This window comes from Schistocerca serialis, chromosome 11 (assembly GCF_023864345.2).
Source record: "Schistocerca serialis cubense isolate TAMUIC-IGC-003099 chromosome 11, iqSchSeri2.2, whole genome shotgun sequence".
Lineage (NCBI taxonomy): Eukaryota > Metazoa > Arthropoda > Insecta > Orthoptera > Acrididae > Schistocerca > Schistocerca serialis.
Genome location: NC_064648.1, coordinates 162,857,866 through 162,983,981, shown reverse-complemented (window position 1 = coordinate 162,983,981; position 126,116 = coordinate 162,857,866). Strand labels below are relative to the sequence as shown.

Here is a 126,116-nt window from a genome sequence, read left to right as displayed (position 1 = left end):
TTCAAAAAGAAACATTGCTAAGCAAAAATTATGCGCTAGTAAAAGTTATAGAAAATGGGTCGAATGACTCGGAGCGCTATGCGACTTAACCTCTGAGGTCATCAGTGTCCTAGAACGTAGAACTATTTAAACCTAACTAACATAAGGACATCACACACTTCCATGCCCGAGGCAGGATTCGAACCTGCGACCGTAGCGGTCGCACGGTTCCAGACTGTAGCGCCTAGAGCCTCTCGGCCACCACGGCCGGCCAAAAGTTACACAAAAAACATTTTTTGGTTAATAATGATAGTCTTATGCTCTAGTGTTAGCCATGGCACTGATTAATAATTAATGTTGACGAAAAATCCACTGCAAGGTTTAAGCTTTGCGTACGGTAGCTTCATTACTTTCGATAACAGAAATAATTTCAGAACATTTTTACGATGATTGTAGCAGAGGTGGATACGTTGTGCATTCTACTGAGGTACACTAACAAAACTGTTCATTTAATAAGAAGCCAGTTCGAGTATAATAATAATTAACCTCATTTGTTCACAACATACAATTAACCAAAAAAAAAACAGTGTACAGAAAAAATAATTGGAGCTCGAAAACTCATGCAATGAATTTTGTCAATAATATCCCACATACTAGCAAAAGTATGGCAACTAACAAATCTGAACCTGGGGTAGGGGAGACAAAGTAATACGGTGTGACCTCCAGAATTGGAACCTGGGGGAGGAAATCGACATAAAACTGCAGTATCCGTATGTCCATCTGTCAGTCACTCGACATGAATTTCCAGCTGTTCTATCTCACTTCGTCCTCGAGCCGCGAGTTAACGTCATTCCATTCCAGTCTGGGCATCATACGTGAAATGCAATCAACAGGCAGGGGCAAATAAAAATGGCGCGGACAAATGGATACGATTGGACGTGAATGCGACGCAGACACCACGTATATGCCGGCCACGTGATCCAGACCAGTGCAGAGCGCAGGGCCAGCTGTGTCAGTGCGAGTGGAGCAGTGCAAAGGAGGCGACGGTGCTCACAGAGGAGCAGCGGGTGTCCGTTGTGGAAAGTAACGTCACAAAAAGGCATTGGAATGGTGTGATCAGTTGTTTATCGAGATGTTTAATTGTCTCAAAGTGCCGCAAGAAACGCCACGCAACATTCAGTCCAAAAATGGCCTCAGACAGTATCTGTCTTGAACAAGTCAAAAAAGATTCTGAAACATGCCTGGACGACAGAAAATGTGAATGCAGCTCACCAGAAATCGCTATAATGTCCTATCAAATCAATCCGACGCCTGTTGCAAAAAACTGGAATGACACGTCGATCATGCTGACGAATATAGCTGGCCCTGCACATGCATCCCTACTGAGTGTCTGTTGTTTGCGCATTAAAACCAGCAGAGTTCCCTTAGTGCCTCCAGTTTTGTGATTGGCTTCTTTATGTCTGACGAAGTCTGGTTTCACCTGAGTGGTTATGTCAACTCACAGAATCACTGGTTCTGTGCAGCGGAGAATCCATATAATTTCCACAAAACACAGCTGCATTATCACAACGATGGGGTTAGGTGTGCAGTGTCTGCACACCACGTTATTGGCCCCATCTGCTTTCATCAGAGTCTGACTTCGGGGCGTTACATTGCCAACATTTTGAAATCATTTCTGGCAGCACTAACGGAGGAGGTACACCTATAGTTAGTTTCAACAGGATGGAGCAGCTGCCCATACAGCCAGCCAAATCTAGGAGTCATGTGTGACAGAGTTGTTAGCGGAGGTCAGTCTGGTCACGACCGTAGCTGGCCAGCCATTTCACATGATCTGTCACTGTGCAATCATTTTGTGTGGGGAGCTCTCAAGTCTAGGGTGTGTCGCAACAACCCTCATAGCCTTCAAGGACTGCAGCAGAGCATTTGGGTGAGACTGCATCAATCCCAGCGGTCCAGCTTCGATCCACGTTCAGCAGCTGGCTGACCAGGACCCACAAGTGCCAAGAGGTGGACGGTGGCCACTCGCGACATCTGCTACAGACAGTTCAGTACTGTATTTCCTTCACCCTGCTGTGTTCCTTCGTACCCTGGAACTCTGTCCTCTGGGCCACTTTTATTTGCCCCACCATATAAACTGGCGAGCTATATTGAAGGCTAAATTCATCATCAAGTATCATCATAAACACATTTTCCTTCGTACGTCATTAGTTTGTAACTCGACAGCATAACATAGCTAGCAATTAAGGAGATGCAACATTGATCATGTGCCACGAAAATTGCTCTGGGCCACAAATCCCGTTACAGCATGCAACTAAGTTTCGGATGATGACGTTCTTATGTCGTATGTTCTCGAAATTTCTTCCGTGTTAAATATGAACAAAAAGTTCAAGTTCACAAGAAATATCTCCATCGTCGTTATCAAAAACAACAGATTACCACTGGGCTACCAGACAAGGGGTCGGTGGCGGCCCCACCGTATACATTGCCGAATGCTGTTTTCTCAAGTTCTGATGTAAATAATTTGGCGAATTACTTTATAGTCTCCTAGGGGTAAGATAATGACCGTCATTCAGGTGAGAGCCAATGCCATACATTCTGATGTCTACAACCTCTTACACAGCAGAAAATGTAAGACATGAATAGCGTGTCGCATTTTTTGTTGAACAAAACATCCATGTCCGTCTTCCCAGAATTACATGCTCCTTTCTCTTCATTCGTATTAAATATATTTTAGTTTTCTAACATTCCGTACTTTTTTCGAGTGTTTTTCTGTGGTTTGGTAAACAGTTCCATCATACACAGTGCCGAAAACTCGTCACGGCGTAACCAGCGTCTGACAGGCATACGCAGACGTAAAAAGCACCTGCCGTAGAAAACTGCCGTGTCGCTGCACGCCCCACGCGGTTATACACGTCTGTGACGTCACGACATCAGCACTTGTGACACGCTTATTGGGAGTTAGTCTGACCCAGCACATCCAGTCTGGAGAGGTCGGCCGTACATTCCTTTCACTACATTAATGCTTTGTAAGTGTCCAGAATTATGAAGGGCAAATTCTACATTAGTTTTTTGCCTCCTCAGCGGTATTGTGTTGCGTGGTTCTCGTATTTGTCTGTCTGCTCTGTAGAAGCAGTGGAGATAACTCAGTGCAGTCGCAGAGTGGCGCTGAGGCGGCCTGCGGCAGGGCACACACTTTCCACTCGTTGCCGCTGATTCTGCATAAAGCCTCGATGCAGCTGACATCAGTACCCCATTACCACCCGCTTCCTTTCTTCCTCCTCCACCTCAATTTACATATAAAAATACATATTCCTCACACACTATCAGTCGAACAACGACGAATACAATTCTGAATTTTTTTTGTTTTTGTCTTCAGTAGCAGTTTATTTTGCTACTGGTTACGTTTATTTCCCATGTAGATGTAACGTGTCAAATACAAAAATCTGACACAATTACTTCGGAAGTGAGGGTCACGAACGCATGCCAGAGGATGGCCTGAGGATGGTAGTGTGTACCGCAACTGGTAGCTGGGAGGGAAAATAAACAAACTGTGGCTATAGGCTAAAACCAACATTTTCAAAACGAAAATCAGCGATCATTTTCACCTTCTTGTATCAGTCCAACTCAACATTATTTCACCTCGGTGTGAGGGCGGTTTGGTCGACCTGTTATAAGTAGTCACGTAATCGGTTTGATAGTTTATGCTTAACGGACCTGAAAGCATCGACGTACAGTGAGTTTTCCTTAGTCACCAATGTATTTGTTTACTGTAACAGACTTGTCCGAGTCGGCTACACCAGCCTCTCGCGCACTTTGGTCCACCCTCCTACGTACTGCACACTTGGCTGAGGTTTGGGCACCTTTTTTCTTTGTTTTTTTTTTTTTTTTTGCTTTATTGTGATTTCATTCCCCTGTCTCATATGGGCAGGGGAGGGCTGTCAGCGGCACAATCCGCCGTTCTTCTGCCGAGCGACATGACAACTAAAATAAGAAGAAAATGTTACATACATAAGGCGATAAAAAAGGGGAACATAAAACAGAGCAAAGGGAGAAAATGGAGATAAAATTAGACTGACATGGAGACATTCACAGGGGACAGTTAAAAAAGTCACCAGGAAGTTAAAAAACACAGTTGGCGATGCTTAAAACACAGAGAAGAATGGACATGCACAGGTTAAAAGTCAGCCACAGTATTAAAAAAACTCCAGAACAACACACTTAAAACCCACTTGTAGCACACAAGATGAAGAATAAAACTGCCAGTTGGGACCTGCCGGGGGAAAGGTCAGAGCGGTTGTAAAAGGAGGGAGAGCAAGGGGCAGCAGGGGAAGCGGCAGGATGAAGAAAATTGGGGTGTCAGCGGGTACATGAAGAGGCCAGGCGATACGTGTGGAGGGAGATAAAGGGGAAAGACAGGGCAGCAGGGAGTGCAGAGACACTGAAAGAGGGCACAAGAGAGGGAGGGAAGTAGGAGGGGGAAGCCGCTCAGGAGGAGGAAGGGGGAGGAGAGGGAGCCCTGAGGAGGAGGCAGGAAGATGGGGTTAGATTTGGTAGGAAGAGTAGATGTCAGGGTGAAGCTCATCATCTGGGAGGGGTAGACGGTGGAAGTTGAGATGGAGGGTGTGGAGATGGAGAGAGGGTGGGACACAATGGTAAAGGTGTGGCGACTGGTTGGGGGTGGAGAGGAAGGGAGACACCTGGGGGTGAGGGGGATCAAGGCGGCGAACAATACATAGTGTGCAGATGTGTTCAAGGAGAAGGAGAAGGTGGGGGAGGGGGATGAGGTCATAGAGGATGCTCGTGGGGGATGGAAGGCGGATGTAGAAGGCGAGTCGGAGCGCAAGGCATTTGAGGATTTGGAGGGCTTTATAGAACTGGGGAGGGGCGGAAATCCAAGCTACACTGGCATAACAGGGGATGGGGCAGATCAAGGATTTGTAGGTGCGAAGGATGGTGGAAGGATGCAGATCCCACGTCCGGCTGGACAGGAGTTTCAGGAGGCAGAGATGGTTGTGAGGTTTGTTTTGGATGGTAAGGAGATGGGGAGTCCAGGTGAGGTGGCGATCGATTGTGAGGCCAAGGTATTTGAGGGTAGGAGTGACGTGGATAGGACGGCCATAAATGGTGAGGTAGAAATCATGGAGGTGGAAGGAGTAGGTGGTGCGGCCTATGATCATCACCTGGGTCATGGAGGGATTGATACGGAGGAACCACTGGTTGCACCAAGTGGTGAATTGGTCAAGGTGGGTTTGGAGGGTCTGTTCGGACTATTGAAGGCTAGGATAAAGGGCTAGGAAAACGGTGTCATCAGCAAACTGGAGAAGATGAACAGGTGGGGAAGGTTTGGTGATATCAGCAATGTACAGGAGATAGAGAGGGGAAAGGACAGAAACTTGGGGCACACCGGCAGAGGGATAGAAAGTACTGGAGTTGGAACTGTGGACAGTCACATAGGAGGGACGATGGGAGAGGAAGGAAGCAATGAGATGGATGAAGTTGATGGGGAGAGCATACATCTGAAGAGGAGCCCGTTATGCCAGACACGGTCATAGGCGTTCTGGAGATCAAGGGAAACAAAGATAGCAGAGAAACGGGAGTTAATTTGGAGGGAAAGAAGATTGGTAATGTTAAGGGCCTGGTCGTTGGCGGAGAAGGAAGGCCGGAAGCTACATTTGGTAAGGGGAAGGAGGTGGTATTGGTTAAGATGGTTGTGAATACGGTGACAGAGGATGGTCTCAAAGACCTTACTGAACATGGAGGTGAGGCAGATGGGACGATAGGAAGAGGTATCAGAGAAGGGTTTGTTAGGTTTAGGGAACAGCAGGACATGGGAAGTTTTCCACAGGTCGCGGTAAAATCCAGTGGAAAGGAGGACATTGTAGAAGGTAGCAAGTACAGACAGGAAGGATGTGGGGGATTCCTTGAGGTGGCGGTAGATGACGCCATCATGACCAGGGGCGGTGTTGCGTTTGGAGCAGTCCCGGCGTTTTTTTGTTGTAAGGAGTTTCCAGATGTGTCGCTGTAATTGCCGGTGGCGGGTGAGAGTATCCCGGTCACGGGTGCAGAGGAAGGAGCGGTAGAGCTATGCGGGTGGCCAAATCATCCGCTCTAACTGTCCAGATTGTTCTTCAAATCCGTAGCGAACAATTGTGTCCTGGTGACATGACGCATTGTTGTTTGGGAAGATAAAGTCCATGAATGGCTGCAAATGTTCACCAAATACCCGAGCATAACCATCTCTAGCCAACGATTGATTCAGCTGGGCCAGAGGACCCAGTCTGTTCAATGGAAGACAGCCCACACCAAGATGGAGCCACCATTTCTATTGGTGGACGGCCGAAATGCCACTTAGCTGCTCTGTTTCCATGTTCTTCTGCATAAGCTATTACTTTCAGTTTATAGCCCACATCATATGAATACTTTTTATTTTTTCCATTAAGAAACTATGTGAACACCTGGCTGAAAATGATTCACAAGTTCGTGGCACCCTGCATCGGTAATGCTGGAATTCAATATGGTATTAGCCCTTCCTTAGCCTTGATGACACCTTTCGCAGGCATACGTTCAATCAGGTTCTGGAAGGTTTCTTGGGGAATGGCAGCCCATTCTTCACGGAGGAGAAGTATCGTTGTTGGTCGATGAGGCCTGGCACGAAGTCGGGCTCCAAAACATCCGAAAGGTGTTCTATAGGAGTTAGGTCAGGAATCTGTGCAGGCCTGTCCGTTACAGGGATGATTTTTTAGTCCAACCACTCCGCCAAAGACCGTGCATTATGAACAGGTGCTCGATCGTGTTGAAAGATGCGATCACCATCCCCGAATTGCTCTTCAACATTGGGAAGCAAGAAGGTGCTTAAAACATCAATGTAGGCCTGTGCTATGATAGTACCAGGCAAAAGAAGAAGACGTGCAAGCCCCATTCATGAAAAACACGACCGCACCATAAGACTACTGCCTCCGAATTTTACTGTTGGCACTACACACGCCGGCCTATGACCTTCACCGGGCATACGCGATACCCACACCCTGCCATCGGATCGCCACATTCTGTACCGTGATTCGTCACTCCACACAGCATGTTTCCACTGTTCAATCATCCAGTGTTTACTTGACAGGATTCGTGACAAAACACTCTTCTTTTGAGTGTAGTAAGTCAGCTGCGGGACGTAGTCGAGAGTTGTTTCCCTGTTTCTAAAATTTCAGATGCTACTCAACTGCGTTGAACTGAATGTTTCCAGATCGTAAACAATGTGATAGGAGAGAGCCATAACAAAGTAGAACGAAGTTCCAAGAAAACTGAGACACACTGAATTCAGTGTTCTCGCTGATGAGTCAACAGATGTAGAATATGTTAAAACCTCGTGTGTTCTGGTTTGATATTTTGATAAGGACACAAATAAAACTGACAGTAATTTTGGAACCTTTGTGAAATTTTAAAACATGGTAAATATGATAAGGTGCAACAAGTAAAAATCATTATAATAATATAATGCTTCCATTTTCTGAGTACAATGTTTCTCAAAACAATCTTATAGGATTTACTTGTGCTGACTGCAATTGTATGATGCGATCAAGAAACACTGTTGCTACTCGCTTAACTGAACAATGTCCTGGACTAATTATACTCAAGTGCATATTTCATATTTTCACATATGTGTCAGTGAAGCTGGTAAATGACTTTCCAAACCTGGCTGGGAATATTCATAACCATTTTAAAGCTAGTGTTAAGTGTCAGGATGTGCCACACACAGGTCTCCGTACAGTATAGACGCACTTGCCTTTTAAGGACATGTTTATCCTTTAGTGGCAAGCCACTTACGCAGGAACGCATATTTGCGTAAAGAGATCATTGCGGATGTGCGCCAGTAATACTACAGCTTCTTACGTGCGTGTGTGTGGGAAGAGCACGCAAGAGTGCTGGCGTCATATCCCGGCTGTGACCGCAGGCGGCTAGCGGTTTGCGGTCAGCTGAAATCCTGTTTGTGCTCCAAACTGAGTCCCGGTTGCGACAGCGCGGCTGTGGGCGTTATAATGCAGGGCGTGGGAGGCCAGCGACACGGACCGAGACCGTACAGTTTGGGGCCCACCGTACGGGCCAACCCAAAACCACTACAGCGGTGACACGTGACTGCAGCTAACACTTACCAGTACAGACAATGTAAAATTAACTTCAGAATTTCCATCGTTACGCAAGACCTGCGAATCCGAAGCCGCTGCACACTTTAGAATCAGCACCTCCCAAAACGTTGAATCCGTCGTCCTTGCCATGACGGTACTGCGTTCCCTGCCCTCTAGAGTTCTGGCCCTGACACCAACTCATTTCTTTTCCAGGGGTTATGTGAAATACCTATTACACAACACAAATCGCTCATTTCTGATGCGACAATTCATCCACAGACGCATCTAAATGTATGATACGAAATGCTCTCGCTTACATACTGTCTGTGTCCACAAGGGCTTCATACAAAATATCTATAAAGAATCTAAAATAAATTTGCTCCGTACGGAATATCTACAGCCACTGGTAATCGCTTCATTCTGTTTTGTCTGTATACCTAGAGATAGAAATACGTAATTTATAAATTTTACATAAGAATATGAAGAAAGACTCAGAAGACTAAAAGGATTCAGTAGACGTCTAGACAATCTTACCCGACGATTATCAGTGCAAGGGACAATATAGAGAGCCTGTGATACCCTCATGTCATTTACGAACCAAGGAAAATATTGGACAGCGTAGGCTACAATACTCCAGTCCCACCTCCACCTCCACTGTTTAGCAGCAAGGCTATGCAAGATTGGGGTGGCCTGAATGCCTCAGTGATGCAGGCAGCCGTACTACAGGTGCAACAACGTGGAAGGGGCGTCTATACAGCGGCCAGACCAACATGTGGTTCACGGAGAGGGGGGCAGCCTGTTCTTGAGTTGGAGGGGACCAGTCCAGATGAGTGTCAGAAGGTCTGGCCCTGCAACATTAGCCCACCGGCCCTCCATACGTTGGTGTTATGGGCGGATGATGGCAACCAGAAAATACAAGTGTCATGCTCCCATCGTAGCAGAATCTGAAATGCGATACAGAATAATTCTGAAGATAAAGTGGTGAAATAGAATATATAATGAAGAGGTACAGGATCGAACTGATAGGAAACAATAGAGCCACTGTCTGACTAATAGAAGGAATCGATTGACAGGATACATCCTCAGATATCAAGGAATCGTTAAGTAGGTAACCGAAGGACGTGTGAGGTAGTGCAAAAAAATCGGAAAAGCAAGCAATGAATGGTTGGAGGTATCAGAAATTCCTTACGTCACTAGGTACACCTGAAAGCATTACATACAGATATTGGAATCCATACGTTACACGCTGGTGCGCAAGTCAATTTGCGACACATTGTTCATAATTTCCAGTTCTGCTAATGACAAAGAATTATACAGACTTTCCCTCAGACCACAACTCAAACATGTCCTACGGACGTAAAGAAATTAAAGAGTGTGACTAAAATATTGGTCAACATTTTTGCTTCGCACGAGAGCTTTTCGTGGGCCAGTACTATACTGCTCCACCTGTGTTCTTCAGAAGTACACTGTAATGTCCTTTCGGACATGCATGCAAATACGGACGCGTGCATGTCCGAGGAAACATTCCATCGTATTTATGAACAACACAGGAACTGCAGTATTGCATTTGCCCGCCAATACCGGGCAATCGATTGTCAATTAACATGTCTCACCTGTTGGGGAATATATTTAGTCTAAGTACGAGTGCAAGGGGTTGCAGACATATGGTTGACGACATATGGAAATCATGGTCTGGTCTTGAAAAAAAAGCAAGTGAATTTACGCTAGTGGACAAGATTTTATGCGCCATATCTTTCATAACTATTTGAATGTCAATTAAACAGTTGGTAGGACACTGGCATTTATTCCTGTGTTTGTTTGTGACTGAAGCTTCACATTTTTTTCATTTCTTTCCCTGTGCGACTAGCTCGTACTTCCTGTTCCACTCACACACACACACACACATAGTCAGAAGGTTAAGAGCTGCAAAGACGACAAATTTGTTCTTATTGAGGTAGTGGATAAGTTGCAGAACATAGTCAATGAAGGAGAAGTTCCAAGTGAACCCTACTCTTATTGACAAGAAGATGTACTGTTTATGGAAACATTAGGAGCGGCCGGGTTCAGACATCCTGTCCATTTCCTCCAATGTGTTGACCATCACACCTCAACCATGCTAACCAGACACACCTTGAATGTAGCCATTCCAAAACCCAGCCAATTGTATAAGACAAACAACCACTTTTCATCCTCATAACTACTGCCTCATGGAAATATGCTATCCAAATTACTAACTCACTAAAATACACAGAACTACGCCTCGACTGTAAAGAAACGTGAAAACTGCAAGTAAAAATCATACAAGAAAAGTGTACAACAGAAAGATACTTCTGTAGCTACTTACTGACCAAACATGGGAATTGTATCCCTCTACTGTAATCCACACCTCCAAACCTGGGAATTGACTTGTCTCATTTTCGAGAGCCGGTATTTTCTGTGTACGCCGCCTGTGAACATCAAATGAATGACTACTGTCGAATAATGTTCAGAGAAATTTGTTGCCAACGCATTCGTCTGCCTCATTCTATAGACAAGTTGCGTAAATAGTCACTCAGAAATTCGTGAACAGTTCCAATGCAACACATTGACCAGAGAAATCTGATTTGCAAATACGACATCATTCTTCTATGTTATTTCTGCAGCCTGGTCCAAGGGTGCATCGAGCACCAGGTGGGGGGGTCGCCAGTTTACTGCCTCACCACAGAATGTGCATACCTGGACAGCTTTCTCTCAGCGTTTTCGTGTCCTCGTGTGTAACAACAGTTTACTTTGCTCTCTTAGAGTGATGTGAGGGGTATACGATGTGAACGCTAGTCCACTCAATATCCTTCACAGAGTTACAGTAGGATCCGTTCAGTGGAGATGGTAGTAAAGAAGAACACTCCTTCCCATCTACAGTTTTGTGAGTACCGCATTCATACAACATATAATGAGGAAGTAGCGACGTTCTTTATCATCACCTAAAGTGTGGCTGGTGTGTGTCCTAGCATCTTCCAGAAACATGCAGGCGTGGGGCAGTCGTTGGGACTTCTGGTGTTGCAATGATTAAACAACAGAAAAACTGAGACGCCTCTAAATTTGTTTGTTCCGTGTAAGTCACCCTTTCCTACGACCTCTTACCGACTTTCTCCTGTTACTGCCATTAAGCCGATTGGTGGCCAGGATGTCCTCCCTCTTTATCCAGATGTGATGCCTGACTCCTCTCATGTGTGCCGATCAGCATTGCAAGACAGAGCGTCTGGTTCAAATTGCTTTTCAGAAAATCTGGCTAATGTTCAAGAACAACCTACGTACCTGACAGCACTCGCTCTATTGCCTCATAGTCGCTATAAGCAACGCATCTACCCTGAGCGGGTGGAAACTCGTAAAAGGAAGATAATGGGTCCTGGCTCCAAACTAGCTATCAAGTGAATAAAAAAGTGAAATATCCCACATTGTCTGGTTTCTTGTTGCACTGATATTTTGTTTCAGCCAGTATGTTGCTAAAAACGTCCTTAATTTAAGTATTTTTGTCAGGGTCTTCCAGGAAGCCGAAGAATACCTCGCATCAAATGAATTAACTAGTGTCATAAACTTAGTATTATCAACCAAAGAAAATGAAAGGTAAGAGTTGTATCGAGCGGATGGACGTGTACGGGTATAGAGGCAACCTCATGAATCCGAGGACTCTGCATGTCAGCAGGGGCTGTTCATGCTGGTGGAGGCTCTGTAATGGTGTTGGGTGTGTGCCGTTTTTGGCTGATATGGGACCCCTGATGCGTCTAGATTCGACTCTGACAGGTGACACGTACATAAGCCTTGCAACGTGCTGTTCAGAAGAGATCTCCAGCTGCTCGTACTCTCACAGATTTATGGACAGCCCTGCAGGATTCATGGTGTTATTCCCCCCAGAACTCATTCAGACATGAGTCGTCTTGCGGCGCTTCTGTGAGCTCACGGGGGCCCCACATGATATTAGGCCGGTGTAGCAGTTTCTTTGGCTCTTCAGTGTATAACGTAACAATTCAGAAATGTAATGGGGATGATACAGAAATGCACGACGTTTCAGTGTACAGATATGCTGATTTTGAACGCCAGGAAGAACCTGAACCTGAATGTGGATGTTCAAGGAGTGTACGCCGACCTACATATGAAGAAACGATCACCATAATAAAATAAGGGAAATCAGAGATCGCAAGGAAATATATAAGCGTTGTATTTTCCATGCACTATACTTGATTGAAATAACAGAGAATTGTGAAGGTGGTTCTATGAACCCTCTGACAGGCACTTACATGGGACTTGCAGAGTATCCATGTAAATGTAGATGTAGATGTAGACTGCTGCTGCAGCAGCACCTGGAGACCTGGTCAAGTCGGCATGACAGCGGGTATGGAGCAAAATCAGAAGGAGTGCTGGGACTGAGCATAGGGAGAAGTAACAGAGGTGGTTGTGGCATTCAAACCGCAGTGTTTCACAGAAGGACGAAGTTGTTTTCGTGAAATTCTCAAAAAAAAAAAATGGTTCAAATGGCTCTCAGCACTGTGGGACAACATCTGAGGTCATCAGTCTCCTAGACTGAGAACTATTTAAACCTAACCAAGTTAAGGACATCACACACATCCATGCCCAAGACAGGATTAGAACCTGCGACCGTAGCAGCACCGCGGTTCGGGACTGAAGCGGCTAGAATAGCTCGGCCACAGCGGCTGGCGTGAAATTCAATTAGGTAAATTTACAGAAAAGGAATTCGAGGCAAAATGTGCTACATTTACATTGAAACTATTGCACGTCTCAAGTAGGAACCTCGAGAACGAAGTAAGAGGGATTAATGTGCGTACAATGGTATCTATTCTGTCACACACACTCGCTAAATATGGCAAAGAAACAGTGGATACATTCGTTAAGGATGTTACCAAGTACCATTGACCATGCTGTATTATTCATTGATCAATCATCAGTGGTTGTTTGCTTAATGATTCCTCTAAAACATGATACTCAAAAGTGAGGTTGCATATCACTGCCAGGGGAGTTGATGGACATCAGAACAACTTGTGCCACTTATCGCAGAAAGCGACGGAAAGGTCGGTGTTCTTGTGGAACATCGTCTCCTACTCACCCAGCAGAGGCAGGACAACACTCTAGACACCTGCAGAGTTCGGTAATTCCTCAGACACAGGAGGATCGTTTCATGTTAAAGTTCCCCAAGCCACGAGACTGAGAGTGTATCTGATTTGTTACTTCCGAGGGAACTGTGGTACGTATTGGAGAGTAGTGAAAGTGTATAAATGTCTTGTCCTGTTGAAAGATCACCCCCAAAAGTAGCACAGTAGTACAGCTTGGAAGAATCCACCATTGTTTAGTGTTCCCTCAGAGGACGAAATGGGTTATTTTAAGTTACAGTTGGCCACAAAGGATATTTAGAAACTGATCCTTTAACCAGTAACACAGGATGTGAGAAACACCTCCGTTAGAGCGGCTGTGTGATTCAAAAAGTTAGTCAGTAAGCGCTGTCCTGTTGAAACAACATATCCCAGTATAGTTGTCCAAAAGGCAGAAGACCAGGCTTGTTGTATCTAGCAAATTCTGCGATTCCCGACCAAGGACCACTAGTTATTTTGGCTTGTGACTCTGTCCAGCATGAAACGCCAATATATCAGTATGTCTGGGTCAGGTGAACTCCTTGGAGAGCAGATCTGTGTAACACAATAACTGAGCAGGTGGGTGTCGTCCTGTTCAAAGATTAAATCAGCTGGTTTTGTAGGAATGGAGTTGGAATAGGTCTGGTGTATCCTGCTCCCTTCTGGGTGCCCTGAACAAGCCTCATGGGTTTCCTGTGGCTACAACTGAACAAGACACGCTACCTGGATTAGCTCTTAGATGTCACAACCAGGTTTGCTGAGCTACTTCAGCACGACTGGGGCTATGAGTGAGGCGCATTGTCGTGCTGGTAGATACCAGTGTTGCAGGGTCAGTACAGGCTAACGCTTCTTATGTTCTCCACAGTTCAGCGTCTCCTTAACAAACACCAGGCTTCGTTTGACCTTACGCTTCCGCACAGCATGATATATTAAAGTGGTCTTGCATGTCTTCAGGGTGGGGCATAATGAGCATTACGTCGGCTGTATCACTGCGACAGAGTATGGGAGATGAGGTAAAGCTGATAATGTAACAACGGCAGCAGAGCAGGCTGGATGCTCCTACTGACTTCCGTTTTACCTCAACGACCACGATATGTGACTGTCGGTTACAGATACACTCAGTAAGTTTCGTGCCATCTCATCAACAATCGGTATGTATACATTTTATGTTAAGAGGTGCTGACTATTTGATTCCAAAGACTGATCTTTTATCTCTGTGCCATAAAATCTTAGAAAATTGTGGGAGGGAGAATCAGTTCCACGCAGTATGTTAGTAAAAGCGCGTCGTCTTGCTGAAAGTAAACGTGTTGCAGAATCTTCATCGGAATCGACAGGATGTATACAGCACACTACTGTATCATTTCAACATTAGTCTGGTGCAATTTTAGGTTGTGATTTCGCACAGCACGGTACTCAGACTTGGTCGGGTATGTAATGAACACTTCTGAGAGCAGAGCGTGGAAAGCAGTGAGTGCAGTCGCGTTGTCTTGTTGGAAGCACACGTTCTAGCGACGACGTAGTGGATGAGGAAACCTAATGGGTTTTGTTTCATCCTGCACCATAAGGATCCCTCAACAGACGATAAGGCTTGTTTTGGGTTACGTTTGCTTGTGGTGTCCCCTCTATGTTTTGTACATTGTCCAGGAAACTGAATAACCAGCGGAAGGTTGGAGCTGTGTGACATGTTCAGTGAGTGATCGAGCGTTGTGCTGCTGGAAGAACACGTGCCACTTGTAACGCAACACCACAGTATGTAACACAATAATACAGCATTACAAGTGAAATACTTAATCTTGTTCTCTCTTGCCAATATGAGTTTTTTTGTTATATATAATCAGTAGCATCTGAAGTTACATACACGTGCGTGTTCTATAAATGTTCGCATTTTTCGCCATTTGGGTACTGCACGGATATGGTGGGTCGACTATTTTTTGATATAATACAATGAATTTGTAATGCATATCACTTAATTTTTATGGTTACAGAGTATATATTACAATAACAAACATCGTAACAGCTTTTCTTGACGTTTTGGTTTGACGATTTGTGCCGAAATTGCCGAAAATGAATAATTTCGCGAGTTTTATTACAACCTGTAAACTTCACACTTGGCTCCAGCACCACAGTTCTGCACAGTGGGTGTCAGTAGAAATTAATATCCCAGGGGATTATAATTGACGTTCGTCCGCTCATGGAGACGAGTACTGGCTGTAATTATTCCATGGCAGCGAAATTTGGTAGATATGCGGAAACCACTCTTTTCATGCAAGATGGGACAACAGCTCAAGTCGCTGAACCCATGAAAGATCTGCTTAACGCTGCCTCCGGAATTCCGATTTTGCCCACCCGGTGCAAATCAGCTTTACATTGTTTGTATGAGGCTAATATATCAGCGTAAGAGTGGAAATGTCAAACCACTGTCATCTCTATTAACATTTTATTTTCAACATGTTGACATCATTTATTGTCTTATTAAAACTGTTGCAGTTAAAACAGTTCACTAACGACGCAATATGGACGTCACGTCAATCTAGACGTACTTGAAAATGCGACAGAGCCGAAACAGTCAATCGTAAATAAAGATTACTGATTTTTAGCAGCTATTCGGTGCATCTGCTCTAATAATCATGTCGTTACCAGACATTCATTATGCTGCTGGCCCTAAAGAAAATAAAAGAAACTTCTATACTTCTTTCTAGCATTCACAGCACCAGAGCTGCACCTGGTGGCCAAAACTGGAACTACTTTTTTTTCCAGCGTAAATCATTTCTGTGATAAGGCATTAGAATGTCCACCAACTTTCGTGTCCATACGGTAATTACATCACACACTGGACCTCTACAAGTAATTGCACTGTAATTATAACCACGCTTTACGTTCGTACTGACTATCAGACCAACTGTGTGTCTGGACTGAAGAGTTTCTAGCAAACAGAACACAACATGACACTCTAAACGCAGATAAATCATCAGGCGTCAAAGTAATTTCGAGTATGGTCCAAAAGAGTGCTAAATAACTTATTTTTTATCACACAAATGACCTAGTAGATAACGTCAGAATTTCCATGAGATTTCCAAGGGTGATGCTGTTGTATACAGAGATGTCGCTAATCAAACAATTACTGCGAAATGCTGGAAGACCTGGAGAGAATCGACGCCTGGTGCAGGGAGTGGCAGCTGACGCTCAACATAAACGAATGTAGTGTACCTGCAATACGTAAACAGAAAGACTCTTTATCGTATGACGACATGAGCGCGAAGCAATCACCGGAAGCAGTTATTTCCGTAATATATCTAGGAGTTATGTTTATGGAGTGATTTGAAGTGGAACAGCACACAAAACAGTTTTCGGGTGAGGGAGACGCCAGAGCGTGACTCGCTGGAAGCCAACGTACTGTTTCCTCCTACATACATCTCGCGAAAAGACCACGAAGATAAAAGTAGAGAGATCTTAGCACAGAAGGATGGTAACTAGTGGTCGCTCTTCCTGCGAATCATACGCGGCTGGAACAGAAAAGGGGGAGGTGACAGCGTTGCGCAAAGTACCCTCCGCCACACAGCGCAAGCCGGCTTCTGCAGTATAGATGTAGATGTAGTTGTAGATGTCACCACATGTCGCTAACCTTACTAATTTTTCCTGAATATGCAAATCAATTATATCTAAGGCTTAAGGTCTAATTAGTACTTTAAAATACACCATGCCCAGTTTCTTGATAGTTAAATAAATAAGGCGATAACTTGCGCTATTCCTTGTCTTTCCGATGATGATGATGATGATGTTTGGTTTGTGGGGCGCTCAACTGCGTGGTTATCAGCGCCCGTACAAGTATCCAATCTTTGCTACCGCGAGACCACGAGCGGCGGACCCTTGTCTTTCCCACAACAAATTTATATCGATTACATCCCCCAGGTTGCAGTTCTAAAGGTCGTACCTTACTACTGTCTCTAGCCCCCTCCACAGCCCTGGATATATTACTTGCCATTAGCATCACGCCGTATCTGTGCTCACTTTTAATGTGCCACAGAAGCCTGCACTTTTAATAATGACAATTATAATAAAATACGCTACCTGACAAAAAAAAACATTAAATGTCGAGAAGGGGAGGAGAAAACGAACTGAAACTTCAGCGGTAGAGGGAGATAATCGGTGTAACTTCCGTAATTGCAAGATCGAGTCAAATTCACAGGGATGTGGGCATATGAGCCCAGTTATCAGTGTGACGTTCCACCGCCTCTGCTGGGATGGGTGTCATGGAGCCGTTCTGTACCCACCTGGGGCCAGCAGGCGCACAGCTGTTGATGCTTACACTGGGACGAAGCCGGCGTCCGAGGCTGTCCCGCACATATTCCGTCAGGGTCAGGGAATACTTCAACACGAGACTGCCCGTTCGCAGAGACACGTGCAATATGTGGGCGAGCATTGTCCTGCTGGAAAACAGCACCACAATACTGTCACACTAGAGGTAACGCATGAGGACGCAAGTTATTTCCATTCATTAAGTAAACAGAGGTAAAATTTGTTTTATTTACGTTATCCAATATCAGTACTGCCCTTGATCTGATGGTAAATTTAAAAAAAAACTAATAATATTCACTCTCACCTTTAAAGTTATCTTTCTCATCAGACTCTTGCAACGAATTTTGTCAATAATGCCTCACATAATAGGAAAAGTACGGCATGTAACAAATCTGTGGCATGGGGTGGGGGCAGACACAGTAATACGGGGCGACCTCCAGAACTGGAACCTGGGGGAAGAAATCGACATAAAACTGCAGTCTCAGTACGTCCATCTCTCAGTCACTTCCAGCTGTTCCATCACACTTCATCCTCAAGCCGCGAGTTAACGTCATTCCATTCCAGTCTGGGCATCATACGTGATATGCGAGCAAACCCAGTAATAGACAGGCAGGGACAAATAAAAATGGCGCGGACGAATGGATACGATTGGACGTGAACGTGTGCACATAACAACACCCTGTGACGTATGTGCCGGCCACGTGATCCAGACCAGTTAAGAGCGCAGTGCGAGCTGTGTCAGTGCGAGTGGAGCAGCGCAAAGGAGGCGACGGTGCTCACAGAAGAGCAGCTGGTGTTGGTTGTGGAAAGTTACGTGACGAAATAGGCGGTGGAATGGTCTGGTCAGTTGTTTGTCGAAAACTTTAATAGTGTCAAAGTGCCAGCAAGAAACGCCACGCTAAGCGTAGTCCCAAAATGGCGTCAGACAGTATCAGAAACACTCTGAAACATGCCCGGACACCTGGAAATGTGATTTTAATGCACCAGAAAATACTTTAATGTTCTACCAAATTAATCCGGCGTCTGTTGCAAGAGACTGGAATGACACATCGATTATGCTGACGAATATTCTACCTGTCTCGGCACATGCATCCTTACTGAGCATCTGTTTCTCGCGCGTGATAACCAGCACTCGTTCCTTAGTGCCTCCAGTTTTGTGACTGGATGAGAGAACAATGAATGGCTTGGACATGGATCCGTTCTTTATGTCTGACGAAGTGGTTGTCAACTCACAGAATCACAGGTTCTGGGCAGCAGAGAATCCGCACAGTTTCCACAACGATGGGGTTAGGTGTGCAGTGTCTGCACGCCACGTTATGGCCCCATCTGCTTTCATCAGAGTCTGACTTCGGGGCGTTACATTGCCAACATTTTGAAATCATTTCAGGCAGCACTAACGTAGGAGGTAAACATCTACAATTAGTTTCAACAGGATGGTGCAGCTGCCCATACAGCCATCCAATCCTAGGAGTCACGTGTGATAGAGTTGTTAGCGCAGGTCAGCCATTTCACCTGATCTAGGGTGTGTTGCAACAACCCTCATAGTCTTCAAGAACTGCAGCACAGCGTTTGATGAGACTGCAGCAATCCCAGCGGTCCAGCTTCGGTCCACCTTCAGCAGCTGAATGACCAGGACCCACAAGTGCCAAGAGGTGGACGGTGGCCACTCGTGGTATCTGCCACAGTCTGGTTAATGCTGTATTTCCTTTCATCTGCTGCGTTTCTTTTTACCCTGGAACTCCGTTCTGTGGACCACTTTTATTTGCCCCACCATATAAGCTGCTGACTATCTTCGCTGCTAAATTCTTCATCGAGTCTCATCGTAACCACATTTATCCTCAGATCACTAGTTTGTAGGTCGACGGCATGACATACCTAACAATTAAAGTGATGGAAAGTTGATGATGTGCCACGAAAACTGCTCTGGGCCTCAAACTCCGTTACAACGTGCAACTAAGTTCCTGACGATGACGTTCTTGTGTCATACGTTCTCGACATTCCGTCCATGTTCATTTTTGAAAAAAAAAAAAAGTTCCAGTTCACAAGAAATATCTCCATCGTCGTTTTCAGAAACAACTGACTACCACTGTGCTACCAGACAAGGGGTCGGTGGCTGCCCCACTCTGTACATTGCCGACCTATCTCGAATGCTGTTTCCGCAAGTTGTGATGTTAATAATTTGGCTCAAAAATGGTTTAAATAACTCTGAGCATTAATGGACTTAACATCTGAAGTCATCAGTCCCCTACAACTTATAACTACTTAAACCTTACTAACCTAAAGACATCACACACATCCTTGCCCGAGGCAAAATTCGAACCTGCGACCGTAGCGGTCACGCGGTTCCAAACTTAAGCGCCTAGAACCGGACGGCCAAAGCGGCCGGCAATAATTTGGCGCATTCCTTTATCGTCTCCTAGGAATAAGATAATAACCGTCATTCTGGTTAAAGTTATTGCTCTACATTCTGATGTCTACAGCCTCTTACACAGCAGAGAATGTAAGACATGAATGGTGTGTCGCATTTATTTTTATGTAGAACATCTACGTCCGTTTTCTGAGAGTTACCTGTTTCTTTCTCTTCATCTGTATTAAATATATTTTAGTTTTGTAACGTTCTTTACTTTTTCCTAGTGTATTTCTGTGGTTTTGCAAACAGCTGCATCATACACATATTTTTATATTCAGAGGAGAAAGTTGGTGACTGAAATTTTGTGAGAAGTTCTCGTCATAAGTAAAATCATCTTTGTACAAATTACTGGCATCCCAACTCGTAGATCATATCCACGACACTCTCCACTATTTTTCGACAGTACAACACTAACTGCCCTTCATTGAACTTTTACGATGTCTTCCACCAACTCAGTCAGCAGATGGTCCCATACCGCAGAGCAAAATTGCAGGAGATATCAAGGAAGGATGTAAAACTCCCGTCATGATGGGACGTTAAGCGCCCCCAACCTGAGGCGAAAGCAAAGGGTGCGTGATGGAGGGGAAGCTGCGTTACGAGAGGCACACCTACTGTCTCTCCTGAGCAGAGCGCGGCAGTTGGGCGAGGCTATGAGGGTAAGTGTAACGACGATTCCGGAACCCTGCGGCCTGGCTGCTGCCGTTCCTCACGTCCTGGACGACGTTAAGAGTCTCCCAACCCAAGGCGGAAGCAAAGGATCCATGGCACAGGGGGAGCGGCGCAAAAGGGACACAACATCTGTCACTTCTGGGTTCTGGGCTGAGTGGCAGTGTAGGGCCGGTGCGGCACGTTGCTGGCCTTGGCTGCGGCGTGCTGCGCCTCCCAGGCGCTGCTGCTCCCCAGAACACAGGGACGCGCCACCGTCCGTGTCTCTGCTGCTGGTGGCCTGGTTTGCTGTCGTGAAATCTTACCCCAAGTCGGCAAGTGTGCCTCGCCACTCCTCTGTCTTCCGAGGCGTGTTCTGCCAAGCCCACGGGGTGGTAACACAGCCAGGGTTGGGCTAGATGGGTCCAGACCCCCGAACAACTGCGTGACCAGTCCACCATCTGAGTAGGAGTGGGTCGTTGGCCGCAAGGTGGAAACTCAGGCCAGTAGGGGTCGAAGGGCGAGAGGTGCATCCACCTCTACGGACTGCGGGCTGTACTTGCCGATGCAGGACGAGTGAAATCGGCGGTGACCAAGTACTGAAGGAAAAAGTGTGCTGGTAATGAGGCGTTGAACGCGGCAGCTGAGGGGTCCTCTGTCTAGGGCCGAGGCCGGCGGTGGAGCTGCAGTTTAGTCCCCCCCGCCCATGCCAGAGGATTCGGTCCAGGTTAATAGAAGTGGTTCCCAATCTTTTTCACTTGCCAAGAAATGATGGCTACTGAAGAGAGAAGCGCTTCTGGTGCTTCCTTAAAGGTTTCAATGCTAGCCCCTACCTCGCCACAAGATGGCCTGGGTCAGGTCATGGAGGATAGCATCACGGATAGGCATACAAGGAAAACTCAGTTCCTAGATCAAAATATTAAAAACGTAAAATTAGTCAGGATGCAGTCCATCAAAAATGAGTTAGCAGCATGGGCAATTGTCAATGCCAAGTTAGAAGGCAGATTTGAGGAGCTAGAAGAGGAAAATGGAAGACTAAGAAAACAACCTCTCAAAACATGGGCTGGCGTGGCTGCACAAGCAGGACCAAAGGCCCAGTCAATGGAGGACACCATGGTCGAGGTCTCCAAACCACCGGACACAGCGGTCTTTTTAAGACCGATGCCAAGCCAAGATGTCAAGAAAGTTCTGGAGATATTCGCCACTACAGTAAACCTGGTCAGAGAAAAAATTAAAATCAATAGAGTTAAGGCAGCTAAAATCGTAGTCATAGTTGATGTTGCTACAGAGAATGATAAAAACAAATTATTAGCTAATCAAAAATTGCGCACATCAGTTAAATGTGAGCCGCCCCAGAAACGAAACCCACTCGTTATTTTGTATGATGTCCCTACAACACTAACAAATGAAGATTTATGTGAAACCCTGCACCAACAAAATTTAGATGACATGGACATATATACCTTTATGAAAGATTACAAGCTGAGATTGAGGACAGGACCTAGGGACCGAGATGTAGTCCATTTTGTCACGAATGTCTCACGGGCTTTGTGGAAGAAACTGACAGCTCTGGGAAAGGATTACATAGGGTTCCATCCCATAAGCGTCAAAGATTACCTCGTGGTACCTCGTTGCCATAATTGCGGAGACGTAGATCGTATACACAAATACTGTAGTAGGAAGCCTGCATGCTCCAAGTTCAGAGCTGAGGACCGCTTGAGAAAAAACTGCAATAAACCAGGCTTCTGTATACCATGCACGCACAGGGGCAAAAAGTCATGTGGTGCAATTGGTAGAAATTTCCCAGCATATAAAATGTTGGAACAGCGCCTGATTTCCAGAATAAATTATGGCTGATGGTGTCAGTGAGGCCAGTCGCCGAGTAAGAGGAGGAGGGATGCTGACAGGGATTGCAAATTTAAAGACTTTTTTAGGTCTTTATCAGAGTCAAGAGAACGAAGAACAACTAAGGTTGATATATGTATTCAGACGGAGCCTGTGGCTCAGGCTCCTATTGGTTTCTCCTCCTCCCTCAACTGGGGGCCTACTCAATCTGAGGAAGCGGAAAGATATGTTGGGCGACCAGTGTGGCAGTGAGCTGACCAGACATAATCCAACGCAGCCCAGTATTAGACAACAGCCCGCGTGTTAGTACAATAAACAGTGCCATGCCCGTACAAGAAGTACTTTCATAACAAATACTACAGGAGGGCACTGCTACCAGCACGATGCAGCTGCAGGCAGCACAAAGAGCTATGGGAGCAGACCCAAGAAGAGTGTACCCAAACTTAGAGCTTGACATGCACGTCGTATGCATAGGGTACAAATATGGTAGAAAGGTCACCCTCTCGGCAATGGAGTCTGTAGACAGGATAGAACTCAAGTCAATGAATCTCCGCACTGACTTCAGAGCCCCGCGTGACCTCATTGAAAATGTTTTTGAAAGACGTTGGAGGAAATTTAAATACAGTGTGTCCTAGCAAACGGACACATTGCGTTAGATTGGAAAAAGACCTGACCTGATTGTAACGTACATACTTACTTTCCATAATGTCAAGTGAAATAATGATTGGACAGATAATAGTCACTAGGTCATTCAGGAAGTGCCAAGGGCAGTGGAGGAGTGGATGCTGGATATAATCTGCTTGTAGGAGCCATACTCCCAAGCTGGACAAATCTCCTTTATGGCTGCCACTTGGCACATAATGTACACTGGGGAGGAGCCAAAAGCAGCTATAATTGTAGCAAATAAGGCCTTACGAATCGCTACCATAGCACAATTATCAAATAGTCACTGCAACATCGTGGAATTGCAATCACTTGTTGAACTAGTGTACATCATTAACATATACTTCCAATATAGAGGTAATTTTGACGACTTCTTGGATCATCTCACTCGAGTCACCACGGCATTGTGGGGGAAAAGATTATTGTAACCGCCCCTATGGTACGGCGGCACTAGAGATGCAAATGGGGAGAAGGCTGAAGAGTTCATCATTGCCTCAGAACTAGTTGCGGCAAACAGATGAGGGAATCTTCACACCTATAGAGGTGGAGGTGGATTTGGAAAAAACATAGATGTCATCCTGTCAACACCCAGTTCCCTCAGCAACATCGAACTGGAGAGTCCTAGATCAAGTCACAACGACCATAATCTGATTGTGTTTAGCCTTAATGACAAGGAGTGCCACTGGGACGTGGGGTGGGAGGTCCAATACAACTCCAATAACACATATTGGTAATGCCTAGCTCAGGAGTGTGACATTCATCCGTTGCCTGAGGGTGATGTAGACGTTGATAGGTATGCTGAAAAAATGGTGGTGTCTGTAGTTAGAGTGGTGAAAGCCGCTGTACCACCCAGGAGGAGAGCCATTGCAGCCTCCCCATCACCATGGACTGCCGAACTACAACGTATGCGCCGGTCTGTGAGACAGACGAGGAAGTATTACGAGCAATGTGTCATCTGGCAAGAAAAACAGTTCCGGATGCAGCGATACAGGGCAGCCAGAAAGGTCTTCCAGAAAGAACTGAGGGGGTTAGGGTTAAAAGCTGGGAAAGATATGTGCTGCACCAACAGGCCACTGCCCATAGGGGAGTCCCCTATAAGTTGGTCCGAGAGAAAAAATAAGATCTCTCAAGGTTCTCTCGACAATCATAGATGGCGACCAAATGACAGAGTCCTGGCAGGAGTCTGCCGAGGTCCTTCTACAGAGTCTGTTACCAGATGATGAGGGGAATGAGGACAACGAGATTCAGTGCCAGATCTGTAGGGAACATCATGTAGAGTAGAGCAACAACACCAATTAATAGAGAAGTTTTTGGCTGACAGTCTGGCGATATACAGGATACTGCGCGGTATGAGTAACAGGCTGTTTAGCTTTTGGCTGGGGCGATCAGTGTCTGACGCAACTGCCCAGGCGGTTGAGGTTTGCAGCTCAGCCCCACGAAAGTATGTGGTAGGCATCATGGTGGACATCAGTGGCGCATTCGACAACCTGTGGTGGCCCTCGCTCTTCTCCCCCTTGTGTGAGAAGGAGTGTTCAGGGCCCCACTGTGGCTCTAGGAGCTGTTAAGAGGACAGGGAGGTTTGGTTATCATCGCCTAGCAGGAAAATAAGTAAAACCATCACGTAGGGTTGCCCCATGGATCTGTTCTGGGGACACTCTCTTGGAATGTAAATATAGAACCGCTGCTAGAGAAATTGTATCTCAGCTAGGACGTACTAGACGTGACAGCCTACGCAGATGACCTCCTGCTGGTTGGTGGCCATGGCCGTGAAGACCTGGAACCGAAAGTGGAAAAAACAATAACATCACTTTTAGAATGGTGCCGCGAAGCGAAAATAAGGATTGTACCACACAGATCTACGTATCTACTGCTGAAAGGTAGCCTGATTAGAAATCCAACCGTTAGAATGAAAGAATCACCAGTTCTTCGGCGCCGCGAGGCCAGATATCTAGGGGTTGTAATTGATGAAAAGTGGAATTATACGTCAGATATAGACACCATATCTCAACGAGCCCTACAAGTTTTAAGCAATCTCATCAACATAGGACATAAAAGATTCCATCTGAAACCCAATCTCATTAAACTCTACACAATAATATTTCAACATCAATAGTAGGTTACAGGTGTGGGGTCTGGGCACAGAGGCTCACGAGGCCTGCCATGACCGTGAGAAGGGTGCAGAGGAATATGTTGTCACGCTCTGTTGGGCATATCGAACTCCTCCTGGGGAGGGGGGGGGGGGCCTTGTTGGTGTTAATGGGGCTGTATCTATTAGACATCAACATACGGGAGAAGGCACACATGGTACTGGGTAACCAAAGGAAAGACCAGGGAAATCACGGGGGTACAGTTAGGTGACAAGTTTGCTATCAGTGGAAGGGGGGAGGAGCTATGGCAGTAATCATGGGAAAATGAAGAAACGGGGAGAAGGGTATTTCAACTGCTCACTGATAACAAGGAAAGATTACAGATTGGTTACTTTGAGCCAAGTAGAGGAATGCTCCACTTTCTTACAGGGCATGGGCCATATCCGACATACTTACGTCAATTTCGTGAACGGGCTACACCAGCGTGTGAGTGTGGTGTTCGGGACGGCACACCCGAACATATCATCTATGACTGTCGAACATATGACGACGTAGCGTATGATTTAACAACCACCGAACAGAGACATCTTCTCCATAATACGACGTGCTGACACCTATCCTAAATAGTTTGGCAAACGAGGTATCACTTAAGATTATGAGGGAATTTATTAGGGACCAAAATAGTCAATAAACAGACCAACAAAGGCTGAGGGGCACCTACCCAATACCGCCGGACGCGGAATGGCCGGCCGCCGTTACGACCGAGATCGGCCGCGCTCCAGGATCAGGCAGGCAGGTGTATCAAATCTCATCAACAGTAACAGCACTTCCAATTTAGAATGTAGATTAACTAACAATACTAACAAGATTAGGGACTCCAGCGAAAGGCAGTCTTTGGTTCCTTTCCCGACAACATTTTCTGTAACAGCGTTCAAATTCGAATAGTTCGTAACTGTAATTCCTAGGTATTTAGTTGAACTGACAGTTTTTATATTTGTGTGATTTATTACGTATCCGGTACGTGAAGGATTTCTTTTTGTATTCATGTGTCTGTCCATTGTTTAGAGTGAGTTGTCACTTTTGGCTAAATAAATTGGCATTTGGCGATTGGTTCTGATCTTATGTCAACTTTACTAGATGGTTAACGGCAGAATAATGTGCAAACACTCTGACAAAGCTGTTCAAATTGTCTCCTAAATAATTTATACAGATTAGGGACAGCAGACGGTTTATAACCCTTCCCTTTCGTACCCCTAATGCCATTTTTGTTTTACTCGATGACTTTCCGTCAGTTAGTAGGCCCAGTGACCCTTCCGCCAGGAAATGATGGATCCAGTCGCACAACTAGGACAAAATTCAATGGGTTTGCAAAATGATTACAAGCCGTTTCTGAGAAATGGTATCAAAAGCCTTCTGGAAATCAAGAAAAGAACCAGTTCAAAGTCCGTTGTCGATAGCACTCGTTACTATGAAAGCTAGGTGTGCCTCACAAGAACAATATTTACTGAATCGGTGCTGAGTATGTCAATAGACTGTTTTCTTCGAGACAATTCATAATGTTCGAGCCCAGTGTATGTTCCAAATCTTACTGCAGATCGACGTTACTGGTATGGGCCAGTAATTCAGGGAATTACTCCTGTTTGCTTTCGTAACTGTTGGTGTGACGTGTCGAAATTTCCACTCATTAGGGGCTTGTATTTTGTCGAGTTAGTGGTTGTAGATGATTTCTAAATATATACCACCATACGCGTAAGGGGACGTGACTGGTATACAATTCGGCCGGAAAAGTTGCCTTTATTAAGTGGTTTAAGTTGCTCCTCTACATCGAGGATATCTACTTCTAACTTACTCAAGTCGGCTGCAGTGATTGACCGAATTTTGTAATATTTACCGCACTTCGTGACTCCGCTTTAGCGGCACTTTGATCAGTAACATAAACACTGTCATCATACTGTGGTGGCACAGATTGTGTATTGCCTCTGATGTACTTTACGTACGACCAGAATCTCTTTGGGTTTTTCTACCAGATGTGTAGTCAAAACTCCGTTGTGGACACTATTAAAAGCATCTCGCATTAAAGTCCGCGCAAAATTTTGAGCTTTTATAAAACATTGCCAATCTTGGTGATATTCCATTGTTTTAAGTTTCCCGTGATTTTTTTCCTTTCTTCTTGAATAGTGGTCTGTCCTGTGCGCAATAGGAGATTAGTACCGTCGCTTATTAATATATTTGGTATAAATCTCTCGATCTGCGGGAAGCTACTAACGCAGGATCGCGATTTCTCGCCTCCAAGTAGTATTTGCGTATTTGGACCATTACGGATGTGCGCCAGGAATACTCGACGCGTTTACGTGTGTGTGTGTGTGTGTGTGTGTGTGTGTGTGTGTGTGTGTGTGTGTGTGTGTGGGAAGTGCGTAATTTCTTCACTGCGATTGCATGCGGTTATCGGTCAGTGGGCAGCTAACATCCCGTTTGCGGTCTGAGCCGCTTCCAGTTTCCGCCAGCCCGGCTGTGGGCGTCACAGCAACACAGGGCGAGGGAGGCCAGCGGGGGACACGGGCCGCGTCCACACAGTAGGGGGTGCAGCGTACGGCCCAACCCAAAATCACTGTAGTGGTGATACGTTACTTCAGGCGACTCTTGCCGGTACGTCGATAAGCAGTACAGAAAACGAAAAATAAAATTCAGAATTTTTATCGTTGTGGAGGAGTAGGGAATCGGAAGGCACTGCACACTTTTGAATCAGCACCCCCCAAAACGTCGAATCCGTCGTCCTTGCCATGGCGGCACTGAGTTCTCTGCCACCTAGACCTATGGGCCTGACACCCAAGGATTTCTTGTCGTGGGGTTATGCGAAATACCTTGTGTATATGCCACATTTGCCGAAAACTATTCGCCCATGTCTGAAGCGTCGGTTACTTTACACACACTCCTAATTGTATGGCGTGACATGGTTTGTAGCTTACTTGTTACACGCGTCATCATGGGCTTCATGGAAAATACCTATAAACAATCTAAAATAATTACCTATTGGTAACCATTTCATTAAGTTTGAACTCTACATCTACAAATACATATACATAATTCGACAAATTTATATAACAACAAAACGCAAAAGAGTAATGAAAATATTAATGGGATTAAGTACACATATAGGTATCAGAGTAGCAAATCTTACCTGGAGATTATCAGTGCTAGGGAGAGCCTGAGAAACTGTCGTACCCCAATGTCATTTGTGCACTAAGTAAAATATTCAACGTTGTAAACTAAATTAGTCCAATCCCGCCTCAACCCGCATTGTTTAGCGAAAAGACCGCCGTGGGGTGGCGTCATTACCTCAGTGATGCAATGTAGATGCAACAACATGGAAAAGGCGTCTATAAAGGAGCCAGACCAACATGGGGTTCCCAAGAGGGGCAGCAGCCTATCGTGAATAACGCTGAAGATCGGTACATCGAGTATTTAATGAACAGGTGCTGAATCGAAGTGATGAAACATATAGAAGGAATCGATTGACAGTACATGACCTGAAGTATCAAGGAATAGTGAATCAGGTAATGGAACGAAGTGCGTGGTACATAAAAAGGGAAGAAGCTAAGCACTGAATGGTTGGAGGTATCAGGAATTCTTTACGTCATTAACTACAATTTAAACCATTACTTCTAGATAGTAGCATCGATATATATAATTCAGATACGCAATGCAATTTGGAATACATCGTTCATGATTTACGGTCCTGCTGATTACAAACAACTATACAAACTTTACCTCAGACCTCAACCCACAGGTGTCCAACAGACGTAAACAAACCAAAGAGTGTGCGTAAAATATTGGTTTTCCTCATCAGAATCGACAGCAAACCAACACCTACAACGATAGTTCATCTATACTTGCCGATGTTCCAAGCAGAATATGAAGATATGAAGAACATATATGAGGGTACTGAACGGGTAATTCAGTATGAAAGGGCAGGGGAAACAAAATAGTCATGAGGAACTGGAATTCGGTTGTGGGGGAGGGAGTAGAAGGAAATGTTAAAGGACAAAATGGGCTTGGCAGTAACAATGAGAGAGGACAAAGACTAATGGAATTCTTCAGTAGATTTCAGGTAGTAATAACGAAGGCTCTGTTCAGTATTTACGAGTGGTAGGGGTAGGCCTGTACTAGGAAAAGACTCTGAAATATGGGAAAAGTCCAGTTAGATGACATCATGGTCAGGCAGAGACTCCGAAATCAAAAGAGATATGGAATCCAGTACTAGAATCAGGTACACGCAGAAGCTGATGTAGACTCAGATCGCAATTTAGTAATGACGAAGAGCAGACTAAAGATAACCAATTTGGGCAGGAATAAATAATGCGCTAAGAACTGGGATACAGAAATACTCATGAATAAAGATATATGGTTGAAGATCTCTGAGGCTATAATTACAGCGCCGACGAATAGCTCAGAAGGAAATTCAATTGAAGAGGAATGGACTGTTATAAAAAGAGGGACTACACAATTTGGAAAGAGAAACATAGCTAAAAAGAAGGTAATTGAGAGGAAACAGAAAGAAGGTAACAGAAGAAATACTTCAGCAGGCTGACGAAAGGAGGAAGTACAGAAACGAGCAGGCAAAATCAGGAATAAGGTAATACAAGTCACTTAGGAATGAAATAAACGGGAAATGCATGAAAGCTAAAGTGGAATGGCTGCATGAAATGTGATGAAATCGAAAAAGAGATAAATAATTGGCGGAAGGAGTGACCCGGGAAATAGAAAAGTTAAAACAGCCTTCGGTGAAATTAAAAGGAAGGGCGGTAAAATTACGAGTCCAATGGGAATTCCACTGTTAAATGCAGAGGAGACAGCTGAATACAGTAATAGAATCACAAACAGCTATGGAAGATGTAAGTTTGATCTCCCATTTTCGCCAACTGATCTATTTCAGAATTTCGCTACCAGAATGAAGATGATGGTCTCAGATTAGTGTTTGGAGTAGCAAAACAGAGGACGTAGACAGACTGATTTTCAGGAAATGTAATTTCCAGGTCGCTGTTCGGCAATCGCTCTATGGTGAACGATTGATTTGAAAAAACTAAGACCTCTTTTTTGAACGGTTGGAGGAGCTGCTCATGTAATCTATAAGAAAGAACATTTTAAATTAGGAATAAAATCACGTCAGTGTCGGATGAGTACCACATTGAAATGTGGAGTCTTCCCAGCTAGATATGCTGAAAATTAAAATTGGTGAGACAGTTAATAATAAAATTAAACATGTGGACTGGAGTATTTAAGTAAGTGAAGGTAAGGTAGTATATTATAATATCATTACAACTACAGGCCGTAATGGTTACATTATGGAAGTAGACTGCAGAAAGACAAGAGTCAACACCCAGGTTTTTACTATCTGCTCTTAAAAATTTTACGAGGACACAAATAAAGGTGAACGTAAATTGCGGAACCTCTGTGAAATCTCTAGGCACGGTGAATATGATAAGGTGCAACAAGTAAAGCGTTTTATTCTAATCTAATTCTTTCATTTTTTAATACAACTTTTCTGAAAACAATATTATAAGATTTGCTTCTGCTGACTGTAATTATATGAAGCGTCCAAGAATCGCTGCTGCTACTCGGTTAACTGAAAAACTTTCCGAACTAATTGTTTCCTAATTAATATTTTAGTCTCTTCACAAATATGCTAGTGAAGCTTGTAAATGTTTTCCCAGAGATTGGGCGACCTAGCTAGGAACATTCATAAACATTTTAAAGCAAGTGTTAGGTGACAGGAGCAACTGCATTAATTTAAAAAGTTTTTAGATATCAAAATTCATAAATTGTTGCATCCATCATAGACAAGATGGCTATCTTTGCAGGGCATGGTAGTGAGAAATTTAGAAGAGTGGAATACGTTGGAGGTGTGTCCTTTGATTCTAAGTACCACAGCTCTCTGCCAGTCAATCGGGGTCCAAGTCAACCAGTTTCCAAGCAAACATCTTGTACAATAGCTGCACACAGAGAGGAGATGTGGGGCTCGGTACCTGTAAGAAAGCCATCGCTAATAACGCTGCACGTCTCCAGTGGGCCAAACAGCACAGGAACTGTCCAGAGGCTGACTGGAGTGTGTGCGTGTGTGTGTGTGTGTGTGTGTGTGGGGGGGGGGGGGGGGGGGGGAGGCGAGTGCAGTGGGCTCTGAGCGGTCGCGTCTTTCAGATGATGTGAGGTGTCAAGGCCACTGTCAGTCCAGTGAGGGCACTGTTCAGGTTGCAGACGCTTCTCTAATGTTATGATAATGTACCATGAATATCACGAATATAAATCAGGTCGTTTATTTCAACATTCTTGGTGACCAATTGTTGTCCTTCATCCTACCCATTCATGACGAGTGTGCTATGAACAGTTACATCTTCCAGGTCTGTACACAAACGTTCCTGCTTTTAGGAACCTTCAAGCACTCCATCGCGCCTTGAATGGTTCACTAAGCAAACAAATCCTAATCCTGCAGATCGTGCAGGGGTCATTTGGAATGCCACATCAAACCAGAAACAGTACTGAAATGTAGAGTTGCAGCCTATCTCCACGTTGAACTATCTGTTTACTGAGCAACAAGTAAAAGAACAGGAAGAGAAGTTTTGTGAGGAAATGAAAGTTCTGGGGCGAGAAGCAAAACCCTTAAGCATTCTGCATGACACAGTTCCGCCAGCAACGCCGAAACTCATGGGGCAGCAATAGAACTGAATGGACAATATCTTGAAAACCGGTTGTAAATGATTTTCTAGCAAAGTAAAAGAGTGATAATGGAATGTAATGAAATTAAATGAGGCGCTGCTGAACGAATTAATTTACGAAATTATGTAGGCATGAGCTTTGCTCTATGGGCAACAGAATAACTGAAGATGGACGAAACAAAGGCCGACAAAATAAAAAAGAAATAGCACGAAATGAGATTTTGAAGAACGGAAAAGCGTATCTGAAAAAGAGGAATATACTAGCATTGAATGTAAATAGAAATTTTACGAACTTCTCCCGAAGGTATTTGTCTTATGTTGAACAGCAGTTTAGGCAAGAAGGGAGAAGAAGCTTTTAAAAAGTGGCGCTACAAAGTACTGTTGAATATTTGATGGGTAGATCGAGTAACTAATGTGGAAGTACTACACTGACATGGGAAAAACGGAAACTTAAGCGGTAACTTGCTTAAGAGATTGGTTGGGTTGAGAGGTCACACTGAGACTTCAAGGAACTGTAGAGTTTCTAATGAGGGAATTACTGGAGGCTGAAACTGCAGAGGGGGACCAACGCTCGACTACCGTGAGAAGGCTGAGATGGATGTCACGGCAGTGGCTGTACAGAAGTGCAAAGGACGTACCAGCCGGTAAAGTACCATCAGACCAGTGCCTGTACCACAAACAAGTGTTGACCAGATGTAGTGTGTAGGCGGACAACACGTGTACACGGCCGCTCCGTAATTGACTCTAAAGTGCCTGGCAGAGGGTCTGTCGGACCACCTCCAGCCTATTTCTGTAGACTTCCGCTCTCGAACATCGTGCATGAGAAATGACACTTCTATCTTCCCATGCTACGTCCAATTTCTTGTACGACCATCGTTCCTTCATATGTAGATGGACATCCACAAATTATTTTTATATTCGCAGGAGAAAGTTTTTGACTGAATTTGTCTCGCCCCAACAAAAAACATCTTTGACTTATTGCTACCCCACACCCGCAGATCATATGCGTGGCACTCCTTCCTCTACATCTCGCTGGTACAAAACGAACTGGTTTTGAGCTTATGTTAACCTTACTGGCCGAAACACGATAGCATCATGTGCATACACACTCAGAGGGCTGCTCAGATAGGCTCCCTAAATCGTATATACAGATCAGAAACAGCAGACGGTTTCTAACACTTCCGTTCCGTACGCCAAGTATAATTTCTGTTTTGCTCGATGACTTTCCGTCAGTTATTACGAACTGTCCCCTTTCGGACAGGAATACACGATTACAGACGAACAACTGGGAGGATACTCCATAGGCACGCACTGTGACTACAACCCTTTTGTGAGCAACTGTTTCAAAAGCCGTGCAGAAATGTGGAAAGGAATCCGTTTAAGGTAACTTGTCGATAGCACTCATTACTTTGAGTGAGTGAAGAGCTGGTAGTGTTTCACAGGAGCGATATTAACTGACTGAATCGGTGCTGAGTAAGTGATAAGCCGCCCGGCTAGCCGCTCGGTCTAACGTGGACGCGTCAGCGGACTCGGAAACGGACCCTGACACAATCTGGTCACGTAATTAAGCCAGCCATGAGATCGAATTTAGCTTCTTGTTTGTTAAAGTGCGCTGGCTCATACGCTTCTTCCTTTGAATATTAATAGGGTTGTATCGGATTTGCGGCTAGCTTCTTCGTGTACATTTTTCTGTCTTTTTTTGCATGTGCTTAATGTGGTTCCCGTGTGTACTATATGTTTTTTTGGGGAGGACATTTCCATTGAAGGAACTGAAATCCTTGATAATGGTAAATGGATAAGATGAACTTTTCTTCACGTGACCATTCTCCTTTATGCGTCGTCCAGCACGTGACGCACTCTACATCTATCCGAATTTTTTTTAAGGAACAGGTGATTCATTTGTTACAGAAATGTTTTTATACTATTTTGATAAGTGGTTGTTCTAACAGTGTGTTGCGTCCTGTAGACCAGTTTCCTAATTTTTATTTCTGTCGGTAGTAGTAAAATTCAGTCCGTTTGTAAATATCCGACTTTTGTCAATTTTACTTGTTTTACTGCTTCTTCTAGCAACAGGTGTCACATATTTAGTCTGACCGGACGTGTGAAAGGACTTTGGCTATCGATGCCATCCCCGCCGACTTCACGGACCACAGTGTAGTGGATGTCACATTGCGTCATTCACGACAGTCGGTGAAAATGGTTTTGATTCCCTTGGGTGTTGAATACGGCGCAAATGGAGATCCTTACCGTATTAAGGTGAACCCAGAAGTGTTGTACCATAGTCTCTGGTCAGCTGCGTGATAAGCCTCCAGTTTGGAATGCTGAGTTCAGAGGGCAAACCCTAGGTTCCGACAAGCGTTGACACGACTGTGCGCTGATAGAGCCGAAAATCTCAGAGCACGCAAGAATTTTACAACTCTCTCTTATGTGGCCTTTAAGAAAGTGCGCATCAGCCTCTGGTACGTACTGCAGACGTCAGGCGTGTAAAGGCGCGATTATTAGGAGTGGAGCGGCGCCAAGTGGGGTGGTTGAGGTGGCGTTCCAAACCACGTCCGCTGGGCTGTGGACCAGCTGACTCCTCTGTATCATCTGATTCGGCATCAGACTCGTCTCCCTCATGCGTGTAACACGTCTCTCGAGATCGACGAGGGCAATGTTGTGACGGCACAAAAGGACATGCGGCATGCTCTGCACCATTTCTACGCTTGGCTAAATGATGTACCCATTAATCTTTTTTTCTTTAAAGTCAGTACCGCCATTAGACTGTTGTTTATTTACAGTGTTACATTTACACTTACACAATCATGATATCGTCTTCAAAGTGCCATTATCAAGTGCCTTTTGAAAATAGGTTAGACAATAACAGTGAAATACATAACAAATGACATGGCCATATAAGAATCTATATTTGTAATGCTTACTTACAAGTGTTATAAATTTCCTAAGATGGCATACTGTCGAATTAAAATGCACTATTAGACACAGAGTCGATGGTTCTGGCAAGGCCTACTGCTTTGCTTCATAACTGAGTACACCATCTTGACTGAATGACAGTTGGCTAAGTGTCAAATTGTCTTGGTCAAAGAAATTCCTCTTACCCACACGTGACTTTTTTAAAATCTTTGGACTCAGTGTCCTGTAGGATATGATAGGTTAGGAGAAATTTATTTTCTTTGGTAGCTGTTACATCTTTGCAGTACCTGTTTATCTCAGTATACCATGAAGTTGCCAGCTCATAAACATAAACCGTAACAAACCTGTCGATAACATCCGCTGCATACATAAATATAGCAGTCCAGCTAGTCATTGATGTTGTTTAAAGTACCCTTTCCTCCCTCTGAGATATACTACTTTAATGAGGAATCAATATACCTCACCCCCAAACTTCTGTCAATAACCAAAGGACAATCTGACTGTCTCAATAAAACCTTTTATTTTATTAAATTTATGGAATAAATTTTAGTATCACAACTATTTAACACATAAAATACTATGATACACGAATCCACACAGAGAATATACCGATACACACTTGAGCCATACCTCCACTTTGGACACATCATTCCCACACAATGACCCAACATATGCTATATTTGGTCCTAGCTTTAACATTTAAAAGTGCCCATTTACCATAGGTGTATCTTAATTTTAAAAAAGTCTGTCACTTCACATTTTTATTCTTATTCCTATAATTGTAACCCTTTTGTCCCCCCCCCCCCCCCCCACTATAATAGCTTCTTCATTTTATTAGTCAAAATGGCTCTGAGCACTATGGGACTCAACTTCTGAGGTCATCAGTCCCCTAGAACTTAGAACTAGTTAAACCTAACTAACCTAAGGACATCACAAACATCCATGCCCGAGGCAGGATTCGAACCTGCGACCGTAGCGGTCTCGCGGTTCCAGACTGCAGTGCCAGAACCGCGCAGCCACTTCGGCCGGCTTTTTATTAGTCATTTTATAACCCACCCCCGATCCATCCTTCTATACCCTCCTCCCTTACATTTACACTCCATACGCCTACATACGTCAATGAATGATTCATAGTATTCTTGACCTTGTGTTTCTTCTCAATTGTTTATTACCGCTCTAAGTAGTAATTATGATCAATAATGTTACATTTGTGTTTGTTGTTAATGAAATACGAATTAATGCATTTGTTCGGTATTCCGTGTTCACTCAATCCACAGTTCATGTCTCTGTTATTGTGCTGCCTGCGGCTGGGGTCTCACAGCTCTTATATTTGAAGCATTCAAACCTCAGATGATTGAAGTGTTGCGAATTCAATGTAAATGGTCACCTACAATTTCAGTTTAGTATATGGCATTAATTTCCATAACATCGTAGTAGTAGGACACCTGGAATATTACCACTCAGATTTTCATAATTTGCTTCTGTCCTTCGAAACTAAGTTGTGGCACCTTATGAATCTTCAAGTCGTATACCACAGCCTACTGAGAATCAATTACTGGCAACTTAAAAACATATTATAGTATTAAATGCTTTTTATTTTTGAAGATTGCAATATTGCAGATTTATGTTCCAGATGTTGGACAGCATTCAAATGTGCCCAATGACATCAGTCCTACAGAGAACTTGGACACAACAGAAGATGAAGTCAGCATCCTGAAGAACCTAGTACAACAGCTTCAGGCTGGAATTGAAGCTTTAAAGAGAAAACTCATCCTCTCTCAGAAAAGGGAGAGAGGAGTGTGTTTAGAAAAAGACAACCTCCTCGCCAGTGTGCATGGTTTATTCGGTGCAGAACAGTTTGCAGTATGAACAAAGGGGACACGTAAAGATAGCAAATGGTCAGTGGAAACAATGCAGAAAGGGCTAAATATTGGACTAACTTGTGGTAGTATGGGGTACAAAGTCCTGCTGGAAAATAAATTTCCATTTCCTTCAGACAGAACCCTGAGAAGTTCACTACTGAATGTGAAATTTAGACCTGGTGTGCTGAAGGAGCTAATAAGTTCCCTGAAAGTAGAGCTTGCCCTGATGTTACCAGTGGAGAAACATCGTGCTCCCACGATGGATGAAGTTAGTATCACTCCATCATTCGAATACAATTGAAGCAATGGCTGCTTCATTGGTAATGATATGACACACCTCCATCAAATCTTGCCCTTGCAACTACTATAGCTTCTCATGTATTAGTTTTTATGCTGGGTGGTACCACCTCAAGATGGAAACAAATCATAGGTTACCATTGCCTCAGATGTTAGGTCACATAGTGCTTAGAGCCATTTTACCATTACACGTGGCCATCTTTTTTCCAGTTCTCATGTCAAAGACATCATTATAAACATTATTAGAGAATCTCGGGCACTCGAACAATGTTCACTGCATCGTGTCAGATACGGCAGGGCAAAATCGAGCTGAATGGCGAGAATTTGGAATTGTTGTCGAAAGGTTTTCGAAATTAGTTTCTACCAGTATTCTTTTTTTTGAACTGTTGAATTGGAAGATCCCTGATATGTTGTGATATGGCATTAAAAACTTTTATGGACTTGTCACTATAAAAAACACAAAAGTGCTTCTTATACAAGTCCATCAAAATTTTTAATGCCATACCCCAACATATCAGGGATCTTCCAATGTTACTTGTCAGATTCCTGTGTATTTTATCTACATTACCAACCCCTTTTGCTTTCTGTTTTAACTTTCCGCAATTTTATACTTTAAATCACCATTTTATCGCCTGTTTATCCTTGTTTCTTTCTTCTTCCTATATTTAAAAAAAGTCTATAGACTGTAGAGCAACGTAGTAAGCTGCTGCCAGCCCGCCCCCTTCGGGGGGGAATTGAAAATCAATAAAGAAAAAAAAAGGGGGGGGGGGGGGATCCACTACGGGCTGGTCATACGGTGCCATGTGTTCTTTTAATTGTCCCAGTGTGTGGTTTTTTGGGTGCGCTATTCTTTTACGGTTTTTATCTCCATTTTACAGTCACCCCTTTTTTGTCTATTGTCTTCCATGATGTTCCCCCTTTTTTATATCTATGTTCACAATGTTTTCTCCTTTGTTTTTTTAAATGTCTTCTATTGTTTGTTCTATGTCTTTTGGCTGAAGAGCAGCACATATGATGCTGCCAGCCCACCCCGATGGGGAACTGAAATACAATGAAGGGGGGAGGGGGGGGACATAGCGTAGTCAGGTGAATTTCTGTCATGAAAATGATCTAAAAGGAATCGACGATACCACAGTTCATCAAGAGTAGTGACTGGCATATTGTGATGAGCCAGTTGCTCGGCCACCATTGACCAGACGTTTTCAGTTGGTGAGAGATCTGGAGAATGTGCTGGCCAGGGCAGTAGTTGAACATTTTCTGTATCCAGAAAGGCCCGTGCAGGACCTGGAACATGCGGTCATGCATTATCCCGCTGAAATGTAGGGTTTCACAGGGATCGAATGAAGGGTAGAGCTACGGGTCGTAACACGTCTGAAATGTAACGTCCGTTCCTCAAAGTGCCGTCAATGCGAACAAGAGGTGACTGAGACGTGTAACCAATGGCACCCCGTACCATCATGCCGGGTGATACGCCAGTATTGCAATGACGAATACGTGCTTCCAATGTGCGTTCACCGCCATGTCCCCAAACACTGAGGTGACCATCGTGATGCTGTAAACAGAACCTGGATTCATCCGAAAAAATTACGTTTTGCCATTCGTGCACCCAGGTTCGTCGTCGAGTACACCATGGCAGGCGCTCCTGTTTGCACTGCAGTGTCACGGTAACCACAACCACGGTCTCCGAGCTGATAGTCCGTGCTGCTGCAAACGTCGTCGAACTGTTCGTGCAGATGGTTGCCGTCTTGGAAACGTCCCCATCTGTTGACTCAGGGATCGAGACGTGGCTGCACGATCCGTTACAGCCGTGCGGATAAGAGGCCTGTCATCGTGACTGGTAGTGATACGAGGCCGTTGGGATCCAGCACGGCGCTCCATATTACCCTCCTGAACCCACCGATTCCATATTCTGCTAACAGTCATTGGATCTCGACCAACGTGACCAGCAGTGTCGCGATACGATAAACCGCAATCGCGATAGGCTACAGTCCGACCTTTATCAAAGTCGGAAATGTGGTGGTACGCATTTCTCCTCCAGGTAAGTGTTTATACGAATGTCTCGAGTGACATTCAGAAAATTCGTATATCAAATCAATGTGTACTAAATTCACTCCTTATTATTAGTCACAAGCACAGTTAGGGAGTAAATGGTTTAGGATGTAAGTATAAGAATTTCAGTGTTAGAATGGACAATTTTTAGATTCTAGCTGTGCTGCTTAAAAAGAAAATGCTGTAGGACAGATTTGAGTAAAATTATGCTGTCAGTCCTGTTTGTGGGCCAGTACAGTGAGAAAGATTTCCAAGTGCAAAGCAGGCAGACTGACATTCTTCGGTTGTACCAAAAGACTTAGACACTGAACAAATGTTCCAACAGTAACTAAGCTTCATTCTAGATAATTTGGTGCTGTTTTCTTGCCAATTGGCAGTCTTTGTCACCATTTACTATCAGGGGATAACGTAAGGTTATTCACACTCGGTCAGGTACTGATGCTACACCCATCTGCTTAGGCCCGTGACGTAACCGTGATGTGGTGTGTGATTTCATGCTGAGATTTGATGTTTTCGACTCTGTGTTTGTAGATGGTGTATTGTAGCATTTGGTGGCCCTCTCTTATGCTGGATGTTTGTTAGTGAGTTGTTTGACATTAACTGAATGTTTCAGGTTTCTATTGGAAGAATTTGTGCTGGTTTTCTGGTGGGATACTTTGAATTTACATATTACGGCTGATGGATTCATTTTTATGTTTGGGACTATTGTGTTGCTTATGGTCAAAGATTTAATATTAATTTTTCTTTTTCCTCAGTTGTGAATAAGATACAGATATTTGTGAACAGGCCATTGCTGGTTGCAGTGGGAGACGATACGACGGTCGTGATAAAGTTTCTACAGTTACTCGGACACATGGTGGATGGTTTTTTTTTTTTTTCTTTTTTTTTTACTTTTGTGTGTGTGAGTGTGGGGGGGGGGGGGGTAAGTACTTCTGTGATTTTTGTTTTATGTTCTATGTATAGTATGAGTTTGTTGATTATAGCTTGTTTATAATGAAATTGGTGATGATGCAACTTTTCATGAATTTTATGGTGTTGCCTTTTTTAGTGTTCATTAATTGAGTAACTTCCAAGAACATTTGCCTATTCAAGCTGCAGGGTGTAAACGTTATATATTGAACTTGCGATTCTAAACTGATATCACGACTGTGGTGTCAGGCGTTACAATAAATTATTTGTGAGATGCTAGGAAAACCCAAAAGATTTATGACAGTAGTGAGTGGGATGTCTGGTATTGTAGATGTTTCTCCAGCCAATTGCCTCATGCTGAAAGAATCTAATTCGATACTTATACAATGTAGAAAATTGTTTGAATTTTTGTCAGAAATGTGACACTGTACCCGTATGTCCGCGAGACATTGGCAGAGCCTACCCAGGTTACGGCAAAAAGGGAATGCTTCCCGTAGCGTACACATCGTATGGACTTTCTCATGATGGCAATGTTGACGACGAGTGAGGTCAGTCGTTGCCTTTGTAATTACAACTATTTTAGCAACGCTCTTTTGTCGTTGCTGTAGCGACCACTATAAGCATGCTCAAAACGCCTGCCACCACAGTCGTGTCATCGATTTAGAATCGCACGTTCGGTATCTATCGTTTGCACCCTGCGGCTGCAATAGGTAAACATTCTTGGAAATTACTGGTAATTGTTTTGGATTGTTATTAGTAAATATTGTGGGCACAGATGTGCTGTCGTTCCTTAGGATACATTTCTGATGTTAGTCATGTGAGCTTGGTTTGCTTTGTTGTACTGTGGAGTCTGCTTTAGACAGTGTAAGTGAAAATGTGGATAATGGGTTTTACAATTCGAGTGTGTTGGATGTTTTATCTGTGGCCTTCGTTTTTTTGCTGCCGTATAGATCGAGTGAAATTTTTGTCATTGGGTTTTGGATTTGCTTGCAAGTTCACGATATCTAGAGCTATCCTTGAGCTGTTTGGGTGTAGTGAAATTTGCAACGCCATGTTTTAGAGTTTTATGTTGGTTCCTGGTATCAGGGGCTTTGTTGGAGCTATGTAGGTCAAGTGAAAATTGTGGTGTTGGAGTTTGTCAGTTGTGTGTGGGTTGCTGGTATTGTGGTTTTCATTTGAGATATAGATGTCACACGAAATTCACAACACTGATAGTTTTCATTTCTGTGATTTTTTTGTGTTAAATTTTGAGGATTTTGTGTGCTTGATTTTTGGGTCAATATTTGTTTTACAGTGATGTCATTAATCTTACTGTCGTATATTTAGCTTGTGTGTGCCCGAAACCACCTTCTTCATCTGGTTACCCTGTTAGTTTCATTCTGTTGCAGGAGTTAAATACTTCACATGTCACTTATGTTTGTTCACAGGTGTGACGACGTGGCGTCATGATCACTATAATGTATGTGCTTGAAACGGAAGTGTACACCACGTTGGAGACATTACTGGTCAAAACAGGTCGGTAGAGTAATGGCTGTGTTATGCCAATATAGCTTTTATAATAGTTAGAGCGGCAGATCCCTTTATATAGAGTGATTTTGTTCTTCACATATAGTTTGTGTGTGTTTTGACTAATTAAAAATAATGCCATGTTCCAAGGATCATTGGTCTGTTTCTATCAAAATGGTGTAGATTATTGATTTTACACTCTGTCTTCTTTGTGTTTAAGGCTACATACTAGCTACTTACATATTTACAGCTGGCCCACTGGCTGAAAAGTTATAATACTGAACACATTGACCTATCATTGCTCATGTTACTGTTGGGGAATGTTTACATCTACTTCTAAGTAGCACAAGCAATCATTTTAGTCTTTTATGCCACAAGGTTTTTATTAACTATCCATCTTCAGAGCAGAAGTTGCCAGAAGAAACAATTTCAGTTCAGATTTAAAATTGTGTGATGGTTTCCAGCAGCCAGTCGCCTTTCGTTTTATTCTTCAGTTTCTATTTATAATTTTTGTTTATTTATACGTGTCTAGATGGTGTAATGTCCTGCTGGTCGAAGGATGTGCTGTTGGAACTGCTCCCAACATTGCCCAGGGTCCGCCCGATCGCTAACAATATTGTTTGTCATATCTTCCTCATGTTGGGATCTTCGGGGAGGCATGTACCCCTCTATTTACCGTGACTGGTTTTGAATTGACAAGTGATTTATCGTCAGATGTTACATATTTATTACATATATGCAGCATTCTTGTGCCACATGTAGCTGCGGCAAGAGAACGAAACGTGTACGCACTGAATGTGGTGAGAAGTATGTACAGTTCACGTCTGGCCACAGCTGTGAAACTCCAACAATGCTGCAAAAATGCAATAAATATGTACCATGTGATTATAAAGATTCAAAACTGGTCATGGTAAATAAAGATTGGAAAACAATACAAAAGCAATTTTTGGCACCTGTCAGATTATATTAGTGGGAAAACAATACGAAACTTTTGTGGCTAATGTTGAACGCTTTCATGAGCATTTGGCAGATTTAGTGATAAAAGATTATTATGTTTTCTTCAAAATTTGGATCAAAACTACTTTGTGGCTGGCAACCAACTGTGGCAGCGCAGGGTTGCTGGTTGTATACATTATTCCACATACTTAGAACGAACAAGAGCTGCACGTGCACTGCAAATAGAGCAAAAAATACATTCAGATTTTTTTTATTGTTGTCGTTGTCAGCAATTGTGGGTTGTACATCAGTGGGGGTGGTGAATAGGGCAACGGTTGGCTGTCCCCTTCTCATGCGTCCTACTGCGCTTGAGAAATCTGCGTGGTGCCCAAAAAGTCAGTCATTCTAGTGGCTTCATAGGTGTCAAGAAAGAACTGCACTCGGCTGACTGCTAGCCACTGCCACAAACACAGAGTTATTTTATACAAGGAGTAGTGTGGTTGTGAAAAAGCAGTTCAAGCTGAACTGTGATCTGCACTATCAACACAATACAGATATATAACTTTTGTGTAAACTTTGTGTTCTTACCTAGGATTTAACAAAGTTATATACTATGGTGTGAAGATATTTGAGAAGATCCCATCCAATATACAGTAAGTAATAGGTTATCGCAGCCAGTCCTGTGAAACTACATATTTAGGCCACAATTTTCTTGGAAAAATACTTGATTAATGAAGTAAATATTAAGTTTCTGATAAGACAGCCTCCAGCTACCTAATGTAACTGAAGTAGCAGCAGCCTTCTTTCTAACTCACTAGAACACATTTAACTGGCATAAACAGCACTAGTGTTAAGCAATGTTGTGATAGTTTCTTGTTAATATAGTGGATGGCTTAAGCAATATTTGGTGTTAATATAGTGGATGGCTTAAGCAATATTTGGTTATCTTCTGTTAATGTCTAACTTTCCTTGTTCCATAGCCTAGTATGTTCTCCTTCTTGGTGTTTTGTACAGAATGTCATGAATGAGCGGAAGAAATCACTCTCCTTTTGAAACTGTAATGGGTTATTTATGTCAAACTACATTAGTAAACGTGTATATTGTGAAGGTGCTGTTAGAATTCGTAATGCCTTGAAGATGCACCTACAAAGTGACTGTCGGTAAGAACTAGCATCTCTATCTGCAGCTCCCCATTTACAATGTGAATACAACATGTGATCAGATTAGCCGATTGTATGCTTCACCATTTGACAACTTAATATTTGCTCGAAACCTTAAAAAACAGTTTGAGGGCTTTAGAAACAGACGAAAGACCAGATGACTCATATGCAAATCAATACACAACTAAAAGTGTGTCTATAATTACGATGAGAAAGGTAGGAATGAAATTTCCCAAAGTAAACATACACTCGGATAGCCTTGGGCGTCGGCTCGCAAAACTTTTACGTTATGGACATGGTACAAACGAATCTAGTTACGTGAAACCAGGGGCACCTATGCACGAAATTAGGAAAAAACCATAAAAGCCGGAACTTCATCAAATGCAAATGAATTACAGTGATAGTGGGGGAGTCAATGATGTATACAAAAATGAATTATCGAGTGCCGTCGAAAACTTACAGGAAACACTGGATACCAATCACAGTAAAATGATGACCATCACTGGAATTCTGCACAGACACGACCTCATAAACGATTCGTGTGTAAATAAAGAAATCAGGAAAGCCAACAAACAGTTCGAGAACATATATGAAATGTATGAAAACGCTCTATTTCTACCTGTTGACTACCGAGAGAGAGGCAGTTTTACAAAACAGCCCTCTTTAATGGAAAGGGAAAGAGACTTCTCAGGGCTAAAATTGTGGATACGTTGATGGTAACAGCAGAACCAAGATTACCATGCCAGCCACAATTAGCAGTACAGCAACCACCATCAACTACAGCAGTGAACCCATCCGAAACTACAGAAAAAAAAAAAAAAAAAAAAAAAAAAAAAAAAAAAAAAAAACTATCAATATCAGAAGCAAAACCATCATCATCAGCTGATACAGCACAGCCCTCACCAGCGGCAGAGAAACCAGCAACGACTGAAGCAAGACAATCCGCATCAGATGTGGCAGGAACTACGGATGCAGCACAATCTCGATGGACAGCAGAACCGCGATCGTAAGAGGCTGCAACAGAGCCACTATTACAAGTGGTGCCAGAATCAGCATTGCCAGAATCAGCACTATCATCACCACACGAACAAGGAACAACAGAAGAACCAACAACACCAACAGAAGAAACAACAGCAGAAGAATCAGTAGGAGCCACTCATAACAAGAGAAAAACTTCACCTCCGTGCCATCTTAAGGATTTTTAGTAGAAACTGGGAGGAAAAAAACATTAAGATGAGTAATCTGCAAAAAGTTGTGTCTGGCCAGTTTAGAGTAGATAATTTTGATGACATCACATTTAGTACAGTAAATAATAATCTTATTATGCATTCGGATATTGGAGGTTTATCAGCTAATCTCGTCAGTAAGCTTTATGACGGAAATATTTCTAGAGAGAAGAATATGGTCTGTAAAGGTTATTTGCTTAAGTGAACTTTAGCTTAGAGGTAAAAATATAAATTTATTGAACAAACTTACCGATTATGAAGCAGCAGCTAGCTTCTGTAGAGACAATGGGTATTTAAATGAAGAATGCACATTTGAGAGTTGCTGTGTAAAACTTAAGGACTATGATATGCTGATATTCAGCATATATCGTACCCCTGATTAATCAATCTACTGCAGTTTTCTGGTCAAACTTGAAATTTACTCCACAACTCAAAACTGAAAAATTACATTAAATAAATGGTTGTTTATGCTGATTTTAATATAGATGTGAGAAAAAATGATAAATTTGCCTTTAAGATGAAGGAGCTGATGTCCACACACGGGTTTATTCTAAATTATGTACAAATGACAAGAGTAACTGCTTAGTTGGCATCCTGCATAGATAACATTGCTAGTAGCTTAAACTACAGAGTAACAGAAAAATGTACAGTAAGCTTAGGGATCTCAGACCACAGTGCTCCATTAGTGCCATTACTCTGTGCTTGTCAAAGCACACAAATAAGAAAATCAGAAATTTACCGTCAAGTCCTCAGTAAATGAAAATTTCAATAACTTTCTGGAGGCTTTCTTGATGGAATTCAATGAATGCTTTCCTTTTGTGGCATCGATAGGTCACTTTGACCACACAAATTACAAACTTTGGAACACGAACTGCTCTGACGAGCTGCCATATTTAATTTAAAAAAATTGGTTCAAATGGCTCTGAGCACTATGGGACTCAACTGCTGAGGTCATTAGGCCCCTAGAACTTAGAACTAGTTAAACCTAACTAACCTAAGGACATCACAAACATCCATGCCCGAGGCAGGATTCGAACCTGCGACCGTAGCAGTCTTGCAGTTCCAGACTGCAGCGCCTTTAACCGCACGGCCACTTGGGCCGGCATTTAACTCAGTCTGTCTTTGTACTTCATGCACTGTTCATGTGTATCAGTCTTTATGGTAAAATATGTGTGTATATAGAAAACTTGGGAACTGTTTATTACGTATATTACAATCCGTATCCAGTATCCCATATTGGTGACCCCGGAGTTCTACGTCCTCCACGCCGGTCGTATAGAATCGACAGGTTTCACGTCTGACGCCACGGCTACATCACCGAACATTCTTTAGGAAGATTTGGAGGCGCAGCTCTTACGACCAGGCCAACACATCCATCTGCCGTCCGTTATTTCACAGCTAGCGGACAACGGTCTACGATCTTCCACAAGGATAACCTCCGCTTTAGCAACCCCACACTGACCGTGTGTTACACACTTACCTCAAACAATGGACTCGGGCTTTGTCTCGCCAGATTACACAGAACAAGTGAAAAGTGAAGTGGACGATCTACTAAATTGTGTGACGATCGATCACTCGTACGAAGTTCAAAGGGACCATAATTCGCACACGTGCCTTGATCCTCTACGCGCCATGACGTCGGTTACAGTAGAGCCGTGTGCAATGCCGCCATTTGCGCGAAATGCACACACAGTCAACTGTTATCGAGCTATGCCAGCCCCGCCTTCCTCACAAATCAGTGACGGACATTTTTTATGCATCCAGTTCGCCAGAACAAACCACCGGATCGGCGGCCCAGTTTGGCGACCACGTGGCTACCGACTGCACCCGACACGGTCTACCGTATCTTCCTTCGCCGTCGGCGTTGTCGTGGTTACCGTGAGACACCGTTATACCAAGAGGAAAGGCGCGTCGATCTTAGAGCATGAGATATGATGACCTTAAGCCATTGACAACACACAACGGTCACGGTAGCACCTGATTCCAGAATAGCTGCAGTAGTTAAGATCTACGAACTATCCCCTGTTGACCAGGTCCCCAAAACTTAACTCGTAACGAGATCCCTTCAAAGCAAATTGTCATAACGATTGTTTATAAAGGCTTCGTACAACGAGAATAAATGTTACGGTTTATGGAATAATAACAGATACGACCAAACTGTCTTGTCTCTTCTGCTTTATTTAACATAACTTTGTTCACAGTTTCATTTCGCATTCACCACTCATTCACTGAAACCCTTTGATGAACAGTTTTGGTTGCTTAACACCAACAGTCAATGATAATGATACAGCTTTTCTTCTTTTTATACATTGAAGCCCGCTCTCCGTGATATAATAAAAAAAAACGGTCTCAATACCGCGTCCCTCGTGAGATGCGAATAGACGTATCCCGGAATTGACCGCCCTGTAGGTGTACTCAATTTAATGACCACACTTCACTGTCCGCTATTTCGCGTTACTGAATGTCCATTTGTTAGTCTGATTATACACTGTAGCTATTTAAAATTCGCCCCTATATTTTTCACAACGCACAATTAGCACTTCGTTACTTGTTTTCTTTTTTTCTTCTAAGAGTAAACGGAAAAAAAAAGACGCCGTATCATCGGCTTAGTCGATATAAAGCAAAACACCTTAATATGCCCAATTTTACCTCTTCTTATAGGATCGGCTACCTTACTCATTAATTTATTACATATTATTTCCAATAACGCTAAACAGGTATCGCCGTTATATTTTAATTGTATTCAAAAGCATGTTACTACTATTATGACCGACCAAATCATAACAAATCGCGCGGCGTGCGTTTTTAACGATAACTTTACGCTATTCAAGTTCCGTTACAGCTGTCTTGACTCGTAATGTTACAACGGCCTCTTCGCCCAGCAACGTTGTACTGCGACCACCAGCGGGTTTCACCGGTGTTTTTGGCCCTACCACGAAGGGTGCGTGGCCAGCGTGCGCGGAAAACTCTCGTTGTTGCCACTTTAAGCTTCAGGCCATCCCCCCCCCCCCCCCCTTACCACCATTCACCCACACTGGGGCCTCGATTCCGATCCACAGTACCACCAGCATCTGCCGTGCCGACCTTCAGCGTCATTTCCGAGTTGGGCGGTGTCAGAGCTATTCCTGCAATTTCCGGTCCAGTTTACGGGCCCTCATTACGCGCCGCTCGCCCGTTCGCTCCCACGGTACATACCGTGCCTGCCGTGTCGTGTTTTCGGGCGTCTTCGGAGACACTGCAAGCAGCCGTCGTTCCGAACGTGTGTGCCAGTAACATTTCCGCTCCGGTGATGCCGGATCCCAGCACGAACTCTTGTGCAGCGGGACCGCAGGCCTTCCGAGACACGCCGTAGCCACCTCCGTCTCCAGCTCCAGGCTGCCTACCCGAGCCGCCTCCCCTGTACGAGGCCGATCCTGTTTCACAGTTCGCACTGGTGGAGCACCTCTTCGAGCTGCATCAAGTGACTGATGACAACTCCAAGTTCCTACGTTTGGCCACACACCTTCACGACCACTCGGATTTAATTTGTGAGCTCCTACTTTCGCCTCCACCGCTACTGAAGTACGAGTTCACTGTTGTTGTTGTGGCCCTCAGTCCTGAAACTGGTTTGATGCAGCTCTCCCATGCTACTCTATCCTGTGCAAGCTGCTTCATCTCCCAGTACCTACTGCAGCCTACATCCTTCTGAATCTGCTTAGTGTATTCATCTCTTGGTCTCCCTCTACGATTTTTAACCTCCACGCTGTCCGCCAATACTAAATTGGTGATCCCTTGATGCCTCAGAACATGTCCTACCAACCGATCCCTTCTTGTAGTCAAGTTGTGCCACAAGCTCCTCTTCTCCCCAATCCTATTCAATACCTCCTCATCACTTATGTGATCTACCCATATAATCTTCAGCATTCTTCTGTAGCACCACATTTCGAAAGCTTCTATTCTCTTCTTGTCCAAACTATTTATCGTCCACGTTTCACTTCCATACATGCCTACACTCCATACAAATACTTTCAGAAACGACTTCCTCACACTTACGTCCATACTCGATGTTAACAAATTTCTCTTCTTCAGAAACGCTTTCCTTGCCATTGCCAGTCTACATTTTATATCCTCTCTACTTCGACCATCATCAGTTATTTTGCTCCCCAAATAGAAAACTCCTTTACTACTTTAAGTGTCTCATTTCCTAATCAAATTCCCTCAGCATCACTCCACTTAATTCGACTACATTCCATTATCCTCGTTCTGCTTTTGTTGATGTTCATCTTATACCCTCCTTTCAAGATGCTATCCATTCCGTTCAACTGCTCTTCCAAGTCCTTTGCTGTCTCTGACACAATTACAATGTCATCGGCGAACCTCAAGGTTTTTATTTCTTCTCCATGGATTTTAATACCTACTCCAAATTTTTCTTTTGTTTCCTTTACTGCTTGCTCAATATACAGATTGAATAACATCAGGGAGAGGCTACAACCCTGTCTCGCTCCCTTCCGAACCACTGCTGCCCTTTCATGCCCCTCGACTCTTATAACTGCCATCTGGTTTCCGTACAAATTGTAAATAGCCTTTCGCTCCCTGTATTTTACCCCTGCCACCTTCAGAATTTGAAAGAGAGTAATCCAGTCAACATTGTCAAAAGCTTTCTGTAAATCTACAAATGCTAGAAACGTAGGTTTGTCTTTCCTTAATCTTTCTTCTAAGATAAGTCATAAGGTCGGTATTGCCTCACGTGTTCCAACATTTCTACGGAATCCAAACTGATCTTCCCCTAGTTCGGCTTCTACCAGTTTTTCCATTCGTCTAAAGAATTCGCGTTAGTATTTTACAGCTGTGACTTAATAAACTGATAGTTTGGTAATTTTCACATCTGTCAACACCTGCTTTCTTTAGGATTGGAATTATTATATACTTCTTGAAGTCTGAGGGTATTTCGCCTGTCTCATTCATCTTGACGAGTTCGCTAAGAAAACGATACTGGACCGACTTGCCTGCTCGCCACAGGAATTCCGTACGACGAGCACCTGGGGGACCGCACTCCGTCACAACTTTGGCGCCGCATCAGGTTACTCTCGAGTGAACACACAATGCCAGACCACACTGTGTGGGCGGTACGGTGTGCCAAGTTACCTACCGACCAACAGATACACCTACCGCCGCACTCTTTCGAGGCTATCGGTTCTCGCCTACGAATCGCCAGATGAGCTGTGTAGTTATGGTACTTTGACTTCCGCAAAGTTATAATTTACGATCGCGCACGCAGAAGAGTGCTGCGCCAGCGACCGATTTTATAAATAATTTTGTTCTTTTTTTTTACTTTTGCGTAGTTTTTCGTTTTTAAGAACGAATAGAGGACTCTCTCTCTTGTCTTGATACGAAAGACATGTATTTTTCCGTGGTGTGTTGAATGTGCCTTTTGGTGAAAATTAAAATTACATTACAAAGCGATGTTGTTTCAATAGCTAATGAGGAGAAGATAATAAAAAGGTAACACCACAATTGGCGTCCTGGTGACAGGACTTGCAATCTTCGGATTTGATACAAGTGCAGTTTGGATTTGATAAAAGTGCAGTTATTACAAATTTTGGACATTTTATCCAATTTTAACCACTTAATAGCATCAGAAAATGAATTTGGACTAAGTCTCATTCATTTCAATTGTAATGTTACGTGCATGAAATTTACAACAATATTTTTTTCCCTGTTATTAATTTGTGTTAATTTTCATTTTCATGTTGAGGAAATTAATTTGGTAAAAAAAAAGGGAAAAGGATAACGTTCCATAAAATAATTTGCACGGACGCGAAAAAAAAATTTTTGATTGAAAATTGTATATTTGACGCTACATTTGCAACATAAGACTGAAAAAAAAAATGGTGAGTACAGAAATTTACATTTTTTCCAGTTTCAAGCAGCCATCTGTACTTCCTTTATTCCGATCCATTTATTTCGAAATTATTTTTTCAAATTGTAGTTACAATTGATTTACTACTATTATTGCAAATCATAAGTGAAGAGCATATTCACAGTCATTTATTTGTGAGAGGGAAATTTCAGTACCAGTTTAATAATTCAATTTCTAATTAGAAATCATATAGAAATATCCATTTCCATAAGAGAAATTTCAGATTTCAACATATCATATTTTAAAAAATTTTTTTTGCCATTGGAAAATTTTATTTGCAATTAATTACGAAAATCGCAAGATGGACGCTAGACGCGTAGAAATTGTTTCCGCGGACGAGCTTAGTGAAAGTGACACATTGCAAAACATGTCCAACAGTCAAATGAATATTGAACTTAATTGTGAGGATGTTCAAGAGATAATTTTACAGGATCGATTAAGACAACAACCCCTGTATTTAAACAGAGATACAGGCGAATGGAGAGTGAGTACTACGCGACAAAACGTGACATTGACAACGTCAACTTCAGAACCAGACATCAATCAGACACAAAAAAATGACGAAACTAAGACACAGGACTCTGACATGCTCAACCAGATTCTAAAGTTACTTGGTGACCAAAACAGAAAATTTGACACTTTAGACAAAAGATTTGACGCTTTACACGACAATTTAAAACGTGACACTGGGAAAGTTGACACTAAATTCGATGAACTGACACGGGACATAAAACGAAATTTTGAAAAACAATCGAGACAAATTGCCGACTTGACAGAAACCACCAGTAGTCTTGGAAGGAAATTTACTGACTTATCAGACAAGGTTACGAGACAAGAAAAGGTATTTGTGGAATTCAGTGACGAGACAAAAACTGACTTATAACGATGTAATGAGAAATTGTTAACAGTAGTTTTTGAACAACAGAAAACCAGTACCCAAGTTGACGAATTACGACAGTCACACAATTCCGTAAAAACAAACCAAGAACACTTAGACCTGACGATTACAGACCTTTCAGACAGATTAAATGATGTAACATTGGAGCAGAAATCCTTACAGGAAAAGTTAGAAAAGCTTGAAGACAGAGCAGATGTAGCATCTTTAAAGAATGACACAACTCTAGCAGAAAAACTTGTACATGAATGCAAATTACGTGATGATTATTTAGATGAGAAGTTTGAGACAATGACACAGATCATTTTAGATAAGACAAAGGAACAAATAAAGGGAGAAACAGATAATATTCAGAAAGAGGTACGTAAACTTAAAGAAAATGTAATACCAAGTTCGTCAGTGATACCAAAACCCATAACAGGCAACCAAAACATAAATGAGAATCATAATAATGCTAGACCCAGCACACAGCCGAAAATAGAATTATCAATGAGTGATACAAATCCCAATGAACCATTTTCAATGCTACCACAAGATCAAAATTACTATCAGACATCACCACATACTATGCACAGTTTGACACAAAATGCAGGACCCATAATACCATCGGGAGTAGCTGATGAAACATTAGTACGACATGGATACTTGCAGACATTTTCATGTGATGAGAAACACAAAGTGCATCCGATTGTTTTCATCCGCTCTTTTGATGGTATTTTCCCGAGACATTGGTTAGAAGCCGACAAAATTCGATATGTTACAAATGTGTTACGTGGAAGAGCAGCTAAGTGGGGAGCAGCAATTAAAAGACGATGTTTAACATTTGAACAGTTTGAACAAGCATTTCTTGAGGAATTCTGGTCGATCACAGAACAGCAAAGTTTAAAACGAGAAGTATACAATCCAGAAATTTACAACCCGAAGAAAGAGACTTTACGACAATACTTTGAACGCTACCTAGACAAAACATTATACTGGACAAAACCAGCAGATTAACCAGACGTAATTAGAACACTTAAAAGCCACTTACCATTTCCTTACCGTGATAAATTAATAGGAGTGTCCGAGGACAACATAAAGAATTTTTTTAGTTATGTTGATGAGATAGATGTTGTTTACAGAGATGAGATCAGGAATTTCAATCAATTGTATCCGATCCATCCAAGCAATTCGCGTACGTACAACAGAAATGACAGAGGCTATGGGAATCCGCCTCTGACACCACAACAAAACACTCAAAGAAACAATTCGCACTACACTGGGACAAATCCATTCAATATTAGGAGAAACAACTCGCAGCATTGGCAAGGAAACAGTAATTATTACTATAATTACTATAATGGTTATCCGAACAGTAATTACAATCAGAACAATAACAGTTATATTCAAAATAACAACAACAGAAGAACGAACCAAAATCATAGAGATCAAAGGAGAGAGGATAACAGGTACCATCCAGGATATTTTCAGCGAAACAACATCCAACAACATCCAAACATGTATTGCAGGAATAACAGTAATGACAATACCAGTTACAGTCATGGGCGAAATAATGTATGGGGAAATCACAATAGACAACCACCACGACACATGCAATACAGCAACCCTCAATTTGTACCTAACGGAACTCCCAATGCGATGCGGGGTAATGTCAACAACCAAACAGCTGATACTTGGGTGACGCGCGACAGAAATGTGAATATTATTGAGTTGGGCAATGAACCCAACCTGCAGCAACAACCGAATTTGCCGGAAAACGAACGACGACCGAGCTAAGCGCTCTAGTTATGGTCGATAGGGAGCAGAGCGCAACGGAACCGACGATTTGTTTTCTCCGATATGATGACAGTAAGAAAATAGAAAAAGATTTATATCAGGATGTATATTTTAATAGTACCAGTAAAACAAAGAAGATTATTCAGGCTATAACACAAATTATGATTGGTAGTTATGAAGTGGAAGTAATGTTAGATACAGGAGCAGCAGCAAGTGTCATTTCAATGTCTTTATAAAATGAACTCAAACAAATAATGAACATACAAACATTGCCAGTACAGAATTGTCACATTATAAGTGCCACCGGTAACAAATCAAAGAATGTGAAATTTCAAGTGCTAATTAACTTCACATTTTCAAATATACCACTCAATTACAGTTCTCTGGTAGTAGGTAAATTAGTTATGCATTGCATATTAGGAATTGACTTTTTGAATGAATATCAAGCAATCATAGATTAAGGAAAAGGGAAATGTCATTTAACCGCAAACCAACAACAACTGACAATAGAGTTAACACAGGGTAAAAACTTAAATAGTAAACAAGGTAAGTTTGAACAGTTACATTTTATGTATCCACCAGCAACAAACATGTGATTTAACTTTTAATGAAGCTGTATCTCAGGGAATTAAACCTAATGATTTATATGAGAAATGCACAGAATCTGAATATCTGACGAAGGAACAAGAACTTGAATTACTTGAAGTTTTGCAGCAATTTGCTGAGGTATTTGTGGAGAAACCTGGAATTATTAGAGGCTATACTTATGAGATGGATGTTAAACCACACAAAACATACTGTAGAACATATTATAATATTCCTTGGTCAAAGAAACCCGCAGTTTTGAAAGAGATTGAAAAAATGCAAGCTTCGGGTATCATTGAAAGGTCACATTCACCATATTGCAGTCCGATCCTAGCAGTTAATAAAGAGGATGGTAGTGTAAGGTTGGTGCTGGATGCACGAGAAATTAACAAAGTTATAATCCCAATCAACACACGACCTATAAATTTGGAAGACCAACTTTTAAAATTTCATAATGTACAGTATTTAACCAATATCGACCTCCGCTCATCATTTTGGCAGGTGAACCTCCATAAAAACAGTCGTAAATACACTGCATTTCTATGTGAGGGATGTAGTTATCAATTTTGTGTTCTACCCTTTGGTCTACGAGTGAGTGCTGGAGTATTTATCGAAGCCTTAGATGCTGTTCTTGGACCACAATTTTTATCGCAAATTGACGACATTGTCATTGCCACCACTACTTGGGAAGAACATGTAAATCTTTTGAAGCACCTTCTGACTAAATTTTCTGACGCAGGTGTCACTATCAATTTATCAAAGACGAAATTAGGGAGGAGAGAAATCAAATTCCTTGGTCACATCATATCAACTGAAGGCATTTATCCAGACTCAAGAAAAATTGATGCAATAAAGAATTTTCCATCCCCACAGAATCGTAAACAACTCAAAGCCTTTCTTGGTCTATCTTCATTCTTCAGGAAATTTGTACCCTACCACCTTCTTAACAGTCCACATCTTCTATCTTTACTCAAAAGAAATAATATTTGGAAATGGACAGAGTTCTGTCAGACAGATTTTGAAGCGATTAAGAATGCTTTAGTTAATGCACCGTTGTTATGTCATCCTGACATGACGTCAGACTTTTGCCTAGTAACAGATGCAAGTTCCTATGGGCTCGGAGCATTTTTATTCCAAATTCATGTAGAAGATGAACAAACAGTCATCAAACCTATAAGTTTTGCTAGCCGCACGCTCACTGAATGCGAAAAGTCATATTCAGTGACCGAGCGCGAAACACTTGCCATAGTATGGGCGTTTCGCAAGTTTCGCTACTTTCTAAGGGGAACATGTACTAAGCTTTATACTGATCATCAAGCTCTTTCTTTCCTGCTATCATGCAAGTTATTACATCCACGTCTTGCACGCTGGTGTGCATCACTACAAGAATATATTTTTGATATTATATATATAAAAGGAGAATCCAACATTATAGCCGATGCTCTATCTCGTTTGCCACAAGGCCTACAAGAATTTTCAGATGTGACAGAACAAACATCAGATTTCAAAATTTTACTCATGTATGACGGTACATTTGCACCTTACTACAAAAACATGTGCAGGAAGTTAGCCATATTGCAGGACAATGATCCCAGGTGGATCCAGATAAAGAATAAATTACGTGCAGGAACAGACACACATCTTGAAAAATATTACACGTTACACAAAGAAGTATTATTTCACCGACGAAACCCTGAATCACAGCATTGGTGTGTTTGCTTACCTGAAGCTCATGTTGATGATTTTATTTTATTTACACACAGAACTTGGGGACACTATGGTGTAACCAAATGTACAGATAAGATTATACAATATTGCTATTTTCCAAATTTAAGGCGAAGAGTATCGAGTAATATTAGGAAATGCATCATATGTCAGAAAGCCAAATATTCTAATCGCACAAGAATGAATGAATTGCACCCAATCATACCTAAGAGGCCATTACAGCTAATTTCTTTAGATATTGCAGGACCCTATCCACAAGCACGTGGAGGAATGAAATACATCCTTGCTGTGTTAGATGTTTTCACAAAGTATTTAAAATTATATGCTTTACGTTCAGTTTCTACCACTGCTATTACCAGACGTCTATTAACAGATTATTTTGTAAGAATAGGAAAACCTGAAGTTATGATCACGGATAATGCAGCATATTTTACCAGTTTAAAATGGAAGACATTTATTGAAGAACAGAATGTTAAACATATTTTAATTTCAAGATTTCACGCAGCAGGAAACCCAGTAGAAAGAACATTTCGAGAATTTGGACTGTTTATGAGAACACACACACACACACACACACACACACACACACACCAGAGAAGCACACAAAATGGGTAGAATACCTAGCACCATTTGAACAAATAGTGAACAATTTAACTCACATTTCTACTGGATATACACCAACTGAATTAATTATGGATAAAACAGAAAGAAATGAATGGACAGACCCTCTACCTAAATTTACAGCAACAACAAATCATGTTAGTTTAGAAGAAAAGGTAAGACAAGCGTACACAACATTATGTGACAAAGCTAAGGAAAGAAAGCAGAAATATGACAGAGGTGTCAGGAAAGCACAAACATTTCAAGTTGATGAGTTAGTTTTACTAAGAACACATCCTAAACCCACAAAACTGAAACATTTAAACAGGAAATGGCAGATCTTATACTCTGGACCATACCGAATTGCAAATATTCCACACCCTGGCTGTTATTGATTAGAATATCCATTAACACATAAACCCAGAGGTCTACATCCACACAGACATTTGAAAAAATACATACAGTAAAATGTTACCTAATGAGAAGAAGATAATTAATATGATATACAGTTATGATGAGCCTACATTTAAGTTATACAGATACTTACAATCTAATGAATGCAAGTAAGTCTAGAAAGCAATGTGAACCATCCAATAGCTAATAAGATATTTGGTTATAAGAGGAGTTGCTATTGAGGCATATACACATTAGAGGAGGCATATACACATTAGAGGAGGCAGAGAACTGAACAGAATTATTTTCTTTAGGAGGCATGTGATAATAGTAATGTTGATATGAGTGATGTGAGTGACTGAAAGAGATGAGTGAATGTAATTTTAGTTTAATAAGAGGACAAATAGTAATACGGAGAGAGGTAAATGGAACATAAGATGAGAAAAGGGTGGTATTATTATTATTATTATTATTATTATTGTTGTTGTTGTTGAAGTAAAAAGTAAGTGGTGATGAATAAGGGGAAAATATATATATATATATATATATATAATGCTGAGGAATAAGTATATGTTATTTTGTGAAGAATGAATAATGGAAAGGTGAGAATGTTACGAGTAATTGAGAATATGTTGAGAGGAGAGAAACTAGATTTGAACGCTTTATCACATGTACTCATGGAATACAGAATGAAAGTAGTGGAAAGAATATTATTTATTGAAAGATTGGTATGCCTGAGATAATAACTTATGTGGTGTCTTATATATTCTTATAACTAAAGGTGAAAGTATAGATTTATGTGGAAAGAATTATTTACAGCAGCCACTGTTGGAAATATACCAGAAGATTTAAATATATAACACTTTAACACTAATCTAATGGGAACTTGTAATGAAATTTTTCGAGTTATGTAGGCTTGACACTTCAGATTGGAAGAATTATTTAAGAGAACATATTTAGCAGTCATCTAATGACATAATTAAAGCTCATCTACTGAACTGAACTGTTGCACCATTAAATAAAAGGAGAATAAGGAGAAAACAAAACGTCAGTCCTCTGTTGCGGTTCATACTCTCATCCCTTCCTTAGAAAAATTTATACATGTTGATGAAATATTTGACATTATATAATTCGTGATTATCTGACAGTATGGAGAGACATACACACATATTTATTTATGAATAGAATTTTACAGGTACCACAAGGTAAATACAGAATGGATATACAGCATGGAACGCAGCAGCAATTATCTAAGAAGATTTATTTATTTATTAAGTAAAACATTTATTTATATTGCTTGATACTCATGAAAGGAAGGAGATGAACTACACAAACTTTATAGGAACATGATTGACTTGAATATATATATATATATATATATATATATATATATATATATATATATATATATATATATATAAAATAAAAAGACGAGGTGACTTACCGAACGAAAGCGCTGGCAGGTCGATAGACACACAAACAAACACAAACATACACACAAAATTCAAGCTTTCGCAACAAACTGTTGCCTCATCAGGAAAGAGGGAAGGAGAGGGGAAGACGAAAGGAAGTGGGTTTTAAGGGAGAGGGTAAGGAGTCATTCCAATCCCGGGAGCGGAAAGACTTACCTTAGGGGGAAAAAAGGACAGGTATACACTCGCACACACACACATATCCATCCACACATACAGACACAAGCTTTCGTCTTCCCCTCTCCTTCCCTCTTTCCTGATGAGGCAACAGTTTGTTGCGAAAGCTTGAATTTTGTGTGTAGGTTTGTGTTTGTTTGTGTGTCTATCGACCTGCCAGCGCTTTCGTTCGGTAAGTCACCTCATCTTTTTTTATATATATAATTTTTCCCACGTGGAATGTTTCCCTCTATTTTTTATATATATATATATATATATATATAAAAACAAAGATGAGGTGACTTACCGAACAAAAGCGCTGGCAGGTCGATAGACACACAAACAAACACAATCATACACACAAAATTCAAGCTTTCGCAACAAACTGTTGCCTCATCAGGAAAGAGGGAAGGAGAGGGGAAGACGAAAGGAAGTGGGTTTTAAGGGAGAGGGTAAGGAGTCATTCCAATCCCGGGAGCGGAAAGACTTACCTTAGGGGGGAAAAAAGGACAGGTATACACTCGCACACACGCACATATCCATCCACACATACAGACACAAGCAGACATATGTCTGCTTGTGTCAACATCAACTTTCTCAAACGCCTGGAATCCCTACCCAGTCTGTTACCCCCGGAAACCATCCTTGTAACCATTGATGCCACTTCCTTATACACAAATATTCCGCATGTCCAGGGCCTCGCTGCGATGGAGCACTTCCTTTCACGCCGATCACCTGCCGCCCTACCTAAAACCTCTTTCCTCATTACCTTAGCCAGCTTCATCCTGACCCACAACTTCTTCACTTTTGAAGGCCAGACATACCAACAATTAAAGGGAACAGCCATGGGTACCAGGATGGCCCCCTCGTATGCCAACCTATTCATGGGTCGCTTAGAGGAAGCCTTCCTGGTTACCCAGGCCTGCCAACCCGAAGTTTGGTACAGATTTATTGATGACATTTTCGTGATCTGGACTCACAGTGAAGAAGAACTCCAGAATTTCCTCTCCAACCTTAACTCCTTTGGTTCCATCAGATTCACCTGGTCCTACTCCAAATCCCATGCCACTTTCCTTGACGTTGACCTCCACCTGTCCAATGGCCAGCTTCACACGTCCGTCCACATTAAACCCACCAACAAGCAACAGTACCTCCATTATGACAGCTGCCACCCATTCCACATCAAATGGTCCCTTCCCTACAGCCTTGGTCTTCGTGGCAAACGAATCTGCTCCAGTCCGGAATCCTTGAACCATTACACCAACAACCTGAAAACAGCTTTTGCATCCCGTAACTACCCTCCCGACCTGGTACAGAAGCAAATAACCAGAGCCACATCCTCATCTCCTCAAACCCGGAACCTTCTACAGAAGAACCCCAAAAGTGCCCCACTTGTGACGGGATACTTTCCGGGACTGGATCAGATTCTGAATGTGGCTCTCCAGCAGGGATACGACTTCCTCAAATCCTGCCCTGAAATGAGATCCATCCTTCATGAAATCCTCCCCACTCCACCAAGAGTGTCTTTCCGCCGTCCACCTAACCTTCGCAACCTCTTAGTTCATCCCTATGAAATCCCCAAACCACCTTCCCTACCCTCTGGCTCCTACCCCTGTAACCGCCCCCGGTGTAAAACCTGTCCCATGCACCCTCCCACCACCACCTATTCCAGTCCTGTAACCCGGAAGGTGTACACGATCAAAGGCAGAGCCACATGTGAAAGCACCCACGTGATTTACCAACTGACCTGCCTACACTGTGAAGCGTTCTATGTGGGAATGACCAGCAACAAACTGTCCATTCGCATGAATGGACACAGGCAGACAGTGTTTGTTGGTAATGAGGATCACCCTGTGGCTAAACATGCCTTGGTGCACGGCCAGCACATCTTGGCACAGTGTTACACCGTCCGGGTTATCTGGATACTTCCCACTAACACCAACCTGTCAGAACTCCGGAGATGGGAACTTGCCCTTCAGCATATCCTTTCTTCTCGCTATCCGCCAGGCCTCAATCTCCGCTAATTTCTAATTTCAATTTGCCGCCGCTCATACCTCACCTGTCTTTCAACTTCATCTTTGCCTCTGTACATCTGCCCCGACTGACATCTCTGCCCAAACTCTTTGCCTTTACAAATGTCTGCTTGTGTCTGTGTATGTGTGGATGGATATGTGTGTGTGTGCGAGTGTATACCTGTCCTTTTTTCCCCCTAAGGTAAGTCTTTCCGCTCCCGGGATTGGAATGACTCCTTACCCTCTCCCTTAAAACCCATATCCTTTTGTCTTTCCTTCTCCTTCCCTCTTTCCTGACGAGGCAACCATTGGTTGCGAAAGCTAGAATTTTGTGTGTATGTTTGTGTTTGTTTGTGTGTCTATCGACCTGCCAGCGCTTTTGTTTGGTAAGTTTCATCATCTTTCTTTTTAGACATATTTTTCCCACGTGGAATGTTTCCCTCTATTATATTCATATATATATATATATATATATACACACACACACACACACACACACACACACACACACACACACACACACACACACACTGATGTACATACTTGTAGGATCCTAAGATATTTAGAGGGGCACCGCTCTTAGAAACGGTAATAGAGGGGCACCACTCTTAGAAACGGTAATAGAGGGGCACCACTCTTAGAAACGGTAATAGAGGGGCACCACTCTTAGAAACGGTATTAGGTATAGGAACTTTTACGTTATATTAAGTTAACATGTATTTTATTTATCATATTTTATTTTGTGTAGTCCACTGTAGGGGATGACTTTACTAGTATTTATGAAGTAGTTAGCAACCATCCCATGAACCTATCCTCCTACAGAGGGCTGTCTTGAAGCTTGAAATAGTGTAAATTTTATTCCAGGAGGCAAGATGAATTTTAAGTTGAATATTCTAGCGAGTTGCCACAATTATCTTCAAATGTTGCAAGTGTAACGAAAAAAAAAGAAAAGAAGAATGAGCTAACAAATAAAATGTATATTTCAATCTGAATGTAATGTAATTCACATGTCAGCACAATGATATTGAATGTAACGTAAAAAATTTACTATATTTTTCATTTAATTCTGTATATTTACTATATGACAATGTATCTCATGTAATGATTAATTGTAAATATTTGTATATTTATGTACTTACTACATCAAGAAATGTATTTTAAGGAGATGTTAATGAGCTGCAAAGGACTTGTGCATGTAGCACATGATTCATATAAATGGCACCGAAAATGCGAAGAAGAAACCAACGTGATGGAACACTGGCCAAGCAATATTTACGTAGTGTCAATATGCTTTGAAGTGTATGGTGTTGTGGAAGCCGGCAGGTCTTCAGGTTGGTGTAAAAGACAAGCTCATCACCTGTCGTAGGCAGTGAGGTGTTTCCCATGCCCTCATTGACCATTTATACCCCGGTAGACGCCACCAAAATTCGACTGCTGGAGATCACAATTTCGTGTTGACACATTGAACAAACTTTGGATTTTCTTCAAGTCACACGCAAGAGATCCAGGCAGTACACACACTCAGAATCCGATACTATGTTTAAAGACATTGGAGCAATATAATAGAAACATTTATTGTTCGAATTAATTCCATTGTAAACACGAATCATGTGAACTGAATTCAAACGCTGTGCTAAGCAACGATAATACGCTGCAATTCAAATACATTAATGTTACGACTCCTAAAGAGGATACACACCAAAAAGACTGTATACAAGGACTGATATGCAAAGAGCATTGTGCTCAGAAATATTTTTTGTAATATGTAAATTTCTTATTTTCTCATATATATATATATATATATATATATATATATATATATATATATATATTTTTGTTCTTTTTTTTTTACTTTTGCGTAGGTTTTTGTTTTTAAGAACTAATGAAGGACTCTCTCTCGTCTTGATACGAAAAGACGTGTATTTTTCGGCAATGTGTTGAATGTGCCTTTTGGTGGAAATTAAAATTACATTACAAAGCGAGGTTGTTTCAATAGCTAATGAGGAGAAGAAAAAAAAGGTAACACTACAACGGTAACAGCCTGTGGCGTCCACACCCGAACAGCGACAGCCTCTAAAGCTGTTTGTAGAGGGGCAGACTCGCTGTGAAGAGAGTTAAGGACATACATGCAGACGCCACCAGACACCCTTTCATATGCTGCCCGGTTCTTATAACAACTCCGATAGCCACGGAGGGCGGGGGTTTGCATTGCTGGAAACCAAGTTTCCTGAATAGCAATGCAGAAGAAAGGGTGAAGGCTGATAAGCTTTCGGAGCTCAGAAAGATGGTGAAAGAAACCGCTGCAGTTCCACTGGAGGATGATCGTGTCCATGTCTGAAAAAGGTGTGAAGGGACTGGGAAGGCAAATTACGCCGCTGGGTCACCTGCTGCCTCTGATGGGGCACCTCGGCCAGTGCTAACTATTGCGTCTGAGGGACTGGCGAGATCAAGGTCCTCAGCGGACGCAAGAATCTCCACCACATCCTCAGACGCATAGCTTTTAGGTAGCGGTGGAGTAGGTGCCACCGCAGGTGCCTCGGTCTTACGGGTCTTCAGTGTCGTCTTGTCTCGCTGTTCCTTTGGTTGCCGTTGCTAAGAGGGCTTATTGGAGTCAGTCTCTGGGACCGAAGACGATCGCGAAGCTCGACGACCAGCGACCTGTGGCTTCTTCAGCCACTGGTCGGTGTCTGCTGTGACGCTGGTAGGAACCTGGGTAGGGAGTGACCCGAGGGATCCCTTCCGAGCGACAGAAGCCGAAGAAGACTTACGCTTCTCCTGCTTATAAGTGGGGACTGGTGTCCCCGGTGGTTTAGTGGGTGCTGCTCCCGAGGTAGATGGTGTGGGAGCAACAGCGAGAGAAGGGGCCCCCATCGTCAAGGGGGCAGGTGAGGTCCTCTGACTCAGAGAGATGACTGTATATCTTGCAGCTAAAGGAGCTGGAGCAGGAGTGATAGTGGAGGCATAAGATGCCATCATGCGCACGGGATGTAGCCGTTCAAATTTCCGCTTAGCCTCAGGGTAAGTCAGTCGGTCCAGGGTCTTAAATTCCACGATTTTGCGTTCTTCCTGTAAGATTCTGCAGTCTGGCGAGCAAGGGGAATGAGGCTCTCCACAGTTGACACAGATGGGAGGCGGAGCACACTGAGTATCGGGATGAGACGGGCGTCCGCAATCTCGACAAGTGAGGCTGGAAGTGCAGCGGGAAGACATATGGCCGAACTTCCAGCACTTAAAGCACCGCATCGGGGGAGGGATATAGGGCTTGACGTCACAACGGTAGACCATCACCTCGACCTCCTCCGGTAATGTATCACCCTTGAAGGCCAAGATGAAGGCACCGGTAGCAACCTGATTGTCCCTCGGACCCCAATGAACGCGCCGGACGAAATGAACATCTCTATGCTCTAAGTTGGCGCGCAGCTCGTCATCTGACTGCAAAAGTAGGTCCCTGTGGAAAATAACACGCTGGACCATATTTAAACTCTTATGTGGTGTGATGGTAACGTTAACATCCCCCCAACTTGTCACAAGCAAGTAACCTGCGTGACTGGGCGGAGGATGCCGTTTTTATCAAAACTCACCCAGAGCGCATTTTGGACAAGCCCTCCACCTCCCCAAACTTGTCCTCTAAATGCTCTACAAAGAACTGAGGCTTCACGGATACAAAGGATTCCCCATCAGCTCTGGTACAGACGAGATACCTGGGTGAATACGTGTCATTCATTGCCTCTCGTTCCTCCCACAGTGCGGCCAGGGAGGGGAACGATTTGGGGTCATAAACGTTACCTTTAAAATGAGCCCTCGAACGCTTAGAGACTGCTGGCGGCTGGCCGCCAGCGAGAGACGATGTACCACGCTTCATTGCGGGTCATCCGCCCGGATGCCACCTACTCCGACCAAGGGCCCTCCCCACGGGCGCCACCCAGCCACAGCAAGGGCCACCTGGCAGGATGGCCATTGCCGGGAGTCCCGATGCCCCAGGGAGATGGGCATCTACTCCTCGGCATACATGGGGAGTTAATGGCGCAGGCATCAGTAGAGCGATCCCTGTGTTGTCAGGGGGCTACAACCAACAGGGTACATGGCGGCCCCACCACAACGGACTGGCTACCGTGCTGGATGTTAGGTAACATGTGGTCCATGGTCGCCGTCAGTGCAGAAAGAGGCACTGCACAGTGCAAGGTGTAATCTGCACGCAGGAACGTAGTCATGCCCAAGAGATGGAGAGCGGGCAGGACTGCAATTCAACGGTGAATAAGCTGGCAAAAGGTCTGATCGCAAGATGGACACAATGCACCAAGTAAGGCGCCCTTCCCCAATCGGCTCGCTCTTCGGAAAATTTTGAGAGATGGAGGTCAAACCCAACAGGGGACCATCACATAAGGCCGAAAAGTTTGAGTCTCCTTTCAGTCGCCTCTTACGACAGGCAGGAATACCGCGGGCCTATTCTAACCCCCGAACCCGCAGGGGGTATTGTAAGCTCTGTGAACAGGAGCCGGTGGTTGACGGATGTAGAGACAATGGGCAGTTTGTGTCGAGACGTCTTGTAACACACTTGCTTTGAGAAGGTCAAGGATAGAGGGAACAAAATGATGTATTGGAAAAGCTGTTACATTGAAAATTATTGAATATCGTCACAATCAGCATTTATAAAATAAAAGTTGCAAGTTGAACTATGTGTCAGTTCTTACGCAGCAAAATACACACCCTGGACCTCAAATTGATTTAACAAACAGTGGATGGCGAGATTCGTCACTGGACGATGACGTGCAACACCGACCAATAAAGGTAAGAAAGTTATATTACTCTAAATTCAAATTGTGATGATACCTATCTTTCTCCATGTCTTCAACCCTGTATGTACTCTGTTGGAGTGAACTGTATGACAGGGACTGGTGGTCGACTAGGCACACCAGGGAGACCACACAGGTTTAAAATTATAATTTGTAGCTTAATATACTACTACTGATAATAATTAATATTTGTCCCCCGGAGAAAGAGGTGCATTACAGAGGGAATTTATGGATCGTGCGAGACATGCGAGATTTAAATTATTAAAATATCGATGGAAGGAAGCCTCAATGTTGTATCAAACTATTACTTAGCAGAAGTGTTAGAGGTGCTACTTACAAGAAGATAGGAAAGTAGAACTTTATGCTAACCTGATTTTTGCTTCCACTAACTGTAACACCTCTGCCACAATCTGTGGGCAGCTGGCCACCCCGTCTCACCAGTCTTTCATCCTCCACACATCCAGAGAGTCCTGCGAGATCACATCAGATTACATTAATCGTTCATTCTGTAGACCCATAAAAGAGGGAATCCTCCAGGGTGTGGAACATGTCAGATAAATACACTACAAAAACGTAATTAGAAAAACTTGAGTTTCATTAATTTTAATGATCCTCAGCCAATAAACAGTAAAGTTATGTACATGAATTAAATTTAAACTTCTAATATTTGCTAGTTTGTTGGCCATTACAACCAAGTACTGTCAAAAATTAAATTATTCATTTCAGTAATCCTCAGTTAAGAACAGTCAGATTCTGTACAAGATTTAACATTAAACTTCCACTATTTACAGACTTAAATACTTACATCTGCTTTCCATACATCCATCATTCACACAGTAGGTAGTTACTTAGCTATTACTACCAAGTATTGTCAAAAATTAAAGTATAATAAATTTTCATTTAAATGGTCTACTGCACTTGTTGAGAAACTCACAGATGGAAAAGGAGGAGTTGGCCACCAAAAATTCTTTTAAATTGTGTTTAAATTGTGCCTTGTCTGAAACTGAACTCTTAATGGTTGCTGGTAACTTATTGAAAATGTGCATTGCTGAATACTGGACTCCTTTCTGGGCAAGAGTAAGTGATTTTAAATCTTTATGTATATTTTTCTTATTCCTAGTATTGATGCTGTGTACTGAGCAGTTGGTTGTAAAAAGTGATGTATTATTTACAACCAACTACATTAAGGAATAAATATACTGAGAAGCTGTGGTTAATATGCCCAATTCTTTGAATAGGTTTCGACATGATGCTCTTGTATTTACACAACTAATTACTCTTATTATACACTCCTGTACTCTAAAAATTTTTTTCTGTTTGTGGAGTTACCCCAAAATATGATACCATATGACATAATGGAGTGAAAATAAGCAAAATATGCCAATTTTTTATATTTATATCTCCCATGTCTGACATCATTCGCATTGCAAACACAGACTTGTTTAGGCGCTTAAGCAGTTCATTAGTATGTTGCTCCCAACTGAATTTATTATCAAGTTGTAATCCCAATAATTTTACACTCTCAACTTTTTCTATTTCCATGTCGTCATATTTTATACACACTCCAGAAAGAAATCTCTTTGAAGTTCTGAACTGCATATAGTGGGTCTTTTCAAAGTTTCATGACAGTGAATTGGCTATGAACCACTTATTAATGTCAGTAAATATTGATTAGCTGCCCTTTCTAAATTTATATTTAATTTATTATTTATTGCAATGTTTGTATCGTCTGCAAATAAGACAAACTTGGCATCTGGTAATGTAACAGATGACAGGCCATTAATATACACAAGAAACAGTAGCGGACCTAGTATGGAAGCTTTGAGAATGCCACATGTAATTTCTTCCCAGTCAGATGTCTGATTGCCTACTGCTGAAGTGTTACGTAATGACACCCTTTGTTTTCTATTAGTAAGATATGACTGAAACCACTTTGCAGCACTACCAGTGACGCCATAATATTTTAATTTACTTAAAAGGATGCTGCGATTCACACAGTCAAACGCCTTTGACAGGTAACGGAATATGCCAGTTGCCTCTACTTTGTTGTCCAATGAATTTAGGACATTTTTGCTGTAAGTGTAAATAGCTTTCTCAATACCAGAACTCTTAAGAAACCCAAACTGTGACTTTGACAGTATGTTATTTTCACTACGGTGCTTAAGTAGACACTTTAACATAACCTTTTCAAAGTCGTCTGAAAAAGCTGGAAAAAGTGAGATCGGTCAGTAATTTGACAGCATTTCTTTGTCCACTTTCTTGTGGAGAGGTATAACTTCAGCGTATTTAAGCCAGTCCGGGAATGTTCCTGTGATACGTGATTGACTACACAAATAACTTAAGATATGACTAAGCTCACATGAACACACTTATCAACTTTGTAATACGTTATCATAACCACTAGAATGCTTTGATTTCAAGGACTTTATGATGATTTCTATTTCTTTGGGTGAAGAAAGTGTCAATTCCCTTTCACTGAGATTGCTTGTGTGCACTGGTCTCAGATATTCCATTGTTTATCAGGGTTTCATTTATTTTTAGAGCTATTTGTTTCTCCTCATTTTTGGTCCTACCTGTCTCTGACTTAACTATATCCCATATTATTTTTATTTTATTGCTGGATGTATTTATCTTCTTCTCATAATGCAGGTGTTTAGATTTCGGGATAACCTTCAATATTTTGCAATAATTTTTGTAATGAGCTATTATGCTAGTATCAAAGGTGTCCCTACGCATCAGAGTTTCCTTTTTGTCTCGCATGATATCTTTATCCCTTGTGTGATCCATGGTTTCTTATTAGACTTCTGCTTAATTTGAGTTACCTTCAGGAGAAAACAATTTTCAAATAAGGTGCTAACTTTATTAATGAATGTTTTGTATTTTCCATTTGTGTCTTGGATGCTGTAAAAATCCATCAAATTAATTTCTTTGAGCAATCTCCTAAATTTCTCAGTTTTTGACTGTTTTATTGGCCTTCTGTACTCAGTTCTGATAGATGTTTTCCCCTGACAACTTTCAAAATTTATGTTACATGTAGCATGTCATGGTCAGATAGCCCATTTACTACAGGTTTTGTAATGTGGCTTAGTTGGCTAGAATTGTCTATAAATATATTATCAATGGCAGTCTTAGAACATTTGTATACCCTAGTTGGGAAATTTACAGTAGAAATTAAACTGAATGACAATGTAACTGATATCAGCAACTGTTCACCGACAGTGTTTTTCAGAACATCTATATTAAAATCACCAGCAACCACAAGTTTTTTGTTTTTTAATTTTATATGAGACAATAAACCTTCAAGACCGTTTATAAACAGATTGAAATTCCACGAAGGTGCTCTGTATATGGCTACTATTATAAAGGACATATTATGAAATTATATCTCTGTTGCACATGCTTCTAAGTGCTGCTCTAAGCAAAATTTATTAAAATCAATATTCTTAAATTTAAAACTATTTAACAAATGTGGCAACTCCTTCTTTCTCCATCTTTTGTCTACAGAAGTAGGAGGCTAACTTAAATTCTGTAAGGTTTAACATATCTATACCAGTGGTCACACGATGTTCAGAGAGGCAGATTATATCAACAAGGCAATAGGCACTTTCCTAAATATGAGTAAAGCCTTTGATACTGTGAATCATATCGTTCTTCTGTGCTAGCTAGAAGAGTATGGGTTGACAGGACTAGCCTTGGAACTACTTACCTCCTATTTGAAAGACAGGAAACAGTGTGTAAAGCTAACTTATCAAAATAATGATCAGCTCCTAACAACCAAATCAAACTTCGGGACACTTCAATGTGGCATGCCTCGAGGAAGCATACGAGGGCCTTTTCTGGTCCTTGTATATGTAAATAACTAATTTGAACCCCAAAACTGCACGGTTGTAAGCTATGCCGATGCCGTATCCTTCATCAGCTGTGGCAGTGATATGCAGTCTGCAGCTAACAGTAGCGAGATCAGTTTCAATACTCTGTCCGCATACCTTACAGCAAACGAGCTTCTTGTAAATAAAGACAAAACGGTAATAATGAAGTTCATCCACAGTTATAATGCTGCCATAACTGATACTGTATTTACATCCCCATTGGGTCTTGCATATGCAAATTCACATAAATTTTTGGGCATCATTGTTGATGAACACTTATCATGGAAAAACCATGTAGATAATATTTGCAAGAAACTCAGTAGAAATGTATCTACTGAAACGGGTCTCAGCCTTCTTGGACCATGACACTTTAAGGCAAATATATTTTGGGTTAATTCATCCGCACCTTCAGTATGGTATTGAGATATGGGGTGGGGCATCAGCAGTTCATATAGATAGACTTTTTAGATTACAAAAAAGGAAGTAAGAATGGTGTTTTTTTTTGTGGTTTTAGGACGCACAACTTCAATGGTCATTAGCGCCCTGACTACGTTAAGAATGCACCGCGAGGCACAAGTTTAAAACAACAACTAAAAGGGAAAACACGATAAAAGACAGACTGACAGGCATAGGATTAAAAAACAGCATCATCAAATGTCCTTAGAGAGGTTTGTCAAATTGATAAAACGAAGAACACGAGCAGCTGCTCGTGGGTCATCCGCTAAAATGGCATCTAAAGTACCTGGCAGGTTAAGATCTAGACGCAGTGTGTTAAAATCCGGACAGGACATTAAAATGTGGCGGACCGTCAGCAATTGCCCACATGGGCAGAACGGCGCCGGCGCAGCCGTCAGCAGATGGCGATGGCTGAACCGGCAGTGTCCAATGCGTAACCGGGCCAAAACGACCTCCTCCCGCCGAGAAGGGCGGGAGGAGGACGTCCAAGCCGCGGGAAGAGGTTTCAAGGCCCGAAGCTTGTTGTCTGTAAGTGCAGCCCAATCGGCATGCCACAACAATAAAATGCGCCGACAAGTGACCCTGCTACAATCTGACGAAGGGACACAACAAGAAGCTGTCCGAGGCTGGAGGACCGCAGCCTTGGCCACGGCATCTGCAGCTTCGTTCCCAGAGATACCAACATGGCCAGGGACCCACATAAAGCTAACCGGAGAACCAACGTCCATCAGCTGCTGAAGAGAGCATTGGATCCGGTGCACAAAAGGGTGAACCGGATACGGATCACTGAGGCTCCGGATGGCGCTCAGAGAATCGGAGCAGATGACATAAGCAGAATGTCGGTGGCAGCAGATGTAAAGAACAGCCTGGTAGAGGGCAAAGAGCTCAGCTGCGAAGACCGAACAATGGCCATGGAGCCGGTATTTGAAACTTTGTGCCCCGACAATAAAAGAACACCCGACCCCCGTCATTGGTCTTTGAGCCATCTGTATAAATGAAGGTCATATTGATGAACTTCGAACGAAGTTCAACAAAACGGGATGGTAGACCGAACCGGGGGTAACCTCTTTTGGGAGCGAGCTGAGGTCAAGGTGAACGCGGACGTGAGCCTGGAGCCAAGGTGGCGTGTGCCTCTCGCCCACTCGAAAGGTTGCAGGGAGTGAAAAATTAAGGTGTTGAAGGAGGCGACGAAAGCGAACTCCAGGGGGTAGCAGGGCAGAGACATGCAACCCGTATTGACGGTTGAGAGAGTCGTCAAAAAAGGAACGATAAGACGGGTGGTCGGGCATTGACAGTAGCCGACAGGCATACCGACAAAGGAGTATATCGCGCTGGTAGGTGAGTGGCAATTCGCCAGCGTCAGCATGAAGACTCTCTACGGGACTAGTATAAAACGCTCCGATCGCAAGTCGTAAACCCCGATGTTGTATGGAGTTGAGGCGGCGTAAGATGGATGGCCGTGCAGAGGAGTATACGAAGCTCCCATAATCCAGCTTGGAGCGGACGATCGACCGATATAGACGAAGCAGGACGGTTCGATCCGCTCCCCACGACATACCACTGAGAACACGGAGGACATTTAAAGAACGGGTACAACGGGCAGCCAAATATGACACATGTGGAAACCAGCTAAGTTTCCTGTCAAATGTAAGGCCTAAAAATTTTGCTGTCTCCACGATTGGGAGAGCAACGGGACTGAGTCGTAAGGACGGTGGGAGAAATTCTTTGTAGCGCCAGAAGTTAATACAGACCGTCTTCTCGGCAGAAAAACGGAAGCCATTGGCGACACTCCAGGAGTAAAGACGGTCAAGAGAACGCTGAAGACAGCGCTCCAGGACACGTGTACACTGCACGCTGCAATAGATGGTGAAATCGTCCACGAAAAGGGAGCCTGATACATCAGCTGGGAGGCAATCCATTATTGGATTGATCGCGATGGCGAAGAGAGTGACGCTCAAAACTGAGCCCTGTGGCACCCCATTCTCCTGGCGAAAGGTGTCTGACAGGACAGAACCCACACGTACCCTGAACTGTCGATCCATTAAAAAGGAACGAATAAAAAGAGGGAGGCGACCGCGAAGGCCCCATGTATGCATGGTGCGGAGAATGCCCGCCCTCCAACAGGTGTCATAAGCCTTCTCCAAATCAAAGAACACAGCCGCGGTCGGGTGCTTCCGCAAGAAGTTATTCATAATGAAGGTCGACAAAGTAACCAGATGGTCAACAGCAGAGCGGCGCCTACGAAATCCACATTGTACATTGGTAAGTAGGTGTCGAGACTCGAGCAGCCAAACCAATCGAGAGTTAACCACTTGCTCCATCACTTTACAGACACAGCTGGTAAGCGAGATGGGTCGATAACTGGAAGGCAAGTGCTTGTCCTTCCCCGGCTTAGGAATCGGGACAACAATAGACTCGCGCCAGCACGCGGGAACATGTCCCTCAATCCAGATACGATTGTAAGTACGAAGAAGAAAACCTTTACCCGCAGGAGAAAGGCTCTTCAGCATCTGAATATGAATAGAATCAGGCCCTGGAGCGGAGGACCGTGATCGGCCAAGTGTATTTTCGAGTTCCCGCATGGTGAATGGGGCATTATAACTTTCACGATTCGAGGAGCGGAAGTTAGGTGGCCTAGCCTCCTCTGCCTGTCTGCGGGGGAGGAAGGCAGGGTGGTAATGAGCGGAGCTCGAAACCTCGGCGAAAAAGCGGCCGAAGGCATTGCAGACATCCTCAGGGGCCACAAGGACGTCATTTGCGACCGTCAAGACAGGAACTGGTGAGTGGACCTTAGTGCCAGATAGCCGGCGCAGGCTACCCCAGACAACAGAAGAAGGAGTAAAACTGTTGAATGTGCTTGTGAAAGCAGCCCAGCTGGCTTTCTTGCTTTCTTTAATAATACGACGACACTGGGCACGTAATCGTTTATAATTGATAGAATTCGCCACTGTAGGGTGGCGTTTAAAGGTGCGTAAAGCACGTCGACGAGCACGTAAAGCGTCTCTACATGCTGCGGTCCACCAGGGGACCGGTACGCGACGTGGAGAAGAAGTAGGGTGAGGGATGGAATATTCAGCAGCAGCAAGAATGACTTCCGTGAGGTGTGCGACCTGACGATCGCAGCTTGTGAAGGTTTGATCCTGAAAGGTCGCCCTGGAAGAGAAGAGCCCCCAGTCTGCCTTGGAGATGGTCCAACTAGAGGAGCACGGAGAGGGGGTATGCTGCAGGAGATGGGTAACACACGGGAAGTGGTCGCTCGAATATGTATCAGAAAGTGCATACCACTCAAACCGGGGTGCAAGTTGGGGAGTACATATAGAGAGGTCTAAATGGGAATAGGTGTGAGATGTGTCTGAAAGAAAAGTAGGGGCGCCAGTATTGAGGCAGACAAGATTGAGCTGGCTGAAAAGGTCTGCTAACAGGGAGCACCTCGGGCAGGATGCTGGAGAGCCCCAAAGGGGATGGTGGGCATTGAAATCTCCAGTTAACAAAAATGGTGCAGGTAGCTGAGCAATAAGTTGCATCATGTCTGCCCTGGTAACGGCAGATGACGATGGAGTGTAAATGGTACAAATGGAAAATGGAAAAGTGGGGAGAGTAATGCGGATGGCAACTGCCTGCAGGCCGGTGTGCAACGTGATGGGATCGTAGTAAGTATCATCCCGGACCAGCAACATAACCCCTCCATGACCCGGGATACTTACCACAGGGGGTAGGTCAAAACGCACAGAGGTGTAGTGTGCCAAGGCAATTTGATCGCATGGGTGTAGCTTCGTTTCCTGGAGGGCTACGACGAGCGGACGGTGCAAGCGGAGCAGCAACATCAAGTCCTCTCGGTTGGAGCGAATGCTGCGAATATTCCATTGAATAAGTGCCATCGTAAGAAGAAAAGGAAGATGAAAGAAGGGGTCACCTCGAAGGCCGCTGATGGCCTGGCTTCGAGCGAGCACTGCCGCCGCTATCAGTAGGCGGACAGTCATCGTCCATTGGGTCTATAGGTTCATCGGCCATCTTGGGAAGATGGCCGGGAGGGGGAGCTTCCTCCGCTGGTGAACGGCCAGATGTTCGGCTACCAGCGGTGCGGCCAGGCGAAACGGATGACGGCCTGGGGCGGCAACCGATGGGTGGCGCAGGAGAAGAAATGCGCCGTGGCGGAGAAGGAGAACTGTGCTTCCTATGAGCCTTCTTGGAAGGACGTTTGGTGGAAGTACCGGTCGAAGGCTGGGAGGTCGAGGTACGTAGGAAGTCTGCACAGGACGGTTCCTTCTTGAAGGCCCGTGCATCTGACTTCTGGGTCTTCGTCTTAGCAGAAGCTGATGAAGAGGCTGGTGTCTGTGGGGTGATGGGAGGAAGAGGAGACGTCGACCGCGCGATCTTAGCACTGGCCGAACGGACGACCGTGGTGCTGAAGGTCAGATCGCATGTCTGGGTTGCCACCTCCCTGGTAGTCCGAGGAGAGGCGAGGACAGTACTGGATTTCCCCGCTGGGAGCAGCGTGGGCTTCCTACTAGCCAATAGCTTGCGAGCAGCCGAGGTGGACACTTTCTCTTTGACCCGAATTTCTTGGATACAGTGTTCTTCCTTATAGACAGGACAGTCGCGGGAGGATGCGGCATGGTCACCCTGACAGTTCACACAACGAGGAGACGGAGGTTGACAGTCACCCTCATGGGCATCCCTGCCACAAGTGACACATTTAGCCGCATTGGAACAAGACTGTCGAGTGTGATTGAAACACTGACACTGGTAGCAGCGCGTAGGTGTCGGGACATAGGGGCGAACAGAAATAACCTGGTAGCCTGCCTTGATGCGCGATGGCAGCTTAACACTATCTAAGGTCAAGAAAATTGTCCGGGTCGGTACAAGGTCGTTGTTGACCTTTTTCATGACCCTATGGACAGCCGTCACACCCTGCTCAGCGAGGAAAGATTGAATCTCCTCGTCAGTCAATCCGTCGAGGGAGCTAGTATAGACTACACCACGAGACGAATTCAAAGTTCGGTGAGCCTCCACCCGGACAGGGAACGTGTACAGGAGTGTGGCCCGAAGCAGTTTTTGTGCCTGAAAGGCACTCTCAGTTTCTAGTAATAAGGTACCGTTACGCAACCTGGTACAAGATTTGACAGATCCGGCTATGGCATCTACGCCCTTCTGGATAATGAAAGGGTTGACAGAGGAAAAATCCTTTCCGTCCTCAGATTGAGAAACGACGAGGAACTGTGGGGCAGGCGGTAGTACTTTTGTCACTGGTGGCTGGTCATGTTTCCGTTTTTGGGCAGAAGTCGAGAGAGATGGAGTGAAATCCATTGCGGAGGAATCCCCCATGATTGCAAACGTCTCCGATGGCGCGCTCCTTCCTTGTGGGGACCCTCTCAGAGGGCACTCCTGCCTTAGGTGAATGTTTACACCTCAGGTCACACCTCCCGAGAAACAGACGGAGGGACCAATCGGCATGGTCAGAAGGTATCAGCTCAGGCAATCACCCCTCCACGGGCCTGGCCTTTACCAGGGGGTACGCGCGTGCCTTACATGTCTACCCAGGGCGGGGAATTACGCGTTACCCCGTCACCGGCTACGCGTGGGTCGGCCTTCAGGCGCGCTCAGGGAGGAAGGAAGAGAGGAAAAAGGAGAGAGAGAGAGAGAGAGAGAGAGAGAGAGAGAGAGAGAGAGAGAGAGAGAGAGAGAGAGAGAGGAGAGGGAGAGGGAGAGAGAGAGAGAGGACAGACTGTCTCAAACGCCGAGGTGGAGACCAGGGAAGGCAAGGAGAAGAAGGCAATGAGAAGGCAAGGAGAAGAAGGCAATGAGAAGGCAAGGAGAAGAAGGCAATAAGAAGGCAAGGAGATTTTGCAGGGGAAAGAGTAAGGACGACAGTGAGGTGGAGAAGAGGAAAGAAAGGAACCAACCAAAGGAAGGAAGAAACGAGAAGTGAAAAAGCAAAATGACCGCAAATAGTGGTCGTGGAACCGTCCGTCTCCGGACGCAGGCGCTAACTACCCCCCTTGAGGGGGAGGGACTCCTTTTAGTCGCCTCTTACGACATGCAGGAATACCGCGGGCCTATTCTAATCCCCGGACCCACAGGGGGGAAGTAAGAATGGTAGCCAAGGTAAAGAAGAGAGAGCCTTGTAGAGACATCTTTAGAAAATATAAAATTCTTACGGTGTACTATATGTATATACTGCAGACAGTCATGTTCGTGAAACAAAATCCTGAATTTAATATGAGAAACAGTAACGTACACAACTACACAGGGAAGGGAAAATTTTCATAGAATTGTGACCAATAAAAAGGCAACTGACCACAGCCCACACAGAATGGGAGCAATTTTCTACAATGCACTACCCTGTGAACTCAAGAAAGTAAATTTAAATATGCTAAAGAGTAGACTGAAGCAATTATTAATAGAGAAGTGTTGTTACTCTATAGAGGACTAAGTTGTAGTGCCATCTTGGAAAACGGTGTATATGGACTATGTCTCCGATCTATCAGTGGTATGAAAGAATGTAATTATACATTGTATTGTATTATGCGTACTGTACTGTTATAAATATTAGCTAAATTGTGTTACACTATAGAAGAATCTACTTGTCATGCCCTTTTGAAAGATAATGTGTACAGACATGTGTCTGATCCATATGTTGTTATGAAAGAATGTAAATATTTTACTGTATATGTGTAATGTAATCTAAATTTTCCTGACAATGTCCGAAAACTGTTATATGGACAGAAAAAAAAATAAATAAATAAAAAACTGGGTTTGATGACTAATTCATCAATGCACATAAGTAGTTCATTAATTTTACTTCTAAGCCCCCAAATATTTTGATGCACTAAAGGTAGTTGGCATTTCATATTTACCGAGACGAAATCGGGTGGAAATAAAATTTCTGCCGATTGCTGTAAATTTTTAACCTACAGCTGTGTTCACTGATCCAATGTGCCAAGATTATGCTGTTTGATTTCTTTATCAAACTGAAGGTTTGTTTCAATCATAACTTCTCCAGTGTCAGTTCCTGTACCAACCTGTCTTTACGAGGTTCCTTTAGGAGATGGGGGTCATATTTGTCTGCAGCTGCCAATAGTTGTACCACAGACACGTAACGGACAAGGTGGTTCACAGCGGTGGTCTCTATGTCCAGTATGTGGACACAGTCACTGGCAGTTTCTGCTGTATCATGCCACACCAGCACAGCTGTGACAACAGAGTTTCTGGCAGCCAGTATTACACCGTGTGCCTCTACTTTACCACCTCCGGTACACAGCACTAACATCGGCACCTGTGCCCCACGCGAGGAGCTCCGACACCGCACCGATCGAGTTCCCTTTCCTCTCTGCCACACTCTGGCACCTGAAATTAGAAGGGGAAAAGAAAAAGACACATTAAAAGCTGGCCAACTTCCGATACAGTCACTTCACACTACTCGGTACAGCCACCAACTTTATTTACGATGATTACACTTCAATTTTACCTGCACCACATATGATATTCTTCGTACGAGTAAAATTGAAGTCACAAAGCAAATTACACAGGTCCTGATGATTCTGGAGCTAGATGACAATCCACTGTAAAGTCCACTGTCACCACAAATCTAAAAATCCTCCAGTTGTACAAGAAAGGTAAATGTACATACCATATTCAACATGTATAATTCTCCGGCTTCAGGCACAAGCAGTTCAGAATGTCATTAAACAAGAAATGGAAACAGCAAAGCAAATAAAACTGACACAAAGAAAATAGCTCGGCCAAAAACAGTGAAAATTCAAATGACTGGCCAAAAAAGACACGATTACTTCAACATGGTGGCAAGCAATGGACCCAGTAATAAACTGACAATTGCAGATGTGTTGATGCATTAGTATTACTTTTAACACAGGGTATGCACTGTGAACAGTTAATCTCAAAATGACATTGAGCAACTAAAGTATTGCAGTTCTGACGGTCGTAATGGGGTTCGTAGCAGATTTAAAATGTTGTGGAGGTTGCTAGGACTAATGTTAAGGTGTGTCCAGTATGACTGTAGGCATAACTAACAGGCCGTAGTATCATGTAATGACAGCCACCTATAAATCTTTTGAAAAGATTGTTCGAGAACGGCCTGCGGTAGAACACACACTCATTCATCGAGCAGAAACTTAATTGTCTGGCTCTCGTACAGCATTCTTCACACCCATTCGTAATGGTAGACATGGAAAATAAATGTTATATTAACAACTTGTCGTATTTCGTGTAAATCAATATGTCAAGAAATTAAGAATCAGAAACAGGGTCCCCAACATTACATGTGAGCTAAGCAAGTCTATTTTATGGGAACAGCATTGCAGGTCTACACTGATCTGGAGTCTGCACAAACTTACCAAGCACTTTTGTACAGGCTGTTCCAAACTTAGATACATCTCTGTTCCCATCACATTTACTCCGTAATGCTGTTTGTTACCAGTGACAATAAGTTTCTGCTTAACAATGATGGTTGAAATCACAGTGCAAGACAATTTCCACGGAGGCTGTGCCTGTTTCTAATGTTCACAGTGCAGTTATGTACTGTGCAGAAAGACCTCAGACACACTCCCATCACACATAAAGCAATTTGGAATCCCTACCGGTTCAGACGAACACCAGATACGTGCCTCGTCACTCTTCACACAAATTACCCAAATATCTAGAGTCAGGGACTGGAAAGTTCTGTTAGCTGCACGGCAAGTAGCAGTGTTCACTGTAAACCTCTCAACCAGTAACAACGTATTGTGGGAAGGACCGTTTACTGATACAGGTACATACATACTTCAATGAATACCATTGTAATGAAGTAAACACTAAGCCGCCAACAGCACATAAACGGCTGCTATTTAACGGAAGTGAGCAGACAACAGTAGCAGCTTTCTGTCCAGTTCACCCATTCAAATTTAGTCGGCATACTGCGAATAGTGAGTGTTAGCTGCCAGGATAGCCGAGAGCGCTAACGCACTGCTTCCCGGACTCTGGTAGGCGCGCCGGCCCCGGATCGAATCCGCCCGGCAGATTAACGACGATAGCCGGTGTGCCGGTCAGCCTGGATGTAGTTTTTAGGCGGTTTCCCATATCCTCCTACGTGAATACTGGGCCGGTCCCCACGTCCCACCTCAGTTACACGACCCGCAAACATTTGAAACATTCACACTATTTCACGATTTACACTAGAACCAGACAGCCGGGGCCCACTAATTCCGTCCCGTGCGGTACGGGGTGGCAGCAGGGAGGGCATCCGGCCCCCCTTAACCGTGCCAAATCCGTACTTAACCCTGCCGACCGGTAGAGAAAGAAAGAAGAAAGACTGCGAGTAGTGAGTGTGCAGTACACACTCAACTTTCTATTATTTGCTTGTCATATTACTATATACAATGGGAATTGACAGACTTTGAATGTGGAGGGGTAGTCAGAGCTAGAGAGCCTGTATATGGAGGAGGATGCTAAGTTCACCGGACTTGGATACGATGTGACGTCATTATGACGTATACATGCTACATCGAAAACGATAGAAACCGTATATCGACTATTCGACCTTTGTGAACTTTCGAGAGATTGTGACAGGGTAGCGCTGTACTCTGCGCCATTCGTTTAAATGTGTTTTGCGTTCCTTGCGTTTAAATCGTGTACTGTACTGTGTTTGTGTCCTGTGTGTTGTTTTTCGTTTGCTCGTCTCTAATTATGTGTTCAGCATTCGAGAGACTAATGAGAGGAAAGCTTACCACCATGGAATGCTTTGACAGTATCATACCACCATGGAATGCTTTGACACTGCATTCAATCATTTCATACGTCAATCAGAACTAGACACTAACCTTTGGTTAAGATTACATTGAGAAATCCACTTCCCCTCGTATTTCATCTCCGGTCAACGATTTTTATTCAACAATGCCTCATTTTAAGTTCGAAATTCAATCATTCTACACATCAGTCATTATTGGACACTAAGGTACCTGTCTCTGCGGTCCGAGTGTAGAATTACTTGGAATTATGGTTGATAAAAGACTATCTTGGGATGGACATATAAATTACTTAGCTAACAAACTTGCAAGAGTTCTCTTTCAGCTATATAAATTAAGAAAAAAAAGTCAGTAAGAGTATGCTGCTACAATCTAATATGTACTGACAAGACCACTTGTATGAAACCATACTAAAATGTTGATAGTAAATAAATATTATTTTCGGCGTAAGCATTCAATACAACAATCACACAATATAATCTGGTCGGGTCATAAGAAGACTTCACTTTTTTACGTGTTTTCAAGGCCACAGTCAGGAATATTTCTATTAGTATCCAGCTCTTTTATTTTGGCGAAATACATATACGCTGCCACACTGAGCTGTTTTCAGAATCGCACGTGTCAAAACAAACCACTAGCTGATGACAGTTTAGAATCTCGAATGTTCGTAAAAGTCGATAGGTGTGTTAATCGACTAAAGCGTGTATACATCATAATGACATCACATCATATCCAGGTTGGGTGAACTTAGCATCCTCCATATATGGAGAGAGTGGCCAACCCATGGAGGTAAGAATAGAGGGAGACGCCGTGACGTCACAGCTGCGAAGCCATGTGAAGCCGAGGGTAGCCATCTCAATCTGACCAAAACATTGCTGCTGTAAGCTTGTGTGCATAGGCTTGTCGCTCGCTTTTGGAAGGATTTTGCACTATTATGGTGACTTGTGTGATGTTCGGATGTACGAATCGTTCTGATTGCGATGCGAAATCGAAGGGAATAACACTTCATGTGTAAGTTGTCTCGTTAAGTGTGATTTTACAACTTCATTGTGAATGAACGTGTGCTACATCGGTACTTGTACTATAGCGTGTTTTTCTCCTGTATGATTTTAGATTTCCTAAAAATGAAAGTCGGAAAGCTCTGTGGGAGAATGCTGTGAGGAGGAAGAATTGGCGTGCGTCTAAATGGAGCACTATATGTTCTCAGCATTTCCGAGAAGAGGACACAGACCGAACTTCCCTTTCAACAGTAAGTCTCCGAGAAAATGCTGTACCATCAGTTTTCCCTACACACCCAAAACATTTGCAAAAGGTATGTTAATTCAAAGAATTAAATTCTTAGTTTTCAAGTTCATGTTTCAGTATAATACGTACGTATCGTCGATAATCCAAGTGTTGAGTAACTCACTTTGTCTTCATCATGTACCAAATTAAAAGCTAACACTACATTAACTGGCGTAAAGTATTGGCCTAAACAGGACACTGTGTAGATTTGCCATTCTGTGTACCGTATTTCAGTAAATATTGGTGGTAATGAACAGTGTTTCCCAGCAGTGTAACGTAACTGAAATGTCCCAGTACGTATTACAAACAAGATGTATTTATGGGGCTTTGGAGGGAGGGTATAGCTAACTTAGTTTTCAGTTTCTATTATTTAGTTTGTGATACCCGTTTATTACTGAATTAACAAAATTGTATCGTTTACATTGAAGACTAGCTATTCGTAATATTACATTAAAAACTATTTTTAATCAGAAGAAACGCGGAATTTCGCCTTTACGAGATTTTATTTTAAACAAAAACTTTGAAACAACCAATCTGATGACGTTACATGCGTATATGGTGCAATTAGAGACTGTAATAGACGCACCGCTATAGCACACTGGCAATGTGTTGGTCAGAGTGTCATGGCAGCGAGCCACGCCCCCATGGCTTCAAAACTTAGTACGGCTGGGATATGTAGCGCCATCTTATTCTTACCTCCATGGGCCAACCAGACAATACGGCGGCCATTTTTCTGCCAAACTGCGGGTGGGACTTTTGAATGACCAGTAGTGGAGTACTGGAGTACACACTCACCGAATCAAAAGCACAAGACAAAGACAATATGGTGAAATCATTCGTTAAATGCCTTTCTTTACAGCTATAATGTACTCGTAGTAGCCAACTACGTACAGCACAGGAAAATTTGATACAGTGGCTGTAAAAATTATTCGTTACTTGCATTTATCTCCATTAAAATACGTTTACTGGACATATTGCAATGAAAGTAACGTAAATAAAAAATATAGTGTATAGCATTTGTTTTGTATTGGAAGTGCATAATGCTAACGATTTAACGTACCTGTATTACGCCAGATGAATTAAAAGTCGTAAGCAGTTGTTTACTTGTGACATGCAAAAAGTGCAAGACGTATTAGCACTTCTTGTCACGTCTTCAAACTTTTTGCATGTCACAAGTGAACAACTGGAATGCCTCTCTTAGATAACAAACGAAAAAGATTACAAAAATCAGGTAATGTTAAATGTAGGCTACTGTAATAGCGACCAAATATAACAAGAAAACTACTGTATCCTTCTACCCCACAGTAAGTGGGCCTATTAAAAACTGTCTTCAAGAGTACCTACAATTATTTACTACGAATAATGTTTCAGCAACCACAACTACTGCGGAAAACGTGCTTACAACTTGCCTGCGTCAACAGTCAGGCGATAATACCGAAACCAAAATAATGCCTAGTGTTCTGATCCGGAACGAAATAAAGTTTGACGCTATAAAGTCGAATGAGCAGGGCACAACAATTACAGGAACTTTCTGTTTCCAGCAAGGACTGTCAGATATTGGCTTCAGAAAAGCTTGTGATGCTACCAGTATGCACGCAAATGCTAATTACGTACTAAAAAGGATATACAACTAAATCGAACATGCATGCACAGCACTTAACAAGTCTCTCAATAATTCAAATACCTTTTAATCGTTTCCAAAAGTCCTCTGAACTTCAATTCAACTCAAAAGCACGGCGAACGTAGGAAGTGCGAGAGACGTTTGGCAGAAAAATGGTGCCAAAACTAATCAACCAATCACGGGCAACTTCACCTATGGTCACTATCTCCCTATACAGGCTCTATAGTCAGAGCTAGACAAGTGGAACATTCTATTTTCGATATTGTTAAGTAATTACATATTCTGAGATCTACAGTGTCGAGATTATCAAGTTTCTGGCATTACCGCTATCAGAGACAACACAGCAGCCAACGGATTTCACTTAGTAACTGAGAGCAGTGGCATTTGTGTACAGTTGTCAATAGTAACAGACAAGCTACACCACGTGAAATAACTGCAGGAGCCAATACGGAACATATGACGGAACACATCCGTTATGACAGTCCTGCGAAATTTGGCATTAATGGGCACAGCAGCAAACAACCGACACGAGTTCCTTTGCTGACAGCGTGACGTTGCCTGCAGCACTTCTGCTGGGCTCGTGTCCGTATCGGTTGGACCCTAGACTGGCGGACTAGCCTGGTCAGACGGGTCCAGATTTCTGTTGGTAAAAGCTGACTGTAGGGTTCGAATGTGGCACACACCCCACGAAGCCGTGGACCCGAGCAACCTGGTGGTGGCTGCATAGTGGTGTGAGCTGTATTTTCATAAGATGGAAACCGATCATTAAAAATACTTATCTTTGGCTACTTAGATCATTGCAGCCATTTGTGGACTTCATCAGAGTTGCCCCAAGTGAAATTCCCTTATATTTCCCCGACTTCCACACAAGTTTTAGCATTTTCCCCTGACAAATTTTGAGATTTCAATGGTAAGTAAGGACATGTTGGCAAAAAGTTTAAGGACTTCTGTATTTCTCCTCCAAAAATCTTAAGTACGAACATCAAAATCTTTTGTAATGAACTACTTTTAGATGCAGAAAGCAAGCCAAATGGTGTCCTAGTGTCATTAAGACCACTATTATTTTATTTCAGTAACATGAAATACATTTGGTGACAAAAATAAGCATTTCCTTGGAATTGCAAGACAGATTTAAAATACCTTCACTGATTTCAGAAAGAACCTCACGTGTCTAAAGAAGTGTATAAGATGGAGAAGAGTTGTGTAAACTAACAATTGTCAGGTATTACACGCTGTGTTACGTCTATTATTTTACAGGGATTGTGCGATTCTTTCGAGAAATAAATGAGTAAACAGCATACAAACTTCCAGTGACTGCCACATTCTTTTTCTTACCATCCATATTTTCTAATATTTAAACTACTTTTGAGGTGCCAAAATGTACTATAATAAATAGAATATCTACGAAACACTGCACTGTACAATGCACTCTGAGTGAGAGAGCCTCAATTCCCGAAATCCATCGCCCGCGGCCTCCGGCCTGCCGAGGAGCACCGCAGTTCTACGTCCACGGATGAACCACGAAAATCCACCACATTATGCCACACACGAACAGACCCAGCCTGTGCGTAGATCGGCGAGACCAGATCCGACAGCCAGGGCTCGCACATTACGGGGAAACGGTGGGCTTCAGAGCGGCAGCCCCGATCCGTTAGAGATACCCACAGAAACGGCCTGCAGTTTTGGCCCGTTGTCAAAGTCGACTCGTGTGGCCAACTATTCACACATCACAGACACCGTGTCGAAGTGAGACTGCAGTGATCAACCCGTGCAGCAGAACTTGCACAAATACTCAGAATCAGTACTAATGAGGATAGGGGGAACTCACCGAAAGACGACTGCTGAGCCGCTTACAGTCACGTACAAAAGACAACCACACCCTCTCAACTAAATTTCTGACCGTATACTTTGTCAGAAATGAGAGCGCACACACATTCAGACAACTCGTGTACGCACGACCGCCGTCTCTGGCCCCCGCGTCAACAATCTCTGAGAATCGGATCCAAACGAAGCACTCCTCACGCTTCCCTGCCTCTCGTCAGCAGCTGCTAGGCTAGTGGCAAGAAGTGGTGCTATCGCTGATTGCAAGCCGAGGGGAGTGGTACGAAGGGAAGAAGCCGTAAGAACTAGGGAGAAGGGAAGTGGCACCCAGCCAGTGACAATGCTTGGTATCTCAGTAAACAAATCATTTCATCTACTGAGACAAAAACTAAATTTTCCAGCGTTTTTTTTTCAGATTTAACTCATTTTCCTGACATTTGAAATTCCCTGATTTCCAGAACTTGTGGTAACCCTGTTCACAGTCCCAAACAATGGTCGTATTTTTATGGATGACAATGCATCATGTCATCAGGCTACAATTGTTATGGACAATCCGAGGAAATAATTTGACCATTCAAACTGTCCAGTATGAATCCCATCAGAGATTTATGGAATCTAATCGAAAGGTCAGTTCGTGCACAATCCTGCAACAAAAACACTTTCACAATAATGGACAGCAATAGAGGCAGCACAGTTTAATATTTCTACAGGGGACTTTGAACGACTTGTCCAGACAACGCCACTTCGAGTTGCTGCAACTGTGCTCGGCAAAAGGTCCGACACGATATTAGGTGGTGTCCCACGACCGGCCTCCGTATATGCTTTCACTATTGTTACATCTCGAAAGGTTTTCCATCTTGGTAAATTATACAAACCACACATGCATGAATTCCATTTATAATACAATTTGCATTACAAATAAACTGCACAATACGAAGTAAATTGTAGAATATTTTGATTCCTGTCAAACACACACAGCTCAACAACGAACTATACTACACACTTGGGATGTCTACAAAGCTCTACGCCTAACTGGTACTGGAGAGGAGAATACTGTATCTCACCTCACACAAACTAGTCGATTGTAAAACTTAACATCCGGTCTGTCAATCTTGAATAACACAACTCAGAATGGAACGAAATTTTAACAGTTACAGGTAACTTAATTGTATCAGATTCGACTGATATATCCCGAATATTATAAAAGGAGCACAACCAACATGTTTAAGAGAGCCATATTCTCAACCAGCAAGCACATGAATTGTTCTAACAAAGTGAACATAAAGTCAATAAAATGTCCTCTTGTACCTTGGACCCAGTAAAACCTCTCTATACTCGCGTAACCAAAGTGATGCGATGTACTACAGTAGACTGCGACAAATTGTATTTGTATAGACCAGTAACAAACAGGGAGATGTGAAGAAACATTGCCTGCAAAAAGTGGGAATGACCTCCACAGACAGTAGCCTGCGCCAGAGACTACCTGGTTTGTGTTTACGGTACACAGTGGATAACTGAATAACATAGGGGGTACTGAATTTAATTCACAAAAGGAAAAACACACAGAAATAGAGCACATGAAAGGGAAAAAAGACAGAAAATGCAAAACAACTAAGAAGGAATTGCTAGAGGACAGATGCAATTGTGTAGAAACATGCTTGTCTAGGAAAATGATAAATTACACCTACAGAAATCTGAAAGATCCCAAAAATTGCAAAATTGAGAAAATAGAAGCATCTGTATAAATATTAAGAGCTCAGATGGCAAATCATTACCAGTCAAAGAGGGGAAGACTGGTCATTGCAGGGCATATATACACAGTTTATGTCAGGAGACAAAACTACAAGATAATACTGTTAACCCAAAAGAGGAAGTAGGTAAGCATGAAGGAGGAACCTTGATACTTCAAGAATTTCACAGAGCACTGGAAGACCTAGGCTGAAGTAAGTGCGCTGGAGTAGATGACGTCCCCTCTGAATTACTGGCAGCCTTAGGAAAACCAGTGAGATAGCAAACTGCAACGAAAATGGTTCATATGTCTCTCAGCACTATGGGACTTAACATCTGAGGTCATCAGTCCCCTACAACATAGAACTACTTAAAGCTAACTAACCTAAGGACATCGCACACATCTGTGCCCGTGGCAGGATTCGAACCTGTGACCGTAGCAGCAGCGCGGTTTCGGACTGAAGCACCTAGAACTGCTTGGTCACAGCAGCCGGCTAGCAAGCTGGAACAATTCCATCTGTTATGACTTCAGCTCCTGAGAATATCTGGATTTTTTCCCCCTTTGTGTATTTCTCAAATTTTGTGCTTTCTCTAAATAGTATATATGTGCAAGGTGTTCAGATTCTCCAAAACATCAAATCATTTACCTCTTAGATTCATTGTTCAAAATATTATTTACAATGTGCTTATCCTAATACTGGTCGTAGCTTTACTGAGACCTCAGTTAAACGCAGATGAAAATTCTAATACATAACATAAGAAAACAAACTAACGTATTCCTGGGCACAGTGATAACATTAGGTATAAGGACTAGTGGTTCAACTTCTAAATAATGTTTTCCATATTCTGACAGACTCATTAATTCACAAGATATTCTATCTCAGAAATAGCTGCATCTTCACTTGCAGACATTGCCTCGGGGCTTATAAAACTCCAACCTCTGTCGTAATTTCTTTAGGCCAGAATTTTATGCACCGGATCACATACTTCGTTAATTGATACATTAAGATCCCTAAACTGCCATATTTTTCATAATTTAAACTGCTGTCAGTTGTTATAGCCCATTGTTTTCTTCAATCTAAAGATTGGTTTGATGCAGCTCTCCATGCTACTCTATCCTGTGCAAGCCCCTCCATCTCTGAGTAATTACTACACCCTACACTATTTTCAATCTGCTTAATGTATTTGTCACTTTGTCTCCCTCCACAATTTTTACCCTCCATGCTTCCCTTCAGTACTAAATTGGTGATCCCTTGATGCCTCAGAATGTTCGTACCAACTTATCCCTTCTTCTAGTCAATCTGTGCCACAAATTCCTCTTCTCCCCAATTCTATTCAGTACTTCCTCATTAGTTATGTAATCTACCCATCTAATCTTCAACATTCTTCTGTAGCATAACATTTCGAAAGCTTCTTTCTCTTCTTGTCTATACTGTTTATCGTCCATGTTTCACATCCATACATGGCTACACTCCATACAAATACTTTCAGAACTCATTGACAAATTTTGCTTCTTCAGAAACGCTTTCCTTGCTATCACCAGTCAACATTTTAAATCCTCTCTACTTCAAACATCAGTTATTTTACTGCCCAACTCATTTCCTACTCTAATTCCTTCAGCATCGCCTGATTTAATTGATCTACATTCCATTATCCTCATTTTGCTTTCAAGCCCCTGTCCATTCCCTTCTACTGCTCTTCCGAGTCCTTTGCTGTCTGACAGAATTACTATGTCATTGGCAAACCTCAAGGTTTTTATTTCTTTCCCTGGATTTTTATTCCTACTCCAATTTGTTTGTTCTTTTACTGCTTTTCTAATGTACAGATTGAACAACATTGGGGATAGTCTACAACCCTGTCTGACTCCCTTTTCAATCACTGCTACCATTTCGCTCCTTGTATTTTACCCTTGCCACCTTCAGAATTTTAAAGAGAGTATTCCAGTCAGCATTGTCAAAAGCTTCCTCTAAGTCTGCAAATGCTATAGACATAGGTTTGCCTTCCCTTAACTCCTACAGTAAGTCATGGGGTCAGTATTGTCTCACATGTTCCTACATTCCTATAGAATCCAAACTGATCTTCCCCGAGGTCAGCGTCTACCAGTTTTTCCATTGGTCTAAAGAATTCATGTTAGTATTTTTCAACTGTGACTTATTAAACTGATAATACATTACTTTTCACACCTTTCAGCACCTGCTTTCTTTAGAATTTGAATTATAGTTTTCTTGAAGTCTGAGGGTATTTCGTCTGTCTCTTACATCTTGCCCACCACATGGAAGAGTTTGGTCATGGCTGGCTCTCCCAAGGCTATCAATAGTTCTAACGGAATTTTGTCTCCTCCCAGTGCCCAGGGAAGAATTGCTGTTTAAATGACTGAGTGTGGTGCAATTAGATGTCTTCACTGTCCCCACAGCACGGATATGCAGGGGGCTGAGGAATCTATATTCTCAGTTTAGGACTCATTAATGAAACACTGTTTCCAAAGTTAGTAATTTTTCTACTACTGTGGTGTTTAGATTTTAATATCCCTGAAAATTTAGGTCAAAAATTACTTGAAATTTTCGGGTCTATGTGCGTTTTACTGAACAAAGTCACTTCAGCATTAGAGCACAAAACAATTCCTCTTGCATACACACAAAATACTATAATTTTGTGCTTCCTTCCAAAAGCTGAAAAACATTAAACAAGTTTAGACCTTCAAATATTCTCAGAAAACTATTCAGAAAATGTAGAGTTTCTCTGTGTAGCAGACCACTAGTTCACAGATGAAGTTGCCTACTTTTCCCTTCCAGGCTGCCGCTGTGTTAATTATTTTTGCTGAACTACCAAAAAGGGAGGTGGGTGGCTAATAACTGAAGATTTACACCTCAAAGTATCATGATATTTTTCTATGTGGTGACTTAGCAGATTTTTTTTTGTGTCCTCAAATGTGCAGAAACGGAGCACTAAGCAAGAAAAATAACTGCTACTAGTTCCTCTGCTATCAGCAGATTTTCATAATCGTTAGATATTTTATGTAATTGTGTCAAATAACAATATGTTGACACACATACTAGTATGTATAAAAAAAAATTATGCATCAGTAGGCAACTGGAACAATATTCCAACTTTCACACATTCACCCCCTAACACTTTACAGTACCTGGGCTGTTGACAGTAAAGCCGGATTCACATGCAACACAAGTGTAGAGACAGCTAGTGACATATAGCACTTGCAAGTGGAAACTCCCACTTTGTGGTGTAACTTTTCTTGTGCCACAAAAATTTCAACTTGGTAGTACATTGTTACCCCAACTTCCTTCTACCACTGGTCCCTGGAGGCTGTACTTCAAAACAAGCTTTGTTACAGTTTTCAGTTTTCATGGAACAATTATGAAGTACTTCATTTGACTTCAATGTTTTCCCATTTTATTACTGAAAAAAATGTTAGAGAACAGTGGCCAGTAGGTACGCTTTCACAGCTTCTGGAACAAGAACAGCAGCACAGAAGAGAGAGAGAGAGAGAGAGAGAGAGAGAGAGAGAGAGAGAGAGAGAGAGAGAGAGAGTGTGTGTGTATGTGTGTGTGTGTGTGTGTGTGTGTGTGTGTGTGTGCACGCACGCGCACGGGAGGGTGGGCATCTGCGATATTTGCATAAGTTGTGGATTATTTGTGTGAAATATCTGCTGTTACACTAAATATTAATTACTTGAAATGCTCACATCAACAAATGAATTAAGATCCTAAATTCTTGGAAGAGTGCCATGTCTGCAGATATTTACATGCCAGATGTTCATTATGTTGCCACAGCAGACAGCATTCTAATTTTCAAGCATTACTTTTATAAAAAATGTTTGGGGCTCCTGACTTATTTCTGAATGAAATTGTTTCTGGATCTAACATTTGGGTTTGTCTTCCATGTATTTACCGTAAATTGTCACAACTATAATGTCATGACATGCACTGTAAGTTTAATATCGATCCATATGATTTCAGTTGGCAACAGTGTAATATTTTGAATCAGGTTTACATATTCACAGCATCAATGCAAGAAATACACTAAAAAGGATCACAAATTTGTTGCAAAAATAATAAAATACAATTATTTGTATGCACTAGAACTAGACAATAAGTTATTTCAGGACAATTTCAAAATTTATAAAAAAAAAAAATTGGTAAGGATCTGCGAAGCCAAGAAACTGCACAACTGGAAATTTAAATTTATTTCTGGAGAAGAATACTAAGTCATGTGATAAACTACTGCCAATCTATAAATAACCAACAAACACCATTCTGTAAATATAACAAAAACAAACCTAGAAATAGCATAAAGCCTAGAGAGAAGGTGCCAGATAGGTGTGGAAATGTCTTGTCATAGAAAAACATTGTTTTCCACAGAAAGCAGATCAGTAAAAGAACCATTTATTCTGCTAAAGCTGTCAACAAATTTTAAGAAAAAATACATTTTTGCACTGCTGATCACATTCAACTGTTTACTCATCCTTAAATGGACACTAACATGTGTTCACATGTTTAGTATTACACGGTCTTACAATGCACCATAAAAACAAATGAGACATCACAGAACACTGAGCATCAATTTTATAAACCACACTAAAAACCATTCAGCCTGACGTGGACATTCTTTTATCTAGATTCACAGTGAAGAACGGTTCATTTTACCTGATTAATAAAAACCAAATTTCTTTAGCAAACAGACAAAATTAACTTCAATGTTCTGCACGATGATTAATGTTTGATTTGCAAATATGGTGGAAATAAAATAAAACCACAGAACAAATTAGTAGTCAAGCACAATTACCCCAGTCACAGAAGACCATTGTTTTCATTTGAAGTGAAGCTCTACAGAAAATAAAAACAGAAAACAGCAACATCACAAAATCAAGGTAAGCCCGAGCTCACACGCTCACGCAACTCAGCAGACAAACTGCAATTCTACATATGTTAACTCTTAACTAGGCACGTACATACAAACGAGAATTTCACTGTACAAAATGTATGCGCCACAGCCTGTCTTTCTCTTAGGCCTCGATGTATGTAAATTACATAACTGGCCAGTAGCAACCTTACGTCTTTTCAGATGTACGATATTGGTGAAGTGCTTGTTACATTTAAACATTTGTTTGGTGTTAGCTGACACAGGATATGGGATGTTAGGATAGACTAGCACGGAGAGTTGCATCAAACCAGTCTATGGATCTGAAGACACACATCTCGCTCCAGCAGTTAATGCAGCACATTTTACATCATCACAGACTGCCATAGCTTTGGGATAACACTTGCTGAACTGACACGCATCACATATTCGCCTATAATTCTCGAATCGAGAACTTCGCAACATATCTGCTACACTTTGGCACAATCACCATAAATCCAACCCCCATTCCCTATCTCCAATAGCACAATTTACTACAATCACCAAAAATTTAAATCGTCTAACAAGTAGACGTAACGGTGGACAAGGAATACCATATCCTGCACTATAGCGCATTTAAAATTAGTTGCAGCTTGACATTTGGCTGACCAGGGGGGACACGACGCCGTTGTCCAGGTAACACCAATGACGAGGCGGCTTTCCCTGCCGTGCCGGCAGCAGTCCAGCTGGTAAAGTGCCCCTGTTGCCGAACCACAAGTAAAAAGTACCGCATGGCATCACACAGTAGATGCATCAGTGTCAGCTCTTGTTAAGTCTTATTTTATGGCACTGAAATGTTCTGTAGTCATGTATTCTGAAGAAGTGTTTTGTATTTAAATGATTGATAAATGGACACTCTAGCTGCAAAGAGGCATTGATATATTTCATTGGGGACATGTTGAAAAATGTGTGCCCCGACCGGGACTCGAACCCGGGATCTCCCGCTTACATGGCAGACGCAGTGGTGTGGACATGTTGGGAATGTGGGTCTCACGGGGGCGTGCAAGGGACAAGTCCCTGCAGGTGCACTATCCTCTGTGCCCTCGGCGGCTCAGGTGGATAGAGCGTCTGCCATGTAAGCGGGAGATCCCGGGTTCGAGTTCCAGTCGGGGCACACATTTTTCAACATGTCCCCAATGAAGTACATGAACACCTCTTTGCAGCTAGGGTGTCCATTTAATCATCATTTCATTCTAGGAAAGCTGCAAGGTCATCAACGGTAACTTCTTTCGGGAACAGATACTAGCATCATATATATGTTTTGTATTCATGTTGTATTAACAGCAACAGTGCAATACATCTGAATAAGAGATTCGCAACAAAAGTGTCATCCAGGGTCACTGTTCACTGGCTAGAAAACATTGTGCTGTAAAACATTCTTCAGAATTTGAAAATAGTAATGGACAGAATGCCATACCACACTGTTGTGATGCATAAATCTCCAACAACGCAGTGGAGGGAAGGGATGTTTTGCTCTGTGTACAAAGAAATGTTGCCCGAGATAAAGTTGAACCTAACATGCATAAAGCAAAGTTAATGGAACTTTTGGAAATACAGAAGCGTCCGATCTTACCCGTCGGCTTTGACCCATGACGTCACAAATGTAGCGGAAACGACTATAAACGACAATTCCAATATGGCGGATATAAAAACATCGCATACGTATTATCCAATATGGGGGATATAAAAACATCGCATACGTATTATAAACACTGAAATACACAAGTTTCACAAAAAGCCTAATGACTAACGGGACAAGCGTGGGAAATTGGGGGTTTTTGGGTGGGGACAAACTAAATATACACAAATGTAGCCACCGACCGCCATACAAAACCACGCAAAACAACGAAATAAATCAACATCACAAAACTGACCAAATACCAAAAAACACATTCCTATCCAGAATCGGACACTTCCCTTGACCTATGTAGCTCAACAGAACCTACCGATCACATCCTCCAATACAAAAAAAAAAAACGAACACTTCCCTTACACCTACATACATCTACAACAGCTCCCAATCACATAAATTACGATCGAACAAAGATAATAATAAACAAGTGGTACTCGAGGCCAGGCAGGGGGGGGGGGGGGCGGGGCCCCCTCTTACCCCCCCCCCCCCCGCCAAAAAAAAAAACCTCCCAACCTAACCTCGTATTCAGGGCTACGCTACAGATCAATGTGTAGGTCCCTAACGTCACGGGTCAAAGCCGACGCGTGAGATCGGATGTTTCTGTTAACACAAAACACACATCAAAAACAAAAAAAAAACGGAACTTACGTCAAAAAAGTTCCAGCCCCACAAACTAGATTGGCCACCACAATCACACACAAATGCACCCTAACTAACCACCTCCGGCCTATACATTTTACCCACAGCCCTTAAAAAAACCCGAAAAATGCAATAGGCCTCTGGGACACTCTTCCGCCAACAGTACTCATCTAAATGAGACTGAAGGTTGGAAGAGCGCCTCTTCCCCCTCCCAAGAACTGACTTAACCGCCCCCCACATCCCCTCAATTGTGTTAGTGCAAGCCCCAGTATCATAATTCTTAAATTCTAGACTGTGGTTCACTACTAAATGATTAAATCCCCTGTCACCCAACCCCCTATAAGAAGAAAAAGCATCAGAAACTATTGTGGACCCGGGCTCTACATACTCCTCAATTAACCCCACTAATTCAGCCTTCGACCTCCCCTCCACAACCCTAAAAACACATTCAGTACCCCCACCCCCGTGAACAACAGCCCCCCACACCCAAAGACCAGCCACAGACTTCCCCCTCCCATACTTCCTTTTACCAAACTGCGACTCGTCCGCCTCCACAAGCACCCCATGCCCACCCAACTTACCCCTGTACTTAATAAATTCCGAACACACTTCACGACAGAAGGAATACCAGTCTAAAACAGTCCTCTCACTCACACCAGTCTCAAACGCGCAAAAACTCTGTGGGCATCTATAACAAAAATAATATGTAATAAGCACAATCTCACGCATGCCCAATCTAGACTTCTCGAACCAGGTACCACGCCTTATAGAACGCCATACGCCATCTTTCCGGCAACACCACATGTATCCGTCGCTGGTCCGAGAGGCCGGAACTTTAACCAATTTAATCGCCTCAAGGCAAAGAGAACACTTAACAACTTCGGCGATTAAACCGAATAGTTGTAAGAACTTGATAAGTTCTAACGCTGTCTCGCCCATCATCGCCCTCAACCGAACACTATTAAGGCGGTCTTTCATATCCATTCCTAAACAAAAAACCACAACCAAATACACTCAATAACAAACTCACCCGACATACAGCAATGAGCATTAAATTAAAACAAACGAAAACCATGAACACACCACCAGAGAGCACCACAAACAAAAACAAGACTAAACTCCGCGCCGTAATGACGTCACACACCACAACACGCTTACGTCACGGGTCAAAGCAGACGAGTAAGATCGGAGGTTTCTGTTGACCCGAACTTTTAGTGCAGTGTAAGTCAAAACTTCACACTACCAGATCGACGAACTGGCTAAACGTGAGGGGCTTAGTTTAATCAGGCACCCTCCGTATCGTGCCCATTTAAATCCGACAGAGTATATGGGCCTAGGTGAAAAGTACACTGGCAAAAAGCAACAGGAAGTGTACACTCACAGATTGAAATGCTGACAAAAGAAGCCACTGCAAGAGTTACACAACAGGACCGGTCTTGAGTTGTCAGCCATACCAAGAAGGTAGTTGAGGGAACACTGATTCATGAAGGACTGTGGCAAGCTTCGAGGAATATGTAACTTCCCTTTTTGCCCTGTTAAAATCTGCTTCTTTTGTCAAAACATACCAGAATGTAGAAATATTCATGTCACTAACTTTCAAACGCATTTGAAATTGTGACAGAATCCTGAGGTAGTGGATTATTAAACTAACAACTGAGTGCGCGTCAGGTCAATAGTTAATGAAACAGCCCATCCTCAGTATAAAAATAAACAGTAACCTCTTCAGATATACTGCTGCAAAAACCACAGCAGTTCTCGTTTCACCAGCTATCAATGGCCCTAAGTAATTACATTAAATCACTTAAAAATCTGTAGTCACTTTAATATCGTGGTAGATATGGATGTTTCGCATATTAATCATATGGCAAAACACTCATCTTTGCATGCTGTCATTTGCCAAAATCTTGTTTCGATATCTCAATCTATTTATGAGATACGAGGAATTTGTGAATATTTCATTCTACTTTTTTCCACCGACACCTGAGTTCGTGACTGAGTACTTTACATACATTGCATTTCCAGACAGCTTTCCTTCAAAATTTAAGAAATAATTCAATATATTGTCAACATTTAATACGTAGCAACACGCAACCTAACACACACAAAAAACAATTTCATTGCGGCACCTATTTTTTGCTGCAAACTAAGGATTTCTCTCAGGAGTTTACCTACTATGGACATAGCACAATAATTATGCCACCAACAAAATGATAGGGGGTTCACCATGAAGCCGACGAATTAAACTACAAGATATGCGAGAATCAGTTTTTTGTTACAGAATAGTTTCTTTAAATTAATTTTAGAAAAATTGCAGATCCATCGGTTTGCTGTTCACACAGTCAAGCGAGTCTTGCCAGGTTCCACATTGAGAAGGCCTGACAATATACTGTTGTCACCTGTCGATGCGCACTGCACATGCTGGCAAATGCGCTTCCCTCCACTCACTCTGTACTGAACTGTCAAAAGCTGCAACTCATTTTAAACGCACTATAACTCTTCCCCACATAACAACAAACTGACTGCAGACAATCACTTAACAGCCTCATACCAGCAACACAATGCTAGCAGCTGGTATCACCTGCAATGTGTCAATGTCTCAGCTCCAACAAATGAGCCATTTACCAACCAATTTCAATAAGTATTTCTACCAACACCATTACATCGAGGTCTACAGTGAACAGCTACATTGACCAATAGTGGCAATGGCAGTTGATCTATGGATATCAAACAATGACAAAAGAGGGAAATTTATTAATCTTATTCTGAGACGCAGATCCTGCTAACTAAATATCGACTATATTAGGGAATACATGGTTGATTAATTCCAAATGTTTTACATATATGTGTCCACAATTCTTGTTACATTACAATTCCTGCTTAACTTCAAGCAGGACCTACTTACATTTGCACTTTCCAGTCTGTTACCTCATGTTACTATATCAATAGCAGAACATAGCAGGGACATTTGGTTCCCACAAGAGTTGTGAATCTTAGTAGAGTGACATTATATCAGGCGAAAAGGGATTCGAGTAGACTGTAGCCTACCTGTAGAATATGTACCATTTTTATACTACCTGAACAACTACGAATTTCAACAAAGTTCTCACTACAAGAAACCATACTGAAACAAAACCTAGCACACATGGGTGATTTGTCAAACTGCTTCTGAATACAGATCCATCGTAGCAAACTGTATCCAATTATACAATGCCATCATGTGTCAGCTGCTTCAATACAGTCTGCAAATAATGATGCAGAGCTTTCAGCATGTGACCTACAGTGTGACACTGCCGCCTCCTGCCGCCCCCCCCCCCCCCAAAATCCAGCAACACCGCACCCAGAAACATTCGTGGTAGTAATAGTACTAGTAGTAACAGACTAATCTGTATTCTAGCCAAATGTTTTTGGTGCCATATTTAACACATTTTTCATTACAAAAGAGTAAATTGTAAATTCAGAAAACCCGTATTAAACACTGGATACGGCCTGACGAATATTTTTACGCATAACACGTACACACACTGCACAAACTACAAAAATTCAAGCGAGCCCGTTACATAACATTTACTATTATTGTCTGTTTTATGAAACCAAAACTATTTATGAAAGCAATGCCTAACTGTAAACGCATTACAGCTACCTTCATTCTGTACATGAATAAATGAATTCTTAATCTTTGCGAAAATCCGCCTAGTTCACATATTCAACCTCATCTCCGCTTAAGCGAATTTGAAGACCACATGCTGTTCGAAACCACTTGGCTGCAAAATTAATGCTGCCGATTACAAAGTTGCAAGGAAGGCCAACAAAATGAATAAATGAATTCTTAATCTTTGCGAAAATCCGCCTAGTTCACATATTCAACCTCATCTCCGCTTAAGCGAATTTGAAGACCACATGCTGTTCGAAACCACTTGGCTGCAAAATTAATGCTGCCGATTACAAAGTTGCAAGGAAGGCCAACAAAATAACTATTGTTACCTACAAAAAATTTGCATCAATATTACCTTTTCCGTATCCTACTATTAGGACGCACAGCTTCCTTGTGCTGACATACATCACATCATCTATAGTAACTACTACGAGCTACAAAGCGCAAACACACTGTCTCGTTAGCTGTACCATAATCTTGCAGCGGACGAATCTATAATGTACTTCATGCAGAATACTAAAGTAAGTTCTCGCATCAGAGACAAATCCTTTGTAGTACGACTACAAAAATTAGGACTCAACAGTTTCAATGGCTGACGAACTCAACCACCAGACAAATGAACGGCAAACAGTAGCTTCTTTTCGGCTACTCAAACCGAGTACCAGAAGACAAATGAACACCGATGACTACGAAATACAGGCGTCTAAAGCTAGCGAAATGAGGGATGCTCAACTACCGGACCTACCGATAGATGGCTCTACCAGCTGATTACTGTCGTCTGTATTGCCCGCCATATTCGAATTTGGCAAGAAGTTTCTCTCGGTATGTACGGTGTATAAGGAATTACGGATTATCGAAATGGTGATTTCTTGTTCCGCTTTCAATTGTACGAAGCGATGGAGTAAGGAGAGTGACTTACCATTTCACAGGTAATACGACTACCGATACAATACGATAAAAATACAGACTTAGTGCGTTTGCTAATTCGATGTTTTTGAACAGGTTTCCTCTAAAGCACCCAGAGCTACTAAAGACGTGGATTACTTCCGTGAAGCAGAAAGATTTTAATCCTACGTCTTGCAGTTCTCTTTGCGGAAACCGTTTCCGACAAGATGATTACGTAGTGAGCCCTGGAACGTGGAAGAAACGTTTCAAACCCGAAGCAGTGCCATCAGTTTCCGACACATTTGATGCACCAAATAAACAGCCACGACGACATGTTAGCATTTTGAGTGACAACGATGATTCTGCATTTGAGGTAACTAATTACTTTCCTTGCTGTGTGTGCGCTTTTTACTTTTGTGAATTTATTTCGTACGCTACATAGGTCTAAGCAATGTTGTAATACAGGTCCATATTTTTGTTTTTAGCGTCCTGTCATGGAATCCGTGCTCGATTTGCCCAATGCAGACGCTACTGATTGCGTGGAGAATGTTGTCAATGAGAATTCTTCCGTGGAAAGCATGTCCCACTTATCCAATGCAGAAGCTGCGAATTGTGTCGAAAACTATACTAACAAGGATGTTTTCACACCCCCAACGTTTTCTTATAATATTTTTTCATCAAACCTTGAGTTATTTCAATCGTATATAACGAAATTATTTACTTATTTAGAGTGCAGTTGGTTCTTCAGTAATTGATTGTGGTATACAGTCGAAAGTATAAATGGAAGACAAGGCGACCGAAACTTGCATTTTTTTTTCTCAGACATTGTGCAGGAATTAAAACGTAAACTGAAGTGTGTCCGTGAAAAAATTCGAAGAAGAAAGTGTTTTCCGTGGATGACATCATAAGTTCATTGAAGGAGAAGGGGCATCTTCCTGAGAAGTTACATAACTTCCTCAATCATCAGAAAGGAACACAAGTGGAATTAGTGTGCAATTTAGTGAACAACTCTCTCTCATCAAAGGGTAATAGATACACAACAAATGTGAAAATGTTTGTGATGACTGTGTACTTTTATTCACCAGCAGCATATGAATACCTGAATTAATGCCTCTGCCCCATTGATTTCAAAATGGGTGGCAAGTGTAGACTGTGAACCTGGCTTCTTAAAAGATGTTTTCAAGTACATTGTAAGGGACCAGTTCAGCGATTCATGTCTAATTGTAGACAGTGTGGCAATTAGGAAGCAAGTAGTTTGGGACCAAGGAACTAAGCAGTACACAGGTATTTTAGACTTTGGTGGGGAAGTGCCTCAGTAAAAGAAGTAATGGAGCCATCTGAGGCTCTGGTTCTCATGCTTGTCTCTATTAAAGGCAAATTTAAATGCCTGATTGCATATTTCTTTATCAACGGTGTACAGGCAAATAATCAGGCCACACTGATAAAATCTGCTTTAGAGAGGCTGCATAGTTCTGGCATTAGGGTTTGGTGTGTTACATGCGATGGCTGTAAGGTAAATATAAGCACTTTACGTTCACTTCGCTGTACTTTAAATTTTTACAAGGGTGATTTTAAAAGCTACTTTCCTCATCCTGTGGAAAAATACAATGTTTAGTGTATCTTGGACATGTGCCATATGATTAAGTTTGCCAGAAATGCTCTAGCAGAAGTATCTGCTATTGAGTCTCCAACTGGCATTATTAGATGGCATTTCATTGAGCAGTTGAACAAGGTACAACAAGAAGAAGGTATGACATTTGCCAACAAACTATCAGGACAACATATAAGTAGTGTAAATAGAAAAATGAATGTTTCATTAGCTGCACAGACTTTGAGTTCAAGTGTGGCAGATAGTATAGAGTTTTTGAGGAGGGTTTGTGATCCAAATTTTAAAGGAAGTGAAGCAACAGTAGAATTTTTGTATTATATTGATAGGATTTTTGGTATACTGAACTCTAGAAATCCATTAGGTAAAGGGTATAAGAGCCCCCTGAGACTTGACAACAAATCTTATTGGCTTGGTATTTTCAGGGACTGACAATTATATCAAAAGCTTAAAAATCATTGGTGTTCCATTTCTGCTCCATGCAAGAAATGTTAAATCTGCATTAGAATGTATATATCTCTATGCTTTTCCCAATATGGCCAATAAAAATGCATTTGTAAATTTTGTTAAATGGGGAAAACTGTTTAAAACAAGTGACTGCGTGTACTCTGTTGTAGAATACTCAGAAACTGTTTCAGATGTTTGTGATTGCTGAGGATATGCGACAGAAATATATACAGGCCAAGATTTTGCATTGTGTTAAAATTAAATTCGTAGATTACCCATTTCCTGCTCCTGCTCTTGGTCATGATTACCATTATGAAATTGGGATTGAGGATTTACATCAGACTCAACTTGTTTGTAAGATTACATCCCTGTACTCCTGCACATGCTTAAAAACATATGGAAAAAAAGCCCGCTGAGAAAATTTTAAACAACAAATCACGTATAAGGCAGAAGTTAAATAAACTCATATTGTTTAATCATGTATAGTGCTCAAATTGGAAAAGATTATGTATTGGGACATTTCATGCAGATGGGTGTGACATTTTGACAGATTTTTTAAAACTATTTTGTCCATAGATATGTTGTTGTTTAATGACGAACTTCAAACGATGAATCACATTGAAGTAAAATTAACTCTTTACATCCTGTGTAGATATTGTAACAAAATTATAATTATTTATTATATAAGCTTATTTTAAGATGTTAGGTGTTACAAAATATGCACTTGCATTAAAAACAGGTGATTTGTGTGAAATTAATGAAAAAAAAAGTTCTGAGACTTATTTGACAGATAGCTTTCAGTGTGAGAAAATATTTCCCTCAATAACTATGTTAACTTGAATTTTTCACTTTAAAAAAGCAGTTTAATCACAGAATGGGTGTGATCTAATGGAGTATGCAGTGGCCCTATGTTTCAAACAGTAATGTTTGTGGATACTCTGCAACATAAGAGCAATAAAATTGTTACGCTCTTAATTCTTGTTTTAATACTTCTTAGAATGAACACAATGTTCCAATTGATCGTAAGCATTCTTATTACTTTAGAACCATTCTAGAATAAGGGTGCCTGATTCAGGCAAAACCTAATTTTCTTAATTTTGTCTTTATTTTGCTAGGAGGTCTTTCTATTATATTTTCCTGTGTTGAGGGAGGGGGGAGCGGAAGAGAATGCAAATAATCATATAGAATTATCTTTCTAGCACTACAAAGTACTGAATACAGTGATTACAGTTACACTTGGAAATCTAGGAAATTTCAAAAAATGGTTCAAATGGCTCTGAGCACTATGGGACTTAACATCTATGGTCATTAGTCCCCTAGAACTTAGAACTATTTAAACCTAACTAACCTAAGGACATCACACAACACCCAGACATCACGAGGCAGAGAAAATCCCTGACCCCGCCGGGAACCGAACCCGGGCGCGGGAAGCGAGAACGCTACCACACGACCACAAGTTGCGGATTAGGAAATTTCAGTATTCATGTTACATGCCTAATTTTCATCAACATTTACCTTAATTATACAGTTACACTTTTTGCTGATTTGAACTGTGTACTACATGTTAAAAAGATTTTGTTTGGTCATAGTAATAAAAGCATTTCATTTTTTTTTTAGGTCATATGTCCCATATGGAACTGAAATTATCAAGTTACAATGACAAAGGAAGGAATTAACATTAAGGAATCTTACTTCACAGAAATTATGTAACAATGGTTACACTTTTTGCAAGTTAACTTTAACATAAACCATTTAGTTTTCCATTAAGAGTGAAAGCAGTTGCGCGAGTCACGTAAAGAACAAAGTTTCCCATAGGGAACTAAAGTATTTTACGTTTGACTTATTGCAGACCCAAAGTATTGTGATCTTCATATTTCTATTTAAAAAAGTTTGTAACTCAAATTCACAGACATTTTGGAATCTGTACATACATGTGGGTAACAAGGTACTTTTCATGTGTCATGTGGAACCTTTAATTTTCTGGTTTAAATATAATTTATTTCATGAATTACCTTTAATACCGACAATGTCTGAATGCAATATTTACCATTTAGAAGAAGAAATATTAGTGTACAGAATAACAAACCTCATGAAAAATACGAGAGATTGTTCTGTACAGAACTTGGAATGGCTCTTTATCAATAGCAGGTAAAATAAAGGCTTCTATTAAATGTTCAACGAAACCAGTCAGTACCTCTTAATTCACCATAGAGGTGATACAGTAATAAAAGAATTTACTTTTTTCAGAATTTCTGCTAAGTATTAAAAGTGTGAAGACCTATTCAATAAGTATTTGCTTTACCAATAACCTGTAGTACAAGCACATGTATAAGCAGGTAATTAAGGGAGTCAAGACTTGTGTTAAAATTAAAGATACTGACTGGTATTACTTGCTCACAAAACATTGTAGTTGCTGTACAGTTTATGCTGTAAGTGGTGTACCCAATGTGATTCCTGGAGGACATAATATTCTGTTATCCTATGGGAATGCACTGCTACCACACCTGTTGAAAGTAAGTTTTGCTGTGGAATAGTTGTATCAGACGTCTGTATCAGAAAACAAATCTCCACTGTGACACCCTCATGTTCTTGGTATGCTATTAGCTATAATTACAGGAATACTCTTCACATGGAGGAGGGGGAGAGGGAGGGAGGGAGAGAGAGAGAGAGAGATGGGAGAAAATCATGTTCTTAGGAGGAGCAAGCTTTACAGCAGCATATGCTGTTAAAAGCATAGTGAGATTTTCTTTTTCATCATTTCCAACATTGTACACAACTTTCTTGTACTTTTATTTTATCACATTTTTCCCTTGAGAATGGTGAAGAGAGAGGAAGAAGGAAAAAAAAGAAAAAGTAAGCGAGCTTTCATAAGAACTGAAAACTCTACTTGTGTCATTTGTTATTTTCAAAATGTTACTCTCTTTCCAAATGCTGTTCTATTTCTTCAAACCAATTCTGAATGTCTCAGGTTATTACATGTTATTTACTGTACATTGTCCAGCAATACTTCTGTTGTTACAGGATAGTTTGTAATTTGGCACTACCTTTGTACCACTGGTATTGTCTAGTGTACTTTTGCAGATAAGAAAATCGACTGGACTAGAATGTCCTGTCAGTATAGGACAAATTCAGACAATATGGAACTTTTTACACTAAATTTGCAATATAATGTCACCCTTGTCTAACAGATTGTAGCAGCCATTGGGGTGCCTGTCTGGCCACCTTCTACAGCTTTTGCTTTCAGGTTTGTTTTTTGCTTGGGCCATATCATGACAACCAGTCATTCCAGTGATTGACACCATGTCAAAGACTGGAACCAAGATTCACAGAAATAAAATTCCATGGTTGTAATTCATAGTCTAATTAATTTTGCTCACTGACATGTTTTGAATTCAATTTTAAAATAAACCCATGGTACCAGCCATTATTCGGGTGTCAGACTGGAAAACTACAGTTTTAAGACACCCCAACCTTAACCTTAAAATTAACAGCTGTGATCGATGTTATTTTCAACAAGTTCCTTCACTGCCTACATCATCATGGATCAGTCCAATATAATATTATTACTACACTTAACTTCCAAATGATACGAGTTATGCATTTAAGAGGAGCCTTAACGTTGGCCTTTGTGTTTGTCTCATTTAAATGTATTTCTTGTCTCGTATCGAAGACTGAAGCACTGTCAAAAACTGGTGCTTCTACATTATCACTCAGTTAAAATACACTGTGTCATGTACAGGCGTTAATAAAATTATGGAATTTAAATTTCTGATCAAAGAGAGAGAGCCAAATTCGTAAGTGAATGTTGCAATTAAAGTGTCAGCATATATGCAGATCGGTAATGCATCACTTCAGATAAAAAAAATAACAGTTTTTCCTTTATAACTATGTAATACTTTAATAGTTCAGTTGTAATTTCTGTTGTCAGTAAAGATACCCCTAAGCAAACGATGTCAACTTTTTTTCAAGACACGTCTTCACTGTTTTCCACACTTGATTTTCCGAATTATACCTGTAGTTAAAAGCTTTGGCAACCAAGGTAATTTGTTGGGCTCCATTGAATCTTAAATAGTATTTTAAAACGGGCAAATAAGTAAAGCACTCATAAAATTAATAGTAAAAAATTTATAGGTCAGCTTGTCAAACTTCCAAAACACACTCGAATTTAGGAATTTCATAGCAGAACTGTCACTGTTTTTTCTCACTAGATTAGAAACACTTCATTATGTTGATGTGTAGGTATCTAGAACATCCAATATAAAAGACTTATCAGGGCGCAGAACGAAAAACATTTTCATCCGTGTTTTGACACTTCGTTTTTCGCGAAATTCAGATGTGGCGGACACTCAATGATATAAACTTTGGCCGGCGCGCGCTAGAGCCATCTATCGGTAGGTCCGGTAGTTGAGCATCCCTCATTTCGCTAGCTTTAGACGCCTGTCTACGAAATGACCAACGAGTTAAAATTTCATAGAGTGGCTGAGATACTAGTTACAGCGCTCCTAGCGGCAACCAACGCTAACTCGGCCGCCATGTTCTCCTTAGTCAAAACATTCAGCCCAGTCCACACGCAACGATCTGTCTGCGCAGACATCGGCGCAGATGTCTGTACGTGCAAAAGATCGCTGCAAATGTGGTGTGTTCACACGACACAAACCCCAATCTACTACTCGCCCGCCATCTGTCGGTATAGAAAAGAAATATCAGTGGCAAGCGAATACGCTCCCCGTAAACGTCAAAAATTTAATTAAGTTATTTCGAAATATAGAAATGGAGGAAGTTCTGTTGTGGTCTGTGTTCGCAACTTGTGTTGCAAGAAACATTCAAACCAACCACAGGAAACAGAGAAAGCGGTCCAAACAGTGTAGACAATGGCAGCTAAAGCGAAAGCAGTTTTCTCACGTAGATTTACTGCGAGAGTTGCAGGGCGAACCTAAAACATGGACAAGTATATTCATGTTTCTTTTTATAACAGCAGTTAATTTTCTATTATGTTTGCACACAAATATATTATTTTGAATAAACCTTTGATAAACGTATGTGAAATGCATTGTTTTACATTACCTCGTGTTCCATTTCCTCGCATATTGACACTCCAATTTCATCTTCAATTGTACTCCTGCTTGGTCTTGGCGTTTCTTGATAACTAAGAAAGCCAAGCAGATCAAAATACTATAACGTTGGCTGGTATACTTGATGTACTCCTACACCAGATCTTCTAGATTTCTGAACTTTGGATGACTCTTTTCGATAAACAGTTCACAACGAATTTTTTTTTTAATTACTGTTTCTTTGTTTGCCGAGGCGTCAACTGCCCACAATTTTTCAATTAGAACATTGTATGCTGCTGTCTTTTTGTCTCGGTCACTATATTCTTTACTCTTAATCTTCCACAAACTTTTTTTTTTTTTTTTTTACTTTATTGTTATTTTAAAACCTGTACAATTCAGGTAGGCTGGCAGCGGCACACTACGCCGCTCTTCAGCCATAACGTTTTACAAGAGTATAAAACATGGTGAATGACAATGAACAAAGTGACGGGCAAAAGAGAGAGGTCACAGAGACATAAAAAACACGGAGTCGTTCACATGTGATGATAACAACACTGAAAACACGTTGGCACGGCGCACAAAACACTGGTGAGTCCGACGGCACAAGTGAACGTAGGAGTGGGACGGCGGACACCAAAAACACTATATGACGTCACACACACGAAGCACAAAAGGCGACGATCTCCGGCGCGCGAATGTTCACTATACGTGTGCGAGTCCGGGGACCTGCCAAGAGAGGAGGAGGAGGAAGGGGAGTGGGAGAGCGAGAGGGGAGAGCAGAGATGCCACGGGCAGGGGAGATAGGGGGAGGGAGGAAGGGGGAGAGGAAGCCCGGGGGAAGAGGGGGAAGGGAGGGGACAGGGATATGGAAAAAGAAGGGAAGAGAAGAGAAGGGAGGGAGGGTGCCGAAAGGAAAGGACACGGGAAGTGGGGGGTGGGGCAGGGTCAAAGTTGATAGGAGGGGTAGATGGAGGGGACGAGGACATCATCAGGGAGAGGGAGCCGGCGGAAGCCACCTTGGGAGAGGGCATGGAGGGTGGAGAGATGGAGACCGGGTGGGACGTGCGAATACAGGCGCGGCAGTGGGCGGGGGTGGGAGAGGAGTGGGGAAACGAGCGGGTGAGGAGGATCAAGTTTACGTGAGGTGTACAGGATACGTATCCTTTCAAGGAAAAGGAGGAGGTGGGGGAAGGGGATGAGATCATACAGGATCCGCGTGGGGGAGGGGAGACGGATGCGATAGGCAAGGCGGAGAGCATGGCGTTCAAGGATTTGGAGGGATTTATAGTAGGTAGGGGGGGCGGAGATCCACGCTGGATGGGCGTAACAAAGGATAGGGCGGATGAGGGATTTATAGGTGTGGAGGATTGTGGAGGGGTCCAGACCCCACGTGCGGCCGGAAAGGAGCTTGAGGAGACGGAGTCGGGAACGTGCCTTGGCTTGGATCGTCTGGAGATGGGGAGTCCAGGAGAGGCGACGGTCGAGGGTGACGCCAAGGTACTTAAGGGTGGGAGTGAGGGCGATAGGACGGCCATAGATGGTGAGATAGAAATCAAGGAGGCGGAAGGAAGGGGTGGTTTTGCCTACAATGATCGCCTGGGTTTTGGAGGGATTGACCTTGAGCAACCACTGGTTGCACCAAGCGGTGAACCGGTCAAGATGGGATTGGAGAAGGCGTTGGGAGCGTTGCAGGGTGGGGGCAAGGGCGAGGAAGGCGGTGTCATCGGCAAACTGGAGGAGGTGGGCGGGGGGCGACGGCGGCGGCATGTCCGCCGTGTACAAAAGGTACAGAAGGGGGGAGAGGACGGAGCCTTGGGGCACACCGGCGGAGGGGAAAAAGGTGTAGGAATCGGTGTTATGGATGGTGACATAGGAAGGACGGCGGGAGAGAAAGGAACCGATCAGACGGACGTAGTTAATGGGAAGGGCAAAGGTTTGGAGCTTGAAGAGGAGACCGGAATGCCAGACGCGGTCATAAGCGCGTTCAAGGTCAAGGGAGAGGAAGATGGCGGAGCGACGGGAATTAAGCTGTTCGGAAAGGAGATGAGTGAGGTGAAGGAGAAGATCGTCGGAAGAGAAGGATGGCCGAAAGCCACACTGGGTGACGGGAAGGAGGCGGTGCTGGCGGAGATGCTGGTGGATGCGGCGGGTGAGGATAGATTCCAGGACCTTGCTGAAGACCGAGGTAAGGCTGATGGGACGATAGGAGGAGACGGCGGACGGCGGTTTGCCAGGTTTAAGGAACATGAGGATACGGGAGGTTTTCCACAGGTCGGGGTAGTAACCGGTGGACAGGACTACATTGTAGAGCCTGGCCAGGGTGGAGAGGAAAGAGACAGGAGCTTCACGAAGGTGACGGTAGGTGGCACGATCGTGACCAGGAGCGGTGTTGCGTTTTGTGCGGAGTGGATCAATGAGATCCTGTGTAGTGATAGGGGCATTGAGTTCCGTGTGTGTAACGTTGTCCAAGTACTGGAAGCCAGGAGCGAGGGGAGGGGAAGAGGTGTCAGTTCGATCGCGGATATCTGGGAAGAGGGAGTAATCGAACTGCGGATCATCGGGGACGGAAAATACATCGGAGAGGTAGGAGGCAAAGTGATTGGCCTTACTAATTGAGTCAGGGAAAGGGTGATCATCATGGAGAAGAGGATAATAGGGGGAGGGTTTAGTTCCGGTAAGGCGACGGAAGGCCGACCAGAACTTGGACGAGTTGATTGGTAGGGTTGCATTTAAACGGGTGCATGTCTGTCGCCAGTCCCGGCGTTTCTTAGCCGCGAGCAAATTACGAACGTGTCGCTGGAGTTGCCGGTGGCGTCGTAGTGTGTCCGGGTCACGCGTGCGGAGGAAGGCACGGTAGAGACGACGGGATTCACGGAGGAGGAGAATGGCCTGTGGGGGTAAGGGAGGACGGTGGGGGTGGATGGCGACAGTAGGAACGTGGGCCTCCACGGCCTCAGACAAGGTCCGCTGGAGAAAGGAGGCGGCATGGGTGACATCGTCAGGGTGGTGGTAGGTGAGAGGGTGGCTATCGACCTGGGTGGAAAGGGTATCCCGGTAGGCATTCCAGTCGGCTCGGGAATAGTCGTGGACATACTTAGGGGGAGGGTCAGTACGAGGGTCGGGGCGAGGGCGACGACCGTCTGAAACGGTGAGGAGGACAGGGAGATGGTCGCTACCAATAGGCTCCAGGACATCCACCGTGATACGGCCAAGGAGGTTGGGGGAGGAGAGGATAACATCAGGAGTGGAGTTGGATTCAGGACGGGTATGCCGGGGGATGGGGACGAGGTCACCTTGAAGGGTGGAGAGGAATCGATGCCATCGCCGTAACTGGGCAGCGGAACGACTATGGATGTTGAGGTCGGCGGCGATCACGTAGGAGGAAAAGGTACGATCGACGTGGGAGAGGAAGTCGAAGGGAATAGGAGCGTTGGGGCGGACATAGATGGTGGCGCAGGTAACGGTAAGGCCGGGGAAGAAGAGACTAAGGATCAGGTGTTCGGTGGGGTCGGGAAGGAGAGGTTGGAGCCGAACGGGGATCTGGCGGTGGTGACCAATGGCAACTCCGCCACGCGCAATCGGGAGGGGATTATCGGAGCGGTGGAGGAGGTAGGGCGAAGTGTGGACTGTGTGTTGGGGTTGCAGGAAGGTTTCATTGAGGAGGAAGGCATCCACGCGGTGGGTGGCAAGGGTGTGCAGGAACAGGTTTTTGTTGGCGGGAAGGGAGCGTATGTTGTTGAAAAGGATACGTTGCTGTCGCGCCATGACTGGGATTTAAACGAGGGTGTCAAGACGGGAGAAGGTGAAATGGGCCTGGTTGTTGGAGTAGGTGGCGTACATCTTGAGTTGGAAGATGGAACGGGCAGCAAGGGAGATCTGCTGGAGGGTGTGAGGGCGCTGAAAGGGATGGACATTCTGGAGGACGATGGTGAGGAACCTGATGATGTCCTCAGCGGTGGGTGGGGGACGAAGGGAATTGCCAGGAGGGGTGGGGGCGTCCAGAGGACGGACAGGTACGGTGAGTTCAGGAGTGGTTGGAGGGGGTCGGGCTTTACACTTTTGGGAGTAGGTGGGATGAGGGAGATTGCAGGTATTACAGGAGGGAGGGGATTGGAGGTTAGGGCACTGCCGGAGGAAGTGCGCCTGCCGACAATGCGGGCAGGTGGGGGCCTCGCGGCACTCAGCTGTGGGGTGCGCATTATAGCGCAGACACCTCTGGCAGCGCAGGGATTGAGGAGGGGAACGGGAAGGGTCGACCTTGTACCGCTGGTGGAAGAGGAGGGCACCCTCCTTCAGGAGACGGTCAATGGAGGGGGCGTCCTCATAGAAAACCCGCATAAGGCGGGTGGGGCCGGCCGAGTTGAAAATGCGGCGGACCGCTCGCACCTCCAGCGTGGGATGGGCCTGGAGCTCTGCCAACACCTCCTCCTCCGTGATCGACGGACTGAGCCGCGTGATCACGGCGGTGAGGGTCGGCGGGCGACGCGGGGGTTGGGGTTGGCGGGTAGGAGATGGAGAAGGAGCAGGGGTAAGGGAGGCGTTGGGACCAAAACGGGTGATGGGGAGACGGGAGAGGATGTCAGTATGGAGGGTTGGGCTGGGGGAGGAGATGAGAACAGAATCTCGGCGAGGAGTGAGGAGGGAGATGGGGGCACCAGGACAATGCTGGCGAAGGAAGAGGGTGAGGTTCCGGGCTTCAAGGAGAGAGGGATCAGGATGGGAGAGGAGGTAGCGGTAGGAGGAAGGGGGAGAGGAGGAGGATGAGGGGGCAGGGACAGGCGGGGAGACTTCCATGGCATCAGGGGTGGGGGAAGGAGGACGAGGTGCAGCCTTTTTGGAAGCAGAGGAAGCAGGGGTGCCACCGGGGCGCTTGACGGCGGTGGAGGAGGTGTGGGGGATGGGAGCAACGGGAATGTGGCGGGGAGGGGCAGGTCCCGGGGCCGGAGTCGGCGCCGGAGATGGTGACGGTGACGGTGAAGGCGACGATGACGATGACGGCGGCAGTGGCGGCGGTGATGGCGAAGGTGACGGGGAGAGCTGGGCGTGGGCAGTGGCCCGACGGGCCACCACCCGAGCTGGAGCTGCAGTGACAGGCTGGGGGAGTGGGGGGAAGGGATCAGAACGAGAGGAGCGGGAGGAAGAAGCGGGAGAGGGGGCGACAAAGATAGAGGGTGAAGGGACAGTGAGGAGAGGTGGAATGGAAGGAGGGAGGTGGACTGGGCACACCAAGTTATAGTGGTGGAGGCGGCGGAAGGGGAGGTATAGACAATGGCGGTGGTGGTAGTAGTGACAGTGGTGGTGGGGGCGGACAGGACGGGAGAGAGAAACAAGAACGAACAGAACGAAGAGGAGAGGACAGAAACTGGGGACAGACAAAGACGAAGACGGATGAAGACGAAGACGGCCGTAGACCAGGGTCAGGACGGCGGCGATGGTGGCGACCAGGCGGCACCGGATGGCGGCTGCGGCGGCGGGCACCGGACGGCGGCGGCGGCGGCGGCGGCGGCGGCGGCGGCGGCGGCGGCGGCGGCGGCGGCGAGCACCGGCAGGCGGCGACCAGGCGGGGGCGGCGAGCCCCGGCAGGCGGCGACCAGGCGGGGGCGGCGAGCCCCGGCAGGCGGCGACGGCGGCGGCGGCTGCAAGGACCGGAAGGCGGCGACCAAGCGGCGGCGGCGGCGGCGGCGGCGGCGGCGGCGGCAAACAGACGACACGGCAGGGATCTTCCACGTCGAAGGCGCACCCTGAGAGTAGCCCAGGCAGTGAAACTCTTCGATGAAGAAGAGAGGGGATCCAACCCTCGAATGCGTCTTCCACAAACATGGGTGGTTTCTATTTATTTCAATGAATTCACTTACAAACTCTCGAGAACACTGACGAGTATCAGCCATTTTAATGCCCTGTGCGCTCAAATACAAACACTAGGTTGAGCTAACAGCTGTTTCGCGCCAGATTTGCGACGATCTCCTGTCCACACGCTCCAACTTGTCTGCGCAGATGTGGTTTGAACCCACAGATTTGAGAGGTTTCGCTCAAATCTCCAGCTCCAACTTCCAGGTTTGCACACACCTCAGGTTGGCGCAAATCTTCTGTCCACACGCAACGATCTGTCTGCGCAGATGTGATTTGCGCATAGTGATCGTTGCGTGTGGACGGGCCTTTAGGAAAGCGTTACTGTTGTTTGTGTTGGAAGTGTGTCAGCTGTTGTGATATTACTGCAATATTTAACTTTTTTGTTACAAAATATAAAGTCAACATGCCTGCAGTGTATTCAGCGTTCAACTGCACAAATCGCAGCGATAAAACAACAAATATTTCATATTAAAAGTAAGTATATTAGTACCGAAATACGACACACGTTTTTTAATGTTTATTAAAGCGTCATTTGCATTGGAACTGTAATTATGCTTAAGACAAATGCAGGAAAGTAATTTATTTATCGTTGATTACAGATTTCCTTTAAAAGATAAGGAAATTACAAAAAGATGGGTTATAAATATGAAGCGAGAAAACTGGTTTCCTACTACAGCCAGTTACCTCTGTTCAGCTCATTTTGAAGAGAAATATATGTATCACACAAATGTCCAGAGGTGCCTTTTGTCAAAAGCAGTACCTACTATCTTTAACTTTCCACCACATTTACAAAAGCAAGATAAAGTATTACGACCACAACCCAGAAAGCGATCTTTTGACAATTTGCAAGATAGTGCTGTTACAGTGACATCATTAGCACAAAGTAAGTCACTAATTTAATTTTACTCCGTGTTCTTATTACTTTGAATTACATACTTTCTATTATAATCTTATGGTGTAACTCTGTTATAAACTTATATGATGTAACTGCATTCTTTCAGTGCCTGTCGGACCCACATCTGTTTCTGCTGACCACAATTACTGTCTACCAAGCCCTAAGAAGTTGAAAACACAATATAACAGAGTACAAGCAGACAATGTGTGACTAAAGAAGCGGATAAAGCAAATGAAGCAACTTAGTGTACGACACAAAAGAAGAATAGTGCAGTTACAGACTTTAGTTGCTGGTTTGAAAAGAAGGCTATGTAGTTCAGTTTCTGATATGTTAAACAGTGAACATGTAGTTGGTTTGTTGAAGGAGCTATTGGAACTTCAGTACAGTGCTAAAGTATGCCATTATTCTCAGCAAGTAAGGAAATTTGCCCTGACGCTACACTTTTATTCTGCCAAGGCATACAGCTACTTAGGAAAATTTGTGAAATTACCCCACCCAAGAACGCTTCGGTGTTGGGCAATGTCAGTGGGTGGCCATCCAGGTTTTACTGTGGAGGGTTTCACTAAAATTGCGTCTGAAGTTGAGAATAGCACAACCCAAATTTTTGCAACATTGATGTTTGATGAGATGGCTATTAAGAAGGAACTTGTTTGGGATGGGGAAAAAATAAGAGGCTATGTTGATTTTGGGGAGGGTGGCATAGAAAGTGATGATAGCGAGGCAGCAAAAGAGGCTCTTGTGTTCATGGTCACAGCGCTAAACAGAAATTGGAAAATTCCTGTGTGTTATTGTTTAGTTCACTCCCTATCTTCCACTGTAAAGCTAAATTTGGTACAACAGTATCTCCCAAAATTTGAAGACACTGGTGTTACTATAGTAGCTGTGGTTTGCGATGGTACTGCCACAAATAGATCTTTAATGGCAAATTTAGGGATCAGATGTGATGAACAGGGAGCACAGTGTTGGTTTCCCCACCCTTCAAATAATGATATGAGGGTATTTTGCATGTTTGACACAGCTCACATGCTAAAGCTGGCACGTAATTTACTTGCAGAAAAGAATTTTTTATTAGATGGTACCATTTCAGGCAGTGATAACATAATTAAATGGGAATATTTTAAAAAGTTAGTGGACTTGCATGAAAGGGAAGGTTTGCATGCTGCAAACAAACTTAGGAGGCAGCACATTCCGTACCATACTCAAAAAATGAAAGTGGCTTTGGCAGCACAAACCCTTAGCAATTCTGTTGCAAATGCCATGTTGTTCTGCAAAGATTTAGGCATTAAAGAATTTTACGGGTGTGAGGCAACAGTTAAATATATCAAAATGTTAGACAGTGCCTTTGATTTATTAAATTATTGTCACACAATGGGCAAGGGCACTAAGGCACCAATTTTTTAGATGGAACAGAGAGACAGTCTGTAAAAGGATCAATGAATACATTAAGTATTTCAAGTCTTTAAAGCTTTCTGATGGAAGTCCTGTTATTCTGTCTAACAGAAAAATGCCATTGTATGGACTTATGCTGAATTTAATGAGCATAAGGCAAATTGCAGAATTGTATGTTTGGAAAGAAAATGCAGAGCTCAATTATATTTTGACCCGTAGAACAAGTCAAGATAACTCGGAATTATTTTTCTCCAGCATTCGTAGTAGAGGAGGAAACAGAAATAACCCAAATGCTGTGCAGTTTAGATCAGCATACAGGAAATGCTTAATTGCAGAGATAGAAGGTTCTCAAAATGGCAATTGCCAAGAATCAAATACTAGTATGCTACCTCCTGCTACCATTCCATCACTTCCTTTTGCTAAGGTAAGCCCTGCAGCTGTAGACCATGATTATGTGCCAGATTATGCCTCACTGAGTATGTACTCTGAATATGTCATTGAGTACATAGCTGGAAGTATAGTGAGACAGGTGACAAACAAACTCAACTGTACTGACTGCATAGAAGTTATTTTTGCTTGTATTGAGGCTAAAAGAACTGGATTGATTGCAGTGAAAGATGTGAAAACCAGTTTAATCAATCCAGCTAATGACGTTGGTAAACTTTGTAATGTTGCTGAGAAGGTTTTCAGAAATAATGAGGACATAATCCTGAAATGTCAGAACAACGTTCTGTTGAGGTTCCAGACAGAAGTGCTGCAATTGGTGAGAGGCTCTTTATTTATAAACAATGAACATCTTTTTACAGAAACTGAATTTGGTGAAGAAACCCATTATGTTAAACTGATAAAACTGCTGCTCAAACATTATTTTGTATGTCGAATAAATCACTTATGCAAATCAAAATCATCTGAGCAGAGAGGAAAAGTTGTGAGACAACTATACACGAAGCTTATTTTATTTACAGGTCAGTGAAAAGACTGGAAAAATACGAATGTCAGTTAAAACATTGTAAAAATTAAATGTAAATAAATTATTTTACTTTTATTGTAGATTGTTATTATTATTGAATTACTATGCATGTGTTAACTACTTGTAACACATATTTCAAATAAATTCTCGTTCACAGTGTACTGGTTTTTGAGGCTTTGACTGTTTACGTTGAAATAGCGACAAAAATATCGCATCTGCGCCCGTTACTGTTTCTAATAGTTAACCACAGCATGTTTAGAAGTTTCACCGTAATATTCTAGTGGTACCTGCTCTAATTGCATTAATTTATGGGCAACAAGTAACGTTATAGTGGATGGACAGATTTATGTGAGTTGTCTTGTAGTGTTATCTACATCGAAAAGGTTAGCCATATTTCGACAAAAACATCCCTTTTTGCTGTCAGTGTACACTGAAATCACTGCTGTCTATTGCTTGTTTTAGAAAAAATAAAGCTAGTATGGGCTATTTCAAATAAGTCAAACGCAGTTACAAGGGGGCGGGACACAGTAGACGAATGCCTTGACTAAAGAAAACATGGCGGCCAGAACTTCAATTTGCTTCAAACATGGCGGACCTATAGCCACTCTATGAAATTTTAACTCGTTGGAAATGACAGCAGTGCCCTGCAGCACCGCGAATTGCTACCACCTTTTTTCCGGTATGGTCGAACTTATAGGTACATCTCTGGTTCTTTGTTGCGGCCCAACTCTTAGTTTTCCAGTGAGAGTATTGGATGCAGACACACTCAGACAGCTGTAATACATGTCTCCTGACAGCATTTACCAGGTTATTAAATACTTTCAGTTACAATATAGCCTCGAAGATTTAGTTCCATTTTAGCTACTTCCACATGTTATAGACATTTCACATTTTTTTCATAACTGATTTCAGTTGCTTATTAAAGAGTGTTTTGACTGCTTCTCCAGGTACACTCATCGTTGGTTTCACATTCATCTGTCTAGTGCAATAATTTATTTATGAGGAGCCATAGTACTGAGATATCCAATTTATAAATGGAAACGTATTTTTCTTGCTGCAATCTTTATTTGCCTATACTCCACTACAGTTTCGCCTTTTAAGGAATCTTCAGTGGATTTATTCTGGAACTACACAGTTTTGCTTTTATACACAATACTGGTTGACCAGAAAATAGTATGCAACACAATTTTTACATTTATGAATTACTGCTTACAGTTGTACGTATTTCCAGCCGAAATCTACGTCTCCTGTCATCTGATCACACTGAGTGAAGTGATTGTTCCCCTAACGTATAACGAGGGCAGAGAAAATGCAGATTTTGGCTGGAAAACAAATTTGTTGGTGTGTCTATAATCCACAAAAAATATATACTTATTTGTCTTAGAAGTTAGAAAGTCTTTTTCTTGTGGTATCTACGTAGATTTATGTTTAGACGCGTTTTACATGAATACATATTTTTGTGTCATATTTGCCACTGTAGAGTCTTGTACCATGGGAAGCAAGGAGAGGATATTGTTTGGTAGCTGGTATCCTCTTTCTATAACACAACTGCACACATATTTTAACAAGGTTCTTTATTCATAAGAAGAAGGAGCTACTTATCTTTAACCAAGTTGTTGTGGTACAAGCTCTTCTGTAATAATGCACATTAGTCTCACTGCTGGTGAAGTAGAAGTCCCACTATAAATGGTAATGTAAAATGGCAGACGCGAACCAGGATAGTTACTGAGCTAGTAACTGAGCTGACTGTGACTGACTGACTTGGTTGACCGTCTGTGACTGACTGGGCGCGGCGGCGATCTAAATACTGACGGTCGAGAGGAGGCGTTGCTGGCGAGTCTGTTTTTCCCCTCTCTTCTGATAAGTGCACTTGATTCATCGCCTATTATCGATCTTCTTGCAAACTCTTTGCCGATCGGTGTGCTGGCGACAGCTTATGCCAGCAACATATAGTGTGTATGTTGTCAAAATTCGGTGCTGGGACAAGACTGTGGCACCCTCAGTGACAAGGTCTTTTTAATGATAAGTGAGATGATAGATAATTCATCACTGTAGCAGTATATGACAATAACTTCTGACCAAATAAAACACATATAGCACAGTAAAATGTGCCCAAACAGTCGCATCAATACATACACTATGTGATCAAAAGTATCCGGACACCTGGCGCCCTCCATCGGCAATGCTGGAATTCAGTATGGTGTTGGCCGACTCTTAGCCTTGATGAGAGCTTCTACTCTCACAGTCATACGTTCAGTCAGGTGTTGGAAAGTTTCTTGGGGAACGGCAGCCTATTCTTCATGGACTGCTCCACTGAGGGGAGGTATAGATGTTGGTGGATGAGGTTGTGCCGGATTTCCAACACATCCCAAAAGCGTCTATAGGATTCACGTCAGGACTCTATGCAGGCCAGTCCATTACAGGGCTGTTATTGTCATGTAAGCACTCCGTCACAGGTCGTGCTTATGAACAGTTGCTTTATTGTGTTGAAAGATGCAATTGCCATCCCAGAATTGATCTTCAACAGTGGGAAGCAAGAAGGTGCTTAAAACATCAGTATAGGCCAGTGCTGTGATAGTGCCACGCAAAATAACAAGGAGTGCAAGCCCCCTCTTTGAAAAACATGACCACACCACTACACCACCGCCTCCAAAATTTACTGTTGGCACTACACACGCTGGCAGATAATGTTCACTGGGCATTCGCCATACCCACACCCTGCCATCGGATCTCCCCATTGTGTACCGTGATTTGTCACTCCACTCAACATTTTTTCACTGTTCAGTCGTCCAATGTTTATGCTCCTTACACCAAGCAACGTGTCATTTGGCATTTGCCCATTTGCTGTGTGGCTTATGAGCAGCCGCTAGGCCATGAAATCCAAGTTTTCTCACCTCCTACTTAACTGTCATAGTACTAGCAGTGGATCCTGATGCAGCTTGGGATTCCTGTGTGATGGTCTGTATAGGTGTCTGCCTATTACACATCACGACCCTCTTCAACTGCTGGCGGTCTCTGTCAGTCAACATACGAGGTATGCCTGTACGCTTTTGTGCTGTACGTGTCCCTTCACGTTTCCATTTCACTATCACATTGGAGACAGAGGACCTAGGGATGCTTTGGAGTGTGAAAATCTCTCGTACAGACATATGACACTGGTGACACCCAATCGCCTGACCACGTTCGAAGTCTGTGAGTTCTACAGAGAGCCCCATTCTGCTCTCTCATGATGTCTATGGCTACCGAGGTCGCTGATAGGGAGTACCTGGCAGTAGTTGGCAGCACAATGCGCCTAATATAAAAATCGTAAGTTTTTGGGGGTGCCCAGATACTTTTGATCAAGTGGTGTACTGTACCCCTACCTGGTGAATGCACAGATGTGTACTCTTGAGTCCAAACTATCATAAAGGTGCTAAGCAATGTCCTGTGATGAACTGTGCTGAGCATCTTTTGCCTTTTGTTGTAATCTGGCAATGGTTCTTCCAGGCTCTGGAGAATGGGTAAGTTATTGCAATTGACTAGAGATGAGGGCAGTTGATGCACATGACGAAGAGCACATTGCACCAAAGCACCCATACATTATCCTGCTAAAAAAGCACATCACCTTCCTGTCGAAGAAATGGTCTATGCCTGTGTAATGTATTGGGCACTGGTTACTTTATCTTGCAGAAACACCAGATATGACCTCTAACTTAAGTGATTGCCTCTCTCCCACCACTACCATCAACTCTGGAATGAGATGTATGTGTCATAGGTGAATGCACTCTAGAATAGGCAGTTCATCAGATGTACAGCAGAAGTATGTCCATCACTTGCATATAGACAGAACCTACTCGCTAATCACTGAAGACAACAGCTCCTTTCCACTCTACAGTCAACACTTTAACGACACCAGAGTGCTGGTAGCCATGATTAGTGGTGTCATGGAGGCTGTGGTATGGTGGCCAAATATGCATGTGATCTTAATCCTGCTGCAAGCTGATGGTACCCAATTATCCCCGACGACACAGCAGATGCAACATGAGCCCAGATTTCGATCCTTCATGATGTTCAGCTGGCCACCATTCTTCACTCAATGGGTCGACATTGACATTCATCTGTACTAATTCAAAGTCCAGAACATGGTCTACAGACGTGGAAATGTTCCACAGCCCACTGATGAAAGCAGCGACGCATTACGAATACATTGTGCCCAACATGTGTAGCAATCTGTCCATCCATCTTCCTGCTGGCTGTAGCTGTTCAGCAAGAATATGCCCTCTTTGGTGAGGTATGATTGTACGCCAGAATGAATGTTTCAAACACTTTTCACCTCTAAACTCGACACAGTTATTGCATGCTGAGTCAGAAGCCAGGGCCCTCAAATAGCCCTACTGAGCATCAAGAATATCTAACACTACAGCCCCTCAGTATGCACATCTTATACGCTGTGTGTCTGAACACACTCCTTGAGAGTGTCGGATTTTGTTTTCTGGCAGTGTATTATGCTGCACAAAACCTTCTGTACATGAACATCTATGCCATATTCTTTACAATTGCCTCACTGCTCTTCTATGAACTACAGATATTCTGTTTAAATTAGGCAAGATGTAGACTGCACTGTATATTAACTGAAGAGAATAGTTTGGGAAACATATGTCCACAGAACATTTTTCAGATAGCTTTGTCATCAACACACAGGCACTCTTGTCTAACAAGTTTTTCAAAATATTGATTTAGTTCAATTATCAAATCACTGACTAGTGTAGCGACATCGACGTTACACTGTTGCTAATTGGAAAAAAAAGTAGATCATCCACTTTCAAACTGTTAGACGTATCAGTGGACGTATTAACACAGCCCATGGATGCTTCAGTTACAGGTATTATTCTTGTAGTTGATGCAATGATAGCATACTCGTTCTGAAGTACTTGTGCAGCGTTCTCTGCCTCTTGAAATGTCCTGAAACAAGTTTTAAAGCCTACAGTCTAATAACGTCACCAGAATATTAACAGTCAATGTGTTAAATGATTTCACTCTTTCACTGACTAATCAAGGAATCCAGAACACTTTTTCCTTCATTAATTGTCAAGTTGCTTTACAAGTCCAAAAATTTTGCAGCGACACCTCATATAACAGGTAAAATTAAAGAAGCAGTGATGTATGACTCCCCCAAGATTGTTGTTGCCGCTATTTCAAAAGGTTCAAAAAGATCTATTACCTCTTGTATAGCTAGGTAATTTTCTGCTGTGAGGGCAGTGCTTTTGAACTTTCATTGATCACAATGCCAAGCTCACTTTGTACTTCCGAAATTCTTTTGAGCATGTGGCATGAGCTGTTCCATCAAATCAGCACCTCTTGCATCAGTCTCGCTTCTTTTTTGTTTGCTCTTTTTTGAACGTAGCACAGTTTGTCACTGGCTAGTTTAGAGCTATGAAGGAAAGTCACAATAGCCTTTATTTTCAATAAAATTTTGGAAAATGTTTCTGCTTAGAAGCAATCTTGACTGTTACATCTTCATCTACATCTACCTCCATACTCTGCAAGCCACCTGACGGAGGGTACCTTGAGTAGCTCTATCGGTTCTCCCTTCTATTCCAGTCTGATATTGTTCATGGAAAGAAGGAATGTCGGTATGCGTCTGTGAGGGCTCTAATCTCTCTGATTTTATCCTCATCATCTCTTCGCAAGATACACATAGGAGGGAGCAATATACTGCTTGACTCCTCGGTGAAGGTATGTTCTCGAAACTTCAGAAAAAGCCCGTACCGAGCTACTGAGCGTCTCGCTTGCAGAGTCTTCCAATGGAGTGTATCCATCATCTCCGTAACGCTTTCGCGATTACTGAATGATCCTGTAACGAAGTGTGCTGCTCTCTGTCGGATCTTCTCTCTCTCTTCTATCAACCCTATCTGGTACGGATCCCACATTGGTGAGGAGTATTCAAGCAGTGGGCGAACAATCGTACTGTAACCTACTTCCTTTGTTTTCGGACTGTAATTCCTTAGGATTCTTCCAAGGAATCTCAGTCTGGCATCTGCTTTACCAACGATTAATTTTATATGGTCATTCTATTTTAAATCACTCCTAATGCCTACTCCCAGATAATTTATGGAATTAACTGCTTCCAGTTGCTGATCTGCTATATTGTAGCTAAATGATGAAGGAACTTTCTTTCTATGTATTCGCAGCACATTACACTTGCCTACATTGAGGTTCAATTGCTATTCCCTGCTCGATGCCTAAATTCGTTACAGATCCTCCTGCATTTCAGTACAATTTTCCATTGTTACAACCTCTCGATATACTACAGCATCATCCGCAAAAAGCCTCAGTGAACTCCTGATGTTATCCACAAGGTCACTTACATACACTGTGAACAGCAACGGTCGTAAGACACTCCCCTGTGGCACAACGGAAATCACTTTTACTTCGGAAGACTTCTCTTCATTGAGAATGACATGCTGCGTTCTGTCATCTAGGAACTCTTCAATCCAATCACACAATTGGTCTGATAGTCCATGTGCTCTTACTTTGTTCGTTTAACGTCTGTGGGGAACTATATCAAACTCCTTGCGGAAGTCAAGAAACACAGCATCTACCTGGGAACCCGTGTCTATAGATCTCTCAGTCTCGTGGACGAATAGCTCGAGCTGGGTTTCACATGATAGTCTTTTTCGAAACCCATGCTACAGCGTAGATTTCTAGTCTCCAGAAAAGTCATTATACTCGAACATAATACGTGTCCCAAAATTCTACAATTGATAGACGTTAGAGATATAGGTCTATAGTTCTGCACATCTGTTCGACGTCCCTTCTTGGAAACGGGGATGACCTGTGCCTTTTTCCAATCTTTTGGAACGCTACGCTCTTCTAGTGACCTACGGTACACTGCTGCAAGAAGGGGGGCATGTTCCTTGGTGTACTCTGTGTAAAATCGAACTGGTATCCCGTCAGGTCCAGCAGCCTTTCCTCTTTTGAGCGATTTTAATTGTTTTTCTATCCCTCTGCCATCTATTTCGATATCTACCATTTGTCATCTGTGGGACAATCGAGAGAAGGAACTATGATGCGGCCTTTCTCTGTGAAACAGCTTTGGAAAAAGACATTTAGTACTTCGGCCTTTAGTCTGTCATCCTCTGTTTCAGTACCATTTTGGTCACAGAGTGTCTGGACATTTTGTTTTGATTTTCCTACCTCTTCGAAGTAAGGATTTTCTGCCAAGTCAGTACATAGAACTCTACATTTAAGTTGATGCAGTGGGCAAAACAGGGTGAATGTCGCATTTTTTCATAATTGCAGTGTTGTCTGTAACCACTACTATTTTCTTATCATGGGTATTGTATTCTAGTAAGATTTGATCTGAAAATTGTAATATTAATGTAACCTGCAAGTATGTCCGAAATTTTGCATAATATTGTCAAAAAATTTCTTTCTTTATCGTCTTGTTATCTGAAAAATTACTTTCATACGTAAAAATAATTCACATAAAAATTTGGCCAATATATTATTTGTCGATGTTACATCGAGCTTCAGAGTCTTAGAAGCATGGGGAAAACAGGAAGAGCAAGAGGAAGAAGAAGGTGGTCGTAAGGAATAGGGATGTGAGAGGGGAAATGTTCACCGTTCAGCTACGCAATGTTGCTACCTTAGGTGTGCATGCTTGCTGATGAACTGCAGCAGTTATGGTATAAACTGGACATTGGAATAACAAGGCTGAAACTGGGTTGAAGAGATCAAGGGTGGCTCCTTCACTCATGTTTTTTCTCGGTTGAGTTGACACTCAGTACGAAACAAAAGGGCCATCACTCTACTGCAGTACTACAGCTGCTATATCACAGAGATCGGCAGCACTTGTGATCTTAGTGCAGTTGACATAATGCATGTAGCTTGTAGAAGTTTTGTTGGGTGCTTTGCCTTTCGTCAGGGGGTAACACACGGAGCAGTATAAAGAGCACGGTATTAATGAAGGATAAGGTAAAGTGCAGTCAGAGACTGATGTATTCCTATAATATACCCGCGTTGCTCGAATTATGCGCTTGACAGAACCTGAGAGATAGCGTTTCGTCAGATTCATTGTAGTGGCGATACGACAGCTTCCATTACTCAATAGCTGAGAGTTTTCCATTACCACTGGAAAGTTTCGATTCGTTAGTAAGGCATATATTTACAACTTACTATAGTTAGTCTTTTTTGGCAAATATATGCCTTAATTTTTGATGCCATTTTATAAGCTCTGAAAGTTTTAATTCTTTCCAGTTCGCTGACATACGGGAAACACTTCCACATAAATCGCCACAAAAGCAAGTTGTTTATATACTCAGAAGACAGCAACACAGTAATTGTAATGCCACTGCAGCTGATTTTTCTATGCTATATTAACTTTGGTTCAGATAAAATATGTTGCTTATTTGCAGTAATTAATAAGAAAATATACTAAGGCTGTTGTAACACAATTATTCAATGATCTGTTAGAGCTGGCGGTGTCTAAACAGAACACAAATACACGATGGCTTCAGATTTATATCGACAAGATTGGTGAGTGTAGTGGTGGCGGGAAGGGGAGGGGTGAAACTGCCAAGAAATGCCTTACAAGCTACGCCGACTTGACTTATACCGACATATACCGATCACAAGAATGAAACGAAACTCAGCATGGCATTGTCAAGTTAAAGGAGGAAATAATGTTAGAAAATGTTAGGTGCATGTGCATAGATTATGCATTGTGTGGCCTGCAGTTTTTGTCACTTTTAATATAGGTGAAACTAATTTTTCGTTTATTATAGAGTGGCAAGTCAATGGCAGTATGAGTTATTTGTGTTGCTTTTCCACATGTCTGTTATAACACTAAAAAATTACATTTGGTAAGGGCTTTCTCCGATTTATTTTTTATCGCTTCTTATAGCTTTGAGATCGGTAAACATTTAAGTGTGGTTTTATCTGGCAACTTATATCTGCTGTCTAAGGCACAAACAAATTTTTTCAAACATTGATGGTCGGAAGTTGTGTATGGCAGCATGTAGATAGCAGTCATTTGTGTATAAAGAGAACCAAGTTCTTTTTGTACTTTTGAACTGGCAGTGTACAACCGTCTTGTGTTAAAATAACTGGTTGTAGAGGTTCCCGATTTGTTTTTGGTTGCACCTCTTGCACTTGATCTAGCTCACAACTTGGTCCCTCCCCTTTCGCTTCTATTGCTAATTCATGGTTTCTAGTTTTCACCATGATTTGTTTTTAGTGGTCTCTTAAATTAGTCCTATTCGCTGATCATGTTTATTATCTCAAATGCAGTTGGTACACTTTACAAACTGACTATTATCCCCCGCTTTCTTGAAGAAATTCCACATGGATTATTGATTTTTACGGTTCATTTTCAGAACAATAAGATGCAGCTCTTACATAAACAAAAGCGCGGAATTTACTCAGCTAACAGAGACTATCGGTGGCATGCAAAAAGTACTGATCGCTTCATGTCGGCATCATTCGGAACACTTCTTCGCTACTGTGCTCTTTGTCTCACTGTTGCCAACGAAAGAGGTTGAACAGTTGTGGCACTATAGTTGCGTGATCAATAATAAATGGTTCAAATGGCTCTGAGCACTATGGGACTCAACTGCTGAGGTCATTAGTCCCCTAGAACTTAGAACTAGTTAAACCTAACTAACCTAAGGACATCACAAACATCCATGCCCGAGGCAGGATTCGAACCTGCGACCGTAGCGGTCTTGCGGTTCCAGACTGCAGCGCCTTTAACCGCACGGCCACTTCGGCCGGCGATCAATAATAATCCTGTTGTTGCGTGGCGTTTAAATAACGAAGTGAGTGACGAAGAAGCGATTGTTGGCGTATTGTGGTCGCCTCCTATGTTACCTCGTAGAGCGAGAAGCTTTAGGGATAGAATTCTTTCTCGTGACGTTCGAAAAATTATTCACCAGGTTGCAGAAAGATGTAAACACGAAAAATGAAAAAAAATGGTGAGCTTATTCACTTGCTGCACAAATTTCAAACAAGGGGTTTCAGCATTAATGAGCAAGAGCTTAAGAAATATATACAGGATTTAGAGCTTTGCAAAAACAGCCGTGGACATTCACAGTCACCTCTTGGCAAGAAGTGATTAGTTTTGTCTCACATCCACTAAAACATACACATTTCGCCCGAATTACTTATGAATATGCCCTGCAATGGTGAAAGCATATAGCATGTAAATACAGCTGTATATTTTAATGTTTATGTCCAGCCACCATACAAATTTAAAAACTTGACACTCGACCAGTTATGCTTTACCTATATTAATTTTTTCGGGAGCTGGTGTATCCTTGAAGGAATAAGCTTTGCTAATCGATCACAACATGGGCAACCAACATTTGGATGATATTTGTGCTTCAGCAAAAGCAGAAGTGACGCAGAGGCATTAGGATTGCGTCAGTGTTTTGTGTTTTCAAATCACTTTACGTATTAACATGTACAACTGAAAACACTTGTAAGTGCAATGAGGACTCAGAAACAGAAGAGGGCAGTAGCAGGTGTGTTTACTTGATAACGACAATAATTGTATTTATTTTAAAATGCATTACACGGTACAATCAGAAACACTTAAAAAATCTTTAAAATTTCATATTTTCCTCTACTAGCTGCGTTGTATTACAACAGCATTATTTACATTTGTATTCCATTTTACAAGTAAGTAAACCCACACATTTGAAGATAAAAATCAGTATAACGCACATTCACGAATACGTGTTATTTGGCCGTGTAGTTTCCACCATAATAAGCATCTGATCGGTACGAGACACACGACCATGAGTTGTCATCACTGGAAGACAAACAAGAAAATTAAAATTCCCTTTTTCACGAACCCCTCTCCCACAGAGAACAATCCATTAACATTCGCAGGAGAGCTTCTGTAAAGTTTGGAAGGTAGGAGATGACGTACTGGCAGAAGTAAAGCTGTGAGTACTGGGCGTGAGTCGTGCTTCGGTAGCTCAGATGGTAGAGCACTTGCCCGCAAAAGGCAAAGGTCCCGAGTTCGAGTCTCGGTCGGGCACACAGTTTTAATCTGCCAGGAAGTTTCATATCAGCGCACACTCCGCTGCAGAGTGAAAATCTCATTCTGAATCCATTAACAACATAGCTTATAAACAACTTAGACTGGCTAAGGCGCCACCGTATTTGTTGTTGATTAAATACCACCATACAGTCTACTTTTCCTCTGCACTCCAAACGCCATGGAGGTAAGAGGAACCAACAATTTTTCAGGCGCCAATTAAAAAAGAATTACATTATAAAAGATAGGACTAACGATAGTTAAACCAGACTACCGATAGCGCATATACTATCGATTAATCGATAGTCTGACGATGTAAGTAACACTGTCGAATGTTTAGATCATTCCCACCAGGATATTATGAAGGTATTCGTTACTCGTTAGCTTGTTGTCGAAACGAACGGATAGGATTGTCGCAGACATAGGTAATTCATCTTTGGTCGCAAGTCCCCGTGGGATAGAAATAAATGAATTAAATGTTATCAAGGCAACAGAAGAGTGGAAATTTGATTATTCTTTTTCTTGTGCCGTGGTATCTTTGTACACGTATGTTTGCGACAGGACCAAATGTGCATTTAAATGCATGCTTGTAGAATGTATTTAATGCAGAACTCTTAAAACTTGCCCACAAAAAGTCCAGTTCTAGTTTAGCAGGGGATACAACCCGTCTGCTTTGACAAATAGCGTCGGAATTGGCCAGAAATCATGTATTATAAAGATGAAAGAGCCGAGAAGAATGTTCAGAAACAAAGGAATGCAAGACAGAAAAACTGTACTTCACATACATAAAGGCCAGTAGTATTTTCACGTTAATGATATCGCGCGTTTGTATCTTAGTATTTCTCCGCAAAATACAATGGAAAGAAATGAATGAAATATATTAATAGCAAAGAATACAACACGTTACATGTATGTCGGTTGTATCTCGAAACTCTTTCGAACTGTATTGCTTAAGTGCAGTACGGGATACAAGTTCAGCATATGTCGATTTCTTAGTTTCAACTAGCATTGCTGTCCTGTTGTTCACTTGAACTATGTATTCCCTGCTTCACTAACCATAAATGAAACACCCGATACAAATTAAAAGCTCATCCGAAGTGTGTTGCATAAGTACAGTACGGAATACGAGTTTGTCGTAAGTCGATTTCTTCGTTTTCACTAGCATTACTGTCCTGTTCTTCACTTGAACGATGTATCCTCCGCTTCAGTAAACCCCCAAGTGGAATACAGGATACAAATTGTAGATGTGTTGTTTATTTAGTCTCCGCTATTACTAACAGTCTTTTATTATGTGCATATCAGTACCACTGATGACAGAAGGACCTACGTATGTAATATTTGTACACCAGACTTCCGTTGACCTCTATATATGTACACTGGTAACGAAAAGGTGGAAATAGACGTACGCTACATTCGCAACTGTACCTCAGTTGTACTACACGGAGACAAAAAGACGACACAGGTACAATTTGTATCCCGTACTTCACTATGGGGTACAGTTTCCTTGTTGCCTAATGGTATCCCATTCGTTACTTGAGCTATATAGCTATACGCAACATTTGTATCTTGCTCGCCAATTGACATATATGGTGTCAGTTAAAGGCGAA

The 126,116-nt window shown here is 42.8% G+C and overlaps 1 protein-coding gene across 1 annotated transcript; it reads right to left on the bottom strand.

The window, feature by feature from the left end:
- Positions 1-42,650: 42,650 nt before the first annotated feature.
- On the bottom strand, positions 42,651-97,042 carry LOC126427061 (uncharacterized). The gene is made up of 4 exons (XM_050089240.1): positions 96,749-97,042; positions 76,384-76,708; positions 65,406-65,506; positions 42,651-42,802 (listed from the first exon to the last, which is right to left on the bottom strand). Exons 1-3 carry the CDS (start codon positions 96,798-96,800, stop codon positions 65,482-65,484), a joined length of 402 nt encoding a protein of 133 aa, XP_049945197.1. The 5' UTR covers positions 96,801-97,042; the 3' UTR covers positions 42,651-42,802; positions 65,406-65,481.
- Between the last annotated feature and the right edge of the window lie 29,074 nt (positions 97,043-126,116).

Coding starts and splice junctions, on each gene's coding strand:
- LOC126427061 (XM_050089240.1), bottom strand. CDS start 96,800: ATGTATGTCAGCACAAGGAAGCTGTGCGTCCTAATAGTAGGATACGGA. Junction 76,709..96,748: donor AATAGTAGGATACGGAAAAG/GTAATATTGATG, acceptor TTCTAATTTCAG/GTGCCAGAGTGTGGCAGAGA. Junction 65,507..76,383: donor AAGGAACCTCGTAAAGACAG/GTTGGTACAGGA, acceptor GTGATCTCGCAG/GACTCTCTGGATGTGTGGAG.